The 139,038-nt window shown below is 60.7% G+C and overlaps 6 protein-coding genes, 2 long non-coding RNA genes and 1 other non-coding gene across 9 annotated transcripts; 5 read left to right on the top strand and 4 right to left on the bottom strand.

Annotated features, from left to right (window-relative positions):
- Positions 1-13,361: 13,361 nt before the first annotated feature.
- Positions 13,362-15,857, bottom strand: LOC136788460 (olfactory receptor 14A16-like). Its single transcript, XM_066987006.1, has 2 exons — positions 14,922-15,857; positions 13,362-13,460 (listed from the first exon to the last, which is right to left on the bottom strand). Exons 1-2 carry the CDS (start codon positions 15,813-15,815, stop codon positions 13,362-13,364), a joined length of 993 nt encoding a protein of 330 aa, XP_066843107.1. The 5' UTR covers positions 15,816-15,857.
- Positions 15,858-36,098: 20,241 nt separating this feature from the next.
- On the bottom strand, positions 36,099-36,171 carry TRNAV-CAC (transfer RNA valine (anticodon CAC)). Its single transcript has one exon. It is a non-coding gene; the product is annotated as a tRNA-Val (tRNA).
- Positions 36,172-38,430: 2,259 nt separating this feature from the next.
- On the bottom strand, positions 38,431-45,196 carry LOC106029404 (toll-like receptor 13). Its single transcript, XM_066987033.1, is given in 4 exon segments — positions 38,431-42,817; positions 42,820-42,881; positions 44,343-44,387; positions 44,504-45,196. Coding segments are annotated over 3 exon segments (2,949 nt in total). The 5' UTR covers positions 44,372-44,387; positions 44,504-45,196; the 3' UTR covers positions 38,431-39,959.
- A 2,073-nt stretch (positions 45,197-47,269) lies between these two features.
- NFKBID (NFKB inhibitor delta) lies at positions 47,270-64,553 on the top strand. The gene is given in 16 exon segments (XM_066987007.1): positions 47,270-47,505; positions 52,315-52,398; positions 56,082-56,219; positions 57,755-57,860; positions 58,548-58,694; positions 59,526-59,577; positions 60,240-60,310; positions 60,312-60,389; positions 60,500-60,536; positions 60,539-60,586; positions 60,589-60,611; positions 62,937-62,952; positions 62,955-62,978; positions 62,981-63,022; positions 63,025-63,096; positions 64,498-64,553. Coding segments are annotated over 16 exon segments (1,230 nt in total).
- An 808-nt stretch (positions 64,554-65,361) lies between these two features.
- NPHS1 (NPHS1 adhesion molecule, nephrin) lies at positions 65,362-106,765 on the bottom strand. The gene is given in 30 exon segments (XM_066987008.1): positions 65,362-65,450; positions 66,305-66,364; positions 67,004-67,174; positions 67,272-67,328; positions 67,748-67,878; positions 67,880-67,909; positions 68,811-68,919; positions 69,633-69,850; positions 70,631-70,802; positions 71,795-72,045; positions 73,544-73,664; positions 78,160-78,297; positions 79,280-79,420; positions 80,421-80,544; positions 80,547-80,595; positions 81,951-82,080; positions 84,713-84,875; positions 86,044-86,168; positions 87,851-87,997; positions 88,664-88,727; positions 88,729-88,817; positions 93,830-94,082; positions 96,889-97,010; positions 98,862-98,965; positions 100,420-100,504; positions 101,435-101,563; positions 102,556-102,672; positions 103,142-103,321; positions 103,853-103,886; positions 106,731-106,765. Coding segments are annotated over 30 exon segments (3,609 nt in total). The 5' UTR covers positions 106,737-106,765.
- A 2,073-nt stretch (positions 106,766-108,838) lies between these two features.
- Positions 108,839-111,585, top strand: LOC136788437 (uncharacterized). The gene is made up of 2 exons (XM_066986983.1): positions 108,839-109,093; positions 110,608-111,585. Exons 1-2 carry the CDS (start codon positions 108,845-108,847, stop codon positions 110,674-110,676), a joined length of 318 nt encoding a protein of 105 aa, XP_066843084.1. The 5' UTR covers positions 108,839-108,844; the 3' UTR covers positions 110,677-111,585.
- A 318-nt stretch (positions 111,586-111,903) lies between these two features.
- On the top strand, positions 111,904-114,322 carry LOC125181707 (SUMO-interacting motif-containing protein 1-like). The gene is made up of 2 exons (XM_066986982.1): positions 111,904-113,003; positions 113,134-114,322. The coding sequence occupies exon 1, from the start codon at positions 112,218-112,220 to the stop codon at positions 112,773-112,775; it is 558 nt and encodes a 185-aa protein (XP_066843083.1). The 5' UTR covers positions 111,904-112,217; the 3' UTR covers positions 112,776-113,003; positions 113,134-114,322.
- A 15,549-nt stretch (positions 114,323-129,871) lies between these two features.
- LOC136788438 (uncharacterized) lies at positions 129,872-135,006 on the top strand. The gene is made up of 5 exons (XR_010827230.1): positions 129,872-129,895; positions 130,336-130,428; positions 131,250-131,364; positions 132,008-132,117; positions 134,837-135,006. It is a non-coding gene; the product is annotated as an uncharacterized lncRNA (long non-coding RNA).
- A 1,467-nt stretch (positions 135,007-136,473) lies between these two features.
- LOC136788439 (uncharacterized) lies at positions 136,474-137,664 on the top strand. The gene is made up of 3 exons (XR_010827231.1): positions 136,474-136,560; positions 137,091-137,181; positions 137,582-137,664. It is a non-coding gene; the product is annotated as an uncharacterized lncRNA (long non-coding RNA).
- Positions 137,665-139,038: the final 1,374 nt, after the last annotated feature.

Below are 139,038 nucleotides of genomic sequence, written 5' to 3' on the forward strand. Positions count from 1 at the left end.
ATGCTAGAACTCCAGTATGAACTGGAATCAAAGGCAGCCAAGTGGTATGCCACAATTGATATCGCTAATGCATTTTTCTCCATCCCTCTAGCAGCACAGTGCAGGCCACAGTTTGCTTTCACTTGGAGGGGAGTCCAATATACTTGGAATCGGCTGCCCCAGGGGTGGAAACACAGCCCTACCATTTGCCATGGACTGATCCAGTCTGCGCTGGAGCAGGGGGAAGCTCCTGAACACCTGCAGTACATCGATGACATCATTGTGTGGGGTGACACTGCAGAAGAAGTTTTCGAGAAAGGGAAGAAAATAGTCCAAATCCTTCTGAAGGCCGGTTTTGCCAGAAAACAGAATAAAGTTAAAGGACCTGCACGAGAGATCCAGTTTTTAGGAATAAAATGGCAAGATGGACGTCGTCAAATCCCAATGGATGTGATCAACAAGATAACAGCTATGTCTCCACCAACTAGCAAAAAAGAAACACAAACTTTCCTAGGTGTCGTGGGGTTTTGGAGAATGCACATTCCAAATTACAGTCTGATTGTAAACCCGCTCTACCAAGTAACCCGTAAGAAGAATGCTTTTGAATGGGGCCCTGAGCAATGACAAGCCTTTGAACAAATTAAGCAGGAAATAGTTCATGCAGTAGCCCTCGGGCCAGTCCGAACAGGACCAGATGTAAAGAATGTGCTCTACACCGCAGCCGGGGAGAATGGTCCCACCTGGAGCCTCTGGCAGAAAGAACCTGGGGAAACTCGAGGTCGACCCCTGGGGTTTTGGAGTCGGGGATACAGAGGATCTGAAGCCCGCTATACTCCAACTGAAAAGGAGATATTGGCAGCATATGAAGGAGTTCGATCTGCTTCGGAAGTGGTCGGTACTGAAGCGCAGCTCCTCCTGGCACCCCGACTGCCGGTGCTAGGCTGGATGTTCAAAGGAAGGGTCCCCTCTACACATCATGCAACTGATGCTACATGGAGCAAGTGGGTTGCACTGATTACTCAGCGGGCTCGAATAGGAAACCCCAGTCGCCCAGGAATCTTGGAGGTGATTATGGACTGGCCAGAAGGCAAATACTTTGGGATATCATCAGAGGAGGAGGTGGTTCGTGCTGAAGAAGCCCCACTGTACAACAAGCTACCGGAAAATGAGAAGAAATATGCCTTGTTCACTGACGGGTCCTGTCGTATTGTGGGAAAGCATCGGACCTGGACTGGCAACATAAAGGTGAATTATTTATAGCCCGATGGGCCCATGACACCTCAGGCCATCAAGGTAGAGATGCAACCTACAGATGGGCTCGTGATCGAGGGGTGGACCTGACCATGGACACTATAGCACAGGTTATTCATGACTGTGAAACATGTGCTGCAATCAAGCAAGCCAAACGGTCAAAACCTCTTTGGTATGGAGGACGATGGCTGAAATATAAATATGGAGAGGCCTGGCAGATTGATTACATCACACTCCCTCAAACCCGCAACGGCAAGCGCCACGTACTTACAATGGTGGAAGCAACCACCGGATGGCTGGAAACATATCCTGTGCCCCATGCCACCGCCCGGAACACTATCCTGGGCCTTGAAAAGCAAGTCCTATGGCGACATGGCACCCCAGAGAGAATTGAGTCAGACAACGGGACTCATTTCCGAAACAACCTTATAGACACTTGGGCCAAAGAACATGGTATTGAGTGGGTGTATCACATCCCCTATCATGCACCAGCCTCTGGAAAAGTTGAACGATACAATGGACTGTTGAAGACTACACTGAAAGCAATGGGTGCTGGGACATTCAAAAATTGGGATACACATTTGGCAAAGGCCACCTGGTTAGTCAATACCAGGGGATCTGCCAACCGAGCTGGACCTGCCCAATCAAACCTGTTACGCACTGTAGAAGGGGATAAAGTTCCTGTAGTGCACGTAAGAAACATGCTGGGTAAAACAGTGTGGGCTACTCCTGCCTCAGGAAAAGGCAAACCCATTCGTGGAATTGCTTTTGCTCAGGGACCTGGATGCACTTGGTGGGTAATGCAAAAGAATGGGGAGGTCCGGTGTGTACCTCAAGGGGATTTGATACTGGGTGAGAATAGCCCATGAGTTGAATTGTAGTATGTTAATTATTATATAATACTGTATGTCATCACTACCATGATTGCTATATATCATAGATGAAAATGGTGACTAATTAGAATGTATTGGACAGTGTGTAACCTGAGCATGACTTAAATGGTATGGAATAAGGGGTGGATATCTGTCCTGGTTCCAGTTAGGACAGAGTTAAGTAGCTCATAGTAGCTGGTAGGGTGCTATGTTTTGGATTAGGATGACTTGCCGAGGCGACCGGCTCCGGGGCAGACGCGTGCTGCAACGGAGCGCGGGATCGGGACAGGCAGGGCTATTTTTCGGGCATCGAGCCTACGTGAGGGAGCGCCAGGCACCGGCAGCCCTAGTGAGGGAGGCTGACGAGGCGTAGGCGGAGCCAGCAGCGTCAGCGACAGCTCCTCCCCCCGGCCGTTCAAAGGCAGCCCTTAGGGAGCGCGAGCGACCAGGAGCGCGGCGAACAGGGCCGGCAAACAGGGAGTGACACGGGGGGAGTGACGCAGCAGTTAGCGAGGCAGTTAGCGCGGGCAGGGCTGGCAGGAAGGGCGGAGCGCTCACACCCGCCCATAGGGACAACTCCTCCAACGGCACTCTCCCGTCAGCTGGGCTGCGATGGTCTCCACCAGGCACGGTGCTTTCTCTAGGAAGTCAGTACACACCCAGACCGACTGCCCGCCCAAACATGCGGCAGTTCAGGTCTCCGGATGCGGGGAGTGTCTGAGCCTCTTGCTGCCATCGGCGGGAGGCAGAGAGACTGCTTGCGTGAGGTGCGAGCAGGTGGACGACCTGGTCCGCATGGTGGCGGAGCTCAAGGAGGAGGTGCAGAGGTTGAGGGATATCAGGGAGTGCGAGCGGGAGATAGACTGGTGGAGCGACTCCCTGCAGGACCGGAGGGAGAGGGACCAGGGTGAGACGCTCCAAAGGGGGGTGGGCCCCCTGCCCTGTCGCCATTGGGCAGAGGGAGGGGACCTGCGAGTTGAGGAGGAATGGAGACAGGTCCCTGCTCGACCTCGCAGGAGATGCCCTCCCCTTCCGGTGCCGCCTTCCCAGGTGCCCTTGAACAATAGGTTTGAGGCCCTGGAGCTGGAGAGACCGGCGGTTGAGGATGAGGTAGGAAGCCTACCCAGGAGGATGCCTGAGGTGAGGAAGTTGACTCCACGGCTCAGGACTGCCTCCACCAAGAAAGAAAGAAGGGTGATTGTTGTGGGCGACTCCCTCCTCAGGGGAACGGAGGGCCCTATTTGTCGGCCTGACCCCACACGTAGGGAAGTCTGCTGCCTCCCTGGGGCCAGGGTCAGAGACACTACCAGGAAGCTTCCAAACCTGGTTCGCCCCTCTGACTATTACCCGCTTTTGATAGTCCAGGCTGCCAGTGACGATGTTGAAAAGAGAAGCCTCAAGGCTATCAAACAGGACTATAGGGGGCTGGGACGATTGGTGGAGGGAGCGGGAGTGCAGGTGGTGTTTTCGTCCATCCCTACGGGGGAAGGGAGAGGCACGGAGAGGACATGGAAAGCTCGCGTGGTTAATAGGTGGCTCAGAGGCTGGTGCCAGCACAAAAATTTTGGGTTTTTTCACCATGGGGAGCTTTACTCGGCACCCGGCCTGATGGCCCCAGACGGGTCCCTATCTCCAAGGGGAAAACGGATCCTAGGCCAGGAGCTGGCGGGACTCATAGAGAGCGCTTTAAACTAGGTAAGAAGGGGGACGGGGCTCAAACAAGGCTTGTTGGAGCTGTGCTGGGGGAAACAATGGCTAGGCCGGGGAAGAAGGCGATGGCCCAGCTGAAGTGCATCTACACTAATGCACGCAGCATGGGTAACAAACAGGAGGAGCTGGAAGCCATTGTGCAGCAGGCAGGCTACGACTTGGTTGCCATCACGGAGACGTGGTGGGACCGCTCCCACGACTGGAGTGCTGCAATGCCTGGCTATCGGCTCTTCAGGAGGGACAGGCAGCACAGAGGGGGTGGTGGCGTGGCTCTCTACATTAGAGAATCTTTTGATGTTGATGTTGTGGAACTCCAGGCTGGGAATGATAAGGTTGAATCCCTGTGGGTTAGGATCCGCGGGAAGGCCGGCAAGGCTAACTTCCTGGTCGGGGTCTGTTATAGGCCGCCGAACCAGGATGAGGAGACGGATGAGGAGTTTTATAGGCAACTGACAGAAGTTGCAAAATCGTCGGCGCTTGTCCTCGTGGGGGACTTCAACTTCCCGGACATATCCTGGAAACACAACACGGCACAGAGAAAGCAGTCTCAGAGGTTTCTGGAGAGCGTGGGAGATAGCTTCCTGACGCAGCTGGTCAGCGAACCTACCAGGGGTGGTGCCCCGCTAGACCTTCTCTTCACAAACAGAGAAGGACTGGTGGGAGATGTGGTGGTCGGAAACTGTCTTGGGCAGAGTGACCACGAAATGGTAGAGTTCTCTATTCTTGGCGAGGCCAGGAAGGGGACCAGTAAAACTGCTGTCTTGGACTTCTGGAGGGCTGACTTTGAGCTGCTCAGGACGCTGGTTGGCCGAGTCCCTTGGGAGGCGGTTCTGAAGGGCAGAGGAGTCCAGGAAGGCTGGGCGCTCCTCAAGAAGGAAATCGTGATGGCACAGGAGCGGTCCGTCCCCACGTGTCCAAAGACGAGCCGGCGTGGAAGAAGACCGGCCTGGCTCAACAGAGAGTTGCGGCTTGTGCTTAGCAGAAAAAAGAGGGTTTATAATCTTTGGAAAAAAGGGCGGGCCACTGAGGAGGACTACAAGGATGTAGCGAGGCTGTGCAGGGAGAAAATTAGAAAGGCCAAAGCTCATCTGGAGCTCAACCTGGCTACTGCCGTTAAAGACAACAAAAAATCCTTTTACAAATATATCAACGCGAAACGGAGGACTAAGGAGAATCTCCATCCTTTACTGGATGCGAGGGGAAACCTAGTTACTAAGGATGAGGAAAAGGCTGAGGTGCTTAATGCCGCCTTTGCCTCAGTCTTTAGCGGCAATACCGGTTGTTCTCTGGATACCCAGTGCCTTGAGCTGGTGGAAGGGGATGGGGAACAGGACGTGGCCTTCGCTATCCATGAGGAAATGGTTGGCGACCTGCTACGGAGCTTGGATGTGCGCAAGTCGATGGGGCCGGATGGGATGCACCCGAGGGTACTGAAAGAACTGGCGGAGGAGCTGGCCGAGCCGCTTACCATCATTTATCGGCAGTCCTGGCTATCGGGGGAGGTCCCAGTTGACTGGCGGCTAGCCAATGTGACGCCCGTCTATAAGAAGGGCCGCAGGGCAGACCCGGGGAACTATAGGCCTGTCAGTTTGACCTCAGTGCCAGGAAAGCTCATGGAGCAGATTATCTTGAGGGTCATCACGTGGCACTTGCAGGGCAAGCAGGCGATCAGGCCCAGTCAGCATGGGTTTATGAAAGGCAGGTCCTGCTTGACGAACCTGATCTCCTTCTATGACAAAGTGACGCGCTTGGTGGATGAGGGAAAGGCTGTGGATGTGGTTTACCTTGACCTCAGTAAGGCTTTTGACACAGTTCCCCACAACATTCTCCTCAAGAAACTGGCTGCTCGGGGCTTGGACTGGCGTACGCTTCGCTGGGTTAGAAACTGGCTGGATAGCCGGGCCCAGAGAGTTGTGGTGAATGGAGTCAAATCTGGTTGGAGGCCGGTCACTAGTGGTGTCCCCCAGGGCTCGGTACTGGGGCCGGTCCTCTTTAATATCTTTATCGATGATCTGGATGAGGGCGTCCAGTGCACCCTCAGTAAGTTTGCAGATGACACCAAGCTAAGTGCATGTGTCGATCTGCTCGAGGGCAGGAAGGCTCTGCAGGAGGATCTGGATAGGCTGGAGCGATGGGCTGAGGTCAACTGTATGAAGTTCAACAAGGCCAAGTGCCGGGTCCTGCATCTGGGGCGCAACAACCCCAAGCAAAGCTACAGGCTGGGAGATGAGTGGCTGGAAAGCTGCCTGGCCGAGAGGGACCTGGGAGTATTGGTTGATAGTCGGCTGAATATGAGCCAGCAGTGTGCCCAGGTGGCCAAGAAGGCCCACAGCATCCTGGCCTGCATAAGAAGCAGTGTGGCCAGCAGGTCTAGGGAAGTGATGTGCCCCTGTACTCGGCTCTGGTGAGGCCGCACCTCGAGTACTGTGTTCAGTTCTGGGCCCCTCGCTACAGGAAGGACATGGACGTGCTCGAGCGAGTCCAGAGAAGGGCGACCAAGCTGGTGAGGGGTCTGGAGAACAAGTCTTACGAGGAGCGGCTGAGGGAGCTGGGCTTGTTCAGCCTGGAGAAGAGGAGGCTCAGGGGCGACCTTATCGCTCTCTACAGTTACCTTAAAGGAGGCTGTAAAGAGGTGGGGGTTGGTCTGTTCTCCTACGTGCCTGGTGACAGGACGAGGGGGAATGGGCGAAAGTTGCGACAGGGGAGTTTTAGGTTGGATGTTAGGAAGTACTTCTTTACCGAAAGGGTTATTAAGCATTGGAATGGGCTGCCCAGGGAGGTGGTGGAGTCACCATCCCTGGAGGTCTTTAAAAGACGTTTAGATGTAGAGCTTAGCGATATGGTTTAGTGGAGTACTTAGTGTTAGGTCGGAGGTTGGACTCGATGATCTTGAGGTCTCTTCCAACCTAGAAATCTGTGATAATCTGTGATACTGTGTGAGAAGAGCGCTGATAACATGCTGATGTTTTAATTGTTGCAGAGCAGTGTTTACACCAGGCCAAGGACTTTTCGGCTTCTCGCTCTGTCCTGCCAGCGAGCAGGCTGGGGGTGCAGCAGGAGCTGGGAGGGGACAGACCCAGGACAGCTGACCCAAACTGGCCAAAGGGGTATTCCATACCATCTGACGTCATGCTAAACAATATATAGGGGTGGCTGGCCGGGGTGGGGGGCCGGCTGCTCGGGAATAGGCTGGGCATCGGTCAGCGGGTGGTGAGCAATTGCATTGTGCATCACTTGTTTTCTTACACATTATTATTGTTAATACTATTATCATTATCACTATTATTATTATTATTGTTATTATTATATTCCTTATATTCCTTATATTATTATATTCCTGTCTTAATAAACTGTCTTTATCTCAACTCACCGGCTTCACTTTCCCGTTTCTCTCCCCCATCCCAGAGAGGGAGGGGGGAGGGTGAGCGAACGGCTGTGTGGTGTTTAGCTGCCAGCCGGGTTAAACCACAACAATGTGTCAATCTGCTCGAGGGTAGGAAGGCTCTGCAGGAGGATCTGGATAGGCTGGACCGCTGGGCTGAGGCCAACTGTATGAAGTTCAACAAGGCCAAGTGCCGGATCCTGCACTTGGGGCACAACAACCCCAAGCAGCGCTACAGGCTGGGAAATGAATGGTTGGAAAGCTGCCTGGCAGAGAAGGACCTGGGAGTATTGGTTGATAGTCGACTGAATATGAGCCAGCAGTGTGCTCAGGTGGCCAAGAAGGCCAACAGCATCCTGGCTTGTATAAGAAGCAATGTGGCCAGCAGGACTAGGGAAGTGATTGTCCCCCTGTACTCGGCTCTGGTGAGGCCGCCCCTTGAGTACTGTGTTCAGTTTTGGGCCCCTCACTACAGGAGGGACATGGAGGTGCTCGAGCGAGTCCAGAGAAGGGCAACAAAGCTGGTGAGGGGTCAGGAGAACAAGTCTTGTGAGGACCGGCTGAGGGAGCTGGGGTTGTTTAGTCTGGAGGAGGCTCAGGGGCGACCTTATCTCTTTCTACAGGTACCTTAAAGGAGGCTGTAGCAAGGTGGGGGTTGGTCTATTCTCCCACATGCCAGGTGACAGGACGAGGGGGAATGGGTGAAAGTTGTGCCAGGGGAGGTTTAGGTTGGATGTTAGGAAGAACTTCTTTACTGAAAGGGTTGTAAGGCATTGGAATGGGCTGTCCAGGGAAGTGGCTGAGTCACCATTCTTTGAGGTCTTTAAGAGACGTTCAGATATAGAGCTTAGTGATATGGTTTTTGTAGGACTTGTTAGTGTTAGGTCATAGGTTGGACTAGGTGATCTTGGAGGTCTCTTCCAACCTAGATGATTCCGTGATTCTGTGATTCTGTGATAATGTCAATTATTATAGGAACGCTCAATATTATGTGTCTATGTGTGTGTATGTTTATTACAACCTTTCCTTATTTTTAATTGGGCTAATTTTGCACATTAAAATTGTATTCTTCCCATTTCCATTTCAGTATCTACTTGTTGAGCATAGTTCAAAGACTCTTCACACAACGAGCCAGGCTCTCTGTGAATATAAACAAAAGAAAGGAGCCTGCACTGCCTTCTTTGTCTGACGTCCTTCCTCTGAGACCTGGTCTGGATCTGCAGGGGAAGTCCCCATGTGCAGGGGTGAAGAGGAAAACAGCCCCATCCCAGCAGCACAGCCAGGGAGCACCAGCGCTTGGTGCCTGCAGAGCTGCTCTCTTGCCACTGCCGCCCTCTCGTGCTGAGCCCTGCTGGTGGGGTCAGGCCCGGCTGCTCCTGTAGCTTGGTGCCAGTGCTGCTGTGGGGCTGTGCTGGGGCTGCAGGCAGGGACAGGCAGTGGGCACGGCAGTGGCACAGCTGGCCTCCACTTGCTGCAGCACTTCCCTCCTAAGAGGGGATCTCCTCTTGGCACTGCCTGAAGGCTGAGGCCTTCCTGCAAAGTTGCTGTCAAGAACAAGCCCAAGGAAGAGACTCCAAAGAGGCTCTGTGCTTTGCTGCTTTCCAGATGGGCTCGGGGTGGTGAGAGCAGAGTCCAGCATGGAGTTTAGGGATCTGGGGCTGGTTCACAAGTTCCCTGTTAGTTGCTAGTGGCCATGCAGCTGATGAATATTTCTAATTCCTAGACACTCGGGCTCCACAGAACATGATGGTGCTGATGGCAGATGAGTTTTTATTTATTTATTTATTTATTTTTTCCTGGAGGGATCCAGGAGTTTCCAGGAGAGCCCAGGTGATCTGCAGGGGCAATATGAGCCTGGGAGACAACCGCAGAGCGTGAGCCTGTCCAAGGTGGACTGACCAGAGCTCAAGTGCTCAATCTGGTGTGAGCAGGCAGAGGAGAGTTCTGCAGCCCCAGGGCGCGCAGCAGCCCCAGCTAAGGAGTCTGGTGAGTGATTCCTTGCAGCCGTGGGGCAATGGCAGTGACCCCATGAGCTGGGTCTGCCTCCCAACCTGCCCAGCACAGCCCGGCAGAGTGCCCCCCATGGCCCAGGCACTGCAGCCCCATTGCTCTGCAGAGCAGCACTGCCATCTGGGGCTGGGGCTGGGGCTGGGACCGGGGCCAGGGCTGGGACTGGGAAGGCGCTTCCCCCGAGTGTCTTCTAGGCCAGCTTCAGGCACATGGCTTCTGGACGTGAGCACGATCTTCACTGTGCACAAGGAGCTGAGAGACCACAAACAGGCACGGGGCTGGAACATTGCCTGCAAGGTCCCTCCTGCCCTAGCACCCCACAGGAGTGGCACAGAACTGGCTGCTGTGCGTCAGAGAGGCTGTGAGTCCAGCAGCAGTGCCATGGGCTTGAAGGATCACAACCAGCTCACTTCTACCTGGGCGGATTCTGGCCCAAGAAGGGGGTGTTTTGTAGGTATGGTATTAGGAGGGCAGTGGTGCCTCAGAAGCTCTAAGTCCAGGAGGAAGCGAATGGCTGTTAAACAGCCTGTGAGTTGACTTCTTTCTGAAGTAGCTGACAGGTCATCCCTTGAATCCTGGCTGGGATCTGTGCCTCTAGGCTCACATCTGCTGGTCTCCATGACAGGCCAGCAGATGCACCTGCTTTGCACATAGTTTGTGAGATCCTCTCTCCCTAAGGACCTGGTAGGCCCCATTGAGGAAGAGGTCTTGAAGAGGTGTTGTCATGTCAGAGGTTTCAGCTTTTGCCTCATTCATCCTTCAGGGCTGCTTTCAGTTTTCGACACAGAGGGGGCCACTGCCTCCCAGATGCCTGGGGAACACAAAGCCTTCATGAGGCCATGGAAAAAGTTACCCTGAGTCCATAGGAACCATTTTGGAACCAAAACACGTAGGCAGGAAGCGCACTTTTGTGGTGTTGCAGAGCTGCTGGGCACATTGTGCAGGGTGCTCCGACAGCCTTTGTGTCCTTCTCCATGCTGGCTTAGGAGCTGCTTCTTTCTCAGGAACAGAGCAGCCAGCTGAGGTGAGACAGATACTCTGAGTTCATGAAAACCATCAGAAAACTGCCCCTAAGAAGATTACTGATATGGGGAAGGCAGGAGGAACCTGGCCAGGAGAGATGTGAGATTTGAGAGGAAAGAGGAGCTTGGACAGCAGAAGCCAACAATTTTGGAGAGGTAAGAATATTCAGGTAATGTTGATCCCACCATAAAGCTGACTTAAAGCAGTCATGTGAGGCCCTTACCCTCTTTTAACCTGTTACGTTAATACCTAAATCTAAATGCCACTCCACACCCTGACAGGAATCCACTGCTCTAACTTTTGACCACAATATCCCTTGAAGCCAAAATTAGTCCATGACCCCTTTCCGTTACCTTTACTCTCTTGCTCACCCTGATCCCTGCCCTTAACACTAGAATTGAAATGCTCTATTTAACCCTAGTCTTCTAGCAGACCTAAACAAAACCCTCAACCAAAGAGCTTGCCCATACCCTAAACACAGACCTGACACCCCAAGCAGAACACCAAACCCTCCCGCTAAACATCTGCTTAATCTCTCACCCAGAAAGATTTGCCGTAGTCCCTAATGCCATACATGAACAACTATCATCCAAAGCCTGTCTTCCTGTGCATTAACCTTCTCACCTTTAACCCTTTTCCTAACCCTTACCTTTAGGTTCTTCTTCCCTTGGGGCAGGGCAGGAACCATGAGATTGCTGTGCAGTCACATGGCGTTCATAGATGGATGTGAAGGGCCATGGATCTGAGCAGCTTGTAGGCCACAAGGAGGAGATGGGTGGGAATGCTCTGATGAGCTCAGCTCTGCCTCAGAATCTCCCGCACCAGCAGGAGGAATGTGACTGTGGAAGGGACTGTGAGGTCACCTCTGTCTCTGCAGTTGATAGGGCAGCAGCAGGAACGTGTCACGGAAAGGGACTGTGAGGTCACTTCTGTCTGAAGTAGCTGACAGGTCACACTTCTACCTAGGATCTGTACTTTTTGGCTGACATCTGCCAGTGGCCCTGGTAGGCCAGCAGAAGGCACCTGGTTGGCATGCTGACTGTGGGATCCCCTCTGCCTACACACCCAGGAGGACCCATACAGAAAGAAGGCCTGAATATGGGTGGTCCTGTCCCTTCTGCTTGAGCACATGACTGGACAGCAGCCGGTGCAAGGCTTCGTTGTGTCTACACAAGAAGCTGCAAGGCCAGCAGCAGGACCATGGTTTGGAAGATGCTGGCGAGGTGACTTCTGTCTGGTTGGCTGACAGGCCACTAGAAGGCCGATGGGTTGGGATGCTTACTTCAGCAGTGGTTTCCACCCTGATGGAGCTTTCTTTGGTAGTAGGAAAGAGCAGGAGAGAAAAAACTGCAACAAAGTGCACCTTGGAAGGTTGGCACTGGCCATGAAGAGGAAGAAACGTCCCTCAAAGGGTTGTGCTGTGGTGCTAGAGGTCACCCAAAGACCGTCTGTGATCAGAACATGGCTTTGTGTTTCAAGGAACAGCGTGGTGAGGGTTGACAAGACATCGGTGAAACCACCAAAATGCCGGGATGAGAGCAAGGTGGTGAACAGAGATGGGTGTCTGCAGCCTTCAAGGAAATAGGGCAAAGTGTGGGGCAGCATAGGGAAGTCTGGAGAGGACAAAGAGGTGGGTGCTGGCAAGAAGAGAAGGCCCCAACAGCCCTGACATTTTTGTCCCCTTGGATAGAGCTTCTGAGGAGATGAGATATAGTCATTGCAAGGGGGCTCATTGCTTTCTTGAGACCCTGTGCAGAGGCAGGCCATTGTTCTTCTCATGGCATCACACTGCCCACCACATCCCACAGACCCCCAGCAAGAGCCCTGAGCCAGACGTGGAGGTGCAGGATCTTCCCTCCCAGTGGCTGGAGTCAGGACCTGGCCCTTTTACTTCACCACCACAAACCCAGAGTTTTCTCAGCACAGTGCTTTGCCTATCTGTAATCATGGCCTCCAATTATCTGCCCTAAAAAGTCCCTGAGGAGAATCTCTTGGTAACAGCCCTCAGTGGGGCCCATTAATACTCCAAGTCACTTCAACTTTTCCTTCTGACTTTACTTTCTCAAGCAATCGCATCACTCTCCTCTCAGTACCTGAGGTTCACAGGCTGAGCACGAAAATTCACCATGGAATTCATGAAAATGCAGAAACACCTAAGGAAACGTATGTCTTCCATAGTTTTATTCAGGTTATCAAGACTTGGACAGCTAATTGGAGAGCTTTCATGGTGTAGTTAAGGAGGAAGATTTCAAAAAGCACCTAATAAAAATCTTTTCTCATTTTAAAGGGTGGATTTTGTTGCATTTCAGTTTTGAGCATCTTTCTTCAATTGATATTAATGCAAGGCTTCTCCTATGGAGATATCCATAGGGAGGAAAAGCAGACTCTTGAGGTCTGACAGTGCATGGACAACCTTGCTCCTCACCACCCCAACCCTGACATTTCTCTCATGGCCACCTGGCACTTGCATCACTTTTCCTTACACCAGACTTCTGCACTGAAATCTGCAGCTGGATGTTATGGCCCCTTTGCACCAGCTCCCACCTGCTTTCCTCAGAGACCTGGCTGCACACAGACACGGAAGGGTTTTTCCTTATTTTAAAACAGACAACAAGAAAACATGCTGCAATTTTCCAAACAGCAAAGCAAGCTCCTCATCTTGTATGTCTCCAGTGAGGTTTACCTTCCCAAAAGGATGACTGTAAATTAAATATTTTATCCTGATTGATAGGAAATTATAAGTATTAAGATTAGTATTATTCCATGTGAACCTAATTCAAGGATAAATGATGAGGAGCTTGCTACAGAAACAATTAGGCAGACTGCTAATAGATGGGCAAGCTTGAACTCAATGAAGCTCAAAGCAGCAACTGGGTCAGTGAGAGCGGCCTGAATGATCAGAGTAAGGGGAGGGCAAAGCAGGAGAACCATGGGAAGTGCATAGGTCCAGACAGGCAGCTGGAAAGGGGACATTCAACAGGGATTGTTTATTCGAGATGGGTGGAAGTACCTGGAAGATGAGGGAGTACACCATGATGGACAAAGCGATGACAATGCAAGTACAGGTGACCATCAGTATTTCTTCTCCTGGGATGAAAATAGATCCTGAAAATTCACCTGAAGAAGGATGTAGGTCACTGGTGAAGGAACTGTCTTTTTGTGCCATCACCAATGCGGATTACAAAAACACTTCCACACATAACGGTAATACGTCCCACCCCATCTTTGTCATCCTGTGGGGCAGGGGAGAGGGAGCTGACAGCCAAGGGACACATGTGGGTGTGGAAGGTGGGGCCCAGCAGAGACAAGGAGTCAAGGCAGTGGGGTGGGGGAGGCCAGGAGAAGCAGCCCAAGGGGTGGCGCTGCTTGTGAGCACACATTTGTGCCAGGAGCCTGAGTGGTCAGCAGCTGTGCGCAGGCGAGGGGAGGCCAGGAAGCACATGCCAAGAGCGCTTCTGCCTGCAGAGACAAGACTGGGGCTGAGGGCAAGGGGAGAGGCAGGCCCAGGGCAGGGGGCTGCAAAGGCGCTGCTGAGCTACCTGCCCCTGCAGCAGCCGCACTGGCCCTCAGCAGATGTGCTGGTCAGCACGCACTGGGAGGTCCTTGCGTGCATCAGAGAGCAGCAAGGAGGGTGCTAGAGAGGACTGGGGTGAGGTGTGTGGCAGAGCCCCATGCAGGGGCTGGCTGGGGGTCCCCTCTGCTGCAGCCACAGAGCATGGCAGGAGGAGGGCAGGCAGGGCTTGTGGCCACAGTGCAGAGCCTGGCCCTGGATGCCCCATGATCGCCTTGCAGGTCCTGGCAGGCTGCGGTGAGGGGACGAATGCCCTGGGCCCCCTTCCTGCTCTGCCCAGGCCAGCAAGGGCCCAGAGCGGCCTCCTCTCCCCTGCCCCTGCAGCTCTGGGCTCCCTTCCCCAGCCCTGGCTCTGCAGCACCAAACCCTGCTGGGAGCCCTCCCCTGCATGCTCCCACCACTCCCTGACGCTGCTGGTGCCCTCTGCCAGGCACTGCCCAGCCCAGCCCCCCTGCCCACCTCTCCCCACCTCCCGGACCTCTCCCCAACACAGCCCAGCCCAGCCCAGCCCAGCAGCCCAGGCTGGGCTGGCCCCAGGGCAGTGCCCACCACAAGCTGCTGCAGGGCTCTGGGCAGGGCCACCACAGCCCCAGCCCCTCGCAAGGCACCGCAGCTGCTGGGACAAGGGAGGCTCTGGGCCTCCCCAGCAGCCCCCAGACTGGGGCTAGCCATACCACAGGAAATGGAGGTCAGTGAAGCTGCAGACTGCCCCACCGAGTAGTGAGGGGCAGCCCCAAAGGCCACCTTCTTCTGGTGGCAGCTGGGCTCTTGGCCCTGAGCCCCTCCTCCATGCTGGAGTTGCTCCCCCTGCTGCAGAGGAGATGGGAAGAGACAGGCCCTGAGACCAGTGAATCTCTCATGCCTTCTTTATTGACTTTCTCTGCACAGGAAGATTGGTTCTTAAAGTACCACAGACGACTGGGTCAAAACAAAAATCAACAGGTAGGAGGATAAGAAGAAACTTCTTTAAATAAAAATAATACTATCACATGTTTGAAAAAGTAATAATAAAGACAATTTCAAAATATTTTCCTAACATTTTGTGAGAAACCCTGTTACTACTGTTAACATGATGGGCATATTACCAACGCTGAAGAAGCATGTATGCAAATAGTTTCCTTACTGCATTCTTCAGTTCCTGGTTCCTCATGCTATAGATGAGGGGGTTCACTGCTGGAGGCACCACCGAGTACAGAAATGACACCAGCAGGTCCATGGATGGGGAGGAGATAGAGGGTGGCTTCAGGTAGGCAAACAAGCCAGTGCTCACAAACAGGGAGACCACGGCCAGGTGAGGGAGGCACATGGAAAAGGCTTTGTGCCAGCCCTGCTCAGAGGGCGTCCTCAGCACGGCCTTGAAGATTTGCACATAGGACACCACAATGAAAACAAAACAACCAAATGTTAAAGAAAGACTAAAGACAAGTAGTCCAACTTCCCTGAGGTAGGCATGTGAACAAGTGAGCTTGAGGATCTGGGGGATTTCACAGAAGAACTGGTCCACTGCATTGCCTTGGCAGAGGGGCAGAGAAAATGTATTGGCCGTGTGCAGGACAGCATCAAGAAAGCCACTGCCCCAGGCAGCTGCTGCCATCTGGGCACAAACTCTGCTGCCCAGGAGGCTCCCGTAGTGCAGGGGCTTGCAGATGGCAACGTAGCGGTCGTAGGCCATGACAGTGAGGAGGGAATACTCTGCTCCAAGCAAGAAGAATAAAAAGAAGACCTGGGCAGCACATCCTTCATAGGAGATGGCCCTGTTGTCCCAGAGGGAATTGGCCATGGCTTTGGGGACAGTGGTGGTAATAGTGCCCAGGTCGAGGAGGGCGAGGTTGAGGAGGAAGAAGTACATGGGGGTGTGGAGGCGGTGGTCACAGGCTACGGCTGTGAGGATGAGGCCGTTGCCCAGGAAGGCAGCCAGGTAGATGCCCAGGAAGAGCCCGAAGTGCAGGAGCTGCAGCTCGCGCATGTCTGCGAATGGCAGGAGGAGGAACTCGCTCACTGAGCTGATGTTGGGCATGGGGTTCTTCCCAAGGAGGAAAAAACATTAATAAAGTTAACATACCTGAAAAAAAAAAAAAAAAAAAAAAAAAACCAAAAGCTTTAATAAAAAGAAGAAAGAGCAAAACTTGTTCCATTTCTCATATAACCCTCCTGAAAACAATTTTCCCATTTCAGGCAGATATTTAGCAGGTTGCTTTCATGTGCTCTGCTTGATGCTGCCTGAGGGTGTCCCTGGGAGGGGATTCTGCTGTGGGCAATGCAGGAATCAGTCTTGCCCCACAGCCAGAGGTAAAGAGGAACATAGGGTAATCTCAGATTCAATCACCTGATAATAAAGAACTTTTCCATATTGTTACTCATAATTCACCCAAATGCAGAGCAGGGCTGCAGGGATTTATTTTTTTGTTTTCTGTCTAGCTGCCCACCCCATCCGGAGGACTTTTTCTAAAGCATAAATCCTGGGCATTTCAAGTGAAACCTTGTGGATCCTCAGACACAAGGGGATGGTGCCTTCAATGCAGTGTCCTTCAGAGAGGATAGGCAAAGCTGGTCTCATTTGACCTGTGCTGGCAACACTTTGTGGTGCAGGACAATTGCACTCAGAGGTTCATAGAGGCACAGAATCATAGATTATCCTGACATGGAAAGGACCCACAAGGATAACCAAATCCCACCCCTTAATCGGTACATGAACACCCAAAAACTGGTCCATATGCCTGAGGGGGTTGTCCAAATGTCTGTTGAATTCTGGCAACCTCAGTGCTGTGACCACTTCCCTGTGGTGCCTGTTCCAGTGCCTATAAAACCATGACAGTGCTGGGAGTAAAGGAATCCAGGTTCAAAGGGCACATCTCCAGACCCCGCACCCTGTCCCTGTACCCCCCTACCAGCCAAGCACACCGAGGGCTCACTCCATGTGCATCTGAAAGCCCCATCCCCTGCCAGCCTGGAAACAAGAACAGCAGCAGCACGGCCAGGTGGAGAAGCCAGGAGGAATGCCAGCGTGCTGCTGCCACAGAAGGCAAGGCCAAGGTGGGACAGACACTCAGCAGACCCTCCTCTGCTGCAGCTCTGCCTGCAGAGGAGGCAGCTCATGCTAGGGACACCGGGGGCTTGAGGGCAGAGGCTCTGCTGGTGGGAGAGGAGATCAAGGGGTGTCCCAGGGAAGGTGCCTGCCCTGCAGGGGATGGCAGGGAGGTGCCTGAGCCCTCCCTTGCACAGCATTTCTGGCAGTAGCTCCCTCTCACCACCTGCCCATGTCCCTGCTGGGAGCTGGTTCTGTTTCCCCGTTTCTCCTCTCTGTCCATACTCACAGACCCCATCCCTGCCTCCCCTCCACTGCAGGAATCTGAAAGCTACAGAATGCAGCCATACCCTTCAAGTAGCCCCTGCCTTGGTGTTCCTTTTGAACAAATCAGGTCATAAATTCCATTCTCTGAAGCATCTTCCACTCTGTGCTGGAGTAACAGAGAGAACTATCCAGAAGATGATATCAGGCATCAGATATGCCAGCTGCAGACGACCTCGCTGCAACTGCATGTGCATTGCCCTCATGCCAGAGACTCACGGTGCCAACAGCCTGTAGATCTGTCCTGCCACAAGCTGCCCTCTGTTGTTGCGCTCCTCACTGCCTCCAAGCCCTCTCTCCTTTTCTCCTCTCCCTGTGCCACCTGCGGTCAGAGCCCCCAGCCCTGCTGCGCTGTGCAGAGGAGCTGCTCCTGGGCAGAGCTGTCTCTCTGCAGCGCTGCCCGCTTGCCAGGAGCTCCCATCGGGCCCAGGAGCCCAGCCCAGCTCAGCAGCACAGCACCTCACCATAACATCACTTGTTGGGCTCCCTCGAGGTGTCCCCAAGGCCTCAGGGCTGACAGCTCCTGAAGGCAGCAGGGTCTCTCCTGGGGTGTGGTGTTTGAAGCAGACTGAAGTCATCACCGACTGCTCCTCTCTGAACATGGGAGAGACGCATTTTAGAAGTGTGATTTGTGCTGTTAGAGTCTGGTTGTCAAGCACGTTGTGCTTTAACCTGGCAGGCAGCTCAGCACCACACAGCTCACCCTCACCCCCCAAAAGCTCACGTGTTGAGATAAGGACAGTTTGACAGGACAGAAAAAGAAGAGAGAATAATGATGATGATGATAATAATATGTACAAAGCGAGGATGCAGAATGCAATTGCTCACCACCTGCTGAACGATGCCCAGCCCATGCCTCTGCAGTGGCCCCCTTGACCATGGCCAGCCTGTATCAGGATCCAGTGTGCCGGTCTCTTATTTTTTTTTCAGTGCAAAATCATATTTCAGAAGGATTTGGTACATGTTCTTCCCTTTCTCAAGAACAGCCTCTGCTTTCTAACCCCACATAATAATGCCATCAACGTACTGCTGGTATTCAGGAGTTTCCCCCAGTTCCAGGGCGGTCTGAATCAGTCCATGGCAAATGGTAGGGCTGTGTTTCCACCCCTGAGGCAGCTGATTTCAGGTGGACTGGACTCCTCTCCAAATTAAAGCAAACTGTGGCCTGCATGCTGCTGGAGAAAAATGTTTTAGGGATATTAATTGTGACATAGCAGTAGGCTGCCTTTGACTCCAGTTTGTGTCGATGGGAGATATCATCAGGGATGCTGGGGATAAGGTACGGGATGACATGCCATCCCACTCACGCCAGCTGAACACCAGAGCCGGCAAAGGACGCCCAGAGCCTAGAGAGGGAACAGAGCTTAACAGGAGAGCTCCCGCAGGCCCACATGGACGAGTTAAAGTTGCCCCATCCAGAAAGGCAGATGCATTGGGAGCCCAACTCAAATGCCTCTATGTAAATGCACGCAGCATGGGGAATAAACAAGGGGAGCTGGAGGGGTGTGTGCGGTTGCAGGGTTATGATCTCATTGCAATGACGGAGACATGGTGGGACATCTCCCGTGACCAGAATGTGGCCATGGACGGCTTTGTGATTTTAGTGAGGACAGGCCAGGAGGGCGAGGTGGTGGAGTTGCTCTTTATGTCAGTGAGCAACTGGAATGTATGCAGCTCTGCCTAGGTGGGGACAAAGTGCAAGTCGAGAGCCTATGGGTGAGGATCAAAGGGCAGGCCAACAGGGGTGACATTGTGGTGGGTGTTTACTACAGGCCACCGGATCAGGAAGAGGAAGTGGATGAGGCCTTCTACAGGCAGCTGCAAGTTGCCTCACGTTCTCAGGCCCTGCTTCTTATGGGGAACTTTAACCACCCAGATATTTGCTGGGGAGACAACACAGCTCAGAACAAATGGTCCAGGAGGTTGGTGCAGACCATGGCAGATAACTTCTTGATGCAGCAGGAAAGTAAACCAACAAGAAGGGCACTGCTGGACCTGGCACTAACAAACAGAGATGGTCTAGTTGGGAACGTGAAGGTTGAGAGCAGTCTTGGCTGCAGTGATCATGAGATGTTGGAGTTCAAGATCCTGGGAGAAGGAATCAGGGCAAAAGGAGGACTGCAACCCTGGATTTCAAGAGAGCTAACTTTGACCTCTTCGGGGACCTAATTGGAAGAATCCTTTGGGCCAGGGCCTGAGGGGAAAGGGTGTCCAGGAGAGCTGGCTGATGGTGGTGCTGATGGTGGTGCTGATGGTGAGAGCTGGATGATGGTTTAAGCACCACTTCCTCCAAGCTCAGGGTTGGTGCATCCTTACAAGAAAGAATTCGAGGAAGGGAACAGGAGAACTGCGCGGATGGGCAAAGAGCTCTTGGGAATACTTAAACAGAAGAAGAAAACGTACATGATATGGAAGAAGGAACAGACGACTTGGGTGGAATTTAAGAACATTATCAGAGAATGCAGGGATGCAATGAGGAAGGCCAAGGCCCAGTGAGAATTACATTTAGTGAGAGACATCAAGGATAACAGGAAGAGCTTCTTCAAATACATCAGCAGCAAAAGGAAGACTGAGGAAAATATGAGTGGTTAGGTAAAGGAGGTGGGTACCTTGGTGATGGCGGATACAGAGAAGGTGGAGATACTGAATGCCTTCGTTGCTTTGGTCTTCAGTGCTAAGGCTAGAACCCAAGCACTACTGAGCCTGGAAACAAGAGGGAAAACCTGGAGGGAAGAAGACTTTCCCCATGTTGAAGGGGATTGGCTTAGAGGTTATTTAGGCAAGGCAGACACCCAGAAATCTGTGGGTCCTAATGGGATGCACCTGAGAGTGCTGAGGGAACTGGCAGGCGTTATTGCTAAGCCACTCTCTATCATGTTCAAAATGTCTTGGAGGACAGGAGAGGTGCTTGAGGACTGGAAGAAAGCCAACATTACTCCAGTCTTCAAGGAGGGCAAGAAGGAAGACCCAGGCAACTACAGGCCAGTCATCCTCACCTCCACCCCTGGAAAAGTGATGGAGCAGCTCATCCCTGAGGCCATCTCTAAGCACATGGAGGAAAAGAAGGTGATCAGAAGCAGTCACCATGGATTCATCAAGGGGAAGTTGTGTTTAACCCACCTGGTAGCCTTCTATGATGAGATGACCGGATGGATGGATGGATGGATGGATGGATGAGGGGAGAGCAGTGGATGTTGTCTACCTTGACTTCAGCAAGGCTTTTGACACTGTCTCCCATAACATCCTCCTGGGCAAGCTCCGGAACTGTGGGATCCATGAGTGCACAGTGGGGTAGATCAAGAACTGGCTGGATGGCAGAGCTCTGTGTTGTGCTCAACGGTGTCAAGTCTAGTTGGAGGTCTGTGGCTCGTGATGTCTCCCAGGGGTCAGTACTGGGTCCAGTGCCATCCAACTTATTCATCAGTGATCTAGATGAAGGGGCAGAGCGCACCCTAAGCAAGTTTGTGGATAATACAAAGCTTGTCAAAGTGGCTGACACATCAGAGGCCTGTGCGGCCACTCACAAGGACCTGGACAGGCTGGAGAGTTGGGCAGAGAGGAACCTCATCAGGTTCAACCAGGGCAAGTGCAGGGTTCTGCACCTGGGGAGGAACAACCCCGGGCACCAGTACAGGTTGGGGGCTGACCTGCTGGAGTGCAGCTCTGCAGAGGGGGACCTGGGAGTCGTGGTGGAGAAGTTAGCCATGAGCCAGCAATGTGCCCTTGTGGCCAAGAAGGCCAATGAGATCCTAGCCTGCATCAGGAGTGTAGACAGCAGTTCAAAAGAGGTGATCCTCCCCTTCTGCTCAGCCCTGGTGAGGCCACACGTGGAGTACTGTGTCCAGTTCTGGGCTCCCCAGTACAAGAGGGACATAGAACTTCTGGAGAGGGTCCAGTGTAGAGCCACAAAGATGATTAAGGTATTGGAGCAACTGTCCTGTGAGGAAAAACTAAGCAAGCTGGGTCTGTTTAGCCTAGAGAAGAGGAAATTGAGAAGGGATCTTATCAACCTTTATAAATACTTGAGGGGACAATGTGAAGTGGATGGGGCCAAACTCTTCTCAGTGGTGGTGAGTGATAGGACAAGGGGTAATGGGTATAAATTGAATGACAGGAGATTTCATTGTCATATGAGGAAGAACTTCTTTACAGTTTGGGTGACAGAGCACTGGAACAGACTGCCCAGAGAGGCTGTGGAGTCTCCTTCTTTGGAGATATTCAAAATCCACCTGGATGCGATCCTGTGTAACATGCTCTAGGTGAGCCTGCATGAGTAGGGGGGTTGGACTAGATGATCTCTGGAGGGCCCTTCCAACCACAACAATTCTGTGATTCTGTGAAATAAATAAAAAGATGTTGTGTTGTTGTTCTTCTCGGTGCGTAAGAAGTCTTCATTTTCAGAATTTTGTAGCTTGTCTAGAAGATTTATGATTTTTTTCATAGGTCTGGGACATGTCCCAGCAAGATGAGGACGTTCCTTCTATGCAAATATAAATTTATATAGATATTTCCAAAAATGCATGTCCTTCCAATAACATAAATTGAGGTACTATATCCCCCAAACATATTTATCTTGGCATATTTCACATTTACGTTTCATATTTAAATGGATTTGAAAGCAATAGTCTTTAGAGGTTGAGTAGATCCTGCCTTTACTTCTTTGCCATTGGGCTACAGCTGCTAGCAGTTTCCTCATATCATCTCTGTTTATGACCCAGAGAAATCTGACACCACAAATGTCACTCAAATGTCACTCTGGCACCTCCAATGTCACCAGGGGTCTGCATCTGAACATCTCCCTCCTGCCTTCCACCTCCATTAAATGTGCTGGGAGCTGAGACACGCAGCAGACATGCAGATGTCTGGTTTGTGCCCACCTGAACAAAGACGAGAGGAATCAATCCCAACTCCTGTGGGCTTGTCAGAGGCATGGGAGAGACAGCTAAGACCCCTTCTAGCCTGTGGACCTCAATCAAAGAATGAGATGCCTTGGTTGACTCAGATGAAAAACTTCCCTCAGCAGGGGGAAGGCAAATCCCTCCCTGTCCTTGCCTGGGTGTTCTGCCTAAAACCAGGACATGGAAAGGTGATACTTGGACCTCACACTTTTTCTGATATGAGGAATGACAGTGCTGGAAATGAGTTTTCTTCCCCAGTGGAGGGAAAGAACATCAGTGATTGCTTCAGTCTGTTTCAAAGCCGATTCCCCTGGAGGCCCAGGGACTTGTCAAGAGCTCCCTGTGCTGCTGAGCAGGGCCGGGCTCCTGGGCCCAAGGGGAGCTCCTGGCAAGTGGGCAGCACTGCAGAGAGACAGCTCTGCCCAGGAGCAGCTCCTCTGCACAGCGCAGCAGGGCTGGGGGCACTGCCTGCAGGGGACAAGGGCGGCTGAGAGAAGGGAGGGAGATGTTAAAGGCAGTGTGGAGGGGGGCTGCTGAGAGCTCACTGCGGGAGAAATCTTCCCAGCCCTGAACAGGGTAAGTCTCTGGCTGCAGGGCAACGCAGCAGTTGTTCCTGGTGCCATCTCCAGATTTGCTGGCAAATCCCACAGCCTATGGGATCTTTCAGGAGGACTCAGGACTCAGGAGGAGTTTTTTTGGATAACAGAATGTTGTGGTTTAACCCGGCTGGCAGCTAAACACCACACAGCCGTTCGCTCACCCTCCCCCCTCCCTCTCTGGGATGGGGGAGAGAAACGGGAAAGTGAAGCCGGTGAGTTGAGATAAAGACAGTTTATTAAGACAGGAATATAATAATAACAATAATAATAATAATAGTGATAATGATAATAGTATTCATAATAATAATGTGTAAGAAAACAAGTGATGCACAATGCAATTGCTCACCACCCGCTGACCGATGCCCAGCCTATTCCCGAGCAGCCGGCCCCCCCACCCCGGCCAGCCACCCCTATATATTGTTTAGCATGACGTCAGATGGTATGGAATACCCCTTTGGCCAGTTTGGGTCAGCTGTCCTGGGTCTGTCCCCTCCCAGCTCCTGCTGCACCCCCAGCCTGCTCGCTGGCAGGACAGAGCGAGAAGCCGAAAAGTCCTTGGCCTGGTGTAAACACTGCTCTGCAACAATTAAAACATCAGCATGTTATCAGCGCTCTTCTCATCCTAATCCAAAACATAGCACCCTACCAGCTACTATGAGGGAAAATTAACTCTGTCCTAACTGGAACCAGGACAGATATCCACCCCTTATTCCATACCATTTATGTCATGTTCAGGTTACACTCTTTCCAATACATTCTAATTAATCACCATTTTCATCTATGATATATAGCAATCATGGTAGTGATGACATACATTATTATATAATAATTAACATACTACAATTCAACTCATGGGCTATTCTCACCCAGTATCAAATCCCCTTGAGGTACACACCGGACCTCCCCATTCTTTTGCATTACCCACCAAGTGCATCCAGGTCCCTGAGCAAAAGCAATTCCACGAATGGGTTTGCCTTTTCCTGAGGCAGGAGTAGCCCACACTGTTTTACCCAGCATGTTTCTTACGTGCACTACAGGAACTTTATCCCCTTCTACAGTGCGTAACAGGTTTGATTGGGCAGGTCCAGCTCGGTTGGCAGATCCCCTAGTATTGACTAACCAGGCGGCCTTTGCCAAATGTGTATCCCAATTTTTGAATGTCCCAGCACCCATTGCTTTCAGTGTAGTCTTCAACAGTCCATTGTATCGTTCAACTTTTCCAGAGGCTGGTGCATGATAGGGGATGTGATACACCCACTCAATACCATGTTCTTTGGCCCAAGTGTCTATAAGGTTGTTTCGGAAATGAGTCCCGTTGTCTGACTCAATTCTCTCTGGGGTGCCATGTCGCCATAAGACTTGCTTTTCAAGGCCCAGGATAGTGTTCCGGGCGGTGGCATGGGGCACAGGATATGTTTCCAGCCATCCGGTGGTTGCTTCCACCATTGTAAGTACGTGGCGCTTGCCGTTGCGGGTTTGAGGGAGTGTGATGTAATTAATTTGCCAGGCCTCTCCATATTTATATTTCAGCCATCGTCCTCCATACCAAAGAGGTTTTGACCGTTTGGCTTGCTTGATTGACATGTTTCACAGTCATGAATAACCTGTGCTATAGTGTCCATGGTCAGGTCCACCCCTCGATCACGAGCCCATCTGTAGGTTGCATCTCTACCTTGATGGCCTGAGGTGTCATGGGCCCATCGGGCTATAAATAATTCACCTTTATGTTGCCAGTCCAGGTCCACCTGAGCCACTTCAATCTTAGCAGCCTTATCCACCTGCTGGTTGTTTTGATGTTCTTCAGTAGCCCGATTCTTGGGCACATGAGCATCTACATGGCGTACCTTTTCAACCAGGTTCTCTACCCGGGCAGCAATATCTTGCCACAATGCCGCAGCCCAGATGGGCTTGCCCCTGCGCTGCCAGTTGTTCTGCTTCCATTGCTGTAACCACCCCCACAGGGCATTTGCTACCATCCATGAATCAGTATAGAGATAGAGAACTGGCCACTTTTCTCGTTCAGCAATATCTAAAGCCAGCTGAATGGCTTTCACTTCTGCAAACTGACTCGATTCACCTCCCTCAGCAGCTTCTGCAACTCGTCGTGTAGGACTCCATACAGCAGCTTTCCATCTCCGATGCTTTCCCACAATACGACAGGACCCGTCAGTGAACAAGGCATATTTCTTCTCATTTTCCGGTAGCTTGTTGTACAGTGGGGCTTCTTCAGCACGAACCACCTCCTCCTCTGATGATATCCCAAAGTATTTGCCTTCTGGCCAGTCCATAATCACCTCCAAGATTCCTGGGCGACTGGGGTTTCCTATTCGAGCCCGCTGAGTAATCAGTGCAACCCACTTGCTCCATGTAGCATCAGTTGCATGATGTGTAGAGGGGACCCTTCCTTTGAACATCCAGCCTAGTACCGGCAGTCGGGGTGCCAGGAGGAGCTGCGCTTCAGTACCGACCACTTCCGAAGCAGATCGAACTCCTTCATATGCTGCCAATATCTCCTTTTCAGTTGGAGTATAGCGGGCTTCAGATCCTCTGTATCCCCGACTCCAAAACCCCAGGGGTCGACCTCGAGTTTCCCCAGGTTCTTTCTGCCAGAGGCTCCAGGTGGGACCATTCTCTCCGGCTGCGGTGTAGAGCACATTCTTTACATCTGGTCCTGTTCGGACTGGCCCGAGGGCTACTGCATGAACTATTTCCTGCTTAATTTGTTCAAAGGCTTGTCGTTGCTCAGGGCCCCATTCAAAAGCATTCTTCTTACGGGTTACTTGGTAGAGCGGGTTTACAATCAGACTGTAATTTGGAATGTGCATTCTCCAAAACCCCACGACACCTAGGAAAGTTTGTGTTTCTTTTTTGCTAGTTGGTGGAGACATAGCTGTTATTTTGTTGATCACATCCATTGGGATTTGACGACGTCCATCTTGCCATTTTATTCCTAAAAACTGGATCTCTCGTGCAGGTCCTTTAACTTTATTCTGTTTTCTGGCAAAACCGGCCTTCAGAAGGATTTGGACTATTTTCTTCCCTTTCTCGAAAACTTCTTCTGCAGTGTCACCCCACACAATGATGTCATCAATGTACTGCAGGTGTTCAGGAGCTTCCCCCTGCTCCAGCGCAGACTGGATCAGTCCATGGCAAATGGTAGGGCTGTGTTTCCACCCCTGGGGCAGCCGATTCCAAGTATATTGGACTCCCCTCCAAGTGAAAGCAAACTGTGGCCTGCACTGTGCTGCTAGAGGGATGGAGAAAAATGCATTAGCGATATCAATTGTGGCATACCACTTGGCTGCCTTTGATTCCAGTTCATACTGGAGTTCTAGCATGTCCGGCACTGCAGCACTCAGTGGTGGCGTGACTTCGTTCAGGCCACGATAGTCCACTGTTAGTCTCCACTCACCATTAGACTTTCGCACTGGCCATATGGGACTATTAAAAGGTGAATGAGTCTTGCTGATCACTCCTTGGCTCTCCAGTTGACGAATTAGCTTATGGATGGGACTCAGGGAGTCTCGGTTGGTGCGATATTGCTGCCGGTGCACAGTTGTGGTAGCGATCGGCACTTGCTGTTCTTCAACCCTCAGCAACCCCACAACAGAAGGGTCCTCTGAGAGACCAGGCAAGGTAGACAACTGTTTAATGTCCTCTGTCTCCAAGGCAGCTACGCCAAAAGCCCAGCGGAACCCTTTTGGGTCCTTGAAATATCCTCTTCTAAGATAGTCTATGCCAAGGATGCACGGAGCATCTGGGCCAGTCACAATACGGTGCTTTTGCCACTCATTACCGGTTAGACTCACTTCAGCCTCCAATACAGTTAACTGCTGGGATCCCCCCGTCACACCATAAATACAGATGGGCTCTGGCCCTTTATAGCTTGATGGCATTAGAGTACATTGTGCACCGGTATCTACCAAAGCCTTATACTTCTGTGCATCTGACATGCCAGGCCATCGAATCCACACAGTCCAATAAACTCGATTGTCCCTTTCCCCCCCCTGGCTGGAGGCAGGGCCCCTCTAGTCCTGGTCAGAATCTTCGTTTCTGTGTTTAAAGGACTGCCTGCTGGAAGTTGGAGCAGCAAACTTTTCAGAGAACTCCTTTTTCCCAATTGTTTTCCTTTGCAATTCACGTACCCGTGCCTCTAGGGTCGCAGTAGATTTTCCATCCCATTTTCTCATGTCCTCTCCATGGTCACGTAGGTAAAACCACAGGGTGGCGCGGTGTGTGTGCCCACCATATTGTCTTCCTTGCATAGATGAACGTTTACCCCTAATAGCTGAGACACTGGTTTGTACAGGTGGGGAGGAAAATAATCTCTCTTCAAGTTGGTGGATCTTTTCAGAAAGTTTCTCCAAAGTATTCTCTTTTAGCTGGTGGACACTGGTTCGTTCAGGTGAAGGGGAAGATAATCTTTCTTCAAGTTGGTGGATCTTTTCAGAAAGTTTCTCCAAAGCATTCTCTTTTAGCTGGTGGACACTGGTTCGTTCAGGTAGAGGGGAAGATAAATTCTCTTTAAGTTGGTGGACCTCTTCAGAGAGTTTCTCCACAGCCGAGACACAGGCCTGTAGGGAAGAGGAGAGATTTCCTTCATACTGCCGGAGTAATTTAGCCACTTCATTCACTGGGGGATTCTCCTCCGCTTTCCAGGTTAGTATTGCCAATGAGCTGGCATATGATGATGGTGCACTCTGTACAAACTTCCGCCACATGGGTAGTGTACACCGGACTGCATCTGGATCTGCGGATGTTTGTGTGTCGTCTAGGTCCTTATAAATTACTTCCCGTACGGCCAATTCCCTCAGGTACTGAATTCCCTTCTCCATGGTGGTCCATTTGCCTGGTAGACATACAAGTTCTTCCTTGAAGGGATACCTTTCCTGCACAGCTGACAGGAGACGCCTCCAGAGGCTGCGAGATTGTGCTCCATCTCCAATTGCTTTGTCAATGCATGCGTCCCTAGCAAGGGATCCCAGCCGCCTGGCTTCCTTGCCCTCTAATTCCACATAATTGGCTCCCGTGTCCCAGCACCGGAGCAGCCAGGTGACAAGCTGCTCGCCTATACAGCGACCAAAATCTTTTCGCACATCTCGTAGCTCACGCTGGTATAGAGTCCGGGTAGTTACTGTTGATTTTTTGACATCCCCATCCTCATCTTCAGTCTCCTGCACCTTTGATGGCCCAGCCTCGTCTTCACTATGCCCAGACTTAGCAGAAGACTGTCTGCGTTCTAAACGGCCTGAGCCTCTATACCATTTTTTCACCTTGTCTACAGGGGCAACTTGCACTGCTACAGCTCGTTTCTCTGACCCAGACACAGGGTCTGCCACAGGGGTTGGAATACCCTCTGCGGGGTCAACTTGCACTGCTACAGCTTGTTTCTCTGACCCAGACACAGGAGTGGGAGCAGCTGCAGGAGCTGGAGCTGCTGCAGGGGCTGGAGTGGCTGCGGGAGCTGGAGCTGGAGCGGCTGCAGGGGCTGGAGTGGCTGCAGGAGCTGGAGCTGGAGCAGCTGCAGGAGCTGGAGCGGCTGCAGGAGCTGGAGCTGGAGCGGCTGCAGGAGCTGGAGCGGCTGCAGGAGCTGGAGCTGGAGCAGCTGCAGGAGCTGGAGCGGCTGCAGGAGCTGGAGCTGGAGCAGCTGCAGGAGCTGGAGCAGCTGCAGGAGCTGGAGCGGCTGCAGGAGCTGGAGCTGGAGCGGCTGCAGGAGCTGGAGTGGCTGCAGGAGCTGTCGCTAGGTTGCTAGTAGCATCAATTGCAGCTCGATAGGCACAAGCCAGACCCCAGCACGCTACAGTGATTTGTGTCACTTTGGAACTGCCAGAGTCATGACACCTTTTTTTCAAGCATTCTGCCAGCTTTTTAGGATTTTGCAGTTGTTCAGGGGTGAATGTCCAAAACACTGGAGGTGACCACTGCTCTAGAAACCTGCCCATATCCTCCCACACTCCCTGCCACTCGCAACTATCCCGCCTCAAGACAGATCTCCGGATGAGATTCCTAAGTAGTTGTTTAACCCTCCACAAAACCTGAAGCGCATTCAGGAGACATAACAACAAGAGCAGGCTGGTCTGAGTATCCCAAGGATATTCAACATCTCGGAGAACCACCGTAACTAGCTCGGGGGATAAGAGGGTGGTGGTGAAGGAGAAAGGGAGAGTGAACAGGTAGGGAAACATGTCTTCCCCTGTCCCCTTCACAGATTGGCTCCCTAACGAAAACAGGCAATAGGTGTAATTGCTAATAGTTTCCGAGATATGGTTTCCAAAGTATAGAGTCGACGTCAGTGCTGAGTACAAATACCAGGTTAAAGTCGTGACCAGATATTTCATCATTTCATAAGCCATTGTTACACCGCACAGTACCATAACAATCTTAAACCAGGGCCCGGAAAGGATAAACAGTGCAACAGGGAGCACATACAGAAAGTAATGCGCTATAAAACTCAATTTGGAAAACAGGCACAGCAGACTGGAGATTAAGGCAATCAACATCGTGACTAGCAACTATTAAGCAGGTCCAATACTTATACCAATTTTAGTTTAACACACTCTGGTCAGATTTGTTGATATCTCAACCCTTCGGGCCCCACGTTGGGCGCCAAAAGGACTGTTGTGGTTTAACCCGGCTGGCAGCTAAACACCACACAGCCGTTCGCTCACCCTCCCCCCTCCCTCTCTGGGATGGGGGAGAGAAACGGGAAAGTGAAGCCTGTGAGTTGAGATAGAGACAGTTTATTAAGACAGGAATATAATAATAACAATAATAATAATAATAGTGATAATGATAATAGTATTAACAATAATAATGTGTAAGAAAACAAGTGATGCACAATGCAATTGCTCACCACCCGCTGACCGATGCCCAGCCTATCCCCGAGCAGCCGGCCCCCCCACCCCGGCCAGCCACCCCTATATATTGTTTAGCATGACGTCAGATGGTATGGAATACCCCTTCGGCCAGTTTGGGTCAGCTGTCCTGGGTCCGTCCCCTCCCAGCTCCTGTTGCACCCCTAGCCTGCTCGCTGGCAGGACAGAGCGAGAAGCCGAAAAGTCCTTGGCCTGGTGTAAACACTGCTCTGCAACAATTAAAACATCAGCATGTTATCAGCGCTCTTCTCATCCTAATCCAAAACGTAGCACCCTACCAGCTACTATGAGGGAAAATTAACTCTGTCCTAACTGGAACCAGGACACAGAAGAATGACAAGCTCTAGAGCAGGGATTACCTGCCCAAACTGTCAGAGGGACAGGACATGAGGGTTCCTTCTCACAGGGCTGGCTGCAGGCTGTGCAGCCGGGGTGCAGGCAGGGGTGCCCAGGGCTGTGGTGCAGAGCAGGGTCCCTGCTGTGCCCCAGGGGCTGTGTGCAGAGGCAGGGCCTCTGCCGCCTGCCAGGCTCGGCACCCAACCTGCCCGGGGAGCTTCCCAGGGAGATGCAGGGAGAAGCTGTGGATGGAAGGAACCCTCCTGGCAGGGCAGGGCAGGGAAGGGCAGTGCAGATTCCTGCTGGTGCCCAGAGGCTGGTACCTGTTGCAGCCTGCTCACAGCTTCACAGCACTCCCGTAACATGTCAGAAGGGAACCTTCAAGAGGAAGGTGACAGAAAGGGATTCTTGAAGTGAATTGTTCTGTACTTTGAGTTTTCTCATGCAAATGCTTCTGAAAAGTACCCTGGGACCAGAGGTGTCTTCAGGGCAGAGCTGAGCGTATAATGTGTCGGACTGGGTCTGTGAGCACTGGCAGAGAGGAGATGCTCCCAGGCAGCAGAGAGCTGGCAGGGATGGAAAGGGAACTGCTGCCCGAAACACCAAGGGAGGGGGGAGTTAAGCCACCCCCTGCCCTGCCTGCAGTGCAGGCACCTTCTCTGCAGCAACCCCTTGCTCTCCTCTGCCACCCAGAAAAGCTTCTGCCCTCAAGGCCGGTGGGTTTCAGAACTAGTGGCAGACCAACTGCAGGGAGGAGGAATGCCCCAGTGCCATCTGTCTGTCCCTGTCCTGCCTCCCTTGGCAGGAGCACTGGGACAGTTCACCATATTTCCCCTTCTGTCCTTGCCGTCTTTGTCCCAGCTAAACCCTGTGGGGTCTGGGCCCTGCAGTGTGTGGGGCTGGCAATGAGCTGGCCCTCCCTGCAGGACACCCCATCTTCAGGACATCTCTCTCTTTCCCCGGGTTGTCCTGCTGGGCTGCAGGCTGCCGTCCGCAAGGGCACAGCTCCCCCAAGGCAGCTTTGCTATCTAGGAGCCCGATGCAGAAGACAGCTCACTGCTAAGGTGATGGAAATGCTGCTGGATGGTGTCTGTGGGCATCTGCAATGAGCCCTCTGTGTCTTTGGCTGGGAGGGGAGAGCTGAGGTCCTCCTCAGGTACACCGACATGGGGCGGGGAGTTGTTGATTCGCACTTTCAGACTGGATTCCTCTGCTCTCAGCAGTGTCCAGGTTCTCCTCAGGGGAACATCTGGGTGTAATCATGCTCCCATCCTCAAAGAGCTGCCAGCATAGGGCACCTGAGCCTGGGACTGATGGACAGACTGGCTGTCCACCCTCGGCACTAAGAGACAGTCCCTTTGCCTCTCAGGACCCACAAGATTTCACTTTGATCACAGCAGATAGATTTATTTATTTATTTATTTATTTATTTATTTTTCCATAAAAGGACTCCTCATGTGTGGTGGGGCCACTAGAATAAGTTCAACAAAACAAAATTCTCACAGCTGGGCTCTGCAGCCAGGTTAACCAGGAGCAACAATGTTGAAACAATCTTCATTATAACAAGTGGATTAATTGAGGATCCCCCTGTGTTGCTCTTTACCAGTTGCTGTAGGGCAGGACTTGCTCTTCTGGAATCCAGAGCAGAGTCCTTGCTGTACTGCCAGTCTCAGCTTTATACAAACCAGAGCTCAAGGAAAAGGGAGCTGCACAAAGGTTTTCCTGAAAGGACACGGGTGTTGCGGTGGGTTTCTGTGAGAAATGGAGCAGGTTTGCTCAGAGAAATCTACCCTGTATTTCTCCACTTTGGACAGGCCTTTGTTCCCAGAAGAAGCAAATGTCCAACAGCAGCTTCCCCAAGGAGTTCCTCCTCCTGCCATTCGCAGACACCCGCGAGCTGCAGCTCCTGCACTTCGGGCTCTTCCTGGGCATCTACCTGGCTGCCCTCCTGGGCAACGGCCTCATCCTCACCGCCATAGCCTGCGACCACTGCCTCCACACCCCCATGTACTTCTTCCTCCTCAACCTCGCCCTCCTCGACCTGGGCTCCATCTCAACCATTGTCCCCAAAGCCATGGCCATTGCTTTGTGGGACACAAGGACCATCTCCTACTCAGGAGGTGCTGCCCAGGTCTTTTTTCTCTTCTTCTTGCTTGGAGCAGAATATTCCCTTCTCACTGTCATGGCTTATGACCGCTACATTGCTATCTGCAAGCCCCTGCACTACGGGACCTTTCTGAGCAGTAGAGCTTGTATGAAAATAACAGCAGCTGCCTGGGGCGGTAGTTTTTTCTATTCCGTGCTACACACTGCCAATACCTTTTCCCTCCCCCTCTGCCAAGGCAATGCCCTGGACCAGTTCTTCTGTGAAATCCCCCAGATTCTCAGGCTCTCCTGCTCAGATGCCTACCTCAGGGAACTTTGGGTAATTGCGGTTAGTCTTTGTTTAGCTTTTGGGTGTTTTGTTTTCATTGTGCTGTCCTATGTGCAGACCTTTAGGGCTGTGCTGAAGATGCCCTCTGAGCAGCGCCGGCACAAAGCCTTTTCCATGTGCCTCCCTCACCTGGCTGTGGTCTCCCTGTTCATCATCACTGGCACAGTCGCCTACCTGAGGCCCCCCTCCATCTCCTCCTCATCCCTGGATCTGGTGGTGGCAGTTCTGTATTCAGTGGTGCCTCCAACACTGAACCCCCTCATCTACAGCATGAGGAACCAGGAGCTGAAGGATTCCCTGAAGAAACTGATTCTGTTGGCAGTACTTCAGCAGGACTAAGCCACCCATATTTATTCACTTTGTTGTTGTTGTTGGTTGTTTGTTTGTTTTCTCAGGCAACTCTTGTGCTTTGGACATTTTTCTCTGACTACCCTGTTTGAACATGAATGTCTGGATTTGTCTCTCTCCTCCAGAGGTACAAACCCAGTCCCTCTGTCCCAGAAGCCATCTTTAAATGTACTTATGTCAGAGCTGTACTCCTTTTTCACCTCTCTGGAATAAAAGGGGATGTCTTCAGTGCTGTGTCTGAACTTTGAGACCTTTTTCCTTCTTCTGGAGTCATGAATACTCTCAAGAAATTGCACCCTAAAAGGGCCTGCTGTTAAGCTTGTGTTCTCCATGTGCGGATGAGATCATGGGGTGATTTGCTAGAGAATGTGGGCTGGACTCAGCCCTCACTTGTGGGTGCCCAGAGCCACTGGAGATGGGAATGGTCAGGACATATCTGCTTGGGACTGCCCAGCATGTGACAGGGCTCGTGTCAGATGCTGATGTCCCACTGCCTCCTGCCCAGGAGAGCACAGGAGAGCACAGGGATTAGGGCCTAGGATCTGATCCAACATGGGGAGAACACGGCCCATGGTGTGCTCACACTCCATGTTGCACCCTGCCCCCAGCGTGTTTGCACTCCCCAGTGTGAACACCCTCAGTGTGCACACTCACCCCATGAGGTGCACACACCGTAGCTATGAGTCCAGGCTCAACAAGAGGCTCTGCTCCATGGGCTCCAGGACTCAAACTAGCATGGTGTCCCACAGAAAAATTCTCAGTAAAGCTGTTGGTCATTACAGAATTACCCAGTAGTGAGGACTGGAAGAGTCCAGTCCAAGCACTTCCCCTTCAAGCATCATTAGCTGGAGCAGATTCTGCACCACTGAGCATAACACTCTGTCCTGGTTTCGGTTGGGATAATTTTCCTCCTCGTAGCTGGTAGGGTGCTACATTTTGGTTTAGGATGAGAAGAGTGCTGATAACATGCTGATGTTTTAATTGTTGCAGAGCAGTGCTTACACTAAGCCAAAGACTTTTCAGCTTCTCGCTCTGTCCTGCCAGCGAGCAGGCTGGGGGTGCAGCAGGAGCTGGGAGGGGATGGACCCAGGACAGCTGACCCAAACTGGCCAAAGGGGTATTCCATACCATCTGACGTCATGCTAAACAATATATAGGGGTGGCTAGCTGGGGTGGGTGGGGGCAGCTGCTCGGGGATAGGCTGGGCGTCGGTCAGCGGGTGGTGAGCAATCGTAGTGTGCATCACTTGTTTGTACACATTATTATTATTATTATTATTATTATTATTATTATTATTATTATTATTATCCTTTCTTTCCTGTCCTAATAAACTGCCTTTATCTCAACCCACAGGTTTTCATTTCTTTCTAATTCTCTCTCCCTATCCCAGAGAGGGAGGGAGGGCTGTGAGCGAATGGCTGTGTGGTGCTTAGCTGCTGGCCGGGTTAAACCATAATAGCTACATAAAATACAGCGAGATGACACATCAACAGCATTCCAGGAAGTTTGGCCTTGCCTCACATCATGGACACCAAATCAGAGAATTTGGACTCAAAGGTCAATATGTAAGTTGCTACTCTACTTTTGCCCTCATTTCAAAACCTCTTAGGTAGCAGCAGAAGAACAGTTTTGACCAGATAAGTAAGGAGAATCACAGAAGAATGATGGGATAACTCCTGGATATCAACACCTGGAGAAGCTCGGCCTACTCCAGGAAGGTGTCACCCAAGAATTTGAATAGAAAAATCACAGAGAGAGACTCCGGACTCAGAAAACTAGATTGGTTAAAAGGGCCGGTATGGATTGGAACTATGTCAGGGTGGAGTTATCATAAAAAATCATTAAAAAAAAACAAAATCATAAAAATACAGAACCAAATGTAACGGGGGTACCTCCCGGGAGGCACCCACCTCGAGCTGTACATCGTATGAATTGCTAATAAATAAGAATGAAGGAGAGTCAATCTGATCTACTGAAAAGGCAATTCCAGGGTCGAACCAAAAAATATTGGAGGTGGCAGAAGCATAATTCCTTCAACATAAGGTGGCAGCAGCGTAATTCCTTCAACACAAAGTGGCAGCAATGTGGTTCCTTCAACACGAGGTGGCAGCAGCACAATTCCTTCAATACAGGTGGCAGCAGCGTGATTCCTTCAACCGCTGCCCTTGTCTCACTCCCAGAAGGACATCGAGGTGCTGGAACATGTCCAGAGAAAGGCAACGAAGCTGGTGAAGGGTCTGGAGATCAAGTCTGATGAGAAGGCTGAGAGAGCTGGGGTTGTTTAGCTTGGAGAAAAGAATCATAGAGTCATAGAGTCATAGAATCATAGAATCATAGAATCATAGAATATCCCGAGCTGGAAGGGACCCATAAGGATCATCAAGTCCAACTCCTGGCACCACACAGGTCTGCCCAAAAGTTTAGACCATGTGACTAAGTGCACAGTCCAATCACTTCTTAAATTCAGACAGGCTTGGTGCAGTGACTACTTCCCTGGGGAGCCTGTTCCAGTGTGCGACCGCCCTCTCGGTGAAGAACCTCTTCCTGATGTCCAGCCTAAACTTCCCCTGCCTCAGCTTCACACCATTCCCATGGGTCCTGTCACTGGTGATAACAGAGAATAGGTCACCTGCCTCTCCACTCCCCTTCGCGAGGAAGTTGTAGACTGCGATGAGGTCCCCCCTCAGCCTCCTCTTCTCCAGGCTGAACAGGCCCAGTGACCTCAGCCGCTCCTCATATGTCTTCCCCTCTAGGCCCTTCACCATCTTCGTCGCCCTCCTCTGGACACTCTCCAGCAGTTTAATGTCCTTTTTGTACTGTGGTGCCCAGAACTGCACACAGTACTCGAGGTGAGGCCGCACCAGCGCAGAGTAGAGCGGGACAATCACTTCCCTTGACCGACTAGCAATGCTGTGCTTGATGCACCCCAGGATACGGTTGGCCCTCCTGGCTGCCAGGGCACACTGCTGGCTCATATTCAACTTGCTGTCAACCACAACCCCCAGATCCCTCTCTGCAGGGCTGCTCTCCAGCATCTCATCACCCAGTGTGTATGCATAGCCAGGGTTGTCACCTCCCAGGTGCAGGACCCAGCACTTGCTTTTGTTAAACTTCATGTGGTTGGTGATCTGGGCCCAGCTCTCCAATCTGTCCAGATGTCTCTTCAAGGCCTTTCCACCCTCATCCAAGTCCACAACTCCTCCAAGTTTAGTGTCGTCGGCAGATTTGCTCAGAACACCTTCTAGTCCTACGTCCAAATCATTTATAGACATTGAAGAGGACTGGCCCTAAAATGGAGCCTTGAGGGACCCCACTAGTGACCATCCGCCAGCCAGATGTGGCCCCATTTACCACAACCCTTTGAGCCCTGCCTGTCAGCCAATCGCTCACCCATTGTGTGATGTTTGTGCTTAGCTGTCTGCTGGGCATTTTGCCCAGTAGGATCCTAAAAATTTCTACACTGTTTCTGCCCGGTTTCGAACCGGGGACCTTTCGCGTGTGAGGCGAACGTGATAACCACTACACTACAGAAACTGTCCTGTCAGTCTTTCCTTCCCTGTCTGCTCAAGACCATCTTGTACTTTACAACTGCCTTAAAGGAGGTGTCAGTGAGGTGGGGATTGGGTTCTTCTCCCAAGCACCAAGTGATAAGACAAGAGGAAATGGCCTCAACTTGCACCGGGGAGGTTTAGATTGGTTATTAGGAGAAATTACTTCACTGAAAGGGTGGTGCAGCGTTGGAATGGGCTGCCCGGGGAATAGTTGAGTCACCATCCCTGGAGGTCTTTAAGAAACATGTAGATGTAGAGCTTAGTGACAAGGTTTAGTGCTAGGTTAAGGGTTGGACCACATGATCTTAGAGGTCTTTTCCAACCTCAGTCATTCAATGATTCTGTGGTTCAGCTGCACAGAGTTGTGGTGGAGAGCTGATCATGATGCAATATGGTATGGAAAATCCCTTTGGACAGTGGGGGTCAGCTGTCCTGCTTCTGTCCCCAGATCCGAAGCACAGCATCACACCAGCTACTGGGAAGGAAAATAACTCTATCCCAGCCAAAACTAGAAAAATATCTACCCCTTATTCCATAACATCTATGTCACGTTCAGGTCTCACTCTTCCCAATACAGTTACTCATTCTCTTCCTCATAAGTTACTCATCCGTTGATATGCACACACAGATATCATTGCCCTAATCTATGGGTTGACCCATGGATGATTCTGGACAGTAGATGTCCCATAGATGATTCTGGATCATTTCATGCTGAAACCAGTTCTGGTTCCATCACCGCTGCACATGTCCATTTCTGTCCAACATTATTCTCTAATTAACCTGGGTGACTCTTACCGTCATGCCACTGATGTGACATAGAGCAATCATAGGAGTGATGACATTCGGTATTATACAGTAATTAACATCAGCCCATTAACTCATGGGCTATCCCCGCCCAACATTAAATCCCCTTGAGGTACGCATCGGACCGCCCCATTCCTCTGCATCACCCACCCAAATGGGTTTGCCTTTGCCTGAGGCAGCAACATCCCAGACTCTCTTCCCCAGCATGTTTTTTACGTGCACTACAGGGACTTTATCCCCTTCTACAGCACGTAATGGGTTTGATTGGGCAGGTCCAGCTCGGTTGGCAGATCCCCTAGTGTTGACAAACCAGGTGGCCTTTGCCAGATGTGTACCCCAATTTTTGAACGTCCCAGCACCTTCAAGGTAGTCTTTAACAATCCAATGCATCCCTCGATTTTCCCTGGGGTTACGATATACCCACTCAATACCATGCTCTTTGACCCCAGTGTCTATAAGGTTGTTTGGGAAATGAGCCCCATCATCTGACTCAATTCTTTCTGGGGTGCCATGGCACCTTAAGACTTGCTTTATGAGGCCCAGGATAGAATTCCTGGGGGTGAAATGGGGCACAGGACATGCTTCCAGCCACCCGGCGGTTGCTTCCACCACTGTAGGCACGTGGTGGGTTTGTGGGAAGGGGATAAAACCAACCCTCCAGGCCTCCCCTGTTATTGTTAATATCTCCCTGGGGATATTAATGGGGTCTGAGTGGGGAAATTGGGGTTCTGGGTGGGACCTGGGGGCTCTGGGGATACTTGGGGGGGGGGGAGATGGGTGTCCTGGAAAAGTAACAGGGAGCTTTGGGGTTCCCTGGGGATACTGGGGGGTTCTGGGGTAATGGGAGGAAATTAGGGAATGGATCTTGGGGTGGTCCCAGGGGGTTCTGGGGATATCGGGCGGGGTCTGAGAGGGGAAGTGGGCATTCTGGTGTGGAAAAGTGGGAGTTCTGGGGGGAAAATGGAGGGCTTGGAGGATAGTGGGGGTAGATTTTGGGGGAAATGGAGGGTCCCAGGGATACTGGGGTGGGAAATGAGGTCCTGATGAGGTCCAGGGAGTCTGAAGGGAATATGGGATCTGGGGGGTAAATGAGGGTACTGAAGGGGATTATAGAAGATTCTTGGGGGGACTGAGGATAATGAGATGTTTCCAGAGGGTAAATGGGTCATTCTGAGGGGTCCTGGAAATATTAGGAGGGTCTGGAGGAGCCTGAGGTTTCCTGGGTGCTCCCTCTTCATCCCATCCTTTGCTCAAAATCTTTGATTTTCCCCCCATTTTGCAGCCAGGCTCTGCCATGGTGGCGAGGAGCCCTTGGGGATATTGGGGACCCCCCCACGTGCTTCCTGAATGTGCCTTACCCCCCCCCAAATGTCCTCCCCAAAATTCACACACACACATGTGGCCATACCAAGGGACAAGCAGAGCAGGGGGATCTTTGCTTTATTGTGTCCCCGTCCCCCCCCCCGACTTACATTAGAGGCTTCAACACCCCAGGGCAGTGGCACCTTGGGGGAACCGCCCCCCAAGCCCTGCTTTAGGGGAGATAAAAAGCACTTTTTGGGTCCTTTGAGATGAGAACACATGCTTTGGGTTGAGAAAAGCCAGTTTGGGGTCTTTTCAGCGGGAAACCTGGCAGTTTGTGGTGAGAAAAGCAGGTTTGGAGTCATTCTGGAGGGGAACAGACAGTCTGGGTTGAGGAAAGCTGTTCTTGGGTCTGTTCGGAGAGGAACCTGTCAGTTTGTGGGGAGAAATGCCCTTTTGGGATCCTTTTGGAGGGAAAGAGTCAGTCTGGGGTGAGAAAAGCCTTTTTTGGGTCTGTTAGGTGGGAAAGCTGGTGGTCTGGGGTGAGAAAAACCCCTTTCAGAACATTTTAGAGGGGCATGTGGCATTTTGGGTTGAGAAAAGTTGTCTCGGGGTCCATTTGGAAAGGAACCTGGCAGTTTAGGGTGAGAAGAACATTTGTTGGGTCTTTTAAGAGTGGAACCTGGCGGTTTGGAATGAGAAAAGCCATTTTTGAATCCTTCGGGAAGGGAACAGGCTTTGGGGGGTGAGAAAAGCCAGTTTTCAGTTCTTTTTGAGGAGAATCTGGCCATCTGGGGCAATAAAAGCTTTTTTGGGGGGGGGGACGGAGGGTGTCCGGTATGGCAACAGGTGCCTTGGAGTGAGAAAAGCTGGTTTGGGATCATTTCAGAGGGGAATCTGGTATTCTGGGCTGAGAAAAGCTGTGTTTGGGTCCTTTGGAAGGGGAGCACGGTGTTTTGGTGTGATAAAAGTCTTTATGGGTCTGACTGGAGGGGAACCAGCAGGCTGGGATCAGCTAAACCATTTTGGGGTCTGTTTGGAGGGGAACAGTTGGACTGGGGTGAGAACAGCCCTACTGTGGGCCTCCCTGCAGGCAGTTGTCCTCCACCCTATAGCCAGTTCTCCTCCACCCTATGGCCAGGTGTTGTCCTCCACCCTACGGCTGGTTCTCCACCCTACAACCAGTTGGTCTCCTCCATCCTATGGTTGGTTCTCTACCCTATTGCTGGTTCTCCACCCTATGGCTGGTTCTCCACCCTGTGGCCAGTTGTTGGCCTCCACCCTATGGATGGTTCTCCACCCTATGGCCAGTCGGTGTCCTCCACCCTATGGCTGGTTCTCCTCCACCTCTACCCTATGGTTGGTTCTCCACCCTATGGCAGTAGTTGACCTTCACACTATGGCTGGTTCTTCTCCACCATATGGTTGGTTCTCCACCCTGTGGCCAGTTGTTGACCTCTACCCCATGGATGGTTCTCCTCCACCCCATGGATGGTTCTCCTCAACCCCATGGATGGTTCTCCTCAACCCTATGGATGGTTCTCCTCAACCCTAAGGATGGTTCTTCACCCTATGGCCACCCATTGACCTCTCCCCTACCACCAATTGGTGTCCTCCACCTTCCACCTGGTTCTCCTCCACCCTATGTCCACTTGTCCCCCCCAACTACGCCTGCTCCTCTCCCTCCCCACGCCTACCTGTCCCTGCCCCCAAGCCTTCCTCCCCCTCCTCCTCGCCCCCCTCCCCCCACCTCAACGCCTTCTTCAGCCGCGCCCAGAAGAGGGGCTGGGCGGGGGGCTCGGGGGGCCAGCGCAGGTAGGTGCGCCGCAGCAGCACCCGCCGCATGCGGTGGTAGGCGGACAGCTCGGCGTCGCCCACGTCCTCCAGCAGCACCAGCACCAGGACATCGCGGCGCTCGTCCAGCAGCCGGTAGCTGGCCAGCTGCACCTCCATGGAGCACCACTCGCTGCGCAGGTAGCTGCGGCTCACCACGCACACCGTCTTCCGGCTGTTGTAGACGGCGTCCACGATGTTGTCGATGATGCTGCGGCCCGGCTGGAAGTCACGGTGGTGCAGGCAGAGCCGGAAGGAGTCGCGTTCCAGCTCGGGCACCAGCTCCTGGAGCACCCAGCTTTCGTCGGCCGAGTTGTAGGACACAAAGCTGTCGTAGACGTAGCGCTCTTCCTCCCGCCGCCACTGCTGGTTGACCCAGCACCGCAGCAGGTACCAGTGGTATTTCAGCCGCCAGTAGGCACGGTGGTAGACCACGGGCACCACCAGCAGCAGCAGAACCACCGGCACCGTCCCGGTGAAGAGGTAGAAGCCCAGGTCCAGGAAGCAGACACGGGTGTCGAAGCTGTAGACGTAGGCGTGGTGGTGCAAGCCGCAGGTGTAGTTGTAGGGGTAGACCACCTGCACGCGGCTGTTGTTCAGCCAGCTCTGCAGCCACGTGTTGTCACACGTGCAGCTCAGCGGGCACTTGCGCAGGTCCACGTAGCGCAGGGAGGGCAGCCGGCTGGCCACGCTGTAGTTGAAGGTCTTCAGCTCGTTCTTGGCCAACTTGAGCACCCGCAGCCGGCTGAGGTTGCCGAAGACCTCCAGGGTGAGCGAGTGCAGCCCCACGTTCTCCAGGTCCAGGGTGTGCAGGTTGCCCAGGTTCCTGAAGACACCGTCAGGCAGATCCTGCATCCCGTTGCTGCTGTCGGCCAGCGTCAGGAACTTCAGCTGGCCCAGGTCCTGGAAGACATCGGCGGGGATGGCCAACAGCTTGTTCTGCGACAGCGACAGCGACCGCAGCCCCACCAGCCCCTGGAAGAAGCGGTGGGGCAGCACCTTCAGCCCGTAGGGCTGCTGCGCCTGCATCTTCAGGTCGTAGAGGCGGCTGAGGTTGCGGAAGGGCGGCTGCTGCCGCTGCCGCTGCGTGATGTACTGCAGGTTGTTGGCCTGCAGGTCCAGCACGCCCAAGGTGGCCTGCACCGGGGCGAAGACCTCGCTGCGCACCTCCAGCAGCCGGTTGCGGTCCAGGTACAGCTTGCTCAGGATGGGCACCCCCAGCAGCGACCGGGAGGCCAAGTGGCGCAGGTTGTTGCCCCCCAGGTCCAAGGTCTGGAGGCTGGCCAAGCCCCCGAAGACGCCGGGGAAGAGGACGGAGACGCGGTTGTTGCGCAGGTTGAGGGTGCGCAGGCTGCTGAGGTCGGCGAAGGAGCCGGGGTAGAGGTCGGTCAGGAGGTTGTTGTCCAGCCGCAGCTCCGTCAGGTTGCGAAGCCCCCGCAGAGCCTCCCGGTCCAGCCGGGCCAAGCTGTTGATGTTGAGCTTCAACACCCGCAGGGCCGGGGCGTAGGCGAAGGCTCTGGGCCCGACGGTCAGGATGCGGTTGTAGCGGAAGGAGACATTGTACAAGCGCGGCAGCTCCGTGGCCCCCCGGCAGGAAGGCAGCCGCTGCAGGAGGTTGTGCTCCACCGTCAACGCCGCCAGCTCCCCCTGCTGCTCCCCCCGCAGCAAACCGCCCACGCAGCCCACCCACCGCAGCCGGTTGTAGGACAGGTCCAGCTCCTTCAGCACGGGGCAGGAGGCCAGCGTGCCATTCGGCAGCTTCTGCAACCTGTTGTGTTGCAGCTTCAGCCTCCACAAGGCCCGGGGGCCCAGCAGCCACCGGCACACCTTGTCCACCCCGCCTTCCCCCAGCACCAACCCAGAGAAATCCAGGCTGTGGGGGCGGATGTCGGAGACCTCCAGGAGACGGAAGACGTCCAAGGGGTTGCCGGAGAGGTGGAGGAGGCTGAGGTTATGCAGGCGGAGCGGGATGAAGGCCTCTGCCTGCGAGATGCCATTGTAGGACAGGTCAAGGGTCCGCACATGCCGCAGGGTGGCCGGGTTGGCCCCCAGCAGCCCCCCCAGCGAGTTGTTGCACAGCTGCAAGTTGACCAACGAGGCCGGCAGCGGTGGGCCCGGCCCCAGCGCCGTCAAGTTGTTGCAGCACAGATCCAAGGCCCGCAGCCTCCCCAGGCCCTTCACCGCCTCCGCCACCGCCCCCAGCCCTCCCAGCCTCCCTCCCCGCAGCGACAAGCGCTGGAGGTTGACCAAGGGCGCCAAGGCCCCTGGGGACACCGAGCTCAGCGGGTTCCTCCGCAGCCACAGCGACGACAGGTTGCCCAAGCCGGCAAAGACGCCGTCGGCCAAGGTGGCCAAGCGGTTGTAGGACAGGTCGAGGGCCAAGAGCTCCCCGAGGCCATCGAAGGCGCCAGGGGCGAGGGTCTGCAGGCGGTTGTAGGCCAGGTCGAGGCTGCGGAGGCGAGGCAGGCGGGCGAAGGAGGCCGGCGGCAGGAGGCGCAGGGCATTGTGGGAGAGGTTGAGGGCGTAGGCCCGCGGCGGGAGGTCGGACACGGCCGGCCCCGGGGACTCCAGGTAGCGTTGGATGCAGCGGAAGAGTCCCGGGTCCCAGGCGGCCTCGATGCAGTTGCGGAAGCCGTAGGGGAGCGCGGGCGGAGGCAGCGTCGCCGTCACCGTCACCGCCACCAGCAGACCAGGGGGTGGCGGGCAGGGAGGAGGAGGAGGGGGAGGAAGGGGGAGGACCGGGAGGGGCAGGGCCTGGGGGGAGATAGGAGGGTTGGGGGCGGGGCCAGTAGGACCCGGTGATGCCCAGTATAAAACAGCGCTGCCCAGTATAACCCAGCGACCCCTCCAGTAGGACCCAGTGCCACCCACTATGATCCAGTGACCCTTCCCAGGATGACCCAGTGATCCATCCCAGTAGAACCCAGTGCCACCCACTATAATCCAGTGACCCTTCCCACTAGGACCCAGTGATCTGTCCCAGTAGGACCCAGTGCCACCCAGGAAAACCCAGTGCTGCCCACTATAATCCAGTGATCCCTCCCAGTAGCTGCCCAATATAACCCATTGTCCCCTCCCAGTAGGACCCAGTGCCACCCAGGAGAACCCAGTGATCCGTCCCAGTAGGACCCGGTGATGCCCAGTATAAAACAGTGCTGCCCAGTATAACCCAGTGACCTGTCCCAGTAAGACCCAGTGCCACCCACTATAATCCAGTGACCCTTCCCAGGAGGACCCAGTGATCCCTCCCAGTAAGACCCAGTGCCACCCAGTATAAAACAGTGACCCCCAGTATAACCTAGTGACCCCTCCCAGTAAGACTCACTGCTGCCCATGAAAACCCAGTGACACCCATTATAACCCAGTGATCCCTCCCAGTAGGAACCAATACCACCCAATATAACCCAGTGTCCCCTCCCAGCAGGACCCAGTGCCACCCAGGAGAACCCAGTGCCACCCCGTATAACCCAGGGATCCCTCCCAGTAGGATTCAGTGATCCCACACAGTAGGACACAGTGCTGCCCAGTATAATCCAGTGATCCCTCCCAGTAGGACTCTGTGCCACCCAGGAGAACCCAGTGCAACCTAGTATAACCCAGTGCCCCCTCACTACCCTTCTCCCTGTATTACCCAGTACCCCCTCCCAGTATAACCCACTGCTTCCCAGTATATCCCAGTGCCCCACCCCCAAAATAACCCAGTGCTGTGCAGTATAACCCAGTGCCACCCCACTGCCCTCCTCCCAGTATAACCCAGTGCCACCCAGTATAACCCAGTGCCACCCCACCCTCCTCCCAGTATTACCCAGTACCCCCTCCCAGTATAACCCACTGCTTCCCAGTATAACCCAGTACCCTACCCCCAAAATAACCCAGTGCCGTGCAGTATAACCCAGTGCCACCCAACTGCCCTCCTCCCACTATAACCCAGTGCTGCCCAGTATAATCCAGTGCCACCACACCCTCCTCCCATTATTACCCAGTACCCCCTCCCAGTATAATCCACTGCTTTCAAGTATATCCCAGTGCCCCACTCCCAAAATAACCCAATGCTGTGCAGTACAACCCAGTGCCACCCCACTGTCTTCCTCCCAATATAACCCAGTACACCCCCACCTCCCAGTATAACCCAGTGTACAACTGGAAAGGGACAGGGAGGTGAGGATTTGGGGACAGGGACAGGACAGGACCGCGTGGGCCCCGTTACCCCCTCACCGTGCCATTCCGTCTGCTGGTTCGGTCATCCTCGGCTGCTTTCTCCTTTTTGGGGTGGAAAAAGGAAGTTTTGGTATCGCTTCATGTCAATGCTGACGTGGGCGGTGGGGGGCTCCTGTCACACACCATGGGGGGGGGGGGGGAGGGGGTGGTGGTGGCACCTGTCCCCAGCATCTGCGTCAACAGCCTGATGCACCGGGTCCCCATGCCCCCAGTGTCCCCAAGTCCCCCCAAGTCCCCATATCCCGATCTACCCACGTGCCCCAATGTCCCCAATGTCCCCCTCATGTCCCCATATCCCTATGTCCCCCCACACGTCCCCCAACTTCCCCTCCATGTCCCAAATATCCCCCATGTCCCCCATGTCCCCCCCATGTCCGCATATCCCCCCCCATGTCCCCCACGCCAGCCCACATCCCCTCCATGCCCCAAATATCCCCCCATGTCCCTATATTCCTATCTACCCACGTCCCCCCCATGTCCCCCACATGTCCGCCCACTTCCCCTCCATGTCCCAAATATCCTCCCATGTCCCCCCTTACCCCTATCTACCCATATCCCCCCATGTCCCCAATGTCCCCGCATGTCCCCATAACCCTATATCCCCCCACAAGTCCCACACATGTCCACCCACATCCCTTCCATGTCCCAAATATCCCCCCATGTCCCCATATCCCTATCTACCCACGTCATCCCATGTCCCTAATGTCCCCCCGTGTCCCCAATGCCCCCCCATGTCCGCCCACATCCCCCTCCATGTCCCCATGCCCCCCACCACTGTCGTGCCCTGTCCCACCAGGTGCTGCTCTCACTTCCCTTTTCCCCCACCCTGCACCGTGCGGCCCACTGGTTTTGGTTCCTCCTGGGGGGGGGGAGGGCACTGGGTGATGGGGTGTGGGACTGGGTGCAACTGGGTTATACTGGGAGGGGGGCAGCAGCTGAGGCTGGGTGGTAGAAGGGGAGCGGTAGGCAAGGACAAAGGGAAGGGAAGCCAGAGTGCGGTGGGGTAGGCCCCGTGGGCCCCAGGAAACTCTCAAGGCCTCTAATGAGCCCCAGAGGCCTCTAATGAAAGCTAGAGGCCTCTAACAAACTCTAGATGCCTCTAACAAGCACCAGAGGCCTCTAATGAGTGCCAGAGGCCTCTAATGAGTGCTAGAGGTCTCTAACAATAACTAGAGACCTCTATTGAACTCCAGAGGCCTCTAAAGAGCACCAGAGACCTCTAAGGAACTCTACATGCCTCTAACAAGAACCAGAGGCCCCTAATGAGTGCTAGAGGCCTCTAACAAGCACTAGATACCTCTAACGAGCACTAGATGTCTCTAATGATTGCCAGAGGCCTCCAACAAGCACCAGAGGCCTCTAATGAGTGCTAGAGGCCTCTAACAAGCACTAGATACCTCTAACGAGCACTAGATGCCTCTAATGATTGCCAGAGGCCTCCAACAAGCACCAGAGGCCTCTAACGAGCACCAGAGGCCTCTAATGACTGCTAGAGACCTCAAATGAATTCTAGGGGATTCTAATGAGCACAGTTGACTGACCTGGGTCCACAGAATGGTTTGGGTTGGAAGGGACCTCAAAGCCCACTCCGTTCCAACCCCCCTGCCATGGACAAAGACATCTCCCACCAGACCAGGTTGCCCAGGGCCCAACCAACCTGGCTTTGAACACCTCCAGGGATAGGGCATCCACAGCTTCTCTTGTTAACCTGTTCCAGTGCCTCACCACCCTCAGAGTGAAGAATTTCTTCCAAATATCCAATTTAAATCTCCCCTCTTTTAGTTTAAAACCCCTTTTCGTGTCAGCCTCTTTAGGTACTGGAAGGCCTCTACAAGGCCTCCTGGGAACCTTCCCTTCTCCAGGCTGAACAACCCCAAATTTCTCAGCTTTTCTTTGCAGAAAAAGAATTTTTGAGATGTCCTACCTCCCTCTGATATCAGGGAAGGCCAAGCTCCCCTTTAACTGGAGAGGCCAAGTCTGGAGCAACTCGTGCAGAAGACAAGTTGTGGATTTCGAAGAAAATGGTTAATCTTTGGTCCTCGACACATTCCTTGTTACAACCTACACTGTAGACCAGTGGATTTTGGAGAAAATATTCCTGAGAGACTGGAGGCCATGATGTAGATGGAGATTCGGACGGCAGAGGCTGTGGAGATGTGGTGGTTTCACACTGATGGGCAGCTGAGGCCCACCACACTGCTCGCTCAAAGGAAGAGGGAGGAGAAAATATGATGGGGAAAAAAAGACTCACGTATTGAGATAAGGATAACGTAATTAAAGGTGAAAAAATAAAAATAAAGAGGTTAGGCCCATCATGCCACTTGCTCAAAGGAAGGGGGCAGGGGAGAAAATATGATGGGGGGAAAACGGCTCACGCATTGATATAAGGATTATTTAAATAAAGGGAAAAAATAAAAGAGGTTAAAAAAAAAAAAAAAAAGGCTAAAATAAAAGCAAAAGCCACACAAAAGCGATGAGAGAGCAAACAGTTTTTCTCTACTTCCCATCAGCAAGTGCTCTTTGGCCGCGTTTTGGGAAGCAGGGCCTCTGCGCATCGCGGGTGTTCGGGACACTTTCATAACAAGCCCCCGTCCTTCTCCTTCCCCTTTCATGGCTTTTTTTTTTTTTTTTTTGCTGTGTGACATCTCAAGAGCTGCGCAGGAGGTGGCCATCTTAGAAGAGCTGTGCCACCAAGAGGAGGAGGATTTACGAGAGCATTTAAGGATGTGGTGCGGCGTCAAACGTAGAGCCCCCGACCGCTGTGAGAAGATGGCAGCACCCATCCCCACCACCGAGGTTGGCATGGCCTCTGGAGAAGGGGAAGGGGGAAAGCGGTGGGAGGAAGACTCCTGCCCCAACCCCTATGTGGTGCTCTCTCTATGTGAACGAGCGGCTGGAGAGCACGGAGCTCTGCCTGGGGATGGATGGAGAAGAACCTCCAGAAGAACCTCGATAAAAACGTCATAGGAACCCCAAGGAGACCCCCAAGAAGGACCTCAAGAAGAACCCCCCTCGTGAAGAAGGAGAACCTCAATAAGAATCTTGTGAAGAACCCCAAGAAGAACCTCGATAAGAACCCCAAGAAGAATCTTATGAGGAACACCCCCACCTGGAGTACTGGGCCCAGTTCTGGGCCCCCCGGTCCAAGAAAGACCTGGACGTACTGGAAAGAGTCCAACAGAGGGCCATCAAGACCAGATGGCCTCCAACCTCAACCATTCTCAGGTTCTCTGAGTGTAACTGGGTTATACTGGGAGGATGCACTGGGTTGCCTACTGCTATACTGGGAGAGCTATGTGGAACTGGTGCTGGAGGCAGGGCCTAAACTGGGGGGGGGGGGGGGGGTGGAGATGGGGTGTGGACCCCAAATTAATTACCCAAATTGTCCCAGGGATCACTAATGAGCTCCTTTCACCTGAGGGTCATTAATTACCCAAATTGGCCTGGGGATCACTAATAATGGCCCAGGGGGTGTTGCAGGCACAGGGTGGGGGCGGAGCCTGGGGAAAGGGGGTGGAGCCATGTGCACCAGGGGGCGGGACCAAGCACAGGTCCTAGGGGGAGTGAAAGGGACCCCAAATTGGGTAAAATAGCCCCAGAGACCCCCAAATAAATGCTCCAGGGGCCCCAAATAATCCCAGGGACCCCTAAAATCCATCCGAATACCTCCAGGGACCCCCCCAGCTTCCCTCAGGGACCCCAAATGCCCCCAGCCCCCCCCCCCAGAAATGCCCCACGTACCCCAGATACTCCAGAGACCCCAATTACCCTCAGTGATCCTCCAACATCCCCTAAATGCCACCAGGGACCCCAAATAAATACCTCAGGAGCCCCCCAATACCCCCAGGGACCCCAAATAGATGTGCCAGGGAACCCCAATAACCCCAGAGACCTCTAAAATCCTCCAAATGCCACCAGGACTCCACGTTCCCCCATATACCTTTAGGACCCCCCCAAATACCCCAGGGACGCCCCCCAAAATCCTCCCAATAGGCACGCACCCCCCGAATAGGCCCCAAATGTGCCCAGGTGCCCCCACATCTCCCCAGGAACCCTCAGATGCTCCCCATACGATCCCAAATGCCTCCAAACACTTCCATGGACCTCCCCCATCTGCCCCTTCAGCGCCCTGGGGTCCCCCAAAATGTTCAGGGGCCTTCATATGCCTTCTGGGACCCCAGCGATAGCCCCAGGTTCCCCCAAATATGCCCGCAACCCCACAAAAAACCCTTCGGGGACCCCAACGTATGTCACCCTGACTCCCCCAATTCCTCCCTAAATACCTCCAGAGACCCCCCAAAATACCTAAATGCCCAAAATACCTAAATACCCAAAATACCTTTAACCCCCCAAAACGGCCCAACTTCCCCCCCAGATATCCCCCAGGGACTCCCTAATACCCCCAGAGACCCCAAAGTACCCCTAGGGATACCCCAAATCCCTGAAGAGACCCCCAAATACGCCTAGAGACCACCAACTTCCCCTAGGGACCCCCAAAATACCCACAGAAACCCCCTAAATACTCTCAGAGATCCCAAACTACCCCTAGGGACCCCCAACTACCCCTAGGGATCCCCGAAATACTCCCAGGAACACCCCAAATCCCACCAGGGACCCCCAGTTACTCCTAGACCCCCCAATTACCCCCCAGGGACCCCCCCAAAATCCCTCCAGGGATGCCCAGGGACCCCCCCCAAATCCTCCCAGGGACCCCCAAATCCATCCTGAGACCCCCAATTACCCGCATGCCTCCCCCCCAGATCCTCCCAGGGACCCCCAAAATCCCACCAGAGACCCCCAATTACCCCCAGATACCGCCCCAAATCCCACCAGGGACCCCCGATGACCCCCAGGAACCCCCCCAAATTTCACTAGGGACCGCCGATGACCCCTAGGACCTCCAATTACCACCAGGGACCCTCCCAAATACCCCCAGGAACCCCCCACATCCCACCAGAGACCCCCAACGACCCCCAGGGACCCCCCCAAATCCCTCCTAGGACCCCCAACGGCCCCTAGGACCCCCAATTACCCCGGGGACCCCCCCAAACCCCCTAGGGACCCCCAAATCCCTCCAGAGACCCCCAATTACCCCCAGGGACCCCCCCAAATCCCACCAGGAACCCCTCAGTTACCCCCAGAGACCCCCAAATACCCCCAGAGACCCCCAAGCAACCCCCAGGACCCCCAATGACCCCCAGGGCCCCCCCAGGCACCCGCAGGGACCCGCAATTCCCCCAGGGACACCCCCCAAATCCCTCCTAGGACCCCCAACGACCCCTAGGACCCTCAATTACCCCCAGGGACCCCCATTTACCCCCAGGGACCCCCAAGGACCCCTAGGACCCCCGTTGCCCCCAGGGACCTCCCCAAATTTCACTAGGGACCCCCAATAACCCCTAGAACCCCCATTTACCCCCAGGAACCCCCACAAATCCCTCCAGGGACCCCCAACGACCCCTAGAACCCCCCAATTACCCCCAGAGACCCTCCATTACCCCCAGACCCCCCTCCAAATCCCACCAGGGACCCCGAGGGACCCCCAGGAACCCCACCAAATTTCACTAGGGACCCTCGATGACCCCTAGGACCTCCAATTATCCCCAGGGATCCCCCAAATACCCCCAGCAACACACCAAATCCCATCAGGGTCCCCCAGTTACCCCCACAGACCCCCAATGACCTTTAGGACCCCCAATTACCCCCAGGGAACTCCCCCCAAATCCCTCCAGGGACACCCAATTACCCCTAGGATCCCCAGTTACCCCCAGGGACCCCCAATGTCCCTAAGGACCCCCAGTTACCCCCAGGAACCCCCCCAAATCCCTCCAGTGACCCCCAATGATCCCTAGGACCTCCAATTACCCCCAGGTACACCCAAATACCCCCAGGGACCCCCAAATCCCACCACGGACCCCCAATGACCCCTAGGACCTCCAAATTACCCCAGGGACCCCCCAAATACCCCCAGAGACCCCCAACGACGCCTATGACCCCCAATGATCCCCAGGAACTCCTCAAACGCCCCCAGGAACCCCCCAAATCCCACCAGGGACCCCCCCAGGGAGTTCGTGGGCGGTGGGGGGCGGGGGGGGCCGTGGAGGTTCCCGAGGTCGTTTGGGGGTGAGGGGGTGGGTGGTAGGGAAGCCCTTAAAGGACCAGCGCACCCCCCTAGGGAGGGATGGGGGTTTTGGGGGTGGAGGGGGGGGGGAGGGGGCACTTCTGCAAAAGGCTCCGCTGACGTCACGCGGGGGCGGCCCCCGCCCGTGACATAACCCCGGGGGAACCCATCCCCCCCCCTCCCCCAGGTCCCACGGGGCCCCCCCCACGCCCCGCCCCCCCCCCCCCCCGCTGTCACCGTCACCGCGGCGACGCCGGCGGCGTTTCCCTCCGGGGCGGGGCCTCCCCCTCCCCCCCCCTCCCCCTATAACGGTCTCCGGGCCCCGCCGGGCCCCATTTCCACCTCGGCCCGCCGGGATGCGCCCCCAGAGAGGTACGGGCCCTTTAAGATGGCGAGGGGGGGCGCTGGCCCTTTAAGAGAGCAAGGAAGGGGACACTGGCCCTTTAAGAAAGTGGGAATGGGGACACTGGCCCTTTAAGGGAGAGGGGGAGGGGGCGCTGGCCCTTTAAGAGGGAGAGGAGAGGGGACACTGGCCCTTTAAGGGACTGAGTAGGGGGACACTGGCCCTTTAAGAGAGAGAGGGGAAGGGGACACTGGCCCTTTAAGAAATCAGGAAGAGGGACACTGGGCCTTTAAGAGAGAGGGGAGGGGGTCATTGACCCCTTAAGATGATGAGGGGGACGCTGGCCCTTTAAGGGACTGAGTAGGGGGACACTGGCCCTTTAAGAGAGAGGGGAAGGGGACACTGGGCCTTTAAGAAATCAGGAAGAGGGACACTGGGCCTTTAAGACAGAGGGGAGGGGGGCGCTGGCCCTTTAAGAGCGGGAAGGGGGTCACCGGCCCTTTAAGAGAGCGGAGAGGGGGACACTGGCCCTTTAAGAAAGAGGGGAGGGGGACGCTGGCTCTTTAATAGAGAGGGGGACACTGGCCCTTTAAGAGAGTGAGGAAGAGGACATTGGCCTTTTAAGAAAGGGGAAATGGGGACACTGGCCCTTTAAGAGAGAGGGGAGAGGGACACTGGCCCTTTAAGAGTGGGAATTGGGACACTGGCCCTTTAAGGGAGTGGGGAAGGGGACACTGGCCCTTTAAGATGGCGAGGGGGACGCTGGCCCTTTAAGAGAGTTGGTAAGGGGATACTGGCCCTTTAAGAGAATGGAGAAGGGGACGCTGGCCCTTTAAGAGAGTGGGGAATGGGGGGACTGGCCCTTTAAGAAAGGGGGGAGAGGGACACTGGCCCTTTAAGAGTGGGAATTGGGACGCTGGCCCTTTAAGAGACTGGGTAGGGGGACACTGGCCCTTTAAGAGCGCCTTAAGGGGGGCGCTGTCCCTTTAAGGGGGGGGGGACTCCCCTTTAAGGGGGGGGTCTCCTTTTGGGGGGGGGGCACCCCTTTAATGCGCGCTGGCCCTTTAAGACGAGGGGACCCCCCCATTTAAAAATAGGGCGCGGTCCCTTTAAGGGGGGGGGGGGCCGGGATTCCCCACGCGGGGGCGGGCGGTGACGTAGGGGGGGGAATCCCCGTGACGTCACGGGGAGAGCCTGGGGGGGCGGGGGGGGGATATTCCGCGCCGCCCACGCGTGTCCCCCGGGGGGGGGGGGGAGGAAGGGGGGAAGGGGGGAGGGGAAAAAGGGGGGGGGGAAAGGGGGAGGGGAAAAAGGGGGGGGGGGCAAAAGGGAGGGGAAAAGGGGGGGGCAAGGGGGGGCAAAAAGGGAGGGGCAAGGGGGAAGGGGGAGGGGCAAAAAGGGAGGGGGTCAAAGGGGAGTTAAAAGGGGGGGGGTTTAAAGGGAGGGGATTTAAAAAGGGGGGGGGGACGGGACACCCACGCGAGACCCCCCCCCCCCCCCCGCAGGCGGGCGCCCCCCGCGTCCCCCCAGACGGTGAAGCAGCTGCTGAAGGTGCTGAGGCAGCAGCAGCGCAGCGGGGGAGACCCCCGGTGAGTGACCCCCCCCCCCCCCCGTGACCCCCCCCCCCCCAACCGTGACCCTCCCCCCTTTCGTGGGACACCCACGGACACGGGGGGGGGGGGGCTGTCCTGTGTACCCCCCCCACCCCAATGCTGACCTCGCTGTTCCCTTCCCCCCTCAACACACACAGGGCACGGCCGGGCCCCCCCGGGTGGTGAGTGAGCAGCGTGGCCCCCCCGTGTCCCCCCTCCCCCTTGTCCCCCCCTTGTCCCCATAACCCCCCATGCCCCCATATCCCCCCATGTCCCCCAATGCCCCCACATCCCCCCGTGTCCCCCCATATTCCCCCATGTCCCCCCCATGTCCCCGTATCCCCTTCGTGTCCCCTCTTGTCCCCATATTCTCCCATTTCCCCCATATCCCCCCCCCATGGCCCCATATCCCCCCCACAACCCCCCCATGTACCCCATATCCCCTTCGTGTCCCCCCCATACCCCCCCACATCCCCTCATGTCTCCCCCATGACCCCCCCCCATGACCCCATTTTTTCCCCCGTATCCCCACATCCCCCCATGACCCTATACCCCCCATACCCTTCCCATGACCCCATATCCCCCCATATCCCCCATATCCTCCATTTCCCCCAAAAATCCCCTATATCCCCCCATACTGCCCCCATACCCTCCCATGACACCAGATCCATTCCATATCCCACCCACACCCCCCATGACCCCATATCCCCTCCCATACCCCTCCCATGACCCTATATCCCCCATACCTCTCCCATGACCCCGTATCTTCCCACCATATCCCCCCCATGTCCCCATATCCCTCCCATATCCCATCATATCCCCCATATCCACCTCATACCCCCCCCATACCCCCCCATGTCTCCTCAATATCCCCCCCATGGCCCCATATCCCCCCCATACTCCCCCATGACCCCATATCCCCCATATCCCCCATATCTCCCCTATCTCCTCCCCATCCTCTCCCCATGACCCCATATCGCCCCCATTCCCCCCTATATCCCACCCATATCCCCCCATATCCTCCCCATACCCCCCAGCGCCCCATATCCCCCATACCCTTCCCATGACCCCATACCCCCATGTCCCCCCATATCCCCCCCATGACCCCATATCCCCCCACATCCACCCCATATCCCCCCATGACCCTATATCCCCCCCATATCCCCCCATGTCCCCCCGTATCCCACCCATGACCCCATACTCCCCCACATCCCCCATATCCCCCCATGACCCCATACTCCCCCATATCCCCCCATGACCCCATATCCTCCCATGTCCCCATATCCCCCCTACATGACCCCATATCCCCCCCATACTCCCCCCATACTCCCCCATATCCCCCCATATCCCCCATGATCCTATATCCCCTCCCATACCCCTCCCATGACCCTATATCTTCCACCATATCCCCCCATGTCCCCATATCCCCCATGACCCCATACTCCCCCATATCCCCCCCCATATCCCCCCATGACCCCATATCCCCCCATGTCCCCATATCCCCCCCATGACCCCATTACTCCCCCATATCCCCCCCCATATCCCCCCATGACCCCATATCCCCCCATGTCCCCATATGCCCCCTACATGACCCCATATCCCCCCTACATGACCCCATATCCCCCCATACTCCCCCATATCCCCCCACATCCACCCCATATCTCCCCATGGCCCTATATCCCCCATACCCCCCCATGTCCCCCATATCCCACCCATGACCCCATACTCCCCCATATCCCCCATATCCCCCCATGACCCCATATCCCCCCTATGTCCCCATATCCCCCCTACATGACCCCATATCCCCCATACTCCCCATACTCCCCCATATCCCCCCATATCCCCCCATATCCCCCCATGACCCTATATCCCCCCATATCCCCCCATGTCCCCATATCCCCCCATGACCCCATACTCCCCCATATCCCCCCCATATCCCCCCATGACCCCATATCCCCCCATGTCCCCATATCCCCCCTACATGATCCCATATCCCCCCCATACTCCCCCATATCCCCCCACATCCACCCCATATCCCCCCATGACCCTATATCCTCCCCATATCCCCCCATGTCCCCCCATATCCCACCCATGACCCCATACTCCCCCATATCCCCCCTAAATGACCCCATATCCCCCCCATACTCCCCATATCCCCCCATATCCCCCCATGACCCCATAACCCCCCATCCCCACCCCCTCACCCCATTTCCCCCCCCCCCCAGGTGCCCCTGGGCCATCCCCCTCCCCCGGCTGCCCCCTGGCTCGCCCCCCCCCAGTGACCCCCCCCCGGGGGCCTGTGGGGTCCCCCCTGCACCTCACGGCGGCCCGGGGGTGCTTATGGGGTCGAGCCCCCACCCTGGGGAGCTGCGAGGGTGAGCGGGGACCCTAGAGGGGCACGGGGGAGGGCTGGGGGGGCAATAGGGGTGAGGGGGGGCAATAGGGCAGGATATAGGGGCAGGGGGCAATGGGGGGCAATGGGGGCAAGGGGGGCAATGGGGCAGGATATGGGGGCAATAGGGTCAAGGGGGGCAATAGGGGCAAGGGGAGGCAATAGGGGCAACGGGAGGCAATGGGGCGGGATATAGGGGCAATAGGAGCAAGGTTGGGGGCAATAGGGAAAAGGGGGACAATGGGAGTGGGATATGGGGGCAATGGGGCAAGGGGGGCAGTGGGGTGGGATACGGGGGCAATGGGGCAAGGGGGGCTATAGGGCAGGATATGGGGGCAATAGGGGTAAGGTGGGGGCAATAGGGGCAAAGGGGGGCAATGGGGCAGGATATAGGGGCAGTGGGGCAAGAAGGGGGCAATAGGAGCAAGAGGGGGCAATGGGGCCAGATATGGGGGCAATAGGGGCAAAGGGGGGCAATAGGGGCAAGGGGGGCAATGGGGCAGTATATAGGGGCAATAGGGTCAAGGGGGGCAATGGGAGCAGGATATAGGGGCAATAGGGTCAAGGGGGGCAACAGGGGCAAGATGGGGGGTAATAGGAGCAAGGAGGGGCAGTGGGAGCAGGATATGGGAGCAATAGGGGCAAGGGGGGCAATGGGATGGGATATGGGGGCAGTGGGGCAAGATGGGGGGCAATAGAGACAGCGGGGGGCAAGAAGAGCTATGGGGGTGTCAGTGGGGAAATGGAGGGGCATTAGGAGTTAATAGGGGGGTAATAGGGTCAATGGGGGCATATAGGGGCAATAGGGGGGCAATAGGGTCAATTGGGGCATAACAGGAGTCAATGGGAGGGTAATAGGGTCAATGGGAGGGTATGGGAGCAATACGGGGGCAATAGCGTCAACAGGGGGTAATAGGGTTAATGGGAGGGTAGTAGGGTAAATGAGGGAGTATGGGGGGGGGCAATAGGGGGCAACAGGTAAATGGGGGGTAATAGGGTCAACACGGGGGCAATAGGGTAAATGTGGGGGTAAAAGGGTCAATGGAGGGGGTAATAGAGTCACTGTGGGGGGTAATAGGGTCATGGGGGGTATGGGAGCAATGGGGGGCAATAGGGTCAATGGGGGCGTAATAGGGTCAACGGGGGGTAATATGGTCAGCGGGGGGTATGGGGGCAATAGGGGCAAGACGAAGGGCAATAGGGCCAATAAACCTACCCCCTCCCAGGCTGCTGCCCCCTTCGCTCCCCCGGCCCCCCTGGGCCCTGCCACCGCCGCCGGGCGGTGACATTGGGGGTGTCCCGGGGGGGTCGATCCCGATCCCGACCCCGATCCCGAACCGGACCCCGGGAGCTGGCAGCCGCCCGGGGCGGCGCTGCGGGCCCTGGACCCCCGGGAGCTGCTGCGGCAGGACGAGGAGGGCGACACGTGAGGAGGGGGCACGGGGGAGCGGGGGGGTGGGGGGGGGGTAAAGGGGTCATTGAGGTGGGGGGGGTAACGGGGTCAGTGGGGTGATGGGGGGATTGGGGTCAGTGGGTCGATGGGGTTGATGGAGGCAGGGGGGTGATGGGGTCACTGGGGTAATGGGGGTGATGGGGGAACTGGGGGGGGCAATGGGGTAACTGGGGGGCATGGGGGGGCTGGGGGGTAATGGGGTGATTGGGGTGATTGGGGTGATGGGAGTGATTGGGGCAATGGGGGCAATGGGGGGCAATGCAGGGGCAATGGGGGAACTGGGGGGGAGGGTAATGGGGTCAGTGGGGTGATGGGGGGATTGGGGTCACTGGGGTGATGGGGACAATGGGGGTGATGGGGGGCAATGGGGTAACTGGGGGCAATGGGGGAATTGAGGGGGCAAGGGGGTAATGGGGGCGATGGGGGGGATTGGGGTCAGTGGGGTGATGGGGGTGATGGGGGTGATGGGGGAACTGGGGGGCAATGGGGTAACTGGGGAGCAGGGGGCAATAGGGGCAATGGGGGTGATGGGGGCAATGGGGTGACGGGGGGCAATGGGGGATCTGGGGAGCAGGGGGGAAATGGGGTGGGGGCAATGGGGCCAATGGGGGGCCACTGGTGGCAAGGGAAGGCCAATGGGGTTGATGGGGGGTCAATGGGGGCAAATGGGAGAGCGGGGGGCAATAGGGTCAGTGAGGTGGACAACAGGGTCAATGGGGGGCAATAGGGTCAATGAAGGGCCAGTGGGGTCAATGAGGGGGCAATAGGGGAAACAGTGGCAATGAGCAGGGCAATAGGGTCAATGAAGGGCCAATGGGGTCATTGGGGTCAATGAAGGGCCAATGGGGGCAATGGGAGGGGGCAGTGGGGTCAATGGGGACAATGCAGGGGCAATAGGGTCAATGAAGGGCCAAGGGGGGCAAGGGGGAGGCAATAGGGTCAATGATGTACAAATAGGGGGGGCAATAGGGGCAATGAGGGGGTAGTGGGGTCAATGAAGGGCCAATGGGGGCAATGGGGGGCAATGGGGGGGCAATGGGGGGTTATAGGGTCAATGAAGGGCCAATGGGGGCAATGGGGGGGGGCAATGGGTTCAATGGGGACAATGGGGGACAATACGGCCAATGAAGGGCCAAGGGGGAGCAAACAGAGGGCAATAGGGTCAATGGCAGGGCAATAGGGTCAATGAAGAGCCAAGGGGAGCAATGGGGGGCAATAGGGGCAATGAGGGGGACAATAGGGTCAATGAAGGACCAATGGGGTCAATTGGGGGGGGGGCAATGAGAGCAACAAGGGGGGCAACAGGGTCAGTGATGGACCAGTGGGGGCAATGGGGGGGTCAATGGGGGCAACGAGGGGGCAATAGGGTCAATGGGGGCAATAGGGTCAACGGGGGCCGTGGGGGTCAATGGGGTGACCCTGTGGGGGCGACACAGTCCCGGGTAGGTCAACGGGGCCGACAAGGGTGGGGTCTTGCCCCCACCCCAACGCCCCGTTCCCCCCCCCAGGCTGCTGCACGTGCTGTGCGCCAGGGGGCTGCGTGCCCCCGCCCGGGCGGCCGCCGAGGTCTTCAAGGCGCTGGGGCAGCTGGAGCTGCGCGAGCACCGCGGGAAGGTACAGGGCAATTATGGGGTCGGGGGCGGGATAGCGAGGTTAGGGGGTCGTGGGGACAGGACAAACAGGTTATGGGGGGAACGAGGCAATAATGGGGTCGTGGTTGCGGGATAATGAGGTTACGGGGTAAATGGGGCAGTAACGGGGTCGTGGGGGCGAGATAATGAGGTTATGGGGTAAATGGGGCAATAATGGGGTCGTGGGGGTGAGATAATGAGGTTGGGGGGGGGGAACAGGGCAATAACGGGGTTGTGGGGGCGGGATAATGAGGTTATGGGGGGGAACGGGGCAATAATGGGGTCGTGGGGGCGGGATAATGAAGTTGGGGGGTAACGGGGCAATAGTGGGGTTGTGGTGGTGGGATAATGAGGTTATGGGGTAAATGGGGCAATAATAGGGTCGTGGGGGCGGGATAACGAGGTTAAGGGGGGTAACGGGACAGTAATGGGGTCATGGGGGTGGGATAACGAGGTTATGGGGTAAATGGGGCAGCAATGGGGAGTAATGGGGAATAATGGGGTATAACGGGGTATAATGGGGTGTAATGGGGTATAAAGGGGAATAATGGGGAAAAAATGGAGAATAACGGGCAATAATGGGGAGTAATGGGGAATAATGGGGATTAATAGAGAATACCGGGGAACAACGGGGAGCACCCCAGTAACGGGTGCCCCCTGCTGCCCCCAGACCCCCCTGCTGGTGGCAGCGGCAGCGGCGGCCCCGGGGGTCCTCGGGGACCTCCTGGCCCTGGGCGCCGACCCCGATGCCGCCGACCACCGCGGGCGCACGGTGCTGCACCTCGCCGCCACCTACGGGCTACCCCGCGTGCTCCAGGTAGGGCGAGGGGACCCCAAAACCGACCCCAAACCAATCCCGTGGGCACCCCGAAACTACCCTATGGGGACCCCAGAACCACAAAACCACCCCAAAACCTTCCCATGGGGACCCCAGAAACCCAAAACCATCCCATGGGGACTCCAGGACCCCAAAACCATCCCCAAACCACCCCATGGGGACCACAAAACCCCAAAACATCCCATGGGGACCCAAGAAGGCACCCCAAAACCAACCCAAAGGGCAACCCAAAACTACCCCATGGGGACCTTGGAACCCCAAAACCATTCCATGGGGACCCAGGACCTCAAAACTATCCCAAAACCACCCATGGGCACATCAAAACCCCAGAAACCTCCCACGGAGACCCGAGCAGGCACCACAAAACCACCCCATGGGGACCCTGGAACCCCAAAACTACCCCAAAACCACCCTCATAGGCACCCTAGAACCCCAAATCTGCCCCAGGGGGACCTAGGTGTTGGGAGACACCCCAAAACCATCCCATGGGAACCCAGGCAACCCAAAAGTGCCCCATAGGGACCTGGGTGTTTGGGGACACTCCAAAACCACCCCACGGACACCCCAGCACCCCAAAACCACTCCATGTGGACCAGGGCATCCCACCCCACCCTATGGGGACCCTGGCACCCCCAAATCCCTGTGGAGACCTTGACACCCCGAAACACCCCACGGGGACCCCCTGGCACCCCAAAACCCACTGTGGGAGCACCCTAAAACACCCCCCCGGGGGTCCAGACCCCACAAAATTGCCCAGGGGGACCCAGGAACCCGTTGGGCGCCCCAAAACCACTCCCCTGCCCCCCCCAGGCTGTGATGGCGTCAGGGGTCCCGGTCAACGTGGAGGCCAGGAACTTTGAAGGTAAAATTTGGGGGGGGGTCACCGAGGGGGCAACCCCAATCCTAGAGGGGGGCGTCTTGGGGGTCCCCCAGTTTATGGGGTCTCGGGAAGAGGGGTCTGGTTTGGGGCATCCTTGAGGGGAGGGGTCCCTTGGTTGTCGCCAGTTTTGAGGGGGTCTTTGGGGGGGACTCAGGTTTAGGGTTTGGGGGTGAATTTGTGGGGCTTTTTTGGGGGGGTCCTTATTAGGGGGAGCAGGGCACGATTTGGGGGGGGCCTTGATTTGGGGGAGCCTTGTTTTAGGGGGGAGAATTGGAGATGAGGGGTCTCCATTTGTGGAGGGGGGTCCCATGGGCTCTTTGAGTGGGGGGCAACCCCATTTTGGGGGGCTTATATTAGGAGACTTTGGGGCTGTCAATGGGGTCGCCCCCATTTTGGGGGAATCCCCTGATTTTTTTTGGGGGGGGGAGGCGATTGGGGGGGACTTGTTTTTTGGGGTCTTTGTTTGGGGGGGTCAAACGTGGGGGTGAGGGTCTCCGTTTTGGGGGGGGCTCTTTGACTTGGGGGGCACAACCAGAATTTGGGGCTGTCAACGGGGTCACCCCCAGTTTTGGGGGAACCCCCTTATTTTTGGGTGGCAGAGCGACCACCCCTCTTCTCCCCCCCCCATTTAACCCTCCCCCCAGGCCAGACCCCGCTGCACTGCGCCGTGCTGTCCCATAACGCCTCCCTGCGCGCCGGGGGGGGTGCCGGGGGGGTCCCCGACCCCGACCCCCCAGGAGCGGCTCCTCTGCGTTGAGCTCCTGCTGCGGATGGGGGCCGACTGCGGCAGCCAGGTATGGGGGTTTATTTTTTTTGGGGGGGGGGGTGGCCCCATGGGTCCCCATTTTGGGGTGCTGGGGGGCACCCATGGGTGACGCCCCCCCCCCCCCCCCCCCCCCCATAGGACATGAAGAGCAGCCAGACCGTGCTGCACTTGGCCGTCAGGGGGGCAACCTGGCCCTGACCCACCTCCTGCTGCGCCAGCCCGGGGTGGCCCCCGCCTCGTCAACATGAAGGTAACGAGCCATAGGGCTGGGGGCACCTGTGGGGCACCTATAGGGCACCTATGGGGCGCCTATGGACGTGGAGGGCACCTATAGGGTGTCTATGGGGCACCTATGGACCTATGGGATATCTATGGGGCACCTATGGGGTACCTATGGGGCACCTATGGACCTATAGGGCATCTATGGGGTGTCTATAGGGCACCTATACGGCATCTATGGGGACCTGTGGTGTACCTATAGGGCATCTATGGGGCAGCTATGGACCTGTAGGGTATCTATGGGGTGTCTATAGGGCACCTATACGGCATCTATATGGCATCTATGGGGACCTATGGGGCACCTATAGGGCATCTGTGGGGCACCTATGGACCTATGGGGCATCTATGGGGCATCTATGGGGCACCTATGGACCTATAGGGCATCTGTGAGCACCTATGGGGCACCTACGGGGCACCAGTGGACCTGTAGGGCATCTCTGGGCATCTATGGGGCACCTATAGGGCATCTATGGGGACCTATGAGGCACCTATAGGGCATCTATGGGGCACCTGTGGACCTATAGGGCACCTATGGGGTGTCTATGGGGTGTCTATGGGGTACCTATAGGGCATCTATGGACCTATAGGGCATCTATGGGCACCTATGGGGCTCCAGGTGGCACTTTGGGGGATCTAGGAGGGATTTGGGGTGCCCATGGTGCACCTATGGGGCAGCTGGAGGTGGTTATGGGGCACCTATGGGGCTAGGAGGAGGCTCTATAGGGCCCTATGGGGGAATTATGGAGAGTGGGGCTCTCTGTGGGGTCAGAGCTGTCTATGGGGTCTCCAGGAGACTTATGGGGCCTGTGGGGTGTCTGTGGGTGCCTCTGGGTGCTGGGACCTCCATGGGGGGCTCTGGGGCTCCCTATGGGTTCTATAGGTCTCTCTGGGTCCCTATGGGTATCTGATGGTGCCTATGGGGTCGCTGTAGGTCCCTTGGCTCTTGCTGGGTCCCTATGGGTATCTATAGGTCCCTACAGACGCCCTTGTTGGTGCCTATAGGTCCCTATGGGTCCCTATAGGTGTCTATTGGTACTTCTGGGTCCCTGGTGGCACCTATGGGTCCTATAGGCCCCTCTGGGCCCCCTATAGTTGTCGATGGGTCCCTATAGGTGCCCATGGGCCCTTCTGGGACCTGTTGGTACCTATGGGTCCTACAGGTCCCTACAGGTCCCTATAGGTTGCTACGGGTGCTATAGGTCCCTGTGGGTCCCAGGAGCGCCATGGGGGACTTGGAGGTCCCTATCGGTCCCTATAGGTGCCCCATGGGGGGCTGGAGGTCTCTGTAGGTCCCTACAGACCAATGGAGCACCATGGGAGGGTCCGGAGGTCCCTATGGGTCCCTATAGACCATAGGAGCACTGTAGGGGGTTCTAGAGGACCCTATGGGTCCCAGGAGCACTTATAGGGGGGTTGGAGGACACTATGGGTCCCTATAGACCATAGAAGCCCTGTAGGGGTTCAGGAGGTCCCTAGGGGTCCCAGGAGCACCCTGGGGGGTTCTGAAGGTCCCTAGGGGTCCCTATAGACCATAGAGGCCCTGTAGGGGTTCTGGAGGTCCCTAGAGGTCCAAGGAGCACTATAGGGGTTCTGGAGGTTCCTATGGCTCCCTATAGACCATAGAAGCCCTGTAGGGGTTCTGGAGGTCCCTATGGGTCCCCATAGACCATAGGAGCCCTGTAGGGGTTTTGGAGGTCCCTATGAGTCCCTATGGGTCCCAGGAGCACCATGGGGGGCTCTGGAGGTCCCTGTGGGTCCCTATAGACCATAGAAGCACTGTAGGGTGTCTGGAGGTCCCTGTGGGCCATAAGAGCACCCTGGGGAAGTCTGGATGGTCCCTATGGGTCCCTATGGGCCCCAGGAGCACCATGGGGGGGGGGGGGGTCTGGAGGTCCCTACAGGTCCCTATAGAACATAGAAGCCCTGTAGGGGTTCTGGAGGTCCCTAGGGGTCCCTAGGGGTCCCAGAAGCACCATGGGGGGTTCTGGAGGTCGCTATGGGTCCCTATGGGCCTTAAGAGCACCCTGGGGGTGTGTTGAAGGTCCCTATGGGTCCCAGAAGCACCATGGGGGGGTTCTGGAGGTCCCTACGGGTCCCTATGGGCCTTAAGAGCACCCTGGGGGGGGGTTGAAGGTCCCTATGGGTCCCAGGAGCACCATGGGGGGGGTTCTGGAGGTCCCTAGGGGTCCCTATGGGTCCCAGGAGCACTATGGGGGGTTCTGGAGGTCCCTAGGGGTCCCTACGGGCCCCACGGTCACCCCCAGTCTGATGCCTCCCCCTGCCACCCCCCCCCCAGGCCCACGGGAACACCCCCTGCACATGGCGGCGGCGCTGCCGGGGGGCCCAGCCAGGAGCCCCTGGTGCGGCTGCTGCTGGCCTGGGGGCCGACCCCGGCGCCCGCAACCTGGAGCACGACCTGCCCCACGGGCTGCTGCCCCCGGGCCCCCGGGGACCAGGTGAGAACCCCACCCCCACCCCAAAACCCAAATCCGGCTGCTTTGCACCCAAACGGCACCGCTGAAACCCCGCAAATGAGCCCAGAATCGCTAAATCCTGCTGCTGTGCCCCAAATCCTATAAACGGCCCCAGAAGCCCCAAGTCCTGCTGCTTTGCACCCAGATCCCATAAATGACCCCAGAATTGCTGGATCTGGCTGTTGTGCCCCAAATCTGGCTGCTTTGTCCCCAAACCGCACCACTGAACCTCATAATTGACCCCAGGATCCCCAAATCCATTTGCTTTGCCCTAAATCCTGCTGATTTTCCCCCAAATAGCACCACTAGACCCCCATAAATGACCCCAGAACCCCCAAATCCATTTGGTTTGCCCCAAATCTGGCTGCTTTGCCCCAAAATTGAGCTGCTGAACCCCATAAATGACCCCAGAATTGCTAAATCCTGTTGCTGCACCCCAAATCCTGCTGCTTTGCCCCAAAATTGCATCACTGAACACCATAAATGACCCCAGAATCCCTAAATCCTGGTGCTGTGCCCCAAATCTATCTGATTTGCCCCAAAATTGAGCCGCTGAACCCCATAATTGACCCCAGAATCCCCAAATCTGGCTGCTTTGCACCTAAACCCCATAAACGACCCCAGAATCCCCAAATCCAACTGTTGTGCCCCAAAATTGCACTGCTGAACCCCCTGAATGACCCCACAATCCCCAAATCTGGCTGCTTTGCACCCAAATCCCATAAATGACCCCAGAATTGCTAAATCCAGCTGCTTTGCCCCAAATCCTATAAATGACCCCGGAATCCTCAAATCCAGCTGCTTTGCCCCAAAATTGCACTGCTGAACCCCCTGAATGGCCCCAGAAGCCCCAAATCCTGTTGCTTTACCCCCAAATACAGCTGCTTTGCACCCAAACGGCACCACTGAAACCCCACAAATGAGCCCAGAATTGCTAAATCCGGTTGCTTTGCCCCAAATCCTGCTGCTTTGCCCCAAAATTGCACCACCACCACCCCCAAATGACCCCAAAATCCCCAATTCCTGTAACTTTGTCCCCAAATCCAGCCACTGACCCCCAAAACCCCTCTGCTGTGCCCCCCCCCAAACCATCCCCGTACCCCCAATCCTGCCTTTTCACCCCAAAACCCCCCCGCGGTGCTCCGAAGCCGGGCCTGACCCCAAATTCCTGCTTTCTCACCCCAAATTTTGGGGGCCCTCCCCCTAAAGCAACACGCCCCCCTCCTCCTGAAATTTCGGGACTCCCCCAAGGATTTTGGGGCCAAACCCCAAGATCCTGGGGCAGCCCCAAACTTTGGGGCCTCCCCTACCCCCTCCAAGATTTTGGGGTCAATCCCCAAGATTTTGGGGTCGTGACCCCCCTCTTTTTCTCCCCCCCCCCAGCTTCGCCTCCTCCTGAAGAGCCGCCGGGGGCACGCCGCCCCTCCCCCACCTCCTAGATGACGTCATCAGAGGGCGGGGCAGCTCGGATGTGACATCATGCGGGGGGGGCACCCCAAAACGGCCCCCTCCCCCCGCCGCCCACCTTTCGTTTTTCTCGATTTCCGTGAAATCGCCCATTTTTGGGGGGTGGGGCAAAGGGGAGGAGCCTATCAGAGAAGGCTCCGCCCCCTCGCCCCCCACCCCCCCATTTCCATGAAATGAATTCCCCGAACCACATTGGTTCATTTTCTGGGGGGGGGACCCAAAAAATGGGGGCACCCCCCCTTTTAACCCCCCCCCCCAAATTAGGGGCACTGCCCCTTTAAGGAAGCCCCGGGGGGCGGGGCTGCCGTGTGGCCCCGCCCCCTCACAAGCTCCTCCCCTCCCCACCTCATTAAGGAATTAATTAGGGGGAGGGGGGGATTTTAGGCCCCCCCCCCAAATTGGGGGAGGGAGCCGCCAAGGGGACCCCAAATTGGGGGAGGGTGAGGGCGGCCGCGCCCGAAATCGGTGGATTTTGCCCCAAAATGGGGTGGGAGATCCCAAACTGGGGGGAACTGGTTTGGACTGGGAGGGGACTGGGAAGCAGAGGGGGGTTGACCCCTCCCCCCAAACAAATAAAGACTTCTGATTGGCTGGAGCGAGGAGTGTGATTTTGGGGGGATGACCCCAAAAAGGATCCGGGACACCCCCCCTAATTTATGAGACACCCCCCCCCAATTAACTCCCCAATTAACAGCCTCCCCCTCATTAAGAAAAGGACCAATCAACACACCAGCTGCAGGCTCCTCCCCCGAGGGGGCGGGGTTTATTTGGGGGGGGGTCTCACACCAGCTCCCCTGAGGGGTGAATTGTGGGGGGCGGGGGGAGCCCCCCCAAAGGGCGGGGGGCGGCATAGAGCGACGGGGGGCCACCTGCGGGGACAAGGAGGGGGTCGGGGGGGGGTCAGAGGGACCTGGCCCCCCCCCCCAAAAAAAATTAATTAAAAAACGGGGGGGGGGGGGGGGGATGGTCTCACCTCGTCGTAGCCCCCCCAGTCGGGCACGTCCTCGTAGGGGTGGTCGGCTGGGGGGGCAAATTGGGGGGTAAATTGGGGGGATAAATTGGGAGGGGGTGAATGGGGAGGGGGGTAAATGGGGGGTGAATGGGGGGTAAATTGGGAAGGGGTAAATTTGGGGGGGAGCTGGGGGGTAAATGGGTAAATTGGGGGGTAAATGGGTAAAGGGGGTGGTAAATTGGGGGGTAAATTGGGAGGGCGGTAAATGGGGGGGCAAATTGAGGGGGTTAGTGGGGGGTAAAATGGAGGGGGGGACACTGGGGGGATAAAATGGGAGGGGGAAAATTGGGTGGGATAAGTTGGGGGGTGGTAAGCTGGGGGGTACATTGGGAGGGGGTAAATTGAGGGAATACATTGGGGGGTAAGTGGGGGGGTTAAATTGGGAGGGGGTAAATGGGGGGGTAAATTGGGGGGTTAATTGGGGAGGTAAATGAGGGGGTAAATGGGGAGGGGGGTAAACTGGGGGGGTAAATTGGGAGGGAGGGTAAATGGGGGGTAAATTGGGATGGGTGGTAAATTGGGGGGGAATTATGGGGGTAAATAGGGAGGGGGGTAAATGGGGGCATTAATTGGGGGGTAAATTGGGGGTAAATGGGGAGGGGGTAAATTGGGGGGTAAATTGGGGGGAGGGTAAATGGGGGCATAAATTGTGGGGAGGGGGTTGGGGGGGAGGGGGGGTTGGGTTTCGGGGGGAGCTGCCCCCGTACTCACCCTTGGGGGGTCCCAGGCGGGGGCGTCGCTGGGGGGCACCCAGGACCCAACGGAGCTCATCTTGGGGGGGGGGGGGGAGGGGGGGACAGGTGACATCCCCAAGGGTCCCCAGGTGTCCCCGTGTCCCCCCCCCCACCGCCCGCAAGGCCCCCCAGTGTCCCCCCCCACCCCAAGGGTCCCCATTGAGCACCCAAGGGACCCCATCGGCCTGTTGACGTCCCCAAGGGTCCCCATTGGCCAGGGGACATCCCCAAGGCCCCCAGGTGTCCCCTGCCCCCACCCCAAGGTGACCCCATCGACCCGTCGATGTCCCCAAGGGTCCCCATTGACCACACCCCCACCCCCACCCAGGGGTCCCCATTGAGCACCCAAGGGTCCCCATTGGCCCGTTGATGTCCCCAAGGGTCCCAAACATCCAGGAAATGTCCCCAAGGCCCCCAGGTGTCCCTGTGTCCCCCCCTCACCCCAAGAGGACCCCATTGACCCGTTGACGTCCCCACTGCCACCCAAGGGACCCCATCGACCCGTTGACGTCCCCAAGGGTCCCAAATGTCCGGGAAATGTCCCCAAGACCCCCGGGTGTCCCTCCATCACCCCAAGGGTCCCCACTGACCACACCCCCACCGCCACCCACAGGTCCCCACCACCCTTTGACGTCCCCATGCACCCCCGCTGCCCCCGCGCCCCTCCCCGCCTCACCTCGGTGCTCTCCGTCCCCAGCCCCTCCGTGCTCCTCGCCCCCCCCGGGGCCGCCCGCGCCCCCCGGTGCCATCGCCGCCGCCGCCGCAGGCCGCATGACGGCCATGCCGAGCAGCAGCCCCGCCCCCAGCGCCCCCAGCGCCCCCGCCAGGCCGGGCACCGCCGCAAGGCCTGATGGGATCGAGGGGAGGGGAGGGAAAGGGGGCAGGGTCAGGGAGGGGGCGGGGACTCTGCTCCGCCCCTCCCCTACACCTCCCGTCTTTGTCACCTGAGGGGGGCGGGGCCGGGATCGGCCCCGGAGGTGGCGGCGAATCAGCAGGCAGCTCTGGGAGGGGGGAGGAATGTGGAAACGTCACTTCCGGTTGATAATTCCTGTTTCCTTACCTCCCACACTACTTCCTGTCTCGATATCAGGCTACTTCCGGTTCTAGGTGCTGTACTTCCGGTTCTACTCCCACTCCCACCACCACTTCCGGTCCCCCGGCCCTGCTTCCGGTTCTGCTACAGCCAACTTCCGGTTGCAGCCAAGCAACTTCCGCCCCCTGCGTCACTTCTCCCATTGCCCCCTACCGAACAACTTCCGGGGTCTCACTTTCGTTTTCCTTTTCGCTCCCCGTTTCCGGTTTCACTTTCATTTTCGACCAGCTTCCGGTCGCACTTCCGCGTTCCGCGGGCCTTTCCACTTCCTCCCTCTGCCCACCTCCCGCTTCCGCTTTGACCCCGCTTCCGGCCCCGCCCCCTTACCGGAAGTGGTGGCAGTGACTCTGACGGGGGCGCTGCTGCCGCGGGCGTTGCGCGCCGTCACGGTGACGTCATAGGCCGTGGCCGGAAGTAGCCCCCGCAGCGTGAGGGCGGGGCGGGGCGCCAGGATGGAGGCCGGGGGGAGGGGCGCCGGGGCCCACAGCGCTGTGGTAAGTGAGCGGGTTAATAGGGTGTGTGTAAGTGAGGGGTTAAAACCGGAAGTTTCATCATATGGAAAACTGAAATCGCGTCATGCCCCGAGGGTAAACGGAAGTGATGTCATATCAGACCGGAAGTGGTGTGAAAACTCAACTGGGGGACAGGAAGTGGGTTCATGGGGACCGGAAGTGGGTCCAGAGGCTCGGGGGCGGGGCCGGAAGCAGGGAGGGGTGGACATCTTGAGCGGTTGGGGTCTCGCAGGGGTGTTGGGGGCCCCAGAGATGGGTTTTGGGGTCCCCACGGGGTTTGGGGTCCCCAGGGAGCTTTTGGGGTCCTCAGGGAGCTTTTGGGGTCCCCACGAGGGGCATTTGGGGTCCCTGTTGGCCTTGGACTCTCCGTTCGGCATTCCCAAGAGATTTGGGGTCCCAAAGTTGGTTTTTTTTGCATCCCCGTGAGTTTTCGGGGGTTTCTCATGGGTTTTGGGGGGACCCCCTGGGCTTTGGGGGGCTCCAACTTGGTTTTTCTTTGTGCCTCCGTAATTTTGGGGTGGAGTCACGTGTTTTTGGGGGTGTTCCCTGGAGCTCAGGTGGTCCAATGTTTTTTAGGGGGTCTCTAATGGTTTTTTGGGGAGTCTCAATGAGGTTTTGGTGCATTTTCCTGCTTTTTGGGGTTTACCCTTGCGCTTTGGGGGTGTCCATGACTTTTTTAGGTCCCAGTGGGGGATCCCGGGAGGGATTCTGGGTCCCAGCTCGGTTTTGGGGGGGGAGGTCCCAAAGGACTCTCAGGGGCTCCCCATGGATTTTTGGGGTGGTGCCCACGGATTTTGGGGTATACCCATGGATCTTGGGGTGCTCGTAGGTTTTGGGGTGCCCGTGGGTTTCGGGGTGCTGGTGGGGCAGGGTCCCACCTGACCAGGAAGCTCTGGGGCAGCCCCCGCTGAAGCCGGGGGTCCAGGCGAGGCTGAGGGAGGTCGGGGTGGCCTCCAGCACCCGCAGGTCCCGGGGGGTCTGGGCGGTCTGAAATGGGGGGCGAGGCTCAGGGACTCCCCAGATGTCACCCCCGTGTCCCCCCAGCGCCCCCTGTATCTCCCCCAATGCCACCAGTATCGTCCCAGTGCTCCCAGCATGCTTCCCAGTGCCTCCAAAAGCCTCCCAGTGCCCCCCAGTATCCCTTCGATGCTCCTCAATGTCTTCCCAGCGCCTCCCAGTACCCTCCCACTGTCCCCTGATATCCTCCCATTTCTCCCAGTATCCCCCCAGTGGCCCACTGTATTGCCCCAGTGCTCCCAGTATCACTCCCAGTGCCCCTAAAATCTTCCCAGTGCCCTCCAGTTAACACCCCACTGTCCCCCTGTATTGTTCCAGTCCCCCCAGAATGCCCCCAGTGCTCCCAGTAACACTCTCAGTGCTTCCAAAATCTTCCCAGTGCCCCTCAGTATCCTCCCAGTGCCCCCCAGAATCCTCCCAGTGCTTCCAGTATCACTCCCAGTGCTTCCAAAATCTTCCCAGTGCCCCTCAGTATCCTCCCAGTGCCGCTCAGAATCCCTCCAGTGCTCCCAGTATCACTCCCAGTGCTCCCCAATATCTCCCCAGTGCTCTCTGTAGCCCTCCCAGTGCCCTCAGGGTGCTCCCAGTGCTGTCCAATCTCACCCCAGTTCCTCCCAGCACCACACTCCCCCCAACACCAGTCCCACCAGTCCCCACTCCCTAGCACCAGTACAGCCCAGTACCGGCCAGTTGGAGCTTCAGGTGGCGCCGCACGGTGCCCAGGGGGTTCTGGGCCACACAGACGAAGGTGTCGAGGGTCCAGTTGCGGGGCTGGTTCTGGTACTGGTCCCAGTTGTGGGACTGGTCCCAGCGGCGGTGCTGGGCCCGCTCCAGGCTGACGTTGGTCACGGTGAGGACGCTACTGGTCCAGGGCCCCTCGCGCCACTGGTGCCACTGGTACCTGTGGCATAACTGGGAACCGTCAGGGCTGAACTGGGACCAGTTGGGGCTAAACTGGGACTGGTTGAGGCAGTGCTGGGACCAATTGGGGCTGAACTGGGACCAGTTGGGGTAGCGCTGGGACCAGTTGTGGAAAGACCTGGGACCAGTCAGGGGTAGAAATGGGACTGGTTGGGGACAGAACTGGAACCAGTTGGGGGCCGAACTGGGACCAGTTGAGGATAAAACTGGGACCAGTTGAGAGCAGAACTGGGACCCACTGGGGACAGAACTGGGACCAGTCAGGAACAGAACCGGGTTCCCAGTTGGCCCCAGTTGGCCCCGGTTGGGTTCACTTGGAACTGGTTGAATCTGATTGGCCCTGGTTGGGCATGGTTGGCCCCTATTGGCCCTGATTGGGTCCTGCTATCCCTGGTTGGCCCCTATTGGCCCTGGCTGGCCCTGGTTGGCCCTGATTGGGTCCTGTTGGCCCTGGTTGGCCCCTATTGGCCCTGGTTGGGTCCTATTGGGTCTGGTTGGCCCTTGTTGGATCTGATTGGCCCTGGTTGGCCGCGGTTGGTCACTGTTGGATCTGATTGGCCCTGGTTAGGCCCTGCAGGGTCTCATTGGCCATGACCAGCCCCATTGGCCCCTGGTTGACCCCATTTGGCCCCAGTTGCCCACAGCCAGGCCCGATTGGCTGCAGCTGCCCCCGGTTGGCTCCGATTGGCCCCTGGAGGCCCCGATTAGCCCCGGTAGCCCCTGATTGGTCCCCGGCCTGTCCCACGTGACCAGCGGTTACCTGTCCTCATTGGGCGGCAGGGCTCGGCCCCGGTGCTCCCAGTGCAGCTGCACCCCAGGGACCCCCTGGGCGCGGCACCGCAGCTGCGCCGTGTCCGCCCCGTCCGGCACCAGCACCGCCCCCGGCTCCGCCCCCGGCTCCGCCCCCAGCTCCGCCTCCAGCTCGGGGCCATCTTGGGGGGGGAGGGGTCAGGGATTGGGGGGGGCGGCCACCAGTTGGGTGCTTCCCCATTGGGTGCACCCCATTGGGTGTCGCCCCATTGGGTGCCTCCTCCATTGGGTGCCCCCCATTGGGTGCCCCTCATTGGGTGTCTCCCATTGAGTGCCCCCCGCATTGGGTGTCCCCCCCATTAGGTGCCCCCCATTGGGTGCTCCCCTATTGGTTGTCCCCCCATTGGGTGTCCTCCCATTGGGTGCCCACCCATTGGGTGCCCCCAATTGGTTCCCCCACCCATTGGGTGTCCCCTCATTGGGTGCCCCCCATTGGGTGCCCCCCCATTGGGTGTCTCCTCCATTGGGTGCCCCCCATTGGTTCCCCCACCCATTGGGCGTCTCCCATTGGGTGCCCACCCATTGGGTGCCCCCAACTGGTTCCCCCCCCCATTGGGTGTCCCCTCATTGGGTGCCCCCATTGGGTGTCTCCCATTGGGTGTCCTCCCATTGGGTGCCCCTCCATTTGGTGTCCCCTCATTGGGTGTCCCCCATTGGGTGTCCTCCCATTGGGTGCCCCCCATTTGGTGTCCCCTCATTGGGTGTCCCCCATTGGGTGTCTCCCATTGGGTGTCTCCCATTGAGTGCCCCCCATTGGGTGTGTCCCCCATTGGGTGCCCCCCATTGGTTCCCCCACCCATTGGGTGTCCCCCATTGGGTGTCCTCCATTGGGTGCCCACCCAGTGGGACCCCCCCACCTTGGGAGCCCCCCCGTTGGGTGCCCCCTTTGGATCTACCCCCGTTGGGTGCCCCCCCCTTGGATGCCCCCCACATTGCCCCCCCCACGGGGTGCCTCCCCGATCTCCCCCACATTCCCCCCCGAGATCTCCCCCACATTGTCCCCCCCATATTTCTCCCCCCGAGATCTCCCCCGTGTCACCCCCCCCCCCGTTGTCCCCTTCCCCCATTGTCCCCCCCCCGCCCCCGTTACCCCCCCCGCCCCCCAGGGACGCACAGCGCACGACGAGGCGGACGATGGCTCGTGCCGGGGGGGCCACGCCGGTGTCGACGCGGCACTCGTAGGCCCCCCCAGGTCCCGGCGCGCCCCCGCACCTGCAGGCGCCCCACGGGGGCCCCCCCTGCGGCTGCAGCTCAGCCGGGAGCTCCCCGGACGCCGCCCCCTCCTCGGCCTCCGCCTGCGGGGACGGGGACGTGGGGACCCCCACGTGGCCCCCCCCGTGGCCCCATGGCCCCCCCCACGTCACCCTCATGGCCCCAAGGCCCCCCCCACGGCCCCCCGTAGCCCCACATTCCCACTATCTCCCCCTGTCCCCCCAGTTTCCCCCCACGTCCCCCATCCCCGCGTTCCCCCAATGTCCCCACGCCCCCACGGCCCCCCCACACCCCCATGGCCCCCCATGGCCCCCCCACGTCCCCACGTCCCCAATGTCCCCACACCCCCCTCCATGTCCCCAACGTCCCCCCACCCCAATGTCCCCCCACCCCATCGTTCCCCCCCCCCACCCCAATGTCCGCCCCCACACCCCAATGCCCCATCACCCCAATGCCCCCCCCCAGTGCCCCATGTCCCCCCCAGTGTCCCCACATCTCCCCCGTGTCCCCCACAACCCCGCGTCCCCAATGTCCCCCCCACCCCAGTGTCCCCCCCATGGCCCCCGCCCCCATGCTCCCTCCAAAGTCCTCCACCCCAATGTCCCCCCCACCCCAACGTGTCCCCCCAATGTCCCACCCCAATGTCCCCACACCCCAATTATCCCCCCCAAATGTCCCCCCCACCCCTATGTCCCCCCAATGTCCCCCACCCTAATGTCCCCCCCACCCCCATGTCCCCACACCCTAATTATCCCCCCCAATGCCCCCCACCCCAATGTCCCCCCACCCCAATGCCCCCCCAATGCTCCCCCCACCCCAATGCCCCCATGTCCCCCCCATGTCCCCATATCCCCACACCCCTACACCCCCATGTCCCCCCCGTGTCCCCCCCAACCCCAGTGCCCCCCCATGCCCCCCAACCCCAATGTCCCCCTCCCCAATGTCCCCCCACGTCCCCGTATCCCCACACCCCTACACTCCCATGTCCCCCCCATGTCCCCCCCCCACCCCAATGTCCCCCCATGCCCCCCAATGTCCCCCCATGTCCCCCCACCCCAATATTCCCCCCAATGTCCCCCCACGTCCCCATATCCCCACACCCCTACACCCCCATGTCCCCCCCACGTCCCCCCACCCCAATGCCCTCCACACGCCCCCCAATGTCCCCCCAATGTCCCCCCCATGTCCCCTCACCCCAATGCCCCCCAATGCCCCCCAAACCCAAAGTCCCCCTCCCCAATGTCCCCCCCACGTCCCCATGTCCTCCAGTGTCCCCCCAATGTCCCCCCCATGTCCCCCCACCCCAATGTCCCCCCCATGCCCCCCAATGTCCCCCCATGTCCCCCCACCCCAATACCCCCCCAATGCTCCCCCCAACCCCAACGTCCCCCTCCCCAATGTCCCTCCCACGTCCCCGTATCCCCACACCCCTACACCCCCATGTCCCCCCCGTCCCCCCCCACCCCAATGCCCCCCACACGCCCCCCAATGTCCCCCCATGTCCCCCCCATGTCCCCCCACCCCAATACCCCCCAATGCTCCCCCCAACCCCAATGTCCCCCTCCCCAATGTTCCCCCACATCCCCGTATCCCCACACCCCTACGCCCCCATGCCCCCCCCCCCCCCCCAAAGCCCCCCCGACCCCGTTACCAGGCGCCCCCATTGCAGGCAGCCGGGGGGCAGGGGCTGCCCCGGGCCTCGCACAGCAGCTCGGCCGCGCCCCCCTCGTCCACCAGCACCGGGTCGGGGGCGCGCACGATCACGGGGGGGTCTGCGGGGGCGGGGGGTCAAAGGTCAGGGGGTCGGGGGGTCACGGGGTCAGGGGGTCAGGGGTCACGGGGCTGGGGGTCATGGGGGGCTGGGGGAGTGCCATAAAGGGCTATGGGGTGCCATAAAGGGGTTATAGGGTGCCAAACGGGGTTATAGGGTGCCATAAAGGGGTTATAGGGTGCCAAACGGGGTTATAGGGTGCCATAAAGGGGTTATAGGGTGCCATAAAGGGCTATGGGGTGCCATAAGGGGTTATAGGGTGCCATAAGGGGCTATAGGGTGCCATAAAGGGGTTATAGGGTGCCATAAAGGGTTATGGGGTGCCATAAGGGGTTATAGGGTGCCATAATGGGGTTATAGGGTGCCATAAAGGGGTTATAGGGTGCCATAAAGGGGCTATGGGGTGTCATAAAGGGGTTATAGGGTGCCATAAGGGGTTATAGGGTGCCATAAAGGGCTATGGGGTGCCATAAAGGGCTATAGGGTGCCATAAGGGGTTATAGGGTGCCATAAAGGGCTATGGGGTGCCATAAGGGGTTATAGGGTGCCATAAAGGGGTTATAGGGTGCCATAAAGGGCTATGGGGTGCCATAAAGGGGTTATAGGGTGCCATAAAGGGCTATGGGGTGCCATAAAAGGCTGTGGGGTGCCATAAGGGGTTATAGGGTGCCATAAAGGGCTATGGGGTGCCATAAAGGGTTATAGGGTTGCCATAAGGGGTTATAGGGTGACATAAAGAGCTTATAGGGTGCCATAAAGGGCTATGGGGTGTCATAAAGCGTTATGGGGTTGACTTAGGGGGGTATAGGGTGCCATAATGGGGCTATGGGGTGGATATATGGGGCTATGGGGTGCCATAAGGGGACAATGGGGTGCCATAAAGGGGTTATAGGGTGCCATAAAGGGATACAGGGTGCCAGAAGGGGCTATAGGGTTGCTATAAAGGGCTATGGGGTGCCATAAAGGGTTATGGGGTTCCTATATGGGGCTATTGGGTGCCATAAGGGGACAATGGGGTGCCATAAAGGGGTTATGGGGTGCCATAAAGGGGTTATAGGGTGCCATAAGGGGTTATAGGGTGCCATAAAGGGGTTATAGGGTGCCATAAAGGGGTTATAGGGTGCCATAAGGGGGTTATAGGGTGCCATAAAGGGCTATGGGGTGCCATAAAGGGGTTATAGGGTGCCATAAGGGGTTATAGGGTGCCATAAAGGGCTATGGGGTGCCATAAAGGGATTATAGGGTGCCATAAGGGGTTATAGGGTGCCATAAAGGGGTTATAGGGTGCCATAAAGGGCTATGGGGTGCCATAAGGGGTTATAGGGTGCCATAAAGGGCTATGGGGTGCCATAAAGGGGTTATAGGGTGCCATAAAGGGGTTATAGGGTGCCATAAAGGGCTATGGGGTGCCATAAAGGGGTTATAGGGTGCCATAAAGGGCTATGGGGTGCCATAAAAGGCTGTGGGGTGCCATAAGGGGTTATAGGGTGCCATAAAGGGCTATGGGGTGTCATAAAGCGTTATGGGGTTGACTTAGGGGGGTATAGGGTGCCATAATGGGGCTATGGGGTGGATATATGGGGCTATGGGGTGCCATAAGGGGACAATGGGGTGCCATAAAGGGGTTATAGGGTGCCATAAAGGGATACAGGGTGCCAGAAGGGGCTATAGGGTTGCTATAAAGGGCTATGGGGTGCCATAAAGGGTTATGGGGTTCCTATATGGGGCTATTGGGTGCCATAAGGGGACAATGGGGTGCCATAAAGGGGTTATAGGGTGCCATAAGGGGTTATAGGGTGCCATAAAGGGCTATGGGGTGCCATAAAGGGGTTATAGGGTGCCATAAAGGGGTTATAGGGTGCCATAAAGGGCTATGGGGTGCCATAAAGGGGTTATAGGGTGCCATAAAGGGCTATGGGGTGCCATAAAGGGGTTATAGGGTGCCATAAAGGGCTATGGGGTGCCATAAAGGGGTTATAGGGTGCCATAAAGGGCTATGGGGTGCCATAAAAGGCTGTGGGGTGCCATAAGGGGTTATAGGGTGCCATAAAGGGCTATGGGGTGCCATAAGGGGTTATAGGGTGCCATAATGGGGTTATAGGGTGCCTTAAAGGGCTATGGGGTGCCATAAAGGGTTATGGGGTTGCCATAAGGGGTTATGGGGTGACATAAAGGGGTTATAGGGTGCCATAAAGGGCTATGGGGTGCCATAAGGGGTTATAGGGTTGCCATAAGGGGTCATAGGGTGACATAAAGAGCTTATAGGGTGCCATAAAGGGCTATGGGGTGTCATAAAGGCGTTATGGGGTTGACATTAGGGGGGTATAGGGTGCCATAATGGGGCTATGGGGTGGATATATGGGGCTATGGGGTGCCATAAGGGGACAATGGGGTGCCATAAAGGGATACAGGGTGCCAGAAGGGGCTATAGGGTTGCTATAAAGGGCTATGGGGTGCCATAAAGGGTTATGGGGTTCCTATATGGGGCTATTGGGTGCCATAAGGGGACAATGGGGTGCCATAAAGGGGTTATGGGGTGCCATAAAGGGGTTATAGGGTGCCATAACGGGATACGGGGTGCCATAAGGGGTTATGGGGTTGCTATAAGAGGCTATGGGGTGACATAAAGGGCTATGGGGTTGATATATGGGGCTATGGGGTGCTATAAAGGGCTATGAGGTGACATAAGGGGCTATGGGGTGTTATGAAGGGCTATAGGGTTGACTTAAGGGGGCTATGGGATTGTTATAAGGGGCTATGGGGTACCATAAAGGGCTGTGGGGTGCCATAAAAGGCTATGGGGTTGACTTAAGGGGGCTATGGGGTTGACCTCAGGGAGCTATGGGGTTCCTATATGGGGCTATGGGGTGCCATAAAGGGATACAAGGTGTCATAAGGGGCTATGGGGTTGCTATAAGGGGCTGTGGGGTGCCATAGGGGGCTACGGGGTGCCATAAAGGGCGATAGGCAACAGGCCCTATAGGGTGCTGTGGGGCCCTATAGGGTACGATGGGGCCCTATAGGGTATGATGGGGGCCCTATAGGGTGCTGTGGGGCCCTATAGGGTACGATGGGGCCCTATAGGGTATGATGGGGGCCCTATTGGGTGCTGTGGGGCTCTATAGGGTACAGTGGGCGCCCTGTAGGATACAATGGGGGCCCACAGGGTGCTGTAGAGCACTATAGGGTAGGATGGGAGCCCTATAGGACAAGATGGGGGCCCTATAGGGTACAATGAGGCCCCATAGTGTGCTGTGGGACCCATAGGGCACAGTGGGGCCCTATTAGGTGCATTGGGGCCCTATAGGGTACGATGTGGGCCCTTATAGGGTACAAAGGGGCCCTATAGGATACTATGGGGCCCTATAGGATACTCTGGGGCCCTATAGGGTACAAAGGGGCCCTATAGAGTACAAAGGGGGCCCTGTAGGGTACAATGGCAGCCTGTAGGGTACGATGGGGGACCATAGGGTGTTATAGGGCCCTATAAGGTAGGATGGGGCCCTATAGGGTTCAGTGGGGCCCCATAGGGGCACAATAGGGTCCTATAATGTACAATGGGGGCCCCATAGGTTAGGATGGGGCCCTATAGGGTACAAAGGGGCCCTATAGGATACTATGGGGCCCTATAGGGTACAAAGGGGCCCTATAGTGTGCAATTGGAGCCTGTAGGGTATGATGGGGGACCATAGGGTGTTGTAGGGCCCTATAGGGTAGGATGGGGCCCTATAGGGTACAGTGGGGCCCCATAGGGCACAATAGGGTCCTATAATGTACAATGGGGGCCGTATAGGGTACAAAGGGGCCCTATAGGATACTATGGGGCTCTACAGAGTACAAAGGGGCCTTATAGGGTACAATGGGGGCCTATAGGGTACAATGGGGGCCCTATAGTGTACAATGGGAGCCTGTAGGGTACGATGGGGGACCATAGGGTGTTGTAGGGCCCTATAGGGTAGGATGGGGCCCTATAGGGTACAATAGGGTCCTATAATGTACAGTGGGGGCCCTATAGGTTAGAGTGGGGCCCTATAGGGTACAAAGGGGCCCTATAGAGTACAAAGGGGGCCCTATAGGGTACAAAGGGGCCCTATAGGGTACTATGAGGCCCTTTAGGGTACAAAGGGGCCCTATAGGATACTATGGGGCCCTATAGGGTACAAAGGGGCCCTATAGGTTAGGATGGGGCCCTATAAGATACAAAGGGGCCCTATAGAGTACAAAGGGGCCCTTTAGGGTACTATGGGGCCCTTTAGGGTACTATGGGGCCCTATAGGGTACAAAGGGGCCCTATAGGTTAGGATGGGGCCCTATAGGGTACAAAGGGGCCCTATAAGATACTATGGGGCCCTATAGGGTACAAAGGGGCCCTATAAGATACTATGGGGCCCTATAAGGTACAAAGGGCCCTATAAGGTACAAAGGGGCCCTATAGGGTACAAAGGGGCCCTATAGGTTAGGATGGGGCCCTATAGGGTGGGCTGGGGGGTGCTCACAGTGCACCAGCAGGCGCAGGCTGGCGCTGGCCGAGCCCTCGGCGTTGTGGCACCGCACCCCGTAGGTGCCCGCGTCCCCCGCGACACGTTGGCGATCTCCAGGGCCCCCCCTCCAGCAGCCGGTGCCGGGGGACCCCTCTGGGGGCGGGGCCAAGGGAGGGGGGGGCCAAGGGAGGGGGGGCGGGGTCAGAGAGGGGGGCGGGGTCAGAGAGGGGGCGGGGTCAGAGAGGGGCGGGGTCAGAGAGGGGGCGGGGGTCAGAGAGGGGGCGGGGTCAGAGAGGGGCGGGGTCAGAGAGGGGGCGGGGTCAGAGAGGGGGCGGGGTCAGAGGAAGGGGGCGTGGGGTCAGAGAGGGGGCGGGGCCTGCTGCCCCCCCTCCTCCCGGTGACCCCAAACCTGCCGGCAGCCCCCAGTGGCCGCACGGCCCCTTCCCAGTGCTCCCAGTAACCCCACATTCCCCTCCCAGTACCTCCCAGTAACCCCGTATCCCCCTTCCAGTGCGCCCCAGTGCTCCCAGTAACCCCACATCCTCTCCCAGTGTCTCCCAGCTCCTCCCATCCCACCCCCATCCCCTTCCAGTGCCTCCCAGTAACCGCACAGCCCCCTCCCAGTGCCCCCCAGTGCCCCTGTACTCCCCTCCCAGTGCCTCCCAGTGCTCCCAGTGTCCCCATATCCCCCTCCCAGTGCCTCCCAGTACCCCAGTACCCCCTCCCAGTGCCTCCCAGTGCTCCCCTGTAACCTCATATCCCCCTCCCATTCCCTCCCAGTGCTTCCAGTACCCCCTCCCATTCCCTCCCAGTGCTTCCAGTAACCCCGTACCCCCCCTCCCAGTGCCCCCCAGTGCTCCCAGTACCCCCACATCCCCCCCTCCCAGTGCCTCCCAGTGCCCCCGTACTCCCCTCCCAGTGCCTCCCAGTGCTCCCAGTGTCCCCATATCCCCCTCCCAGTGCCTCCCAGTGCCCCCGTACTCCCCTCCTAGTGCCTCCCAGTGCCCCCCAGTACCCCCGTACCCCCCTCCCAATGCCTCCCGGTGCTCCCAGTAGCCCCACGTCCCCCTCCCAGTGCCCCCCCAGAGCCCCCGCGCCCCCTCCAGTGCCTCCCAGTGCTCCCAGTGCCGCTCACCAGGCCGCAGGGGCCGCCCGTCCAGGCTCCAGGCGCAGGCGTCCACGGGGGGGTGGGCGAGGACGGTGAGGGGCAGCCGGGCCCCCCCGTGCTCCAGCGCCACCACCTCCGCCCCCGCCCCCTCCGTGAACTGGGGTGCATCTGGGGGGGGGCCCAGTGCTCCCAGTAAGTACCAGGGCCCTCCCAGTAACCTCCAGGGCCCCTCCAGTAAGCCCCAGGGCCTGCCCGGTAACACCCAGGGGGCCTCCCAGTAAGTCCCAGGGCTCTTCCAGTGCCTCCCAGTAACCCCCAGTGCCCTCCCAGTAACCCCCAGTGCCCTCCCAGTAACCCCCAGTGCCTCCCAGTAACACTCAGTGCCCTCCCAGTAACCCCTACAGCTCTCCCAGTAACCTCCAGGGGCCTCCCAGTAAGCCCCGGGGCTCTTCCAGTGCCTCGCAGTAACACCTGGTGTGCTCCCAGTAATACCCAGTGCCCTCCCAGTGCCTCCCAGTAACCTCTGGGGCCCTCCCAGTAAGCCCCAGGGCCTCCCAGTAACCCCCAGTGCCTCCCAGTAACACTCAGTGTCCTCCTAGTAACCCCCATGGCCCTCCCAGTAACCTCCAGGGGCCTCCCAGTAATCCCCAGGGCTCTTCCAGTGCCTCCCAGCAACCCTCAGGGCCCTCCCAGTAACCTCCAGGGGCCTCCCAGTAACCCCTGGGGCCCTCCCAGTAACCACCAGGGCCCTCCCAGTAAGCCCCAGGGCCTGCCCAGTAACACCCAGGGGCCTCCCAGTAAGCCCCAGGGCTCTTCCAGTGCCTCCCAGTAACCCCCAGTGCCTCCCAGTAACACTCAGTACCCTCCCAGTAATCCCCAGGGCTCTTCCAGTGCCTCCCAGTAACCCTCAGGGCCCACCCAGTAACCTCCAGGGGCCTCCCAGTAACCTCCGGGGCCCTCCCAGTAAGACCCAGGGGCCTCCCAGTAACCCCTAGTGCCCTCCCAGTGCCTCCCAGTAACCTCCAGGGCCCTCCCAGTGCCTCCCAGTAACCCCCAGTGCCCTCCACCCCCTCCCAGTCCCTCCCAGTATATCCCAGTCCCCTCCCAGCCCCTCCCAGCCCCTCCCAGCCCCCTCCCAGTCCTCCCAGTGCCCCCCAGTCCCACTCACGCCGCAGGCGCAGCAGGTGCGAGGCGCTGACGGCCACCCCCAGGGGGGGGCTGGTGGCCTCGCAGGTGATGCGCTCGCCCTGGTCCCCCAGCGCCACCCGCAGCCGCAGCCGCGACCCCCGCCGTCACCCCCCCCGAAGGCCCCCGGGGACAGCGGCAGCGGCTCGCCCGGCACCCTGGGGACACGGGGGGACAGCGGGGGCGCGTTGGGGACAGCGGGGACATTGAGGATATGGGGGGACAGCGAGGACATTGGGGACATCGGGGACGTTGGGGACATCGGGGACAGTGGGGACATTGGGGACATCGGGGACGTTGGGGACATCGGGGACAGCGGGGACATTGGGGACATCGGGGACGTTGGGGACATCGGGGACAGTGGGGACATTGGGGACATTGGGGACATTGGGCATGTTGGGGACATGGGGACACTGGGCACATTGGGGACATCGGGGACATGGGGACATTGGAGACATTGGGCATGTTGGGGACACTGGGGACATTGGGGACATTGGGGACATCGGGGACGTTGGGGACATCGGGGACAGTGGGGACATTGGGGACATTGGGGACATTGGGCATGTTGGGGACATGGGGACACTGGGGACATTGGGGACATTGGGGACATGGGGACTTTGGAGACATTGGGCATGTTGGGGACACTGGGGACATTGGGGACATTGGAGACATTGAGGATATGGGGGGACAGTGGGGACATTGGGGACATCGGGGATGTTGGGGATGTTGGGGACATTGGGACATTGGGTACTGGGATATGGGGACATGGGGACACAGGACATGGGGACAGGGGACATTTGGGGACATTGGGATATGGGGGGACAGTGGGGACATTGGGGACATTGGGGATGTTGGGGATGTTGGGGACATTGGGGACATTGAGGATATGGGGGGACAGTGGGGACATGGGGATAATGGGGACATTGGGGACAATGGGGATGTTGGGGACATGGGGACATTGGGGACATCGGGGATGTTGGGGACATCGGGGACAGTGGGGACATTGGGGACATCGAGGGCATAGGGGGACAGTGGGGACAGTGGGGACATTGGGCATGTTGGGGACATTGGGGACAATGGGGACATTGAGGATATGGGGGGACATTGGGGACATTGGGGACATCGGGGATGTTGGGGACATCTGGGACATTGGGGACAGCGGGGACACCGGGGACAATGGGGATGTTGGGGACATGGGGACATTGGGGACATTGAGGATATGGGGGGACATTGGGGACATTGGGGACATTGGGGACGTTGGGGACATTGGGACATTGGGTACTGGGATATGGGGACATGGGGACACAGGACATGGGGACAGGGGACATTTGGGGACATTGGGATATGGGGACATGGGGACATGGGGACACAGCACACAGGGACAGGGGACATTGGGAACACAGGGACATTGGGATATGGGGACACGGGGACACGGGGACACAGGACACGGGGACAGGGGACATTTGGGGACACGGGGACGGGGGACAGGGGACAGGGGGTGCCGGTGACGCACACGTGGCCGCGGCGCAGCCAGCGCAGGCGGGGGGCGGGGTGGGCGCTGCCGGCCCGGCAGGTGAGGAGCTGGAGCTGCCCCGGGCGCGGCTCGGGGGGCGCCGCCGCCACCCACACGGCCAGGGGGGGGACTGCGGCACCGCCACCGCCGTCACCCCCGCGCCCTGCGGCCACCGCCACCCTGCAGCCACCCCATAGCCACCCGATAACCACCCCATAACCACCCCACAGCCACCACCACCCCATAACCACCCCATAGCCACCCCATAGCCACCCCACAGCCCCCCACAGCCACCACCACCCCATAACCACCCCATAACCACCCCACAGCCACCACCACCCCATAACCACCCCATAGCCACCCCATAGCCACCCCACAGCCCCCCACAGCCACCACCACCCCATAACCACCCCATAACCACCACCACCCCATAACCACCCCATAACCACCACTACCCCATAACCACCCCACAGCCCCCCCACAACAACCACCACCCCACAAACACCCCACAGCCAACCCACAGCCCCCCACAGCCACCACCACCCCACCACCACCCCACAAACCACCCCATAACTACCCCATGACCACCCCACAGCCCCCCACAACCACCACCACCCCATAACCACCCCATAGCCACCCACTACCCCATAACCACCCCATAGCCCCCCACAACAACCACCACCCCACAAACACCCCATAGCCAACCCATAACCACCCTCACCCCACAACCACCCCATAACCACCCCACAGCCACCCCATAACCACCCTCAACCCATAATCACCCCACAACCACCCCATAGCCCCCCACAACCACCACCACCCCATAACCACCACCACCCCAAAACCACCCCATAGCCACCATCACCCCCATAACCACCCCATAGCCACCATTGCCCCATAACCACCCCATATCCCTCCCCCAGCCACCCCCCAACCCCCCGACAACCGCCCCACACCCCCCCGGCCCCATAACCCCCTCCACCCCCACAACCAGCCCACCCCCCACAACCCCCCTGATCCCATAACCCCCTGACCCTATAACCCCATAACCCCCGACCCCCTGACCCCACAAACCCATAACCCCATATCCCCCAACCCCATAACCCCCCAGCTCACAGCGCACTCTCAGCCAGGTGGCTGCCCCCAGACCCCCCTCCCCCGACCCCATAACCCCTGACCCCATAACCCCCTAAACCCCTAACCCCATAACCCCATAACCCCCCGTAACCCCTGACCCCATACCCCTGACCCAATAACCCCATAACCCCAAAATGCCCTAATGCCATAACCCCAAACCCCATACCCCCGGCCCCCATAACCCCACAACCCTATTACCCCATAACCCCCTGACCCCATAACCCCATAACCCCCTAACCCCATAACCCCTGACCCCATAACCCGCCTGACCCTATAACCCTATAACCCCATAGCCCCGCCCTCACTCACAGAGCACCCGGAGGCGCGTGGCCGCCCCCCCGCCCCCCCATAACCCCCTAACCCCATAACCCCCTGACCCTATAACTCCTGACCCTATAAGTCCTGACCCCTGACCCCATAACCCCCCAACCCCCATAACCCCCTAACCCCATAACCCCTTACCCCATAAACCCGTAGCCCCACAACCCCCTGACCCCATAACCCCGCCCCCACTCACAGAGCATGTGGAGCCGCGTGCCCACCCCCCCCCCCCCCCATAACCACATAACCCCTGACCCCATAACCCCCTGACCCTATAACCCCATAACCCCACAACCCCATAACCCCATAACCCTATAACCCCCTAACCCCCCGACCCCATAACCCCGCCCCCACTCACAGAGCACATGGAGCCGCGTGCCCGCCCCCCCCGCCCCCCCATAACCCCATAACCCCCTGACCCCATAACCCCACAATCCCACAACCCCCTAACCCCTGACCCCATAACCCCTGACCCTATAACCCCACAACCCTATAACCCCACAACCCCCGACCCCACAGCCCCGCCCCCACTCACAGAGCACACGTGAGCCACGTGCCTGCCCCCCGCCCCCCATAACCCCATAACCCCATAACCCCCTGACCCTATAACCCCCTGACCCCATAACCCCATAACCCCTGACCCCATAACCCCCTGACCCTATAACCCTATGACCCCATAACCCCGCCCCACTCACAGAGCACGTGGAGCCGCGTGCCCGCCCCCCATAACCCCTAACCCCATAACCCCTGACCCCCTAACCCCATAACCCCACAACCCCCAGACCCCATAACCCCCTAACCCCATAACCCCTAACCCCATAACCCTGACCCCATAACCCCATAACCCCATAACTCCCTGACCCCATAACCCCTGACCCCATAACCCCACCCCTGCCCCCATAACCCCTGACCCCCATAACCCCGACCCCATAACTCCCTGCCCCCATAACCCCCGACCCCATAACCCCATGACCCCATAACCCCCTGACCCCATAACCCCTGACCCCATAACCCCATAACCCCTGACCCCATAACCCCTGACCCCATAACCCCGACCCTATAACCCCTGACCCCATAACCCCATAACCCCTGACCCCATAACCCCATAACCCCATAACCCCCTGACCCCATAACCCCATAACCCCATAATCCCTGACCCCATAACCCCATAACCCCTAACCCCATAACCCCCTGACCCCATAACCCCATAACCCCTGACCCCATAACCCCTGACCCCACAACCCCATAACCCCCTAACCCCATAACCCCCCGCCCCCATAACCCCTAACCCCGCCCCCACTCACAGAGCACGCGGAGCCGCGTGCCCGCCCCCCGCCCCCGCGGCGCGCAGCGCAGCTCGGCCCCGTTGTCGCTGGGCGCCAGCGTCAGGCGCAGCTCGCGGGACACCACCGGGCCCCCCCCCCGGGGGCGCCGCCTGCGGGGGGGTCTGGCAGCGGGCGGCCCTCCCTGGGGGGGGGGGGGGCCACATTTGGGGGGGTCCCCCAAAAGTTTGGGGTCAGGGGGGAACTTTGGGGTCGGGGGGGGGCAAAGTTTGGGGTTGGGGGGACAAAGTTTGGGGTCGGGGGGGGAAATTTGGGGTCGGGGGGGGGGCAAAGTTTGGGGTCGGGGGGGCAAAGTTTGGGGTCTGGGGGGGAAATTTGGGGGTGGGGGCCACAATTTGGTGTGGGTGCAGTCCCCAGAGTTTGGGGTCGGGGGGGGAATTTGGGGTCGGGGGGGGGGCAAATTTTGGGAGGGGGGGTAAAGTTGGGGTCGGGGGGGTCACATTTTGGGGTCTGGGGGGGTGAAAGTTTGGGGGTGGGGGCCACAAAGTTTGGGTGGGGCCCCCCCCAAAGTTTGGGGTCGGGGGGGGAAAATTTGGGGGTCGGGGGGCAAAGTTTGGGGTTGGGGGGGGCCCAAATTTTGGGGGGGGGGGAAAATTTGGGGGGCTCCCAAAGTTTGGGGTTTGGGGGGGCAATATTTAGGGGTCCCAATGTCGGGGTCCTTTTTGGGGTGGGGGGGTCCCAGTGTCTGGTTCAGGGGGTGTGGGGTCCCAAGGGGGGGTCCTAAGGGGGGGGGGCAGTGGGGGGGTCCCAGTGGGGGGGGGGCCCAATGGGGGGGTCCCTAATGGGGGGGGCAGTGGGGGGTCCCAAGGGGGGTCCCTAATGGGGGGGGGGCAGTGGAGGGGTCCCAGTGGGGGGTCCCAAGGGGGGGGTCCCAATACGGGGGGGTCCCAATGGGGGTCTTAATGGGGGGTTGGGGGGGCACCCAATGGGTGGGGGTCCCAATGGGGGTCCCAATGGGGGGTCCCATTACGGGGGTTCCCAATACGGGGGGTCTTAATGTCCCAGTGGGGGTCCCAATACAGGGGGTCCCAATGGGGGAGAGGCACCCAATGAGGGGGTCTCAATGGGGGTCCCCAAGGGGGGGGTCCCAATGGGGTCCCAATAAGGGGGTTCCCAGTGGGGGGTCCCAATGGGGGCACCCAATGGGGGTTCCCAGTGGGGGTCCCAATACAGGGGGTCCCAATGGGGGGAGGCACCCAATGAGGGGGGTCCCAATGGGGGGTTCCCAGTAGGGGTGGTCCCGGGGGGTGGTCCCAAGGGGGGGTCCCGAGCGGGGGGGTCCCGGCGCCCACCTTGAGCCAGGTGAGGCGGGGGCTGGGGTGCCCTCCCCGGGCGTGGCACAGCAGCCGCAGGCGGGCCCCGGCCCGGAAGGTGGCGTTGGGGGGCGGGGCCTCGAGCCACACCTCCTGCGGCGGGTCTGGGGGCGGGGCCGCGTCGGGACACGCCCACGGGGGACACGCCCACAGACAGGCCCCGCCCACATCCGGGCCCCGCCCACAGACAGGCCCCGCCCCACCGACAGTGCCCCGCCCCCAGTAAGCTCCCGCCCCCAGACGGGCCCCGCTCCACAGACAGGCCTCCCAGTGACCCACAGCCAGGCCCCGCCCCACAGACAGGCCCCGCCCCCAGACATGCCTCCCAGTCCCCTCCAGACAGTGCCCCGCCCACAGACAGGCCCCGCCCCACAGACAGGCCCCGCCCACAGACAGGCCCCGCCCACAGACAGGCCCCGAATCCCTCTCCAGACAGTGCCCTGCCCACAGACAGGCCCCGCCCCCAGACAGGCCCAGTGCCCCCAGACAGGCCCCGCCCACAGACAGGCCCCAGCCCCCCAGACAGGCCCCGCCCACAGACAGGCCCCTCCCACAGGCCCCCCCACACCGCCCCTCCCAGTGCTACCCCCCCCCCCCAGTAAGGCCCAGTCCCCTCCCAGTGCCTCCCAGTGACCCACAGCCAGTGCCCCCCAGTCCTTACCCCAGTGCCCTCCCAGTCCCTCCCAGTGCCCCCAGTCCCTTCCCAGTCCCTCCCAGTGCCCCCAGTCCCCTCCCAGTGCCCCCCAATCTCCCCCCAAATCCCCTCCCCAGTGCCTCCCCAGTCCCTCCCCAGTGTCCCCCAGTCCCTCAATCCCCTCCCAGTCCCCTCCCAGTGCCCCCCCAGTCCCCTCCCAATCCGCCCCCCAGTCTCCCCCAATCCTCTCCCCAGTCCCCCCCCAGTCCCCCCAATCCCCTCCCAGTTCCTCCCAGCGCCCCCCAGTCCCCCCCAATCACCTCCCAGTCCCTTCCAGTGCACCCCCAACCCCTCCCAGCGCCCCCCAATCCCCTCCCAGTGCCCCCAATCTCCCCCCAATCCCCTCCCAGTGCCCCCCAGTGCCCCCCAATCCCCTCCCAGTCCCTCCCAGTGCCCCCCAATCTCCCCCGAATCCCCTCCCAGTCCCTCCCAGTCGCCCCCCAATCCCCTCCCAGTACCTCCCAGTCCCTCCCCAGTCGCCCCCCAATCTCCCTCCCAAGTCCCCCTCCCAGTGCCTCCCTCCCCCAGTCGCCCCCCAGCTCCCCCCAATCCCCTCCAGTCCCTCCCAGTCCCTGCCAATCCCCTCCCAGTCCCTCCCAGTCCCCCCCCAATCCTCTCCCCAGTGCCTCCCAGTTCCTCCCAGCGCCCTTCAATCTCCCCCAATCCCCTCCAGTGCCCTCCCAGTCCCCCCCAATCCCCTCCCCAGTGCCCCCAGTCCCCCCCAGTTAGTGCCTCCCAGTTCCTCCCAGCGCCCCCCAATCTCCCCCCAATCCCCTCCAGTCCCTCCCAGTCCCCCCCAATCCCCTCCAGTCCCTCCCAGTCCCCCCCAATCCTCTCCCAGTGCCTCCCAGTTCCTCCCAGCGCCCCCAATCTCCCCCCAATCCCCTCCAGTCCCTCCCAGTCCCCCCCCAATCCCCTCCCAGTCCCTCCCAGTCCCCCCCAATCCTCTCCCAATCCCCTCCCAGTCCCTCCCAGTCTCTCCAGTCCCCCCCAATCCCCTCCCAGTCCCTCCCAGTCCCTCCCAGTCCCCGCCAATCCCCCCCAGTCCCCCCCAGCGCCCCCCAGTGCCTCCCGCCCCCCCCCAGCACCCACGGGTGACGGCCAGCAGCACGGCGGCCGTGCGGGTGCCCAGCCCCGGGCTCAGCGCCTCGCAGCGCAGCGAGCGCCCGTGGTCCCCCCGGCGCCCCACCAGGGTCACGTTGGTCACCGTCACCGTGCCCCCCCCCCGCCGCCTGGGGACACCGGGGGGGGGGTCACCCCGGGGACACGGGGACACCCCAAGGGGACCCCAAAGACCCCCCCCCCAAAAAAGGGACACCTCAGGGACCCCAAGGGGACCCCAAAAAGCCCCCCGGGGGGCACCCAGGGGACACCAAGGGGACATTGGGGACCCCAAAGACCCCCCCCAAGGGACACCCCAGGGACACCCCCAGGGGACATTGGGGACCCCAAAGACCCCCCCAGGACCCCAAAGACCCCCCCCCCAGGGGACGTTGGGGACCCTCAGGGACATCGGGGACCCCAAAGACCCCCCCAGGACCCCAAAGACCCCCCCCCATGGGACCTTGGGGACCCCAAAGAACCTCCCCGAGACCCCAAAGCCCCCCCCCAAGGGACACCCAAGGGACCTTGGGGACACCCAGGGACATTGGGGACCCCCCCCAGGGGACACCCCAAGACCCCCCCCAGGGACTTGGGGCCCCCCCAGCGTGTCCCCAAAAGCCCCCCAGGGACCCCAAAACCCCCCCCCCCCCAGACCCCCCCAAAGACCCCCCCAAAGACCCCCGGGGACCTTTTGGGGACCTTGGGGACCTTTTGGGGACGTTTTGGGGACATTTTGGGGACGTTTTGGGGACGTTTTGGGGACATTTTGCCCCCCCCCCCCCCCCCCCGGTCCCACCTGGGTGCGGGCGGTCTCGGTGGGCTCCAGCTCGCGGCCCCCCAGCCACCAGCGCAGGGTCACTGGGGGGGTTACTGGGAGCACTGGTGCACGACAGGGCCAGGGTCCCGTTCTCGGCCACCGTGGAGCCCCCCGAGATCGTCACCTCCGCGGGGGGGTCTGCGGGGGGGCTCCCAGTATGCCCAGTGCCTCCCAGTATGGCCCACAGCTCCCATATAGCCTCCCAGTAACCCCAGGGTGGGCTCCCAGTATGCCCAGTGCCTCCCAGTATGGCCTAGAGCTCCCATTCTCGGCTCCCAGTAACCCCAGTAACCCCAGGGTGGAATCCCAGTATGCCCAGTAGCTCCCAGTATAGCCTAGAGCTCCCAATATAGCCTCCCAGTAACCCCAGTAACTCAAAAGGTGGAATCCCAGTATGCCCAGTGCCTCCCAGTATGGCCCACAGCTCCCAATCTCAGCTCCCAGTAACCCCAGTAGCTCCCAGAGTGGAATCCCAGTATCCCCAGTAGCTCCCAGTATAGCCTAGAGCTCCCATTCTGGGCTCCCAGTAATCCCAGAAGCTCCCAGGTGGAATCCCAGTACGCCCAGTGCCTCCCAGTATGGCCCACAGCTCCCAATATAGCCTCCCAGTAACCCCAGGGTCCCAGAGGGGAATCCCAGTATGCCCAGTGCCTCCCAGTATGGCCCACAGATCCCAATAGAGCCTCCCAGTAACCCCAGGGTGGGCAATCCCAGTATGCCCAGTGCCTCCCAGTATAGCCTAGAGCTCCCATTCTCGGCTCCCAGTAACCCCAGTAACTCAAAAGGTGGAATCCCAGTATGCCCAGTGCCTCCCAGTATGGCCCACAGCTCCCAATCTCAGCTACCAGTAACCCCAGTAGCTCCCAGAGTGAATCCCAGCATGCCCAGTAGCTCCCAGTATAGCCCAGAGCTCCCATTCTGGGCTCCCAGTAATCCCAGAAGCTCCCAGGTAGAATCCCAGTATGCCCAGTGCCTCCCAATATGGCCCACAGCTCCCAATATAGCCTCCCAGTAACCCAAGGAGCTCCCAGAGGGGAATCCCAGTATCCCCAGTAGCTCCCAGTATAGCCCAGAGCTCCCTCTCTGGCCTCCCAGTAACCCCAGCTCCCAGGTGGGCTCCCAGTATGCCCAGTAGCTCCCAGTATAGCCTAGAGCTCCCATTCTCGGCTCCCAGTAACCCCAGTAACTCGAAAGGTGGAATCCCAGTATGCCCAGTGCCTCCCAGTATGGCCCACAGCTCCCAATATAGCCTCCCAGTAACCCCAGGGTGCAATCCCAGTATGCCCAGTAGCTCCCAGTATAGCCTAGAGCTCCCAACATAGCCTCCCAGTAACCCCAGTAACTCAAAGGGTGGAATCCCAGTATGCCCAGTGCCTCCCAGTATGGCCCACAGATCCCAATATAGCCTCCCAGTAACCCCAGGGTGGAATCCCAGTATGCCCAGTGCCTCCCAGTATGGCCTAGAGCTCCCATTCTCAGCTCCCAGTAACCCCAGTAACTCAAAGGGTGGAATCCCAGTATGCCCAGTGCCTCCCAGTATAGCCCAGAGCTACCACTATAGGCCTCCCAGTAACCCTAGGAGCTCCCAGGTGGAATCCCAGTATGCCCAGTGCCTCTCAGTATGACTCACAGCTCCCATTATAGCCTCCCAGTAACCCCAGGGTGGAATCCCAGTATGCCCAGTAGCCCCCAGTACAGCCCAGAGCTCCCTCTCTAGCCTCCCAGTAACCCCAGGGTGGGCTCCCAATATGCCCAGTAGCTCCCAGTATAGCCTAGAGCTCCCATTCTCGGCTCCCAGTAACCCCAGTAACTCAAAAGGTGGAATCCCAGTATGCCCAGTGCCTCCCAGTATGGCCCACAGCTCCCAATATAGCCTCTCAGTAACCCCAGGGTGCAATCCCAGTATGCCCAGTGCCTCCCAGTATAGCCTAGAGCTCCCATTCTCAGCTCCCAGTAACCCCAGTAACTCCCAGGGTGGAATCCCAGTATGCCCACTGCCTCCCAGTATGGCCCACAGATCCCAATATAGCCTCCCAGTAACCCCAGGGTGCAATCCCAGTATGCCCAGTAGCTCCCAGTATGGCCCACAGCTCCCATATAGCCTCCCAGTAACCCCAGGGTGCAATCCCAGTATGCCCAGTAGCTCCCAGTATAGCCTAGAGCTCCCATTCTAGGCTCCCAGTAACCCCAGTAACTCAAAAGGTGGAATCCCAGTATGCCCAGTAGCCTCCCAGTATGGCCCACAGCTCCCAATATAGCCTCCCAGTAACCCCAGGAGCCCCAGGGTGCAATCCCAGTATGCCCAGTGCCTCCCAGTATGGCCTAGAGCTCCCATTCTCAGCTCCCAGTAACCCCAGTAACCCCAGGGTGGAATCCCAGTATGCCCAGTGTCTCCCAGTATGGCCCACAGATCCCAATATAGCCTCCCAGTAACCCCAGGGTGCAATCCCAGTATGCCCAGTAGCTCCCAGTATAGCCTAGAGCTCCCAACATAGCCTCCCAGTAACCCCAGTAACTCGAAGGGTGGAATCCCAGTATGCCCAGTGCCTCCCAGTATGGCCCACAGATCCCAATAGAGCCTCCCAGTAACCCCAGGAGCCCCAGGGTGCAATCCCAGTATGCCCAGTAGCTCCCAGTATAGCCTAGAGCTCCCATTCTCGGCTCCCAGTAACCCCAGTAACTCAAAAGGTGGAATCCCAGTATGCCCAGTGCCTCCCAGTATGGCCCACAGCTCCCAATATAGCCTCCCAGTAACCCCAAGCCCCAGGGTGCAATCCCAGTATGCCCAGTGCCTCCCAGTACAGCCTAGAGCTCCCATTCTCAGCTCCCAGTAACCCCAGGAGCCCCAGGGTGGAATCCCAGTATGCCCAGTGTCTCCCAGTATGGCCCACAGATCCCAATATAGCCTCCCAGTAACCCCAGGGTGCAATCCCAGTATGCCCAGTAGCTCCCAGTATAGCCTAGAGCTCCCAACATAGCCTCCCAGTAACCCCAGTAGCCCCAGAGTGGAATCCCAGTATGCCCAGTGCCTCCCAGTATGGCCCACAGATCCCAATATAGCCTAGTAACCCCTGCAACCCCAGTATGCCCAGTGCCTCCCAGTATGGCCTAGAGCTCCCATTCTCAGCTACCAGTAACCCCAGTAACCCCAGGGTGGAATCCCAGTATGCCCAGTGCCTCCCAGTATGGCCCACAGATCCCAATAGAGCCTCCCAGTAACCCCAGGGTGCAATCCCAGTATGCCCAGTAGCTCCCAGTATAGCCTAGAGCTCCCATTCTCGGCTCCCAGTAACCCCAGTAACTCAAAAGGTGGAATCCCAGTATGCCCAGTGCCTCCCAGTATGGCCCACAGCTCCCAATATAGCCTCCCAGTAACCCCAGGGTGCAATCCCAGTATGCCCAGTGCCTCCCAGTATGGCCTAGAGCTCCCATTCTCAGCTCCCAGTAACCCCAGTAACCCCAGGGTGGAATCCCAGTATGCCCAGTGTCTCCCAGTATGGCCCACAGATCCCAATATAGCCTCCCAGTAACCCCAGGGTGCAATCCCAGTATGCCCAGTAGCTCCCAGTATAGCCTAGAGCTCCCAACATAGCCTCCCAGTAACCCCAGGGTGCAATCCCAGTATGCCCAGTGCCTCCCAGTATGGCCAACAGATCCCAATATAGCCTCCCAGTAACCCCAGGGTGCAATCCCAGTATGCCCAGTAGCTCCCAGTATAGCCTAGAGCTCCCAACATAGCCTCCCAGTAACCCCAGTAACCCCAGGGTGGAATCCCAGTATGCCCAGTAGCTCCCAGTATAGCCTAGAGCTCCCATTCTCGGCTCCCAGTAACCCCAGTAACTCAAAAGGTGGAATCCCACTATGCCCAGTGCCTCCCAGTATGGCCCACAGCTCCCAATATAGCCTCCCAGTAACCCCAGGGTGGAATCCCAGTATGCCCAGTGCCTCCCAGTACAGCCCAGAGCTCCCTCTCTGGCCTCCCAGTAACCCCAGGGTGGAATCCCAGTATGCCCAGTAGCTCCCAGTACGGCCCACAGCTCCCACTATCGCCTCCCAGTAACCCCAGGGTGCAATCCCAGTATGCCCAGTGCCTCCCAGTATGGCCCACATCTCCCAATCTCAGCTCCCAGTAACCCCAGTGGCTCCCAGAGTGGAATCCCAGTATGCCCAGTAGCTCCCAGTATAGCCCACAGCTCCTACTCTCAGCTCCCAGTACCCCCAGTAGCTCCCAGTAAGGTCTCCCGGCACTCCCAGTGCTCCCAGCCCCGTCCCAGTCCCCTCCCAGTGCACCCCAGTGTCCCCAGCCCCCTCCCGGCCCCTCCCAGTCCCTCCCAGTGCCCCTTCCCAGTGCTCCCAGTACAACCCAGTACAACCCAGTACCTCCCAGTAGGCTCTCCCAGCACTCCCAGTGCCCTCCATCCCCCCTCCCAGTTCCTCCCAGCCCCTCCCAGTCCCTCCCCGTGCCCCCTCCCAGTGCTCCCAGTACAAACCAGTACAACCCAGTACCTCCCAGTAGGGTCTCCCAGCACTCCCAGTACTCCCCAGTACCCCCAGGCCCCCTCCCATCCCCCTCCCAGTACCCCCCAGTCCCCTCCATCCCCCCTCCCAGTCCCTCCCAGTCCCTCCCAGTGCCCCCTCCCAGTGCTCCCAGTACAAACCAGTACAACCCAGTACCTCCCAGTAGGGTCTCCCACCACTCCCAGTACACCCCAGTACCCCCAGGCCCCCTCCCATCCCCCTCCCAGTACCCCCCAGTCCCCTCCATCCCCCCTCCCAGTCCCTCCCAGTGCCCCCTCCCAGTGCTCCCAGTACAAACCAGTACAACCCAGTACCTCCCAGTAGGGTCTCCCAGAATTCCCAGTACACCCCAGCACCCCCAGACCCCCTCCCACCCCCTCCCAGTACCCCCCAGTCCCCTCCATCCCCCCTCCCAGCCCCTCCCAGTCCCTCCCAGTCCCTCCCAGTGCCACCTCCCAGTGCTCCCAGTACAAACCAGTACAACCCAGTACCTCCCAGTAGGGTCTCCCAGCACTCCCAGTACCCCCCAGTACCCCCAGACCCCCTCCCATCCCCCTCCCAGCCCCCCTCCCAGTCCCTCCCAGTGCCTCCCAGTTCCTCCCAGTGCCTCCCAGTGCCCCCCAGTTACCCACAGGCCACCCGCAGGGTGACGCTGGCCGTGCCCCCCCCCCCGGCGGGGCTGTGGCTGTGACACCGCACGGTGGCTCCGTCGTCCCCCGGGGCCACCGCCAGCGTCACCCGGCTGCGGGACAGCTCCCAGTGCTCCCAGTGCTCCCAGTGCGCCCAGGGCTCCGGCCCAGTGCCACCAGTAACCGACCAGTGCGACCACTGGGACGGCCCCGCGGGGCGCTCGGCCTGCCACGGGGCCGCCAGCGGGGTCCCGTCCTGGGGGCGGGGGACACCAGTATGACCAGTAGGACCAGTAGGACCGCCCGGTGACCTCCCAGTATGACCAGTGACCCCTCCCAGTAACTTCCCAGTATGACCAGTAAGCGCCCAGTGCTCCCAGTATAACAGCCCCCAGGGCACTCGGCCACCCACGGGGTCCCATCCTAGGTCAGGGGACACCAGTATGACCAGTAGGACCAGTAGGACCTCCCAGTATGACCAGTGACCTCCCAGTGCCCTCCCAGTGCTCCCAGTGCCTCATCCCAGTACTCCCAGTAAGCGCCCAGTGCTCCCGGTATAACAGCCCCCAGGGCACTCGGCCACCCATGGGGTCTCATCCTAGGTCAGGGGACACCAGTATGACCAGTAGGACCTCCCGGTGACCTCCCAGTATGACCAGTGACCCCTCCCAGTAACTTCCCAGTATGACCAGTAAGCGCCCAGTGCTCCCAGTATAACAGCCCCCAGGCTGCTCAGCAACCCACGGGGTCCCAGTGACCTCCCAGTATGACCAGTGACCTCCCAGTGCCTTCCCAGTGCTCCCAGTTCCCCATCCCAGTGCCCCCAGTGCCCTCTTGCCTTGTCCCAGTGCTCCCAGTTCCCCATCCCAGTGCTCCCAGTTCCCCCCCCCCAGTGCTCCCAGTGCCCTCACACCTTGTCCCAGTGCTCCCGGTGCCCCCAGCACCCTCCCAGTGCTCCCAGTTCCCCATCCCAGTGCTCCCAGTGCCCCTGTACCTTGTCCCAGTGCTCCCAGTTCCCCCATAACTTGTCCCAGTGCTCCCAGTTCCCCCTCCCAGTGCTCCCAGTGCCCCCAGTTCCCCCTCCCAGCACTCCCAGTTCCCCCCCCCAGTGCTCCCAGTGCCCTGTCCCGGTGATCCCAGTACCCCCATAACCCCAGTGCTCCCAGTTCCTCCTCCCAGTGTCCCAGTGCCCCCTCCCAGTGCCCCCAGTACCCCTCCCAGCGCTCCCAGTGCCCCCTCCCAGTCCTCCCAGTGCTCCCAGTGCCCCCTCCCAGTGCCCCAGCACCCTGTCCCAGTGATCCCAGTTCCCCATCCCAGTGCCCCCGTAACTTATCCCAGTGCTCCCAGTGCCCCCAGTTGCCCCTCCCAGTGCCCCCAGTACCCCGTCCCAGTGCTCCCAGTGCCCCAGCTCCCCTCCCAGTGCCCCCAGTACCCCTCCCAGCGCTCCCAGTTCCCCCTCCCAGTGCCCCAGCACCCTGTCCCAGTGCTCCCAGTTCCCCATCCCAGTGCCCCCAGTGCCCCCAGTTCCCCCTCCCAGTGCTCCCAGTTCTTCCTCCCAGTGCCCCCAGCGCCCCCAGCTCCCCCCAGTGCCCCCAGCTCCCCTCCCAGTGCCCCCAGTACCCCTCCCAGCGCTCCCAGTGCCCCCTCCCAGTGCCCCAGCACCCTGTCCCAGTGCCCCCAGTTCCCCCTCCCAGTGCTCCCAGTTCTTCCTCCCAGTGCCCCCAGCGCCCCCAGCTCCCCTCCCAGTGCCCCCAGTGCCCCTCCCAGTGCTCCCAGTTCCCCATCCCAGTGCCCCCGTAACTTACCCCAGTGCTCCCAGTGCCCCCAGCTCCCCTCCCAGTGCCCCCAGTACCCCTCCCAGCACTCCCAGTGCCCGCTCCCAGTGCCCCCAGTTCCCCGTCCCAGTGCTCCCAGTGCCCTGTCCCGGTGATCCCAGTACCCCCATAACTTATCCCAGTGCTCCCAGTTCCTCCTCCCAGTGTCCCAGTGCCCCCTCCCAGTGCCCCCAGTACCCCTCCCAGCGCTCCCAGTGCCCCCTCCCAGTCCTCCCAGTGCTCCCAGTGCCCCCTCCCAGTGCCCCAGCACCCTGTCCCAGTGATCCCAGTTCCCCATCCCAGTGCCCCCGTAACTTATCCCAGTGCTCCCAGTGCCCCCAGTTGCCCCTCCCAGTGCCCCCAGTACCCCGTCCCAGTGCTCCCAGTGCCCCCAGCTCCCCTCCCAGTGGCCCCAGTTCCCCCTCCCAGTGGCCCCAGTACCCCGTCCCAGTGCTCCCAGTGCCCCAGCTCCCCTCCCAGTGCCCCCAGTACCCCTCCCAGCGCTCCCAGTTCCCCCTCCCAGTGCCCCAGCACCCTGTCCCAGTGCTCCCAGTTCCCCATCCCAGTGCCCCCAGTGCCCCCAGTTCCCCCTCCCAGTGCTCCCAGTTCTTCCTCCCAGTGCCCCCAGCGCCCCCAGCTCCCCTCCCAGTGCCCCCAGCTCCCCTCCCAGTGCCCCCAGTACCCCTCCCAGCGCTCCCAGTGCCCCCTCCCAGTGCCCCAGCACCCTGTCCCAGTGCCCCCAGTTCCCCCTCCCAGTGCTCCCAGTTCTTCCTCCCAGTGCCCCCAGCGCCCCCAGCTCCCCTCCCAGTGCCCCCAGTGCCCCTCCCAGTGCTCCCAGTTCCCCATCCCAGTGCCCCCGTAACTTACCCCAGTGCTCCCAGTGCCCCCAGCTCCCCTCCCAGTGCCCCCAGTACCCCTCCCAGCACTCCCAGTGCCCGCTCCCAGTGCCCCCAGTTCCCCCTCCCAGTGCTCCCAGTTCTTCCTCCCAGTGCCCCCGGCGCCCCCAGCTCCCCTCCCAGTGCCCCCAGTACCCTGTCCCAGTGCTCCCAGTGCCCCCAGCTCCCCTCCCAGTGCCCCCAGTACCCCTCCCAGTGCTCCCAGTGCCCCTGTACCTTGTCCCAGTGCTCCCAGCGCCCCTCCCAGTGCCCCCAGTGCCCACTCCCAGTGCCCCCATAACTTATCCCAGTGCCCCCCCCAGCTCGTCCCAGTGCCCCCAGCGCCCTCCCAGTGCTCCCAGTTGCCCCGCACCTTGTCCCAGTGCAGACTGGGAGGGGGGTTGCCCCCCCGCGCCACGCAGGCCAGCCGCAGCGTGTCCCCCGCCCGCACCTGGGGGGACTCCAGGCCCTCGATGGTGGGCGGCTCCGGGGGAACTGGGAGCACTGGGATCAACTGGGAGGCACTGGGAGAGCCCCAGGGCCCCCACAGGGAGGGGAGGGGGGAGACTGGGGGGGACTGGGAGGGACTGGGAAAGGTCGAGGGCTTCATGGGGAGGGGAACTGGGGGGGTTGGAGGGGTACTGGGAGGGACTGGGAGGGACTGGGAGGGACTGGGAGGGACTGGGAGGCACTGGGAGAGCCCCAGGGCCACCCGGGGAAGGGGAGGGGGGAGACTGGGGGAGACTGGGAGGAACTGGGAGGGACTGGGAAAGGTCGAGGGCTTCATGGGGAGGGGAACTGGGGGGGTTGGAGGGGTACTGGGAGGGACTGGGAGGGACTGGGAGAGCCCCAGGGCCCCCACAGGGAGGGGATGGGGGGGTTGGGGGTGGATTGGGGGAACTGGGGGGGACTGGGAGGGACTGGGAGGGACTGGGAGGGCCTGAGGAGCTCATGGGGCTGGGAATTGGGGGGGTTGAGGGGTACTGGGAGGCACTGGGAGGGACTGGGAGAGCCCCAGAGCCTGTACAGGGAGGGGCTGGGGGGGACTGGGGGGGACTGGGAATGGTCGAGGGCTTCATGGGGAGGGGAACTGGGGGCGTTGGAGGGGTACTGGGAGGTACTGGGAGGTACTGGGAGGTACTGGAATCAACTGGGAGGCACTGGGAGAGCCCCAGGGCCCCCCAGGGAGGGGAGGGGGGAGACTGGGGGGGAGACTGGGAGGGACTGGGAGGGACTGGGAAAGGTCGAGGGCTTCATGGGGAGGGGAACTGGGGGGGGGTGGAGGGGTACTGGGAGGTACTGGGAGGGACTGGGATCAACTGGGAGGCACTGGGAGAGCCCCAGGGCCCCCCAGGGAGGGGAGGGGGGAGACTGGGGGGGAGACTGGGAGGGACTGGGAGGGACTGGGAAAGGTCGAGGGCTTCATGGGGAGGGGAACTGGGGGGGGTTGGAGGGGTACTGGGAGGTACTGGGAGGGACTGGAAGGGACTGGGAGGGATTGGGAGGGCCCGAGGGCTTCATGGGAATGGGAGTGGGGGGGGTGGAAGGGTACTGGGAGGCACTGGGAGGTACTGGGAACGGCCAAGGACTTCATGGGGATGGGAATTGGGAGGGTGGAGGTGTACTGGGAGGTACTGGGAGGGACTGGGAGGGACTTGGAAGGGACTGGGAGGGACTGGGAGGGACTGGGAGGGACCGAGGGCTTCATGGGGATGGGAGTGGAGGGGGGCAGAAGGGTACTGGGAGGCACTGGGAGGTACTGGGAACGGCCAAGGGCTTCATGGGGATGGGAATGGTGGGGATGGTGGGCTACTGGGAGGGACTGGAGCATACTGGGAGGGACTGGCAGGGCCCAAGGACTTCATGGGGATGAGAATAGGGGGTATGGAGGGGTACTGGAAGGTACTGGGAGGTACTGGGAACGGCCAAGGACTTCATGGGGATGGGAATGGTGGGGATGGAGGGCTACTGGGAGGTACTGGGAGGGACTGGAAGGTACTGGGAGGGATTGGGAGGGATTGGAAATGGCCAAGGGCTTCATGGGAATGGGAGTGGGCGGGGCGGAAGAGTACTGGGAGGCACTGGGAGGGACTGGGAACGGCCGAGGGCTTCATGGGGATGGGAATTGGGAGGGTGGAGGTGTGCTGGGAGGGACTGGGAGGGACTGGGAGGGATTGGGAATGGCCAAGGGCTTCATGGGAATGGGAGAGTGGGCGGGGCGGAAGGGTACTGGGAGGCACTGGGAGGTACTGGGAACGGCCAAGGGCTTCATGGGGATGGGAATGGTGGGGATGGAGGGCTACTGGGAGGTACTGGGAGGGACTGGGAGGCACTGGGAGCACTCACAGAGCACGCTGACGGTGACGGCCGCCTCCGCCGGGTCCCCGCCGGCCTCGTTGGAGGCCGAGCAGACGAGGCGCTGCCCGTGGGCCCCCCGCTGCGGAGACACCCTGCGCCCGGCATCAAACTGGGCCAAACTGGGCCAAACTGGGACGGGCTGGGGGGTACTGGGATGGGATGGGGTCTACCGGGCCACAACGGGAGGTACTGGGGTATAGTGGGGGGACTGGGCCAAACTGGGAGGGACTAGGCCCTACTAAGTGCGACTAGGCCCTACTAGGTTCTACCAGGCCAAGCTGGGCCATACTGGGCCAAACTGGGCCAAACTAGGACAGACTGGGACGGGCTGCGGGTACTGGGATGGAATGGGGTCTACTGGGCCACAGCGGGAGGTGCTGGGGTATAGTGGGGCAGACTGGTCCAAACTGGGATGGACTAGGTCCTATTAGGTCCAACTAGGCCCTACTAGGTCCGACTAGGCCAAGCTGGGCCATACTGGGCCAAGCTGGGGTGTACTGGGAAAGGCTGGGGTCTACTGGGATGGGATGGGGTCTACTGGGCCACAGTGGGAGGTGCTGGGGTATAGTGGGGGAGACTGGGCTGAACTGGGAGGGACTAGGCCCTACGAGGTCCGACCAGGCCCTATTAGGTTCTACTAGGCCAAGCTGGGCCATACTGGGCCAAACTGGGGCATACTGGGAGGGGCTGGGGAGTACTGGGATGGGATGGGGTCTACTGGGCCACAGCAGGAGGTATTGGGGTATAGTGGGGCAGACTGGTCCAAACTGGGAGGGACTAGGTCCTGCGAGGTCCAACTAGGCCCTACTAGGCCAAGCTGGGCCATACTGGGCAAGGTCCAACTAGGCCCGACTAGGCCAAACTGGGCCATACTGGGCCATACTGGGAAGGGCTGGGGTCTACTGGGATGGGATGGGTTCAGCTGGGCCACAGTGGGAAGTGCTGGGTATTGTGGGGGACTGGGCCCAACTGGGAGGGACTAGGCCCTCTTAGGTCCGACTAGGCCAAGCTGGGCCATACTGGGCCCTACTGGGCCAAACTGGGGCATACTGGGAGGGGCTGGGGCTCTACTGGGATGAGCTGGGTTCAACTGGGCCACAACAGGAGGTACTGGGGTATAGTGGGAGAGAGTGGGCCAAACTGGGAGGGACTAGGCCCTACTAGGTCCGACTAGGCCAAGCTGGGCCATACTGGGCCAAACTGGGCCATACTGGGAGGGGCTGGACCTCAATGGGATGTACCAGGACAGACTAGGCTGGACTGGTCCCCAGTGGAATAAACTGGGCCATACTGGGGTGCACTGGGAAGGAGTAGGATGGACTATGCCCTACTAGGTCCTATTGGGCTGCACTGGGCCATACTGGGCCAAACTGGGGTATAGTGGGCTGGGCTGGACTGGTCCACAGTGGGATATACTGGGACAGACTAGGCTGGTTTGGGCCAAAATAGGATATACTGGGCCATACTGGGCCGTACTGGGCCGTACTGGGCCATAGCAGCCTATTATGGTCCATACTGGTCTGTACTGGTCTATACTGGTGCTCACCGGACGGTGACCTCGGTGGAGCTCAGTTTGGGGTTGTCGTCGTCCTCGAAGACGCGGGAGGAGACCTCGGGCAGCGGCTCCCCCCCTGCACCCCAAAATCGCCCCAAATCACCCCAAAATCCCTCCCCCAACGCAGCGCATCCAGAACGCGACGGATTCACCCCAAAATCACCCCCAAACCACCCCAAAATCGCCCGAAATCTCCCCAAAATGGGCCCAGCCCCCCCCCCAAAAAAAACTCACCACCCAACTGCCCCAAAATCAGCCCAAATGACCCCAAATCGTCCCCGAGGCACTTCTAAAAATGACCATTGGAGTTGAGTCCCCCAAACCCCCCAAATTCTCCCCAAAATCCTCCCAACCCCACCCCACCCCCTCCCACCCCCCAAAAAATGTAATTTTCCCAAAATGACCCCGAACAACCCCAAAATCCCACTGTCCCCCAAATCCCCCAAACCCCCAGAATCCCCCCCAAAATCCCCCCCAATCCTCCCCCAAACCACCCCGAATCCCCCCCAAAATCCCCCCAACCCCCGCCCCACCCCCTCCCACCCCCCCAAAAAATGTAATTTTCCCAAAATGACCCAAAATAACCCCAAAATCCCACTGTCCCCTAAATCCCCCAAACCCCCAGAATCCCCCCCAAAATCCCCCCAAACCCCCCCAATCCCCCCCAAAATCCCCTCAACCCCCGCCCCACCCCCTCCCGCCCCCCCAAAAAATGTAATTTTCCCAAAAAGACCCAAAATAACCCCAAATCCCCCCTTCCCCAAATCCGCCCCCCAACCCCCCCAACCTCCCCAGCCCCGCCCCCTCCGCCAAGCCCCCCCGCCCCGCCCCTCCCCAAGCCCCGCCCCTCGCCCCAAGCCCCGCCCCCTCGGCCCCAAGCCCCCCCCTCGGCTCCAAGCCCCGCCCCCTCGGCGCCAAGCCCCGCCCCTCGGCCCCAAGCCCCGCCCCCTCGGCCCCGCCCCCCCCCGCAGGCCCCGCCCCCTCCGCCAAGCCCCGCCCCTCTCACCCAGCGCCAGCAGCAGATTGGCCGGGGGCCGCGCGCCCCCCGCCCGGCAGCGCACCTCAAGCTCCGCCCCCTCCCGCCACGGAAGCTCCGCCCCCGGGGGCAGCTCCAGGGTGGGGGGGGCCGGGGGCACTGGGGGGGGGGGGGCGTGATCCCAGTTAGCCCCAGTAACGGTCAGTTACCCCCCAGTGCCTCCGAGTAACCTCCCAGTGCCTCCCAGTAATCTCCCAGTGCCTCCCAGTAACCCCCCAGTGCCTCCCAGTAACCTCCCAGTGCCTCCCAGTAACGTCCCAGTGCCTCCCAGCGATGCCCAGTGTGGTCCCAGTAACTCCCAGCAACCCTCCAGTGCCTCCCAGTAACTCCCAGTGCCTCCCCGGTAACCCCCTCCAGTCACACCCCAGTGCCTCCCAGTAACGCTTCCAGTGCCTCCCAGTAACCCCCCAGTGCATCGCAGTGCTTCCCAGTAACCCCCCAGTGCCTCCCAGTAATACCCGGTGTGTTCCCAGTAACCCCCAGTAACCCCCAGTGCCTCCCAGTAAGCCCCCAGTGCCTCCCAATAACCACCCAGTACCCCCCAGTCCCTCCCAGCTCCCTCCCAGTGCCCCCCACCATCCCCAGTCCCCTCCCAGAACCCCCCAGCCCCTCCCAGCCCCTCCCAGTGCCATCCCAGTGCCCCCCAATCCCCTCCCAGTCCCTCCCAGTGCCCCCCCAGTCCTTCCCAGTCCCTCCCAGTCCCGCACCATCCCCTCCCATTCCCTCCCAGTGTCCCCCCCCCTCCCAGTCCCCTCCCAGTCCCCCAGTGCCGCCCCAGTCCCTTCCAGTCCCTCCCAGTGCCCCCCCAGTCCAGTCCCTCCCAGTCCCACACCATCCCCTCCCAGTCCCGCCCCAGTCCCTTCCATTCCCTTCCAGTGTCCCCCCAGTCCTTCCCAGTCCCCTCCCAGTCCCTCCCAGTGCCGCCCCAGTCCCTTCCAGTCCCTCCCAGTGCCCCCCCAGTCCTTCCCAGTCCCTCCCAGTGCCCCCCAGTCCAGTCCCTCCCCCCCCCAGTCCCTCCCAGTGCCCCTCAATCCCTTCCCAGCCCCTCCCAGTCCCCTCCCAGTCCCTCCCAGTGCCCCCAGTGGCCTCACCCAGTACGCGCAGCTGGGCGGGCCGGGACCCCGTGGTGCCGTTCCCGGCCCCCACCTGGCACTGGAAGACGTCGTCGTCCTCCAGCCCCACCCCCACGATGCGCAGGTGGTGCTCGCCTGGGGGCGGGGCCAGCGAGGGGGCGGGGCTTCAGGCCACACCCCCGATCACCACGCCCCCCTTAGCCCCGCCCCCTCTCCCATATACCCACCCCACCCCCATTTAGCCCCGCCCGACTCCAATTTAGCCCCGCCCCCTTCCCCACTTAGCCACGCCCCCACACCCTCCTTAGCCCCGCCCCTCGATCCTCTTAGCCCCGCCCCCTGCCTTTAGCCCCGCCCATTTATCGTGTTCGGCCCCGCCCCCCCATCTAGCCCCGCCCCTCTCCCCCTTTAGCCCCGCCCCTTCTCTATGTAGCCCCGCCCCCTCGACCCATTTAGCCCCGCCCCTCCCGACCCCACCCTCCTTTAGCCCCGCCCCCACCCCTTAAGCCCCGCCCCTTCCCTCCACCCCACGCCGCCCCCTGTACGACCCCGCCCCCTTTTAGCCCCTCCCCCTCGCCCCCCAAGCCCCGCCCCCCCCCCCCACCTTTCCGGGGGTCTCCGACCAATCGGTAGCGGGGGTGGGCGGGGCCGGGCGGGGCCCCCAGCAGGAGCCCGCCCCTCGCCCACTGCACGGCCCCGCCCCCCCGCACGGCGCAGCGCAGCTCCGCCTCCGCCCCCAGCGCCGCGCTCCCATTGGACGGCTCCTCCACGAAGGGCGGGGCCGCTGCGGGGGGAGGGGGGAGGGGGCGGGGCTAAAGGGAGGCCACGCCCCTTCCGTGCACCCCCAGGAGACGATCCCGCCCCCGGCGAGCCCCCGCCACCCACTGTGACCCCCCCGACCCCCCCCACCCCCGTGACCCCCGCGTGACCCCGTGACCCCCATGTGACCCCATGTGACCCCGTGACCCCCATGTGACCCCATGACCCTATGACCCCCATGTTACCCCCATGACCCCGTAACCCCCCATTTTCCCCCATGACCCCACAACCCCCCATGACCCCCCCCCCATGACCCCACGACCCCCCCATGACCCCCCATGACCCCCCCCATGACCCCCACATGACCCCATGAACCCCCCCTTTATCCCCCATAACCCCCCCTTTATCCCCCATGACCCCACAACCCCCCACCCCCATGACCCCATGACCCCCCCATGACCCCCCCATAACCCCTCCATGACCCCGTAACCCCCCCATGACCCCATGACCCCCCCCATGACCCCGTGACCCCCTCATGGCCCCGTGACCCCCTCACCTTTGACCCCGGCCAGCAGTAGGGCCAGCAGCAGCTGCAGCCCCCCCCCCCCCCCGGTCAGTGACCTCCTGGGGGGGGCCGCCCCCAAAATCGCCCCAATTCACCCCAAAATCCCCCCCCACACCCCTCCCCACCCCAAAATCCCCTGCTGGAATCCCCCCAAATGAGCCCAAATTTGCCCAAATCCCCCCCAATTCGCACCACAGCCCCCCCCCCACAGCCCCCCCAACCCCTTCCAGCCCCCCCAAATCCCCCCCCCAATCCCAAAATGACCCCAAATGACCCAGAATCGCCCCAAGTCTCCCCAAACCCCCGTGAATTCAGAGCCTGATCTTCCCCAAATTGCCCTAAAATCACCCCAAAACCACCCCCCCTCCCCAAATCCCCCTCCAAATCCCCCAAATCCCCTAAAATGATCCCAGATAACCCAAATCCCCCTCAATTCACCTCGACCGCCCCCAAAATCACCCCAAATCACCCCAAAATCACCCCAAAACCTGGGCATCGAAAAACCCCCATAAAATTCCCAAATTCCCCCTAAATCCCCCCTAAATCCCCTCGAATGCCCCTAAATGACCCCCAATCCCCCTTAAATCCCCCAAATGTCCTCAAATCCCCCCAAGTCCACCCAAATCCCCCAAATGCCCTGAAATCCCCCAAATCACCCCAAATCCCCCAAATTCCCCTGAATTCCCTCCGCAATCCCCCTAAATCCCCTCCTAAATCCCCCAGATTTCCCCAAATACCCCTTAAATCCACCCCAATTGTCCCCAAATGCCCCCTAAGTCTCCCCAAAATCCCTCCTAAGTCCCCCAAATTCCCTCCCAAATCCCCTCTAAATCCCCTAAATCCCCCCAAAATCCCCCCTTAGTCCCCCCTAAATCCTGAATTTCCCCAAATCGCCCCTAAATCCCCTAAATCCCCCCAAATCCCCCCCAAACGATGCCAGATTCCCTCCCAAATCCCCTAAATCCCCCCAAATGCTCCCCAATCCCCCCCAAATCCCCCCAGGACCCCCATTCCCCCCCCCCAGCACCCCCAATTCTGCCCTAGGACCCCCAGTTGCCCCCCCAGGACCCCCATTACCCCCCCAGGACCCCCAATTCTGCCCTAGGACCCCCAGTTGCCCCCCGCCATTACTCCCAGTACCCCCCAGTACCCCCATTTACCCCCCCAGGACCCCCATTTACCCCCCCAGGACCCCCCAATTCCCCCCCCCATTACCCTCATTCCCCCCCAGAGCCCCCAATTGCCCCCCCAGCACCCCCAGTCCCGCCCCAGTCCCTCCAGTTGCCCCCCCCAGTACCCCCATTCCCCCCCCAATCCCCCCCCAGCACCCCCAATCCCCCCCCCAGCACTCCCAGTCCCCGCCAGTCCCCCCAGTTGCCCCCCCAGTACCCCCATTCCCCCCCCAATACCCCCAATCCCCCCCCAGCACTCCCAGTCCCCCCCCAGTTCCCCCAGTTGCTCCCCCCAATCCTCCCCCAGCACTCCCAGTCCCCCCCAGTCTCCCCAATTGCCCCCCCCAGTACCCCCATTCCCCCCCCAATCCCCCCAATCCCCCCCCAGCACCCCCAATCCCCCCCCAGTCCCCCCAGTTGCTCCCCCCAGTACCCCCATTCCCCCCCCAATCCCCCCCCCAGCACTCCCAGTCCCCCCCCAGTCCCCCCAGTTGCCCCCCCCAGTACCCCCATTCCCCCCCCAATCCCCCCAATCCCCCCCCAGCACTCCCAGTCCCCCCTCAGTCCCCCCAGTTGCCCCCCCCAGTACCCCCATTCCCCCCCCAATCCCCCCAATCCCCCCCCAGCACTCCCAGTCCCCCCCCAGTCCCCCCAGTTGCTCCCCCAGTACCCCCATTCCCCCCAATCCCCCAATCCTCCCCCAGCACTCCCAGTCCCCCCCCAGTCCCCCCAGTTGCCCCCCCCAGTACCCCCATTCCCCCCCCCAATCCCCCCAATCCCCCCCCAGCACTCCCAGTCCCCCCCCAGTCCCCCCAGTTGCTCCCCCCAATCCTCCCCCAGCACTCCCAGTCCCCCCCCCAGTCTCCCCAGTTGCCCCCCCAGTACCCCCATTCCCCCCCCAATCCCCCCAATCCCCCCCCCAGCACTCCCAGTCCCCCCCCAGTCCCCCCAGTTGCCCCCCCAGTACCCCCATTGCCCCCCCCCAATCCCCCCAATCCCCCCCCAGCACTCCCAGTCCCCCCCCAGTCCCCCCAATTGCTCCCCCCAATCCCCCCCCAGCGCTCCCAGTCCCCCCCCAGTCCCCCCAATTGCCCCCCCCAGTACCCCCATTGCCTGCCCCCCCAGTACCCCCATTGCCCCCCCCAATCCCCCCAATTCCCCCCCAGCACCCCCATTCCCCCCCCAATCCCCCCAATCCCCCCACCAGCACTCCCAGTCCCCCCCCAGTCCCCCCAATTGCCCCCCCCAGTACCCCCATTCCCCCCCCCAATTCCCCCAATCCCCCCCCCAGCACTCCCAGTCCCGCCCCAGTCCCCCCAGTTGCTCCCCCCAGTCCCCCCAATTGCCCCCCCAATCCCCCCAATCCCCCCCAGCACCCCCAATCCCCCCCCAGTCTCCCCAATTGCCCCCCCCAGTACCCCCATTCCCCCCCCAATCCCCCCAATCCCCCCCCAGCACCCCCAGTCCCCCCCAGTCCCCCCAATTGCTCCCCCCAATCCCCCCCCAGCACTCCCAGTCCCCCCCCAGTCCCCCCAATTGCCCCCCCCAGTACCCCCATTGCCCCCCCCAACCCCCCCAATGACCCCCCAGCACTCCCAGTCCCCCCAGTCTCCCCAGTTGCCCCCCAATGTACCCCCAATTGCCCCCCAGCTGTCCCCCCAATACCCCCCCCAGCACCCCCAGTCCCCCCCAGTTGCCTCCATTCCGAGCGCCGGACCCAGACTGGGGGGGTTCGGGGGGGGGGGGGCAGGCTCTGGGTTGGGGAGGGAGGGGGCGGGGCCAGCCCCCCCAGCTCGACGCTGATTGGCTGAGGTGGAATGCGGGGAATGCGGGGGGGGACAGGGGACAGGGGACAGGGGACAGGGGACAGGGGACAGGGGACAGCTGGCGCCGGACAGCAGCGGGGGGGGGGAGGGCACAGGGACCCCCCCCAGGTGTCCCCAATGTCCCCGTCACCCCCCCGGTGTCCCCAAGCCCCCCCCAGGGGGTGTCCCCAAACCCCCCAGGTGTCCCCAGTGTCCCCCAGAGGTGTCCCCTGTGTCCCCCCCGCCCCCCCAGGTGCCCCCCCCCCCCCCCGCCAGTAAGTCAGGGGTCTGGGGGTCCCCAACGTCCCCAACCCCCCCCAGACGCCCCTAATGCCCCCCCCCAGATGCCCCAATGTCCCCAACCCCCCCCAGCGACCCCCCCAATGTCCCCGACCCCCCCCCAGGTGTCCCCAAATTTCCCCCCAATGTCCCCAACCCCCCCCAGTGACCCCCCAATGTCCCCAACCCCCCCCAGTGACCCCCCAATGTCCCCAACCCCCCCCAGCGACCCCCCAATGTCCCCAACCCCCCCAGCTGTCCCCCAAATCTCCCCCATGACCCCCGAATCCCCCCCCCAATTTCCCCCGCCCCCCCCAATGTCCCCCAAATCCCCCCCATGTCACCTAAAATCCCCCCCCCCCATGTGCCCAGGGGTCAGGAACTACAACTCCCACAATGCCCCATGCCCCCGCCCCACCCCCCCCGGGCACAGGCCTACATTTCCCAGCATGCCCTGCTCCCCCCCCAGCCCCCCTGCACCCCTCGCCTCCTTCAGTCCCGGCATGCCCCGGGGCCGGGCCTCGGACTCCATTTCCCATCATGCCCTGGGGAGCCCCAGGCCCCGCCCCCTCAGCCCCCTGTGTCCCAGCATGCCCCCGGGGCCGGGCCTTGGACTCCAACTCCCAGCATGCCCCAGGGACCCAATGCCCTGGACTCCATCTCCCAGCATGCCCTGTGCCCCCTTAGACCCCCTCCCCTCCCCCGTAGCATCCCATCATGCCCCTGTTTCAAGCCCTGGATTCCACCTCCCATCAACCCCTGGGGCCCCTCAGGCCCCTCCCTGTCCCTCTCGGACTCCATTTCCCATCACCCCCCCCCCCGCACCCCCTTGCCCCCAGGACTCCAACTCCCACAATCCCCTGGGGCCCTTTAGCCCCCTCCCAGCCCTGAGGACTCCATTTCCCATCATCCCCTGTGGACTCAACTCCCAGGACTCCATCTCCCGTCACCCCCCGTGCCCCTTGGGCCCCTGCACCCTCCCCCCAGGACTCCATTTCCCATCATCCCCTGCTCCCCCTCAGGCCCCTCCCTCCCAGACTGCATTTCCCACAATCCCCTGCACCCCTCAGGCCCCTGCACCCCCCCCCCGACTCCATTTCCCACAATCCCCTGCTCCCTTTCAGGCCCCTCCCTCCCAGGACTCCATCTCCCATCACCCCCCGTGCCCCTCAGGCCCCTGCACCCCCTCCAGGACTCCATTTCCCATCACCCCCCGCTCCCTTTCAGGCCCCTCCCTCCCGGACTCCATCTCCCACAATCCCCTGGGGCCCCTCAGGCCCCTCCCTCCCGGACTCCATCTCCCGTCACCCCCCGCGCCCCTCGGGCCCCTGCACCCCCCCCAGGACTCCATTTCCCATCATCCTTTGCTCCCCCTCAGGCCCCTCCCCTCCAGGACTCCATCTCCCACAATCCCCTGGGGCCCCTCAGGCCCCTGCCTCCCCCCCAGGACTCCATTTCCCATCATCCCCTGCTCCCTTTCAGGCCCCTCCCTCCCGGACTCCATCTCCCACAATCCCCTGGGGCCCCTCAGGCCCCTGCCTCCCCCCAGGACTCCATCTCCCACAATCCCCTGGGGCCGCTCAGGCCCCTGCACCCCCCCAGGACTCCATCTCCCACAACCCCCCGCGCCCCTCAGGCCCCGCCCCCCGGACTCCATCTCCCGTCGCCCCCCTCTCCCCGCTCCCCGCCCCCCTCCCCCTCCCTCCCCCTCCCCCTCCCGCTCCAAGATGGCGGCGGGCGGCGGCGGCGGCGGCGGGGCCGGGCCCGGGCGCGGGCGGTTCCCGGCGAGGCCCCCCCGGGGCCCCCCCTGGCGGCCCCCGGGGCCCCCCCGCGGCCGAGCCCCGCTGCGGGGCCCCCCCCCCGGGCCCCCGCCCCCCCCCGGCGCCGACCCCGCGCTGGGGGCGCTGCTGGGGCTGGCCCGGGGCCTGCGGAGGCTGCGGGAGCTGCTGGGGGGGGGCGAGGAGGAGGAGGAGGAGGTGGGGCTGGGGGGGGCGGGGGGGGGGCTGGGGGGGGAGATGTGGGGCTGGGGGGGGAGCTGGGGGGCCATGTGGGGCTGGGGGGGGTGGGGGGGTTGTGGGGCTGGGGGGTTGTGGGGCTGGGGGGGGAGCTGTGGGGTTGGGGGGCTGGGGGGGCATGGGGCTGGGGGGGGAGCTGTGGGGCTGGGGGGGTGTGGGGCTGGGGGAGAGGTGTGGGGCGATGTGGGGCTGGGGGGGGAGCTGTGGGGCCGGGGGGGGAGCTGTGGGGTGATGTGGGGTTGGGGGGAGCTGTGGGGCTGGGGGAGGTGTGGGGCTGGGGGGGGAGCTGTGGGGCCGGGGGGGGTGTGGGGGGGATGTGGGGCTGGGGGTTTGTGGGGCTGGGGGGGCGATGTGGGGTTGTGGGGCTGGGGGGGGAGCTGTGGGGCGACGTGGGGCTGGGGGGCTGGGGGAGCTATGGGGGGCTGGGGGAGGTGTGGGGGGAGCTGGGGGGCTGGGGGGGCACTTGGGGGTCCCAAGGGGGGCACTTGGGGGTCCCGGGGGGGGGATTTGGGGTCTGGGGGGGGGGGCGATGTGGACTTGGGGGTCCTGGGGGGCACTCGGGGGACTGGGGGCGGGCGGTTGTGGGGCCGGGGTGGCTCACGGGGGGGGCACCGATGGGGTGGGGTGGGGGTGCGGGGCGGGCCCGGGGTCCCCGCGTCACACGCGTGTGTCCCCGTGTCCCCGTGTTTGTCACACGCGTGTCACGCGTCCTGCGTGTCCCCATGTCCCCGTGTGGCGTGTCCCTGTGTCCCCGTGTCCCATGTTTGTCTTACGCGTGTCCCTGTGTCCCCTGTCCCCGCGTCGCGTGTCCCCTACTTGTCACGTGCACGTGTTCCCGTGTCACGTGTCCATGTGTCCCGTGTCCCGTGTTTGTCACACGCGTGTCCCTGCGTCGCGTGTCCCCTGCTTGTCACATGCACGTGTCCCCGTGCCACGTGTCCCATATTTGTCACATGTGTGTCCCCGTGTCCCCATGTCCCCTGTCCCCATGTCACATGTCCCCTGTTTGTCACACGCGTGTCCCCGCGTCACGTGTCCCCTCCTTGTCACGTGCACGTGTCCCCGTGTCGTGTCCCCATGTCCCATGTTTGTCACACGCGTGTCCCCGCGTCGCGTGTCCCCTACTTGTCATGTGCACGTGTCCCCGTGTCACGTGTCCATGTGTCACGTGTCCCGTGTTTGTCACACGCGTGTCCCCGTGTCCCATGTCCCCTGTTTGTCACATGCACGTGTCCCCCTGTCCCGTGTTTGTCACACGTGTGTCCCCGTGTCCCCTGTCCCCGCGTCGCGTGTCCCCTCCTTGTCACGTGCACATGTCCCCGTGTCATGTGTCCGCGTGTCCCCTGTTTGTCACACGCGTGTCCCCGTGTCCCGCGTTTGTCCCGTGTCCCCAGGGCAGCGGATTTGGGGGCGGGGCCTGGCGGGGCGGGGCCGGGTGGGCGTGGCTAACGCTGTCCCCCCCCCCCCCCCCCCAGGAGCAGTTCGGGGGCTTCCTGCCCCAGGAGGTGGCGGCGCCCGGAGCCCCGGCGCTCCCAGAGAGGTGAGGGGTGGCCGCGGCGTCCCCGGTGTCCCCAGCGTGTCCCCAACGTGTCCCCATCGTCCCCAACGCGACTCCATTGTCCCCATGTCCCCATTGTCCCCAACTTGTCCCCATTGTCCCGAACGCATCCCCATTGTCCCCATGTCCCCATTGTCCCCATGTCCCCATTGTCCCGAACGCATCCCCATCGTCCCCAACGCGTCCCCATTGTCCCCATGTCCCCACCGTGGCCCCGTTGTCCCCATTGTCCCCAGCTCGGCCCCCAACGGCCCCGTGATGTCCCCAGCCTGCCCTCGATGCCCCCAGTTTGTCCCCAGCGTCCCCAGTGAGGTCCCCAGCTCGTCCCCAGTGTCCCCAACGGGCCCCCAGTATGTCCCCAACACGCCCCCAGTATGTCCCCAACACGTCCCCGGTGACGTGCACGACGTCCCCAGCGTGTCCCCCGCAGCGTCCTCGGTGTCCCCAACCTGTCCCCGATGTCCCCAGTGGCCCCAGCGACGTCCCCAATGCCTCCAGTAACGTCCCCAACGCGTCCCTAACATCACCAACAACGTTCTCCACGTTCCCCCCGATGTCCCCAATGACATCTTCGATGTCCCCAACGTCCCCCGTGACGTCCCCAACACGTGCCCAACATCCCTGGCGGCGTCCTCGTGTCCCCAGCATCCCTAGCGATGTCCCCGACGCGTCCCCAACACCCCCAGTGGTGTCCCCAACGTGTCCCCAACAATGTCCCCAATGCCACCGATGAGATCTCTGATGTCCCCGACGTGTCTCCAATGTCCCCAACACCCCAGTGATGTCCCCAACACGTCCCCAACACCCCCAATGATGGACCCAACGTGTCCCCAACACCCTCAACGTGTCCCCAATGCCCCCAATGATGTCCCCAACCCATCCCCAACGTCCCCAATGCCTCCCCAACGCCCCCACTGATGCCCCCAACGCGTCCCCAATGCCCCCAACGTGTCCCCAACATGTCCCCAACGCCCCCACTGATGCCCCCAACACCCTCAATGTCCCCAATGATGCCCCCAACGCGTCCCCAACACCTGCAACACGTCCCCAATGCCCCCAGTGGTGCCCCCAACGTGTCCCCGACGCGTCCCCGACGCGTCCCCAACGCCCCCAATGATGCCCCCAACGCTCCCCTCTCTCTTTCCCACAGGTGCCCCCACCGCCGCGCCCCCCACCGCCCGCCCCCGCCCCCAGCGAGGACCCCGAGCCCCCCCCCGACCCCCAGCACCTCCCGACGCCCCCGGGGAGGGGCGGCCACCGGGGCCTCCCCTGCGCCTCCGCTACGGCCCCAAGACCCGGCGCCTGCGCAGCACTGCCGCCGCCTCTTCCTCCTCCTCCTCCTCTCCGCGATGGCGGGCCGCGGGCCGCCCCCCGGCGGGACAACGGTGACGACGACGACGACCGCGACGGTGACAACGAGGGGACAACGTCCCTCCTCCTCGTCCCCCAGCTCCGGTCCCGGCGCAGCAGCGGCGGCGGCGGCGGCGCCGGCAGGGCCCGTTACTGCGGCGCCTGCGGCAGTTCGTCATGCCCCTCGTTAGCGCCCGCTCCTCCCGCCCCCATCCGGCCCCCCGGCGCTTCGCGGCCGAAGGGGACACCTTGGGGACACGGCCGCCGGGCGGGGACGGGCCCACGGCCACCGGGGACGAGGCGGCGGGCGGCGGTGACGAGACGGCGGTCATCGGGGACGAGACGACGAAGCCTGGGGACGGCCCGATGACCCTTGGGGACGGCCCGATGACCCTTGGGGACATCCCAGTGACCCTTGGGGACGTCCCAGTGACCCTTGGGGACGTCCCGATGACCCTCGATGATGTCCCGATGACCCTTGGAGACAAGCCAGTGATCCTCGATGACATCCCAGCGCCCCTCGATGGCATCTCGATGGCCCTTGGTGACAAGCCGGCGACCCTCGTTGACGTCCCCGCGACCCTCGTTGACGTCCCCGCGACCCTCGTTGACGTCCCCATGACCCTCGATGACATCCCGATGACCCTTGGTGACATCCCCATGACCCTCGATGACATCCCCATGACTCTTGACAAGCCAGCGACCCTCGGTGGACATCCCAGCGACCCTCGGTGACAACCCAGCGCCCTTCGGTGACAACCCCACGACCCTCGGTGACATTCCAGTGCCCCTTGGTGTCAACCCAACGCCCGTCAGTGACACCCCAAAGACCCTTGGTGACAACCCAGCGCCCCTTGGTGGCATCCCCAGCGCCCCTCGGGGACAACCCAACGACCCTCGGGGACAACCCAACGCCACCCGGTGACACCAGGCCACCCCCAGGTGACACCAGGCCACCCTCAGGTAACGCCACACCACCCCTAGGTGACACCAAACCCCTCTAGGTAGGACACCTCAAACTCCCCTTGGTGTCCCCAAGCCACCCCTTGGTGTCCCCATGCCCCCCCTTGGTGACACCATGCCCCCCCCCCAGGTGACAACCCCGCGCCACCGCGGGCCGGTGACAAAGGGACGTCCTCCGGGCGCCGCTGGCCGCCGGCCTCCTCTTCCTCGCCGCCTTCCTCCTCCTCCTCGCCACCGTCCCCGGCGGTGGCACCGGTGGCCGTCCCCCGCCGGGCCATCCTGCGCGAGGCCACCTTCCGCCTGGACCTCGCTGCGGCGCGACGGGGACGCCACGGGGACGCTCAGGGACCCTCAAGTGGCGCTTGGGGACACCACGGGGACACCTGGGAACCCCACGGTGGCATCTGGGGACGCCACGGGACGCTTGGGGACACCACAGTGGCGCCTGGGAACCCCGCGGTGGCGTTTGGGGACACCGTGGTGGCGTCCGGGGACACCATGGTGACACTTGGGGACCCCGGCATGGCATTTGGGGACCCCGCGATGGCGTTTGGGGACCCCATGATGGCAACTTGGGGACACCACGTCAACGCTCGGTGACACCCCGGTGACACTCGGGGACCCCCCTGCCAACCCTAAACCCACCGTGGCCACTCCTTGGGGACCCCAAAATGACCCCTGGGGACCCCGAAGTGACATCTGGGGACCCCAAAACCGCCCCCTGGGGACCCTAAAATGATGCTCGGGGACCCCAAAGTGACACTTGGGGACCCCAAAACCTCCCTCAGGGTCCCCAAAACCCCCCTCGGGGTCCCCAAAACCACCCTCGGGGACCCCAGGACGACCCCCGGGGACCCCAAAACGACCCCCAGGACCCCAAAGTGACCCTTGGGGACCCCGAAGTGACCCTCGGGGACCCCAAGCCCCCCCCCGGCGCCCCCTTGCTGCGCGCCCCCGCTTCACGGCCAGCGCCGCCCACCTGCGCATCTACCAGTCCCTGGGGGACGGGGACAGGGACACCGAGGCCACCGCCGGCGGTGACGCTGCCACCACCGAGGCCACCGGCGGCGCCCGGCGCCCGCTGCCCCCCGCCAACCACTTGGCCCTGCCCCACCCGGGTCCCGGCGGTCGGGGACGGCGCCGGGGACATCGAGGACGGCGTCGGGGACGTTGGGGACGGCGTCGGGGACATCGAGGACGGCGTCGGGGACGCCGTCGGGGACATCGGGGACGCGCTGAGCGGCATGGACAGGGTGTGTACAGCCTGCTGAGCCGCGCCAAGGTGCAGCTCTACCAGATCGACCAGCGGCGCGCCCCCGGTGAGCCCCCCACCTTGGGGACACTTGGGGACACTTGGGGACACTTGGGGACACATTTGGGATGGCCACCGGCCCTACTTGGGGGTGGTTTTGGGGCGGTCAAGAGGGGTTGGGGGGCTTTTGGGGACACCAAAATAATTGGTTGGACCCTTTAGGGGACATCCAAGTCACCTTGGGGACATTTGGGGGCACTTGGGGACATGTGGGGACACTAAATAGGATGGCCGTGGCCTCTTTTGGGGTGATTTGGGGCTGTTTTGGGGTGCTCAAGAGGGGTTGGCAGGCTTTTGGGGACACCAAAATGTTTGGTGGGACTCTTCGGGGACATCCAGGTCACCTTGGGGACATTTGGGGACACTTGGGGACCCTTTAGGGGACATCTGAGTCACCTTGGGGACATTTGGTGACACATTTGGGTTGGCCACGGCCCTACTTGGGGTGGTTAAGAGGGTTTGGGGGATCTTTTGGGGACACCAAAATGTTTGGTGGGGTCTTGGGGGACATCCAGGTCACCCTGGGGACATTTGGGGACGCTTGGAGACCTTTAAGGGACATCTAAGTCACTTTAGGGACATTTGGGGACACATTTGGGATGGCCACGGCCCTACTTGGGGTGGTTTTGGGGTGGTCAGAGAGGGGTTGGGGGGCTTTTAGGGACACCAAAATGTTTGGTGGGACCCTTAGGGGACATCCAGGTCACCTTTGGGGACATCCAAGTCACCTTGGGGACATTTGGGGGCACTTGGGGACATTTGGGGACACCTTGGGATGGCCACGGCCCTTTTTTGGGGTGGTTTGGGGCTGTTTTGGGGTGTTCAAGAGGGGCCGGGGGGCTTTTGGGGACACCCAAATGCTCGGTGGGACCCTTTAGGGGACATTTGGGGACACCTGGGGACAGCTCGGTCCCTTTAGGGGACACCGGGGCCCTTTTTGGGGGTGGTTTTGGGGTGGTTTTGGGGTGGTTTTGGGGTTCTTCAGGGCTGTCTCGCCCCCCAGGTCCCTTTGGGGACGGGGTGGCCGCGCGCTCACCGTGTCCCCAATGTCCCCCCCCCCAGGTGTCACCGGGGCCGCAGGAGGAACCCGAGGAGCCCGAGGAGGGACCCCCGGGGACCCCCAGGTGGGTGCGGGGACAGTGGGAGGGGGGCGGGGGGGTCCCTGTGCGTCCCCCTCTGTGTCCCCGTGTCCCCTGGGTGTCCCCGTGTCCCCCCTCTGTCCCCCCGTGTCCCCGGTGCCCCCGTCTTTTGTTCCCGTGACCCCGATGTCCCCATTGTCCCGTTCCCGATACCCCAATGTCCCCATGTCCCTTGTCCCCTTGTTCTCGTGTCCCCCTCACTGTCACGTTCCCGATACCCCAGTGTCCCCATGTCCCCAATGTCCCCATGTCCCTTGTCCCCTTGTTCTCGTGTCCCCAACGTTGTCCTGTTCCCGATACCCCAATGTCCCCGTGTCCCCAATGTCCCCATGTCCCTTGTCCCCTTGTTCTTGTGTCCCCAACGTTGTCCTGTTCCCGATACCCCAATGTCCCCATGTCCCCATTGTCCCGCTTCCCGATACCCCAATGTCCCCAATGTCCCCATTGTCCTGTTCCCGACACCCCAATGTCCCCGTGTCCCCAATGTCCCCACGTCCCTTTGTCCCCTTGTTCTTGTGTCCCCAACGTTGTCCCGTTCCCGATACCCCAATGTCCCCATGTCCCCATTGTCCCGTTCCCGATACCCCAATGTCCCCAATGTCCCCATTGTCCCGTTCCCGACACCCCAATGTCCCCGTGTCCCCAATGTCCCCACGTCCCTTGTCCCCTTGTTCTCGTGTCCCCAACATTGTCCTGTTCCCGATACCCCAATGTCCCCATGTCCCCATTGTCCTGTTCCCGACACCCCAATGTTCCCGTGTCCCCAATGTCCCCATGTCCCTTGTCCCCTTGTGCTCGTGTCCCCCTCACTGTCACGTTCCCGATACCCCAATGTCCCCGTGTCCCCAATGTCCCCATGTCCCCATTGTCCCGTTCCCGACACCCCAGTGTCCCCATGTCCCCAGTGTTGTCGTGTTCTCGATGTGCCAATGTCCCCATGTCCCCATCGCTGTCACCTCCCCATGTCCTGATGTCCCCATGTCCCCACGTCCCCCTCGCTGTCACGTTCCCGATGTCCCCCTGTCCCAATGTCCCCTCTGTCCCGATGTCCCCCTGGCCCTGATGTCCCCATATCATGATGTCCCCATGTTCCTGATGTCCCCATGTTCCTGATGTCCCAATGTCCCCACGTTCCCGATGTCCCCGTGTCCCCACCACTGTCACCTTCCCGATGTCCCCGTGTCCCCATGTGCCCATATCACGATGTCCCCGTGTCCCCACGTCCCCACGTTCCCCGATGTCCCATCGCTGTGACGTCCCCGATGTCCCCATCGCCGTGACGTTCCCAATGTCCCCGAATCCCGATGTCCCCAACACCCCCCCATGGCCCCATATGTCCCCATGTCCCCATAGCCCCGTACTCCCCAATGTCCCCCCGTGTCCCCCCGTGTCCCCCGATGTCCCCATATCCCCCCCATGTCCCCCCATATCCCCCCACGTCCCCATGTCCCCCATATCCCCCCCACGTCCCCGTGTCCCCCCACGTCCCCCCAATGTCCCCACGTCCCCCGTGTCCCCCCACCCTGACGCCGTGTCCCCCCCCCCCCAGGCTCGGCGCCCCCCGCCCCGTTCCCGCCCGCCCTGCTGCGGGGCAGAGCTCCCCGGCCCCGACCCCGATCCCGATCCCGATCCCGGCCCCAGGCTCGGCGCCCGGCCCCCCCGCGGGCGGGCGTCGCCCCCACGACGGTACGGGGTCGGGGGGCGGGGGGGGGGGGGGGTTGGGGACATTTTGGGGGGACACTGGGGACGTTTGGGGTATGGGGGGCGCTGGGGGATATGGGGTCGTTGGGGTGTGGGGGGATATGGGGGCATGGGGGGATGTGGGGTCATGGGGGGGGATATGGGGACATTTGGGGTATGGGGGGCATTGGGGGTATGGGGGGGACATGGGGACATTGGGGGGATCGGGGGACATTGGGGATATGGGGACATCGGGCTATGGGGGGACGTGGGGTTAGGGGGACATTTGGGGGGCTAGGGGGATGTGGGGGGGTGGAGGGACATCGGGGGGGGGCGGGGGGTATGGGGTCGTTGGGATATGGGGACATGGGACTGGGGGGACGTGGGGAATAAGGGGATGGGGGGGATATAGGGGAATGGAGGGGGGTATGGGGGACATGGGGGGACACGGGGGGGGACGCGGTGTGACGGAGGCTACGGGGTCCCCGTAGCGGGGAGGGGGCCCCCCTAATCCCCAAATCCTCCCCCCCCCCAGACACCTCCTCCGCCTCCTCCGCCGAGGGCTCGCGCCCCAAACGCCCGCGGGGCGAAGGCGGGGGGGCTCGGCGGGGTCTCTCCCGACCCCCCCCTCCCCGAGCCCCCTCCCCGGGCCCCCCAGGCTCCCCCCGGCGCGGCGACCCCGGAAGAACCGGCAGGCGCGGTGCGGGCGCTGCCGGGGGTGCCGCCGGCTCCAGGACTGCGCCGCCTGCCCCAACTGCCGGGACAAACCCAAATTCGGGGGGCCCAACACCAAGAAGCAGTGCTGCGTGTGAGTGCCGGGGCACCCCGAAACCCTACAAGGGGGCCCCAAACCCTACAAGGGGCCCCAGGTCCCCTAGGGACCCCAAAAGCCATAGGGGAGCCCGAAAGGGCTTTGGGGTCCTTGTTGGGTGCCGGGGATTTGTACCCCAAAGTGGTGGGGATCCTATAATTGGGGAGCAGAATGGGGGACCCCAAAACCCTACAAGGGAACCCCAAACCCTACAAGGGGCCCCAAAAGCCATAGGGGATCCTGAAAGGTCTTTGGGGTCCTTGCTGGATGCCTGGGTTTTATCCCAAAGTGATGGGGATCCTATAATTGGGGAGCAGAATGGGGACCCCGAAACCCTACAAGGGGGCCCCAAACCCTACAAGGGCACCCCAAGTCCCTAAGGGACCCCAAAAGCCGTAGGGGAGCCCCAAAGGGCTTTGGGGTCCTTGCTGGGTGCCGGGGACTTATCCTATAGTAATAGGGACCCTAAAATGGGGGGGGGGTTCCCCGAAGGCTCCCGGGGGACCCCAAAACTCCTGGGGGCCCCTGACCCCCCAGGGCCCCCCCTGATCCCCCCTGTGCCCCCCCCCCCCCAGGTACCGCAAGTGTGACAAGATCGAGGCGCGCAAGATGGAGGCGGCTGGCGCGGAAAGGTGGGGGCCGGGGGGGGTATGGGGGCTATAGGGGCCGGGGGGCTATAGGGGCCAGGGGACCTATGGGGGCTATAGGGGCTATAGAGGTCTTGGGACCTGTGGGGGCTATAGGGGCTATAGGGGGCTGTGGGGGCCATGGGACCTATGGGGGCCGTAGGGGCTAGGGGCCGTGGGGGCTATGGGGGCCGTGGGACCTATGGGGGCCGTGGGACCTATGGGGGCTATAGGGGCTGTGGGACCTGTGGGGGCTATAGGGGAGGGGGCTGTGGGGGCCATAGGGGGCTATAGGGGCGTGGGAGGCTGTGGGACTTATGGGGGCTATAGGGGCTATAGAGGTCTTGGGACCTGTGGGGGCTATAGGGGCTATAGGGGGCTGTGGGGGCCATGGGACCTATGGGGGCTGTAGGGGCTATAGGGGCCGTGGGACCTATGGGGGCCGTGGGGGCTATAGGGGCTGTGGAACCTATGGGGGCTATAGGGGCCTTGGAACCTGTAGGGGGTGTAGGGGCTGTGGGACCCATAGGGGCTATAGGGGTCATGGGGCCTGTGGGGGCCATGGGGGCTGGAGGGCCTGTGGGGACCCATGGGAGCTATAGGGGCTGAAGGGGATTATAGGGGCCGTGGGATGTATGAGGGCTGGGGGGGGTGCTATAGGGGCCATGGGGGCTATAGGGGCTGGAGGGAGGACCTATGGGGGCTGTGGGGGCTATAGGGGCTGTGGAACCTATGGGGGCTATAGGGGCTGTGGGGGCTGTAGGGGCCTTGGGATCTGTAGGTGCTATAGGGGGCTGTAGGGGCTGTGGGACCTATGGGGGGCATGGGGAGCTAAAGGGACATGGGGGCTATGAGGGCTATAGGGGCTGGGAGGCCTATAGGGGGCCGTGGGGGCTATAGGGGCCTTGGGGGGCCATAGGGGGTTATGGAGGGGTGTATAGGGGCTGTGGGGGCTATGGGGGGCTCTAATGTCTATAGGGAGCCATGGGGGCTATAGGGCCTGTAGGGGGCCATGGAGGGCTACAGGGAGCTATGGGGGTTATAGGGGGCCATATGGGGTTACTGGGGCTCTGGGGGGCTATAGGTTTCCATAGGGCCTCTGGGGAGCTGTGGAAGTCTGTAGGGGCTTTGGGGGAGGGGGCTATAGGGCTGTGGGGTTCTATAGGGGCTGTAGGGAGCCGTGGGGGGCTATAGGGTCCGTGGGAGGCTCTAGGGCTCTATAGCAGCCATAGGGAGCTGTGAGCTGGTCTTATAGGGCCGCACGGGGCGTGAGGGCCCCTACGCGGGCCCCGTGCGGGGTGTTGGGGGACCTATGGGACCCCATAGGGTTGGTGTGGGGCCCTGCGGGACGTTATGGGGTGGGGGGGTAGGTATGGAGCACGTGGGGCACGTCGGGGGCCTGCGGGTCCATATGGGGTTCGTATAGGGGCCTGAGAGGGCTGTGTGGGGTCTGGGGGCTTTATAGGGGCATATGGGGCCATATGGGGCCATATGGGACGCTGGGGGGTCTGGGGAGTCCCGTGGGGCAGTGGGGGGCCTATGGGGCCATACGGGTTATTGGAGGGGGTGGAACCCTATGGGGCCATATGGGGTAGTAGGGGGTCTACGGGGGCCTATGGGGTATTGGGGGGTCCTTGGGGTCCTATGGGGCCCTATGGGAGACATCATGGGGTCTGTGGGGCCCTATGGGGTGTTGGGGGGTCCACGGGGTCCTATAGGGTAATGTGGGGGCTGTGGGGTCCCAGGGCCCTATGGGACATTATGGGGTCTGTGGGGTCCTATGGGGTGTTGGGGGGGGTCCGTGGGGTCCTATCTATGGGATATTTGGGGGTCCGTGGGGTCCTATGGGGTATTGGGGGTCCATGGGGTCCTATGGGGTAATGGGGGGTCCGTGGGGTCCTATAGGGTGTTGGGGGCTCCTATGGAACCCTATGGGGCCATATGGGGTGTTAGGGGGCCTCTGGGGTCCTATGGGGTGTTGGGGGGTCTGTGGACCCCTATGGGGCCATATGGGACATTAGGGGGTCCGTGGGGTCCTATGGGGTATTGGGGGGTCCATGGGGTCCTATGGGGTAATGGGGATCTGTGGGATCCCTATAGGGTGTTGGGGGGCCTATGGAACCCTATGGGGCCATATGGGGTGTTAGGGGGCCTCTGGGGTCCTATGGGGTGTTGGGGGGTCCGTGGCATCCTATGGGGTGTTGGGGGGGGTTGTGGAACCCTATGGGGCCATATGGGACATCAGGGGGTCTGTGGGGTCCTATGGGATATGTGGGGGATCTGTGGGATCCTAGGGTGTTTTGGGGGCCTACGGAACCCTATGGGGCCGTATGGGGTATTAGGGGGTCTTTGGGGTCCTATGGGGTGTTGGGGGGGATCGTGGGGCCCTATGGGGACATTTGGGGGTTTGTGGGGTCCTACGGGGTATTGGGGGGTCCCTGGGGTCTTGTGGGGTAATGGGGGATCTGTGGGGCCATATGGGACATTAGGGGGGTCTGTGGGGTCCTATGGGGTGCTGGGGGGACCGTGGGGTCCTATGGGGCCATTAGGGGGTCTGTGCGGTGCTATGGGGTGGGGGGTCCCCCGGGGCCCTATAGGACATGAGGGGGATCCTTGGGGTCCTATGGGGTATTGGGGGGTCCCCGGGGCCCCTATGGGGTGGGGTCCCTGGGGTCCTGTGGGGTAATGGGGGATCTGTGGGGCCATATGGGACATTAGGGGGGTCTGTGGGGTCCTATGGGGTCCTATGGGGCCATATGGGGTAGGGGGGGGGATCCCATAGGACATGAGGGGGATCCTTGGGGTCCTATGGGGTATTGGGGGGGTCCCCCTATGGGGGGGGTATTGGGGGGTCCCTGGGGTCCTGTGGGGGGGATCTGCCATGGGACATTATGGGGTCTGTGGGGTCCCGTCCTATGGGGCCATATGGGGTATCGGGGGGTCCCCCCGGACATTTGGGCCCCGGCCCCGGGGTCTCTCGGGGCCGGTGGGGACGCCCCGGGCCGTGCACTGCCCCTCCCCCACCGGTGTCCCTCTCCCCCCCCAGGGTCCTCCCCCCCAGGTGTCCCCTTCCGGTGTCCCCTCCCCCCAGGTGTCCCCTCCCCCCAGGTGTCCCCTCCCCCCAGGTGTCCCCTCCCCAGGTGTCCCCTCCCCCCAGTCCCCCCCCCCAGGTGTCCCTCCCCCAGGCTCCCCCAGGCCCAGGTGTCCCCTCCCCCCAGGTGTCCCCTCCCCCCAGGTGTCCCCTCAGGTGTCCCCAGGTGTCCCCTCCCCCAGGTGTCCCTCCCGAGGTGCCCTCCCCCGGCCACATGGTCCCCGAGCAGGGACAGAGCCGGGACGGGGACAGAGGTACGGGGGGGATTTGGGGGCGTTTGGGGACATTTGGGGGCGTTTGGGGACATTTGGGGGCGTTTGGGGACGGGGGGGTTGGGGACACCTGGGGACAAGGGGAGGCCCCGGGGGGGGGTGTTGGGGACACCTGGGGGGGGGAGGGGACACCTGGGGGGGTTTGGGGACAATTGGGGGACATTTGGGGGCAATGGGGGGGATATGGGGACATGGGGGGATATGGGGACATGGGGGGGACATGGGGGGGGTTATAGGGCCGTTGGGGGACATTGGGATGGGGGGGATATGGGGACACGGGGGGGGGGGGACATGGGGGGGGATGTAGGGTTGTTATGGGGTCACGGGGGATATGGGGCCATGGGGGTTATGGGGGGGACATTGGGGGGGCGTGGGGGGGCTTTGGGGTCATGGGGGGGGATGTGGGGGGGGGGGATATGGGGGGGGATATGGGGTCATGGGGGGGGGTATGGGGTCATGGGGGGGGGGCTATGGGGTCATGGGGGGGATGTGGGGGGGATATGGGGTTGTGGGGGGGACTTGGGGGGCTATGGGGTCATGGGGGGGGACATGGGGATGTGTGGGGGATATGGGGGTTATAGAGGTCATGGGGGGCTATAGGGTCATGGGGGGGATATGGGGGGGGCTATGGGGTCATGGGGGGGGGGGGCTATGGGGCCATGGGGGGGTTGTGGGGGGGACATGGGGGGCTATGGGGTCATGGGGGGACGTGGGGATGTGGGGGGATATGGGGACGTTATGGTGACGTGGGGCCATACAGGGCCATGGGGGGGGGGATATGGGGGCTATAGGGTCATGGGGGGGGGGACATGGGGGGGGACACCCCAAAGGCCCCCAAAAGGCCCCAGCGTCCCAGCCCCGTAGCGCTGCCATGGGGGGGGGGGGCACCCCTTTCTGGGGGGTGTTGGGGCACGACCCCATAACCCCCCCCCCCCCAAAAAAAAAAAAATCCCCTAACCCCCCCCCCCCCCCCCCCCCAGGCCGCCCCCCGGGCGGCGCCGTGGGACTCGGAGGACTCCGGGGACGAGGCGGGGGGGGGGAGGCGGGGGGGAGGGGCAGGGGGGCGGCCGGGAGGCGGCGGCGGCGGCGGCAGGGGGGGGGCGGCGGAGACCCCCCACCCCCCACCCCCCCCCGCGCCCACCACCCCCCCCCGAGGCGCTCGGGGCGCCGAGCCCCTGCGGCCCCGGCCCCGGCCCTGCGCCCCCCCTCGCCCCCGCCTCCGACGGGGACGCGGCCGGCGGCAGCCCCGACGGTGAGGGGGGTTGGGGTCGGGGGGCATTGGGGGGGGGGGTTATGTTATGGGGTCGGGGGGGGTTGTGGGGTCGGGGGTGTTGGGAGGGTTATGGGGTCGGGGGGGGGGTTATGGGGTTGGGGGGGTGTGGGGTCGGGGGGTTATGGGGTCGGGGGTGGGGGGGTTAGTGGGGTTATGGGGTCGGGGGGTTGTCGGGGGGGGGGTTGGGGGGTTGGGGTTGGGGGGTTATGGGGTCGGGGGGGGGGGGTGGGGGGGTTATGGGGTCAGGGGAGGGCTATGGGGTTGGGGGGGTGTGGGGGGGTTGGGGGGGTTATGGGGTGGGGGGTGTGGGGGGTATTGGGGGGATTTGGGGTTGGGGGGGTTTGGGGTCATGGGGGTTATGGGGTCATGGGGGGGTATGGGGTCATGGGGGGGGTTGGGGGGGTATGGGGGGGGTTATGGGGGTTATGGGGTGGGGGTGGGGTTATGGGGTCAGGGGGGTTTGGGGTTGGGGGGTTGGTGGGGTGCGGGGGAGGTTTGGGGGGATATGGGGGGGTTTTGGGGTCAGGGGGGGTTTGGGGTTGGGGGGAGGTATGGGAGAGTTATGGGGTCAGGGGGGTATGGGGGGTTATGGGGTTGGGGGGCTGTGGGGGTTGGGGGGTCATGGTGGGTTATGGGGTCAGAGGGGTATGGGGTCAGGGGGGTATGGGGGAGTTTGGGGGTCGGGGGGGCTATTGGGGGGATTTGGGGTTGGGGGGTTATCGGGGGTATTGGGGTCGGGGGTGTGGGGGGTTATGGGGTCGGGGGGTGGGGGGTTGGTGGGGTCGGGGGGGTTATGGGGTTGGGGGGGGTATGGGAGGGATATGGGGGGGTTATGGGGTCGGGGGGCGTGTGGGGGGGTTTGGGGTTGGGGGGTTATGGGGGAGTTTTGGGGTTGGGGGGTTGTGGGGTTGTGGGGGGGGAGGGTTGTGGGGTCATGGGGGGGTTATGGGGTTGGGGGGGGTATGGGGGTTGTGGGGTCATGGAGGGGTTATGGGGTCAGGGGGTATGGGGGGGTTTGGGGTTGGGATTTGAGGGGGGGGTTATGGGGTTGGGGGGGGTATGGGGGGGGTTATGGGGTGGGATTTGGGGGTAGGGGGGGGCAATGGGGTTATGGGGTCATGGGGGAGTACCGGGGGGTTATGGGATCAGGGGGCTTTGGGGTGGTGTGGGGTATGGGGTGATGGGGCTATGGGGTGGGGGGATTATGGGGGGATTTAGGACGGGGGGGTTATGGGGGATATGGGGGGGCCGTGCCCTCACCTCCCCCTCCCCTCCCCCCCCCAGAGGCGCCCATGGAGGCGGAGAGCCCCCCGGCCCCGCCGCGCCCTCCAGCCCGTGCTGCAGCTGCGGGCCCGGCGGCGCCCCGAGAAGGTGGGGGGGGCACCCATGGGTGGGGGGTTGGGGGGGCACCCATTATGGGGGCACCCATGGGAGGGGAACCTGGGGGGGGGGGGGTGGGAGAAGGGGTTGAGGGGCACAAATGGGGGGGGGGTGCACCCGTTTGGGGGGGGGGAGGGGGGCAGAAAATGGGGGGGCACCCAGATCGGGGGGGGCACCCGTTTGGGGGGGGCACAAAATGGGAATGGGGGGGGACACAAAATGGGGGGGGGGAACCCAACTTGGGGGGGGAACCACCCATGGGGGGGAGCACCCATGGGTGGGGATCACGTGTTGGTGGGGGGGGGGGATAAATTGGGGTGGGGGTGGGGCACCCATTGATGCCCCCCCCCCCCCCAGGACTGGGGGTCTCCGGGCGCCCTGGGGCCCCCCCCCAACGGGTGGTCGGGGAAGGCACGGCCCAGCGACGGGGTGCACCGCCTGCGGGTCGACTTCAAGGTGGGGGCACCCCCCTGACCCCCCATAGCACCCCTGACCCCCCCAGCACCCTGACCCCCCCCCCCCCTGACCCCCCCCAGCACCCCTGACCCCCCCCACCCACCCCCCCAGCACTCCCGGCACCTGACCCCCCATGACACCCCTGACCCCCCCCCCAGCACCCCCCCGCACCCTGACCCCCACCATAGCACCCCGCCCCCCCCAGAGCACCCCCCAGCACCCTGACCCCCCCACAAACCCCTGGGACCCCCCCCCCAAACCTTCCCCTGGGAGCCCCAGCACCCATAGGACCCCCCCACCATAGGAGGCTTGGGGGGGGGGGGGAACCTGGTTTATGGGGGGGGGTGTCCCCAAATAGGGTGGGGGGGTCCCTAATTAAGAGGGGGGTCCCTAATTAAGGGGGTCCCCATTTAAGGGGGGGTCCCATTTAGGGGTTTCTATTTAGGGTTCTCTCATTGTGGGGGGGGTCCACTTAGGTGGGGGTCCCCAATTAAGGGGGTTCCTTAATTAATGGGCGGGTCCCATTTGGGGGGGTCCCAATTAAGGGGGACATTTGGGGGGGGGTTCCCTATTTGGGGGGTCCCACAGTTAAAGGGGGTCCCCATTGGGGGGGGGGCTATTTAGGGTTCCCTTGTTTGGGGGGTCTCATTTAGGGGGTCCCTAATTAATGGGGGGGGGGGGTCCTCAATGAGGGGGTCCCTTTTAGGGGGGTTCCCCACCAATTAAGAGGGGGTTCCCCACCAATGGGGGGTTCCCCAACTAAGGGGGGGTTCCCCAGTTGGGGGGGAGGTCCCAATTAAAGGGGGGGGTCCCCTCAATTAAGGGGTTCTCTCAAAGGGGGGGTCCTATTTAGGGGAGTGGGGGTCCCATTTGGGTGGGTCCCCAATTAAGGGGGTTTCCCCCCCACCAAGGGGGAATTAAGGGGGGGATCCCCTAATTAAGGGGTCCCCACTTATGGGGGGGTCCCCTAATTAAGAGGGGGTCCCGTACCATTAAGGGGGTCCCCACCATGGGGGGTCCCCTAATTAAGAGGGGGATCCCCACTCTAAGGGGGTCCCCACCATGGGGGGTCCCCTAATTAAGAGGGGGGTCCCGCAATTAAGGGGGTCCCCAATTATGGGGGGTCCCCCACTAAGAGGGGGATCCCCAATTAAGGGGGTCCCCAATTGTGGGGGTCCCCTAATTAAGAGGGGGGTCCCGTAATTAAGGGGGTCCCCAATTATGGGGGTCCCCCAATTAAGGGGGGTGCCCCCACCAAGGGGGTCCGCAATTATGGGGGTCCCCTAATTAAGGGAGGGGGTCCCCCTAATTAAGGGGGTCCCCAATTATGGGGGGTCCCCAATTATGGGGGTCCCCAATTAAGAGGGGGGTCCCGTAATTAAGGGGGTCCCCACCATGGGGGGGTCCCCTAATTAAGAGGGGGTCCCGTAATTAAGGGGGTCCCCAATATGGGGGGGGGGTCCCCATTTAGGGTCATCCCCCAATATGACCCCAAGCCCCTTTATAGGGTTGTCCCCATTTTGGGGGGGGGCTTGAGCGCCCCCCCTCTAAGCCCCGCCTCCCCCCCCCAGGAGGACTGCGCGCTGGAGAACGTGTGGCTGATGGGGGGGCTGAGCATCGTGTCCTCCGTGCCCGTCACCGCGCCGCTCGTCTGCCTGCTGTGCGCCAGCAAGGGGCTGCACGAGGTGGGTCCCGTGTCGTATATGTCATACGTGTCATATGTGCCGTGTGTCATGCGTGTCATGTGCCGTATGTGTCATGTATGTCACGTGTCGTATGGTATATGGCTCCTATGTCACCTCTGTCACCCCTCGTCTGGTTCCTGTGCGCCAGCAAGGGGCTGCACGAGGTGGGGCGCATGTCACGTGTGTCATACGTGTCATATGTGCCATGTGTCATGTGTGTCATGTGCCGTATGTGTCATGTATGTCACGTGTCATATGTTATATGGGGTCCTATGTCACCCCTTGTCTGCCTGCTGTGCGCCAGCAAGGGGCTGCACGAGGTGGGGCGCATGTTATATATGTCATACGTGTCATGTCTGTCATGTGTCATGCGTGTCATGTGCCATATATGTCACGTATGTTACGTGTCGTATGTTATATGGGTCCTATGTCACCCCTCGTCTGCCTGCTGTGCGCCAGCAAGGGGCTGCACGAGGTGGGTCATATGTGTCACATGTCATACGTGTCATATTTGTCATGTGTCATACGTGTCATGTGCTATATATGTCACGTATGTTACGTGTCGTATGTTATATGGGTCCTATGTCACCCCTCGTCTGCCTGCTGTGCGCCAGCAAGGGGCTGCACGAGGTGGGTCATATGTGTCACATGTCATACGTGTCATATTTGTCATGTGTCATACGTGTCATGTGCCATATATGTCACGTATGTTACGTGTCGTATGTTATATGGGTCCTATGTCACCCCTTGTCTGCCTGCTGTGCGCCAGCAAGGGGCTGCACGAGGTGGGTCATATGTGTCACGTCATACGTGTCATATGTGTCATGTGTCATACGTGTCATGTGCCATATATGTCACGTATGTCATGTGTCGTATGGTATATGTGTCCTATGTCACCTCTGTCACCTGTCGTCTGCCTGCTGTGCGCCAGCCAGGGGCTGCACGAGGTGGGGCACGTGTTACACACCGTCATACGTGTCATATATGTCGTGTGTCATACGTGTCGCATGTCATACGTGTCATACGTGTCACATGTCATGTTATATGGGTCCTATGTCACCCTCCGTCACCCCCGTCTGGCTCCTGTGCGCCAGCAAGGGGCTGCACGGGGGTGGGGCACACGTGTCACATGTGTCATACGTGTCATATATGTCCTACGTGTTGTGGGCCGGGTGTGCTGCCAGCCCCTGACCCTATAAATCCTGTACTGACCCTATAGATCCTATAATGACCCTACAGATCGAATAATGACCCCATAGACCCTATACCGACCCTATAGACCCCCAATAGCTGGTGCTGTGCCAGGCCTGCTGCCAGCCCCTTCCCTTATAAATCCTGTAAAGACCCTATAGACACTATACCAGTCCTATAGACCCTATAGTGACCCTATGAATCCCATGATGACCCTGTATGTCCTATAATGATCCTATAGACCCTATAGCGGCTATAAATACTATGGCGATCCTATAGACCCTATACTGACCCTATACATCCTGTAAAGATCCTATAGACCCCGTAATGACCATACAAACCCTATACTGACCTTATACATCCGCTATAACTGGTGCTGTGCCAGGTGTGCTGCCAGCCCTTGACCCTATAAATCCTATAATGACTCTATACATCCTATATCGACCCTGTAACAACCCTATAAGGACCCTGTAGACCCTATATTGACCCTATAGACCCCATACTGACCCTATCCGTCCCCATACAGCTGGTGCTGTGCCAGGTGTGCTGCCAGCCCTGACTCTGTAAATCCTATAACGACCCTATATGTTCTATAACGACCCTATAGTGATCCTATAAGGACCCTATAGACCCTGTAAGGACCCTATAGACCCCGTAATGACCCTATAGACCCCATACTGACCCTATAAATCCCCTATAACTGGTGCTGTGCCAGGTGTGCTGCCAGCCCCTGACCCTATAAATCCTATAACGACCCTATAAATTCTATATTGACCCTGTAACAATCCTACATGTCCTATATTGACTGTGTAACAACCCCTATAAGGACCCTATAGACCCCGTAATGACCCTATAGACCCCATACTGACCCTATCCGTCCCCTATAGCTGGTGCTGTGCCAGGTGTGCTGCCAGCCCGTGACCCTGTAAATCCTATAACGACCCTATACATCCTATATTGACCCTGTAATGACCCCATAATGACCCAATAGACCCTGTAATGACTCTATAGACCCCATACTGACCCTATACATCCGTCCCCTATAGCTGGTGCTGTGCCAGGTGTGCTGCCAGCCCCTGACCCTATAAATCCTATAACGACCCTATAAATTCTATAATGACCCCATAATGACCCTATAGACCCCATAATGACTCTATAGACCCCGTAAGGACCTTATAGACCCCATACTGACCCTTGTCCGTCCCCTATACAGCTGGTGCTGTGCCAGGTGTGCTGCCAGCCCCTGACCCTATAAATCCTATAATGACCCTATACATCCTATATTGACCCTATGATGACCCTATAGACCCCGTAATGACCCTATAGACCCCATACTGACCCTGTCCGTCCCAAATAGCTGGTGCTGTGCCAGGTGTGCTGCCAGTCCCTGACCCTATAAATCCTATAACGACCCTATAAATTCTATATTGACCCTGTAACAATCCTACACGTCCTATATTGACTGTGTAACAACCCTATAAGGACCCTATAGACCACGTAATGACCCTATAGACCCCATACTGAGCTTATAAATCCCCCTATACAGCTGGTGCTGTGCCAGGCGTGCTGCCAGCCCCTGACCCTATAAATCCTATAACGACCCTATAATGACCCTATAAGGACTGTATAGACCCCGTAAGGACCCTATAGACCCCATACTGACCCTATCCGTCCCCTATAGCTGGTGCTGTGCCAGTGCGTGCTGCCAGCCCCTGACCCTATAAATCCTATAACGACCCTATAAATTCTATAATGACCCTATAATGACCCTATAGACCCCGTAATGACCCTATAGACCCCGTAAGGACCCTATAGACCCCATACTGACCCTATACATCCCCTATACAGCTGGTGCTGTGCCAGGTGTGCTGCCAGCCCTTCCACGCCTTCTGCCTGGCGGCGTGGGGGGGGCCAGCTGGGGTAAGGTGCTGCCGGCGCTGCAAGGCCTGCGGGGTCTGCGGGGGCGCGCCTCCAAGGTTGCGGGGTTTATGGGGGGTTTGTAGGGGTTGGGGGGGTTACGGGGGGGACGGGGGGTACTGGGATTTAATGGGGGAGTGGGGGAGGGAGCAGGGGAATGGGGTACTGGGGGGCTGTGGGGTCTGGGGGTGGAACAGGAGGGTGAAAAAGGTTTATGGGGTTTATGGGATTTGTAGGGTTTGGGGGGTTATAGGGTTTTGGGGGTTTGTAGGGTTTGGGGGGTTATAGGGTTTTGGGGGGGTTATAGGGTTTGGGGGGTTTGTAGGGTTTTGGGGCTTTGGGGACGGGTTATAGGGTTTTGGGGGGGGTTATGGGGTCGGGGCGCATGGGGATGGGGCTTTTGGGGCGGCTGTCGATGGGGTAACGGGGCCGGGGGGGGGGGGCATGGGGACCCCGCGGTGTCCCCGAGCACCCTTGGGTGTCATTGCCCCCCCCCCAGCCCCTCCTGGAGTGCTCGCGCTGCCGCCGCTGCTTCCACCCGGCCTGCCTGGGGCCCAGCGCCCCCCCGCGGCCCCGGCGCCGCGGGTCCTGGGTGAGCACCCATGGGTGGGGCACCCAAAGGGGGGGGGGTGCAGAACCCATGGGTGGCGGTGGGGGGCATCTGTGGGGGAGGGGGGCAGCTGGGGGGGGGGGGAAGGAGGGGGGGGCACTGAGGGGAATGGGGGGTTGGGGCACCCATGGGTGGGGGGCACCCAAGGGTGTTGGGGTGGGGGCAGCGGAACCCATGGGTGGCAGTGGGGGGGCAGCTGGGGGGAGGGGGGTACCTTGGGGGGTGAAGGGGGGTGTGGGGGGGCACTGAGGGGAATTGGGGGGGGTTGGGGGGCACCCATGGGTGGGGGCACCCAAAGGTGGGGGGGGCAGCACCCATGGGTGGCGGTGGGGGGGGGCATCTGTGGGGAGGGGGGTACCTTGGGGGGGGGGAAGGGGGTGTGGGGGGGCACTGAGGGGAATGGGAGGGTGGGGGGGGGCACCCATGGGTGGGGGCATCTGTGGGTGGGGGAGGCATCTATGGGGGGGGCACCCACGGGTGGGGGTGGCACCCACGGGTGGGGGTTGGCACCCTGTGGGGGGGCGAGGGGGGAGTTCTTTGGGGGTGTGGGGGGGGCTTTGAGGGGTATGGGGGGGGATTTAAAGGGGTGTTTGGGGGGAGCACCCATGGGGTGGGGGGCACCCTTGGGTGGGTGCGGCACCCATGGGGGGGCAGCCATTGGGGGGGGGTTATGGGGTGATGGGACCCCCATTTTCTCCCCCCCATTTGTGTGCCGCCCCTTTTGGGTGCCCCCCCCATCACGGTGGCACCCATGGGTGCTGTCGGGGGCACCTTTGGGTGCTGACCCTTCCCCCCCCCCAAAGCTGTGCTGGGGGTGCGCGCGGTGCCGCAGCTGCGGGGCCCCCCCGGGCGGGGGGAGGAGCCCGAGTGGGACCCCGAGGACGGGCTGTGCCCCCTGCGCCCGGCTGCGGCAGAGCGGTGAGGGGGGGGCACCTATGGGTGCTGGGGGGGGGGGAGCACCTATGGGTGCGAGGGGGGGGGGGCACCTATGGGTGTGAGGGGGGATGGGGGATGGGGGGTGTGGGGGGATGGGGCAGTGGTGCTGGGGGGGTAATGGGGCAGTGGTGCTGGGGGGGCTATGGGTGCTGGGGGGGCCTATGGGTGCTGGGGGGTCTGTGGGTGCTGATGGGGGCTATGGGTGCTGGGGAGGGGCTATGGGTGCTGGGGGGGTCTGTGGGTGCTGGGGGGGCCTATGGGTGCTGGGGGGGTCTGTGGGTGCTGAGGGGGGGCTATGGGTGCTGGGGGGGTCTGTGGGTGCTGGGGGGCCTATGGGTGCTGGGGAGGGGCTATGGGTGCTGGGGGGGCCTATGGGTGCTGGGGGGGTCTGTGGGTGCTGAGGGGGGCTATGGGTGCTGGGGGGGGCTATGGGTGCTGGGGGGCTATGGGTGCTGGGGGGGTCTGTGGGTGCTGGGGGGGGCCTATGGGTGCTGGGGCACTTAATGGGCTCTGGGGGCGTCACGGGGTGCTGACGTCCGCAGGTTTTGGGCCCGGTGGGGTGGGGGGAGGGATGTGAGCGCGCCCCCTCCCCCTGCTGAGCACCCTTGGGTGCCCCCCCCCGCAGGCAGCTTCTGCCCGCTGTGCGCCCGCTGCTACGAGGAGGGGGCGCCGAGCGCCTCCTGCGCTGCCAGCGCTGCCAGCGCCGCGTCCACGCCGGCTGCGAGCGCCTGGCCGGTGAGTGGGCACCCATGGGTGGGCGGGGGGCACCCGGGGGGTGGGCGAGGGGGCACCCCTGGGTGGGCGGGGGGGGTTATGGGGGGTTGGAGGGGGTTATTGGGGGGTTTTGGCAGGGGGGGGGGTCGGGCACCTATGGGTGGGCTGGGGGCTTCCTGGGTGGGTTAGGGGAACTTGGGGCACCCATGGGTGGGCGTGGGGCACCCGGGGGTGGGCATGGGGCACCCTGGGCTTTTATTGGGCACCCCTGGGTGGGTTTGGGGCACCCTGCGGTTCTATGGGGCACCCATAGGTGGGCACGGGGCACCCTGGGGGCATCCATGGGTGGGTTTGGGGCACCCTGGGGTTCAATGGGGGACCCATAGGTGGTGATGGGGCTCCTTGGGGGCACCCATAGGTGGGCACGGGGCACCCTGGGGGCACCCATGGGTGGGTGTGGGCACCTTGAGCTTTTATTGGGCACCCATAGGTGGGCGCAGGGCAGCCTGGGGGCACCCATGGGTGGGCGTAGGGCACCCTGGGGTTCTATGGGGCACCCCTGGGTGGGGATGGGGACACCTTGGGGGCACCCATGGGTGGGTGTGGGGCACCCTGGGGTTCAATGGGGCACCCATGGGTGGGTTTGGGGCACCCTGGGGTTCAATGGGGCACTGTTGGGTGGGGACGGGGCACCCTGGGGGCACCCATAGGTGGGTTTGGGGCACCCTGGGTTTCAATGGGGCACCTATAGGTGGGTGTGGGTGACCTTGGGGGCACCCATGGGTGGGTGTGGAGCACCCTGGGCTTTTATTGGGCACCCATAGGTGGTGATGGGGCTCCTTGGGGGCACCCATGGGTGGGTGTGGGCACCTTGAGCTTTTATTGGGCACCCATAGGTGGGCGCGGGGCAGCCTGGGGGCACCCATGGGTGGGGCGTAGGGCACCCTGGGGTTCTATGGGGCACCCCTGGGTGGGGATGGGGCACCTTGGGGGCACCCATGGGTGGGTGTGGGGCACCCTGGGGGCACCCATGGGTGGGTTTTGGGCACCCTGGGGTTCAATGGGGCACCCCTGGGTGTGCGCAGGGCACCCTGGGAGCACCCATAGGTGGGTATGGGGCACCTTGGGGGCACCCATAGGTGGGCTTAAGGCACCCTGGGCTTTTATGGGGCACCCATAGGTGGGTTTGGGGCACCCTGGGGTTCAATGGGGCACTGTTGGGTGGGGATGGGGCACCCTGGGGGCACCCATGGGTGGGTGTGGGGCACCCTGGGCTTTTATTGGGCACCCATAGGTGGTGATGGGGCTCCTTGGGGGCACCCATGGGTCGGTTTGGGGCACCCTGGGCTTTTATTGGGCACCCATAGGTGAGCGTGGGGCACCCTGGGGTTCAATGGGGCACCCATAGCTGGGTGTGGGGGCACCTTGGGGGCACCCATAGGTGGGTGCGGGGCACCTTGGGGGCAGCCCTGGGTGGGTGTGGGGCACCCTGGGGTTCTATGGGGCACCCATAGGTGGGTGTGGGGCACCCATGGGTGGGTGTGGGGCACTCTGGGGTTCCATGGGGCACCCGTAGGTGTGGTGTTGGGCACCCATGGGTGGTGATGGGGCACCCTGGGAGCACCCATAGGTGGGTGTGGGGCACCCTGGGGTTCATTGGGGCACCCATGGGTGGTGATGGGGCTCCTTGGGGGCACCCCTAGGTGGGTGTTGGGCACCCTGGGGTTCAATGGGTACCCATAGGTGGGCATGGGGCACCCATGGGTGGGCGTGGGGCACCCTGGGGGCGCCCATGGGTGGGGATGGGGCACCCTGGGGTTCAGTGGGGCACCCATGGGTGGGCATGGGGCTCCTTGGGGGCACCCATGGGTGGGTGTGGGGCACCCTGGGTTTTTATTGGGCACCCATAGGTGGGTGTGGGGCACCCATGGGTGGGCGTGGGGCACCCTGGGGGCACCCATAGGTGGGTGTGGGGCACCCTGGGGTTCATTGGGGCACGCATGGGTGGTGATGGGGCTCCTTGGGGGCACCCCTAGGTGGGTGTTGGGCACCCTGGGGTTCAATGGGTACCCATAGGTGGGCGTGGGGCACCCATGGGTGGGGACGGGGCACCCTGGGGGCACCCATGGGTGGGGATGGGGCACCCTGGGGTTCAGTGGGGCACCCATGGGTGGGCATGGGGCTCCTTGGGGGCACCCATGGGTGGGTGTGGGGCACCCTGGGTTTTTATTGGGCACCCATAGGTGGGTGTGGGGCACCCATGGGTGGGCGTGGGGCACCCTGGGGGCACCCATAGGTGGGTGTGGGGCACCCTGGGGTTCATTGGGGCACGCATGGGTGGTGATGGGGCTCCTTGGGGGCACCCCTAGGTGGGTGTTGGGCACCCTGGGGTTCAATGGGTACCCATAGGTGGGCGTGGGGCACCCATGGGTGGGCGTGGGGCACCCTGGGGGCACCCATGGGTGGGCTTGGGGCACCCTGGGTTTTATTGGGCACCCATAGGTGGGCGTGGGGCACCCATAGGTGTGCGTGGGCCACCCTGGGGTCCAATGGGGCACCCATAGGTGGGCGTGGGGCACCCGGGGACACCCCTGCCTGGGCGCGGGGCGCCCTGGCGACCCTTTCACCGCCCCCCTGTGCCGTGCGTGTGTCCCCCCCCAGCGGGTGCACCCCGGGCGCTCGCGGAGCACCCAAGGGTGCCCCCCCCCCCTCCCCTAACCCCCCCCGCCCCCCCCCGCAGAGGAGGGCTGGGAGCTGCTGGCGCGGGCGGCGCCGGGCGAGGGCTACACGTGCGGGGGGTGCCCCGGGGGCGCCTGGCGGGCGGCGCTGCTGCGGGCGCTGCGCGGGGCCCTGGGCGCCGTCCTGGGGGCGCTGCTCCGCGGCCCCCCCGCGCCCGGGCTGCTGCGGTGCGCCCAGGTAACGGGGGGGGCTATGGGGTCGGGGGGTTGGGGGTCGGGGGGGTTTTGGGGTCGGGGGGTTAGGGGGGTTATGGGGTTTGGGGGGTTTGGGGTCGGGGGGGGTTTGGGGTCGGGGGGTTTGGGGGGGTTATGGGGTCGGGGGGGGGGGTACGGGGTCAGGGGGTTTGGGGGGGTTATGGGGTGGGGGGGGTAATGGGGTCGGGGGGTTATGGGGTGGGGGGGGGTTATGGGGTCGGGGGGTTTGGGGTTGGGGGGGGTTATGGGGGTTATGGGGTTTGGAGGGTTATGTGGGGGGTTTGGGGTGGGGTTGGGGGGGTTATGGGGTTTGGGGGGTGGGGGGGGTTATGGGGTGGGGGGGGGGGGGTAATGGGGGTTATGGGGTTATGGGGGGGGGGGTTGGGGGGGTTATGGGGGTTTGGGGAGGTGGGGGGTTTGGGGGTGGGGGGGGTTATGGGGTCGGGGGGGTTATGGGGGGCAATGGGGGTTGGGGGGGTTATGGGGTTGGGGGGCGTTAATGGGGTTTGGGGGGCATTATGGGGTTGGGGATTTGGGGTTTGGGGGGGGGTTCAGGGGGTTTTGGGGTTATGGGGGATTTAATGGGGTTTGGGGGAGTGGGGAGGTTATGGGGGGTTTGGGGGGTGGGGGGTTATGGGGTTGGGGGGGTTTTATGCGGTTTGGGGGGGGTTATGGGATTGGGGGGTTTGGGGGATTATGGGGTTTGGGGAGGTTAATGGGGTTTGGGGGAGTTCGGGGGTTATGCGGTTTGGGGGCTTTGGGGGGGTTTGGGGGGGGGTTTGGGGAGGTAATGGGGGGTTTGGGGGGTTAGGGGTTCAGGGGGGTTTGAGGGGTTTGGGGGTTTTTATGGGGCCTGGGGGGGTTATGGGGTTTGGGGGGGTTTGGGGGTTTGGGGGGGTTTGGGGGAGTGGGGGGTTATGGGGGTTTTATGGGGTCAAGGGGGTTATGGGGTTTGGGGGGTTTGGGGGAGTGGGGGGGTTATGGGGGGTTATGGGGTTGGGGGGTTGGGGGGGGTTGGGGGGTTATGGGGTTCGGGGGCTTTGGGGGCTTATGGGGGATTTGGGGCAGTGGGGGGGTTATGGGGTTTGGGGGGATTTGGGGGTTTGGGAGGTTTCGGGGGATTGGGGGGTTATGGGTTTGGGGGGGTTGGGGGTTTTAATGGGGTTTGGGGGGTTATGGGGGGGTTATGGGGTTTGGGGGGTTATGGGGTTTGTGGGGGTAATGGGGTTGGGGGGTTATGGGGGGGGTTGGGGGGTTATGGGGGGTTAATGGGGTGTGGGATTTTGGGGGGATTTATGGGGATTCGGGGGCCTTGGGGGGCTCTCGGGGGGGTATTTGGGGTCTGGGGGGGGCATTTGGGGGCTCTTCGGGGGTCTCAGGGTGGGACCCAATCGGGGGGGCCACGGGGGCCCTTTTGGGGTGCTGACCCCGCCCCCCCCCCAGTGCGCCCCCGGGGGGCCAAGCTGCACCCGGGCCCCTGCGACCTCGGCGCCGTCAAGGCCCTGCTGGAGGGGGGCACTACAGCTCCGTGGTGAGGGGGGCACCCATGGGTGGGGGGCACCCATGGGTGGGGGCACCCGGTGGGGGGGCACCTGGGGGGTGCGGGGAGGGGGGAAGGGGATTGGGGGCAGCCATGGGGGTAATTGGGGGGGGGGGGGTGTTGGGGGGGCCACCCATGGGTGGGGGGCACCCATGGGTGTTGGGGGGCGGTTGGGGGTCCCATGGGTGGGGGGCGGGCTATATTGGGGGGGCATATTAGGGGGGCACTATGGGGGGAGGGCATTTTGGGGGGGTCCCATAAGGGGGGTCCCACATGGGGGGGTCCCACATGGGTGGGGGTCCCAAGGGTGCTGGGGCACCCATGGGTGGGCTTCAGGTTCCAACGTGGGGGTGGGGGTCCCCAAATCCTCCCCCCTCAAATTTTGGGGGTCTTGGGGGGGGGGATTTAGGGGTCCGGGGGGGCATTTTGGGGGGTTATGGGTGCCGGGGAGGGGTTATGGGTGCCCGGGGGGGGGGGCACCCATGGGTGCTGGGGCGGGGGTCCCATGGGTGCCCTTGCAGCAGGGCTTCAGCGAGGACGTGGTGGGGGTGCTGCTGCGGGGGGGGCCGGGGGTGCCCCGCGGCCGACGGTGCCCGGGAGCTCTTCATCCAGGTAAGGGGCGGGGGCGGGGGGCACCCTTGGGTGGGGGGGCACCTTTGGGTGGGTGGGGGGTACCCATGGGGGGCAGGAGGGGCGTAAGGGGGTAGGGGTGCATGGGGGGGGCACCCAATTGGGGGGGGGACCCATTCTGGGGGGGGGTGGCGCCCATTTTTTGGGATGGGCACCCAATTTTAGGGGGGCCACCCAATTTTGGGGGCACCCATGGGTGGGGGGGCACCCATTTTGGGGGGGCACCCATTTTGGGGGGGGGCACCCATTTGGGCTGGGCACCCGCTATTTAAGGGGGGGCACCCACAGGGAGGTGGGGGGGGGGTCTCATGGGGATGGGGTGGGGGCACCCATGGGGGTGGGGTGACAGCAGCACCCATGGGTGCCCCCTTGCCCCCCCCAGCTGATGCTCGACGCCTTCCCCTGGTTCGACGTCCGCGACCCCAAGCGCTGGCGGCCCCCCGGGGCCGGGGGGTCCCAAAGTCAGTGGGGGGGGGGATTTGGGGTCCGGGGGGGGCATTTGGGGTCTGGGGGGTATTTGGGGTCTTGGGGGGTATTTGGGGTCCGGGGGGGGGGCATTTGGGGTCTGGGGGGGTATTTGGGGTCTTGGGGGGTATTTGGGGTCCTGGGGGAAATCTGGGGGGGGGCCTGGGGGGTATTTGGGGTGCGGGGGGTATTTGGGGGGGGTCTGGGGGCGTATTTGGGGTCCGGGGGGATATTTAGGGTCGGGGGGGTATTTGGGGGGTCCTTGGGGGGTATTTGGGGGTCTAGGGGGGGGAATTGGGGGGTCCTGGGGGGTATTTGGGATCTGGGCAGGGTTTTGGGGGGTCCTGGGGGGATTTGGGGTCCTGGGGGCAATTGGGGGGTCTTGGGGGGGGGTATTTGGGGTGTCCTGGGGGGGGTATTTGGGGTTGGGGGGGACATCTGGGGGGTCCTGGAGGGTACTGGGGGGGGGCAGGGGTATTTGGGGTCGGGGGGGTATTTTGGGGGGGGTCTGGGGGGGCATTTGGTATCCAGGGAGGGTTATTTGGGGCTGGGGGCTGGGGGGGGTGTAAGTTTGGGGGGGGTCACCAACTTGCCCCCCCCCCCCATATTTGCCCCCCCAGCGGGCTCCTGCCCCACGCGGTGCTGCCCCCTCGGCCGACCACACGTACGCGCAGTGGCGCCAGGACCCCCCGGCCCCCCGGTGAGATGGGGGGGGGGCATTATTTTAAAGGGGGGGGCGTTAAACGGGGGGGGGGGGTCCCGTTAAATGCGGGGGGGGGGTCCCCATTAAATGGGGGGGGGTCCCTTTATTTTGGGGGTCCCTTACGGCTTTGGGGGGTCCCTTTTTATTTTGGGGGGTCCCTTTTTATTTATGGGGGGGTCTCATTTTATTTGGGGGGGCCCCTTTTAATGGGGGGGCCCTTTTTTATTTTGGGGGGTCCCTTTATGGCTTGGGGGGTCCCTTTTTAATGGGGGCCCCTTTTAGGGCGGGGGCACCCAATTTTGAGGTTTTTCCCCCCTTTTTTTTGGGGGGGGTTGGATTTTTCGGGGGGGGGGGGGTCGGTCTCGGGGTGCCCCACCCTCAGCGCTCCCTGTCCCCCCCACCCAGGGGGGGCGGAGGCGGCGGTGCCGAAGGAGGCGGGGGGGGCGCGGAGGACAAGCGGCAGTGTGCCCTGTGCCTGCAGTGCGGGGACGCCCCCTCCGAGGTGAGGGCGCCCGGTGGGGGCACCCTTGGGTGCTGGGGGGGGGGGGGGGGGTCACCTGGGGGCCCTCGGGGGCGGCTTTGGGTCTGGGGCCCTTGGGTGCCGCCGGGGTGCTTGGGTGTCGCCTGGGTGCCCTTCGGTGTCACCTTCCTGTCTGGGGCCCTTGGGTGTC

The sequence above is a fragment of the Anser cygnoides genome, chromosome 37, assembly GCF_040182565.1.
Source record: "Anser cygnoides isolate HZ-2024a breed goose chromosome 37, Taihu_goose_T2T_genome, whole genome shotgun sequence".
In the NCBI taxonomy this organism is placed as follows: Eukaryota; Metazoa; Chordata; class Aves; order Anseriformes; family Anatidae; genus Anser; species Anser cygnoides.

Excerpts from the sequence above, each read along its gene's own strand:
- LOC136788460 (XM_066987006.1), bottom strand. The coding sequence starts at position 15,815 with ATGCCCAACATCAGCTCAGTGAGCGAGTTCCTCCTCCTGCCATTCGCA. Across the intron at positions 13,461-14,921 it reads ACCAGGAACTGAAGAATGCA|GATGACAAAGATGGGGTGGG; the intron begins GTAAGGAAACTA and ends CCTGCCCCACAG.
- LOC136788437 (XM_066986983.1), top strand. The coding sequence starts at position 108,845 with ATGGCGGCGGGCGGCGGCGGCGGCGGCGGGGCCGGGCCCGGGCGCGGG. Across the intron at positions 109,094-110,607 it reads GCGAGGAGGAGGAGGAGGAG|GAGCAGTTCGGGGGCTTCCT; the intron begins GTGGGGCTGGGG and ends CCCCCCCCCCAG.
- LOC125181707 (XM_066986982.1), top strand. The coding sequence starts at position 112,218 with ATGCCCCTCGTTAGCGCCCGCTCCTCCCGCCCCCATCCGGCCCCCCGG.